Source organism: Hemicordylus capensis, chromosome 4 (assembly GCF_027244095.1).
Source record: "Hemicordylus capensis ecotype Gifberg chromosome 4, rHemCap1.1.pri, whole genome shotgun sequence".
Classification (NCBI taxonomy): Eukaryota; Metazoa; Chordata; class Lepidosauria; order Squamata; family Cordylidae; genus Hemicordylus; species Hemicordylus capensis.
The window spans coordinates 158,603,738-158,747,916 of record NC_069660.1 but is presented as its reverse complement, the minus strand read 5'-3'; the positions used below and the strand labels follow the sequence as shown (position 1 = coordinate 158,747,916).

Sequence of the window (144,179 nt, the reverse complement as noted above, 5' to 3'; positions counted from 1 at the left end):
AATCGTTTAGAGCTGGACAAGACAAAGCACTGGAGAACAGCCCATAGGGACCAATTCTGCATTAGCCACAGGAGGGGGAAAAGATCAAATTGGTTTTTCTACCTCTAATATCTGCTCCCCCCCACCCCACCCCCGCTGCCTTCTATTAGCCTGAAATGAGGCAAATACATTAACAGACCAAATTTTGTGCAGCTGTATGAAGGGGATGGGACTGACCGAGTCTGCAAGTGATTGGATGTGAGAGCTGCTGTGATGCAGAGGCTATGAACCTGAGTTATGAATCAGGAAATTCCTAATTTGAATCTCACCTCTTGCATGAAGTCACAGAGCGGTGTTAAGACAAGCCCCCCCCCTCCATTTCTCTCCCCTATCTGCAATATGGGGGATTTGTTCATGCCTATCTTGCAACGTTTCTGTATGGAGTCCAGCAAGGCAGTGTACATGAAGTGCTGTGAGCAATGTACAGTACTATATAAAATGCTCACTGTTGTGAACTGCTTCAGACAATATGGCTGAGCCAGCTCCCTCCAGCCACTAGAGATGTCAAAGAACAAGGCCCAAGGCCCATCTAGTCCAGCATCCCGTTTCACACAGTGGCCCACCAGATGCCTCTGGGAAGCCCCCAGGCAAGAGCTGAGGGCATGCCCTCTCTCCTGCTGTTGCTCACCTGCAACTGGTATTTAGAGGCATCTTGCCTCTGAGGCTGGAGGTGGCCTATAGCCCTCCAACTAGTAGCCATGGATAGATCTGCTTCCATGAATTTATCTAAACCCCCTTTAAAGCCCATGAGTATGTCTCACTCCCTCTCCTGCTCCTGGCACACCTTTCCCCTTCTCGTCAATGTGTTGTGGGGTTGTCCAAGCCACTTGCATGCAATCTGGTAGACCACCCCCTCTCCAGGTGATCAAGAGACAGCGAAAGGAGTGCTGGGAGGGGAGCAGGACATGCCTGGGCACATCCCCAATAGTGTAGTAGGCAGACTGGCTTGGACATCCCCATCGGGATGGGATCATAGCTCAATGGCAGAGTATCAGTTTTGCATGGTTCCCCATGCCAGGTTCAATGCCTAGCATCTTCAGGTATGGATGGGAAAGAGTCCTGCTTGAAACCTCAGAGAGCCGCTGTCAGTCAGTGTAGACAACAGTGAGCTAGAGGGACCAAGGCAGCTTCCTCTGTTCCTGTGACATGCCATCTGAACTGACTCTGTATCTTCGAATTTAATTTACTTCTACCAATATGTTGTGGTAGTTTGGCTTTTTAAAAAAAATCCACCAAAAGAAGGCAGATCAACACTTGGGGGACACTAGAATTACCTCTAAATGTTGTCTAAAACAAGCTTTCAAGGAAGTTTGGAGGTCCCAGCTGGGCAAAAGGTTTGCGTAATTTTGAGAGATGCAAAAGGAGTTTCAACAGGACCAGCAAAATTTCTCAAGTGTACTGGGTGGTATGCATATCAGCATCATTAACAAACCAATTGCTTCTTGACTTGTGTAATCTAGTCGCTAAGAGACATGCAGATTAGGAAGTCCCTGGTTTAAGTTTTACAAGTTTCTGTGAAGCTTAGAAGGGCTACAAGAGAATGTTTGCAGAGGGCTCTAAACACTCACAAGAACTGTATAAAGTAAACACCCTTTATTTTTTAAATTTATTTACTTACTCGCTTCATTCATTCATTCATTCATTCATTCATTCATTCATTCATTTATTATTGCCAGTGTATTTCGCCCCCACACCTTTGAATTACTTAAAAAAATTGTGAGCATTGTAGCAATAGCAATAGCAATAACATTTATATACCGCTCTATAGCCGAAGCTCTCTAAGCGGTTTACAATGATTTAGCATATTGCCCCCAACATTCTGGGTACTCATTTTACTGACCTCGGAAGGATGGAAGGCTGAGTCAACCTTGATCCCCTGGTCAGGACTGAACTGGTAACCTTCTGGTTACAGGGCGGCAGTTTTACCACTGTGTCACCAGGGGCTCATTTAGGCTCATTGTAAGTGATAATATGCATCTTTGAGATTGCTCCTGTTCCAAGAACAAGGTAAGGAACATAGATTCAAAATCCATTAGTTCTATTTTCAAGGACTGTCATTCAAATTCAGTACGGCTTCCCCACCCCCTGGTGTTGCATATGCATTAACCTTATTCATAAATGGAAAGAACACACTCGTGTCAGGGAAGAAAAGGTGTTTTTATAGCCCCTTGTTGAAGGGGCTTTATACAAATTCAAATCCATGAAAGCCCTCTGCATACTTTTTTATTTCTAATGTATTGGATGTCATGGAAGTTTTGAGGTGAAGGTTGTCTGCTGGGAAACTGTGGAGAGCAACCAGTGGGTCCGACCAGGAACATTTTGAAGAGGCCGATGTACTCTGTCCAGTATTTTAAAGAAGGGGCTGGCCTGTTGAGCAAGAGATAATGGGACATAGTGAAGAGAAAGGCAGAGTTACAGTCTCCACCGTCCGGAGCTGCAGCCCACAAGCCATCTAGTTATCTTCCAGGCTTTGAAAAGCTGAGCTGCACTGTTAATGAGCTTCTGAGTGTGTGTTAGCCTCCAGCAGAGCAGTGCTGAGCTCTAACGGTAAAAACTGCACCTTTGAGGTGAGGGCTGGCTGCTTTCCAAGAGCTTGTGTGCATAATATCTCCTCTCTCTGTGTGTGAGGGAGAGAAGGGCTGGTGGGTGGAATTGATGGGGAAATGGGACATGGATGCTGCATGGGGGTGGGGGTGGGGAATGTGTTTGCAGGGCACCCCATCCCCTGGGCAGATAAGACATTTTTCCCAGGGTTCTGGGTCCCAACAAGGGAACGGTTTCAGATTTCCATTGGGGGAGGGAGCAAAAGGATTTGGGGGAGATTCCCAGGAAGGTTCAAAGGTGAACTGTCTTGCATACAATGGAGATGCAAAGTACAAATGTGGTATGTGGTAAGAGCATTCCATGTGGTTGCTTTTAGTACCTTGGCCCAAGATACAGATGCTCCTGAGGGAGAATACTCACATGAGATCCAAAATGAAGTGTGTGCGTCTATGTGTGCCTCCTGGCCTGCCCTTCTGGAACAAAAGCCCTGGAGCATCCCCTCCCACATTTCACAGATGACAATAGGGACATGCTTATAACTCCTCCTAGTTTGGTAATAAGGATCAGTCTCAAGCCCACCCCACGATGCCCCCTCCCGCCCTGGGAGCGCCAATGATGCACCGCACAAGTGTGCAGTGCATTATGGGGTTCCCCCTTCCCCTCCCCGAGTCTGAATGCTAGCCATGCCTGCAGCTGACAGGCTATTGCCCAAAGGAGGCTAAGGGAGCACTTGCTCGCTTCATAGCCGGGCTTGCTGCCGTGGTGCTTCCGGGATCGGGCTGCCGGGATCGGGCCTGATTCCGGCAGTTCACATGTGCATGCAAAACCGGGCTGCACTCTCTTAGCCTGGTTTTGCATGAACTTCTGAATACCCTCACAGTATATTAGGGAGAAACATGCTAATGGTCCTAACTAGGTGATAAACAATTCAGAACAAACCTCAGTGGCTGCAGTGTGCATAAAGTAGCCGGCTCTGCTCTGCATGATGCCACAGTTTTCATGTACACACGTTGGCACTAGAGGCGAAGTGTGTCCTTTTCCCACTCCAAGTTTTAACTTCTAGAAATGCCGGGAAAGCAACCGAATCCTGAAGAATGGCAACTCGCGCTGAAAACTGTATCCCCACGAGTCAAAAACAGGGAAATGATTTCCCAAGAACTAGACAATAGGGGCTGTCCCTGATAGCTAGGGACAGCTGGGGCATATTCTGGAGATGGGGGAAAATAGTGAACCTAGCATGAAATGGAAGGTCATAGGGCAGTCATGGATCTTGGAAGGAGGACACAGAGGCCTGGTGAGAGGGAAGCCCAGGAACCCTACTGGCCAGTATCATGCCTAGCAGCTATAGATATGGCAGTTTGACTGCTATCACTACATTTTACTCTCTATCAGTACAATTGAATTGTACAACAACTTGATCAACTGAACCGGCCTGAGAGTTGAGAGAGAGATTCCACATGTCAATCTCTGTTTGGCTTTTGTGTAGCCATGCCTGAGTGTGCCACAGTTGTGAGATCTTCATTGATAGGTGCACCACCAATCCTATTATAGACTCTAAACCCCTGTGAAGAAAGGTTGTGTTATGTCAGAGACGTTGTTGCAAACTGGATGAAATAATGTCACAGGAGACAGAACTGTGGAACAAACAGATTTTATTTAACATGTGCAACTCTTATAGCAGTTGATCTCAAAATAGCTGCTGCCCTAGTTTTCAGTTCTCTGCTGGTTCCCCAGAAGTGCTCCCCAGGACTGTTTCTCTAGAACATGCACCCCTTCCTGGACACTTTGGTTCCTGCTATCATTGCAGGCTGTGTGGCAAAATATATCTAGTCTGAAATACCAGGCATGGGAAAGGTAGTTCTGCTAATGCCATTGTTCTCCTTGAACCCACACTGCTTACAGATTTGGAGATGACAATTCCAGAAGACGGAAGGATCAGGATTGTGACATGGAGGTTAAACAGAAAGCAGCCTGATGGTTTCACAGTTTAATGCAATGATCTTCATTATTTTTCTAGTAGGACCCACTTTGGCAAACAAAAACAACCCCCCCCCCCAATGTAAGATCCATGTCCTACCACATGGACCTCCAAGAGTGCCCTGCCAAGCCCCAGCACCATCTTAAAAGGCATGCACAGAGTGCTGGGAAGTGTCATGGTTCCCAGGATGTTCCCCATAGAACTCTATGGGGAAAGCGCTGTTGGGGCTTGAGTGTACTCCGCTGGACAAAGGCACTGCATGGTAGGAATGGTCAGCTCTAAGCAGTGCCAAGGGGGCTGTACAGAGTATTTGACTTCGGCCGAAGCTTCACACAGGCCTAATAAATAACTAGAGAGCCACACAGGGTCAGTGGGAGCTGTGACTGGCTCTAGGGTTGTGCACAAAATCGGCTGGCCTGGTTCGGTTTGAGTCCAAACTGACCGGGCCAGTTTGGTCCGGCATCCCCTTGAACCACCCCCACGTTTGGTTTGGTTTGGGGGGTTCATGGATTTTTTTTAAAGTTATCCCCTCTGGGGGTTGCTAGTGCAGCTGGGGGGGGTGGCCTCCAGAGGTGCCTCCTCCCCCTGCCGGCCTCTGAAATTGTCCCCCTTGCCCAGTTCGGGTGCTCTTCAGCCCATTGTGGGTGCTCTTCAGCCCGCCTGGGCCTCACCCCTGTCGCAGTGGGCATCTTGTAGGCTGCCGTGCATACCAAATGAGCCAGGCCATGCAGAGGCCCATTAGGCATGCGTGGCAGCCTACAAAATGGGTGCCACGACAGGGGTGAGGCCCAGAATGGGCCAAAGAGTGCCTCGAATGGCCTGAAGAGCACCCAAACCAGGTGAGGGGGGAAATTTCGGAGGGAGGCGGGGAAGGGGGCCTCAGAGGCCCCACTAGTGAGTCCTGGAGGGGGTAAGTAACTAATTTTTAAAAAACATTTTTTATTTGTGAACACCCCCCAAATGGCTGGGTGTGTTTAGTCTGGTGCCAAACCGAACTGGGGGCTGTTTGGTCTGGCACCGGACAATCAAACCAAACAGATTCAAGGTCGAACCTGTTCGACCTCCAATCTGTTTGCACACCCCTAACTGGCTTCCAGGCCTTGCAATGAAAAACACTGGTTTTATGGTACCAATCCATCAAATCATTTCTGTTTTAAAAGATTTAATCCTGCCTTTTCCACTGAGGCGACCCAACAATAAAGACAGGCAATAAAAATGTTAGAAAAACACAACCTAATAAAAAGACAGCAACAATAAAACCACAATCCACAGCTGAAACTCAAAAGCCACGGCTCTACCACCAGTCGGTGTGTCAGCCTAAATATTCATTTAGAATATTTATTTAGCACCTTTTTAGAAAAGTGCTCAAAGCTGTCTATTTATAGTAAAATTTGGCAACAATTAAAACATCCTTAAAAGATCTTAACACTAAATTTTTCATGCTACAGTTTTACCTGCTGATTTCCTTAAACCTTGAGTTCCCTGAGTCTTGGAAGCCTCCTCGAGCAGATGGTATCAGCTGCTCCTGGCTTTTGGGACTCTCAGAGGAGGAGGCTGTTGAAGGTGCCAGGAGAGTAGTGATGTAAAAAGTCCTCTTTCCCAGACTTCTTGTTGGCATTATTACCTCTCCAGGCCTGCAGTGGCCCCTGGGGAATAATTCTGCCAAGAAATATGTTACGTGAGCACTGAACCAAGCTAACACAAGATGTGAGCATCCAAAGAAGGCAGGAAGTTCTCCTCACCCGGGCAGATGGTATCAACTATGAGTAAAATTCAGAGGTGGAGTCTTGAGGAGAAATTGCACAACTGGCATCAGTGATGCAATCATAGGGAAGAACCTGCCCCCCACACTAGTTTGGACCCATGATTCCATAGACTCCAATCATGCAGCCACACACCAGTCTGTTAATTGCATTCTATAGCCCACTTGCTATTGGCTTGTGCAAAGGGCAGGGACCAAAGCTCACTGACTGAGTGAGTTTGTGACTTGTATGTGGGATGGGATCTTGGGTAGCAGGGCTGTGCAAAGCCTCCTGGAGAGAGAGAATAGACAATACTGGGCAAGATTGACTAATGGGCTTCCTGGGTATGATAGCATCCTATATTCCTGCGTATAAGATGGCATTCTAAATTCACATATTACTGCTTTAACTTTAAGTGTTGCCATTGCCATATTCCTTCCTACTTCTCATTTTATTTTGCTTTCTCTTCCTCCCTCTGTCACCAGTCTTCTCTTTAAACTCAAGATGTGCACATTTTGTACTCGTTTGCATGCATTTAACTTAGTTTCCCTTTATTGCTGGAATGCCATCCTCTCATTTCAACATCTGCCTCACTCTGTCCGTCATAATCTTCCGGATTAAAGACTCCTTGATTTACTCAGGTCCTCCCCACGTGACTTGCCTTTTCTATCCCCTTCGTTTCCTGCTCCTTTCCTTGAGTCTCCCTAGGACAGCTCATGAGCCTGCTGGCAGGGAGCATTTAGTAAGCTTTTTAAAGCACCTAGTCTCTTTTAGGTGCTTATAGCATATATATATATATCTTCCCATTTACAACTGATCCAATTTAAACGGGTGCAGGCAGAGTGCTGGTTTGTGGGCAAAAGGTGGGCAAAACTATAGGATGAATTATAATAGTTTCATTTATAAAGCAACATTTATAAAAATCATTAGTAATTCAGAATGCTAACTTTAATTTCATAAAGAAACTGGATTTCCAGGACTGTGGGCTCAGCAGTTTGCAAAAATCAAAGCCCATACATGTACCTTCTGTTGCATTCTTGGCAATGTATAAATGTTAAATACAGTTATGACAAAAATATGTTGAAGTACTTATACTTGAGCTTTCTTGCCTAATGCCACAAATTGTTTAGCAAGTTATAAATAGTGATAATCAACAGACTACTGAACACAAGCCCAATTTTTCTTCCTTAGAGCAAGATTTTCAGCTTCCCATTAAGTTGCCAAAATCAATGGCCAGATTATCAAATTGCTCACTGGGTTGTACATCATCCACTTAAATGAAATAGATTGTGGGAGTTGATTCCTGGTCCAGGATCCTGGTTACGATTAAGATGACAGTAGGTATTTATTAGGTGGAAAATAACAGTAAGAAGAATAGCCATCCTGTGAGGAAAGTGCAAAGACCGTAACACTGATGAGAAAGTTCATGGATGTGAGCAATCGCCTGGACAAAATATACAATGGAGACAAATGGGGGAGATTAGAATAATAAATGTTAATGATGCAAAATAATGAGGTTGGAGGATAAAATGATGTATAAGGCACAAGTGTACGCTAAAATAATGAGGAATAAAAAGCAAAGCTATTCCTATAGCTTAATTGCTAATAATTCATACTTATAAATCCCATACACTCCAGCTGACAGACTGGATAGTGCTGCTACCTTGCACCCAGACACTGAATATTGTCCTTTAAATCACCAGTTCAACTTCAAGAGGGAGAAAAAGCGGTTTGTCCTGTCCATTCCTTTGGCGGTTCTGTCACCCCTGCCTCATCTGCTTGTCTTCATGTCTTCAGACATGCAACACAACAGAGGGAAGGAGAGAGGATGACATAACCGCAGACAAAATGGGTGGGAGGAGTCATCATTGCCTCCCCCACCACCCCGCCCCAGCTTCAGCCACCTAATGGCGCAGCGGGGAAGCAACTTGCTTAGGGAGCAAGAGGCTGTCAGTTCGAATCCCTGCTGGTATGTTTCCCAGACTATGGTATGTTTCCCATACCAGGCAGCAGCAGTATAGGAAGGTGCCGAAAAGCATCATCTCATACTGCACGGGAGTAGGCAATGGTAAACCCCTCCTGTATTCTACCAAGAAAACCACAGGGCTCTGTGGGCGCCAGGAGTCGGCACCTGGGTTGCCAGAACCTAAGGGGTATACTCGTGGGTCAAATGGGCCGTAGCCGGGGCACCGACTCAACGGCACAATCTTTCCTTTCCACAGCTTCAATTGGAGATTTGAAGGGCAACATCCCCATTTGCTGCACCTATCCTTATTCAATAATTACCTCTCTTTTGTCCCTATTTGGGGTTGCCTTCTCCTAATATTGTTCTTATGAGTGTCTTGAGCTGCCTTTCTTGAGGATTCAGCTTTCTGTGAGAGGGCCCTTTGGGGACGTGCAGGAGCTCAGTGGTAGAACACCTGCTTTGCATGCAGAAGGGGCTGGGAAAGACTCTCCTCTGAAACCCCAGAGAACTGCTGCCAGTCACACTGCAGAAGACAATACTGCATGCAGATATGATTATGATTAGGATTATTAGGGAATCAAGCCTTTATAATTTTGGCTTCAGTTCTGGTCCAGACTCATCAGTTCTTTGTGGCCTACTTTCCAGTAGGCTTATGAGATGACCCATCATTCTGTGTTTGTGTGTGTGTCTCCCATCAACTTTGCAATGCCTGGACCAATATGAACCAAATCAGGCACAGTTGTAGGGACACATAGGGACACCTCAACTATGTAGTTTGTGATGATGTCATCCACACCAATTCAAGATGGCAGACACATAAACTTTTGAGTGCAAATGGGCTAACTTGTGAACCGCCTAACCAATTTGAACCAAATTTGCTACAGCTGTAGGGGCACATGGGGAAACCTTAATGCCATAGTTTGTGATGATTGTCATCCACCCTGATCAGATATGTGAACCTTTGAGCTACAAGTGCACTAACATGAGGAGTATCTAACCTATTTGGATCAAATTTGGTACAGTTGTAGTTAGTGATACACAGGGACACCTCAATGGTATAGTTTGTAATGATGTCATCCACCTCGATCCAAGATGGCAGATGTGTGAACATTTGAAGTTGCAAAAGATCTAACTTGTGGACCTCGATTTGGGCCAAATGTAGTCCAGTTGTAGAGGTAGTGAAAGGAAAGTAGGCAGATTAGTTCTTACTAGAACAACTTGTTACCTCTCCAGTTCATTTCCTGTTCAGACATTAACATCAGGAAGTGGTTTGGGAACCAGTTCAGATTGCTTACTCTTTTATAGGGATGCGTGAAGCGATTTGGGTCCAAATCAATTTGTACCCAAATCTAGTTGATTTGGGCTATTTGGAGAAAGAACAAATCACTCCTGTGGTCTATTGGCTAGTTTCAGGTCCAAATTGAATCGCGCCAGATTCAGTTCAAATCAATTCAAGATTTGGATTCCTCCTATTAATTTCCCCAGATTCCCAGCTTTCTTTAAAAAAAAAAAAAGCTAAGCTGTAGACTTTTTAGAATTAGAGTTATGGAGCAAAATGTATGGTCACTATTTTTCAAGGGTTTGGATTCTTTGGTGTATAATAAATTTTCCTCATAATGAATCCCTGAGGATTCATTGCATAAAATAGTGACTGCACGTTTTGCTCCATAACTCCATCAAGGGATAGAGCTTAGCTTTTTTTTTTTTTTTTTTTAAATGAAAGTTGGGGATCCATGTTAGTGTTAGGAGAGGATGACTTCGAATACCCATTATTTCCTACGGCTGAAATATACAAAATCAGTAAAAACAAAAGAAAATCTGTCTGGCATTATCCCCATCTGAAGTTTGCAAGGCTCCGGAAGGGTGTTGCAAAAAAAGGGAAGGCTACTGGCCTCCCCACTTGATGCCTTTCCACATGCTTTACAAAGGTTGAATGGGAGCATCCCCATCTGATCTTTGCAAGACTCTGCAAAGGCACCTTTGCAAAGGGCTTTGCAAGGCTTGGATGGGAAGCATCAAATTCAAGCCTTGTAAGCTGCCTAATGGCGCTGCGGGAAATGACTTGACTAGTAAGTCAGAGGTTGCCAGTTTGAATCCCTGCTGGTATGTTTCCCAGACTATGAGGAACACCTATATTGGGCAGCCGTGATATAGGAAGATAGCAATAGCAATAGCAATAGCACTTACATTTATATACCGCTCTATAGCCGAAGCTCTCTAAGCGGTTTACAATGATTTAGCATATTGCCCCCAACATTCTGGGTACTCATTTTACTGACCTCGGAAGGATGGAAGGCTGAGTCAACCTTGAGCCCCTGGTCAGGATCGAACTTGTAACCTTTTGGTTACAGGGCGGCAGTTTTACCACTGCGCCACCAGGGGTAAAACAAGATGCTGAAAGGCATCATCTCAAACTGTGCAGGAGATGGCAATGGTAAACCCCTCCTACCAAAGACAATCACAGGGCTCTGTGGTCACCAGGAGTTGACACCAACTTGACGGCACACTTCAAGGCTCTGGGAGGGCATTGTACAAGGAGGGAGGTCAGCTGGCAGCCCTCCATACCACACAATGCCTTTACAAAAGCTTACTAGGGCTGGAATGAGATTTCCCCTCCCCTACCTTGGGTTTGCAATGTCAGCTGTGCCATTCCTGTTCTTGCTTGCTGTGTCCAACTGACCTCTGCCTGTTCAGAAGGCTGAGGGCAGAACATGGCAGGGTGGGAAGAGGAGATAGAAGGATCAGGGCAGCGGCTGGAGTGCCCCAAGAAAATCATGTCTTCTGAGGGTGTGTCAGCAGTGGCAGGTGCTAGTGTGAGCGAGGCAGTGGCAAGGGCAGCCAGTCTGCCATCTCTGCCAAGCTGCTGCTTGAGGCAATTGCTTGCCTCACCTCATTAATGAGGTCCCCCTGCCAGTGTGCTCACTGAGAAATGACTGGGGGATAAGATAGGGAAGACCGTTCTCCAAAGCATGATTTTTAAAATCCATTCTTGGAGAGCCAAGTGCTCAAACCTCAGGATAGTGCAATCCTTTCATCTGTGTCTAGCGGTAATTACCGAGATGCTGATCAGTGACCTCCAGTTTGTGCTTAAAGTTGCAAGCAGAGTTCAACCTCTGTGCATGAAAGATTTCCACCTTGGAAACGTGGAGCTTAAAAGACAGAGTGAAATCTCTCTCTGAATTTTTGAGCAAATCCGTTAATCACTCTGAGCTGGAATTTAAATAAAACCGGAGCCTTTTGAGATTGTCTAGCAATTGTGACAGACTGTTCAGACTTCCCATATAGCTGAAAAGACATGAAATGTGGTTGTTCATACTCATGCCAAATGTATGCCGAAATTAGTTAACCTACCAAGAACAATTTCTCAAAATAAACTCCCTGTACATACACCAATAAACTTTATGTAAATTGACATAAATGCGCTTAAGAAGTGTGTGCTACTTGTTGCATAGTTTTAATTTGGGCTGCACCAAAGTTTTGCCAACCATTTTTTTGGTGGGGGGGATTGTTTTCATGAAACTCCTTTCTTACCCCTTGCATAATTGTTTGTAGCCCCTTATTTTCCCAATCTGCAGATTTGGTGTCATTAAAAAAGCTTCCACACAATCAGGATTTATATTGGCGATACATTTACATAATATATCATGCAGACCATCAGATTTGACAATATTATGATATAATAAAGCCAAATCAGAATGACAGCAATGTTTCCTGCCCTCTCCAAATGGGTGAATGTTCCTGTGCTGTTTTGCAGCCTCCTCCAAATTGTTGAAACAGGACTGGTGCATTTCATAAGGGATAATAGTTTTCCAGGAATGAACCCTTCTGGTTTTGGCTCAAACCTAAAAATTGATGTTTTGGATATTTCTGGAAAGGGGCTGATCAAGTCACAGATCAAGAGGCTGTAACCTTTTGCAGACATTGCCAATCATTTAATGTTTAAACCTAAATATGTCTACAATCCTGAAGACTAGTAAAGTGGTTTTAATTATTGCTTTTGGGTGCTTTGCTGGCTCATACATTTCTGCTTCATCCATTCTTTTGAAAAATTAGCCAAAAGGCTTTGTGTTGGAAGCATGCATGTTAACCAAGCGGTTTCTTTTGTACAGTATCTGTCCATAAAGCATACTATACCGTTTCTCCATCTATCTATGGTTAGGATTGCCTGAAAGATTCTGCATCTTCAACACTTAACTCACAAGGCAGAAATCCAACTAATGCAGCATGGAGATCCAATCTCAGCCTGCAAAGACTGAGATTCTGAGTGTGTTATTGTTAAGACTGCTGGTGCAATTTGACATCTGTTCAGTCCAATGCACATTCTTCAATTCTGTTTATTTAATAGTGTCTGTTTTTTCATGGTGAGAATCCATTATTGGAATATGTATCAAATTGCCTGTGTTTGAACATGGCGATTGCCAGTTACTCAGATCACCAAGCAATTTCCCCATGACTGACCATTATATATCACTAGTAGGTGAGGCCCGTTGTTGACTGGACAAAGTCATTTTGCATAGATTACACTTATGGGAAAGTTCAAGAAATTAAATATATGTACTAGAATTTTTTATGAATGTGCTTGCAAAAGGGAAGTAAAAGAACAGTTTGAAATTTTTAGGATTTCAAATTCAAACAGTATTCGTTTTATTGAATAATGACCAAATATAGTAAATTTAAATCATAGTAAATTTGAACATGAGAAATATTTTCTGCTTTTCCTGGGCATGAGGTCATTTTGGAATGATTTATTTGATCATTGAGTGTTAAAAATCTGTTGAGAACAAAAATGGTTAAAATATGATTATATTCAGAATTTCTTCAATATAATTCATAATTCATAAGCTGAATAATTAGCATAATTCAACTAATTTAAGTGGCAGGTTTGTGTGTGCAAAATTTGGTATCTGTAGTTAATCGGGAAGTATGATATTCAGAATTTCTTTTTTTTTAACCCCAAAATATTTTTAAAAACCCTCCCCCTCAAGGATATTCTGGTGTAAAAAGTAGCACATTCAGCTAATTTCAGTGGCAGGCCTGTGTGAGGAAAAAAATGTTTCCCTAGATGCTTGGCAAGCATGACTTTAGCACAAACAAAAAATGCTTCAAAATATATAATAGATAGTAGTATCGTGTTATTCTGTGTTATTTTATTACAATGAATTTTGTGTGTGTTGTTTTTTAAATCTGTTAGCATTCTTCTTGTATGTATGCGTATATGTATACATTTATGGAGATAAATGTAATCTTTCAATAAGATATGTCCAGAGCAATTCCCTTCTTCTTTTCTAAATGCAGGGAGTGTGGCAAGAGGAGGAGGAGGAGTAGACACAGACAGCAGTGGAAGATGGAGGCAGGCAGAGGTGGATAACTATGGTGGTGGCAGCCCCTCGAGGCCCCACATTCAACTGTTGTCTGAGGTGACCACGTCAGTCCACCTTGTGAATGGTGAAAGGTGCTCTATGCAGGGATTCTCAGCGTTGGGTCTCCAGATTCTATTGGACTTCAACTCCAATAATCCCCAGCCAAAGGCCACTGGGGCGGGGGATTATGGGAGTTGAAGACCAATAACATCTGGAGACCCAACGTTGAGAATCCCTGCCTATGCCACTGATGCCATTTGGGTCACCAGAGATTAAGTTGGATCTATGAGCACCCCAAGACTGCAGAACTTCATCATTTTGGGTGGAGTGCAGCCCCAGTGAGAATAGGTTGAACACACCACCCTAAGCCTTGAAAAGATTTAGTGTTGGCTCTGCTGGTGATTCTGTTGATGTTTTTGGTGGAGAACTGGAACAGCAAACTCACCAGGGCAGTAGACACGATCGCTCCTAAGCATCCTCTCCAACCTGTTTCAGAATTGGTCCCTTGGTATACAGAAGGAATACAGGAGCTGAAGCAGCAAGGCAGATGACTGAAGAGCAAGTGGAGGAAGACATGACTTGAACCTGGCAGATTACACTTGAAGGTATATGCTCAAGCAATATGTGCAGCAAATACGCTATTATCTGTCTGTATCACATCCTCAAGTAGGCTTGTGCATTTTGATTCGGATACAAAATGTTTTGTGCCTGAAAATGACAATTTCAGAGGTTTTGTAACCAAAACAAAATCAAAAATTAAAAAATAGATATTTTTGTTTCCAAATCTAAATGACTGTGTTTCGGACAGAATGCTTTGTTCTTCGGAAAAGCATTGCAATTCAAATTGACTTCTCTGACTCTCTCCACTCCAGCTGAGGCACTGAGTGATTAGCAGAAGATAAGATATGCAAAAAGCTGTTGAGCAGGTTTAGTTAAGTATGTGTTGTATTCAGTGTGATTGAAATGCAAACTGACCTTGCAGAGGGATTTGGAAGACAGCATTTGGAGACAGAAATACCCAAATATCTTTGGGAGCTCAATGCAATTCCAAAGCTCTTGCTAAAAGCCATGATATAAATTGTGTGGAGAAGCTTTTCGAGAAGCTGGTTAGGAAAGGTCTGAAATTACACAGGTTTTTCTTTCCAAAGGTTTAGAAAGAATCCCTTGACTGGTTCAGGGGTCTTTTGAAGAGCTATTTTGTTTTTCTTCTGATTTTTATGAGTTATAGTGGTGTCTAAGTTTTGTTGCCCAAGTTGAGCAGTCTAATATAATTTAGGCCACAATGTAATTTGGTGGGACAGGATGTCTAAGCCAGTGGTTCACAACTTTTGCCATTGCAGGGACAGGTCATCCACATGGGACTACAGGAGACAAAAGGAGGGGAGGTGGGGAATACCCCTGTCAATCTATTGACATCCCCAGGAATCTTAGTTGCTTATCTCTTGTAACCATGATCCATGGTTTTGCACTTTCTTAAATGCAGTGATGATAATTTCCAACAATTCTGAACAGTAGGCTGATTTGTTTGGGCTATGGCTCACTCCACTTCAGTTAGATGAACATTTGAAGCTGTTCGATAGTACCAAGGCAGTTTTATTTTATTTTTATTTATTTATTTACCTTTAATATCCTGCTCTTCCTCCAAGGAGCCCAGAGCTGTGTACTACATACTTAGGTTTCTCCTCACAACAACCCTGTGAAGTAGGTTAGGCTGAGAGAAGTGACTGGCCCAGAGTCACCCAGCTGGTATCATGGCTGAATGGGGATTTGAACTTGGGTCTCCCTAGTCCTAGTCCAGCACTCTAACCACTACACCATGCTGGCTCATTGGTCTATCTTGCTATCTCAAATGACCTGTGGTCACTGTTCCATGGGGAGGGAGTGTTTTTATTGAAAGATTGTTTGAATCCACAAATGGGTTGTGCTGCTGTGCTAGTGCCAGAGGGACATGCTCACACCCGCTGCAAAATTCTCTGCAATATTATCAAATAACTGTGCCAAAAAATTAAGTGTCGTTGTTCATCATTCTCTTCACTCCTTCAACTTGTTTATGTGGAGCTTCAGGGGCAAAACAGTGGGTTGGGTGGCAGTGCCCCAAGGGTGGTGCACCCAGATTCCAAAGAGGGCAAAGGGCTGATTTCTCAGGAATTTCTGAGGTTTACGCTTCTTTAAGATTTTTCCCCATAGGGAATAATGGAAGTTTCAGCAGCCCCATAACTCCACCTGGGGGGCACTGGGATGGCCTGAAGCGAGTGGTGGTGTAGTGCACAGAGGGTGCCAACCCCCCCCCCCCCGCGGATTGCTAACCCATTGGTGTACGGGGCTTTGTTGTTTCTGAGGTGTTGAGTTTAGATTCTCTGGTAGCAAATGAGATTTTTAATGAAAAACCATGAATCCACTCTCATATGCTACTAGAGAATCTACTCTCAGAACACCTCTAGAACAACAAAACCCTGTACTTCATGGGTTGGCAACCCATGTGGGTGGTTGGCACCCTATGTGCACTACACTGCCACTTGCTCTGGGCCACCCCAGTGCCCCTCAAGTGGAGTTATGGGACTGCAGAAACCTCCATTATACCCTACGAGGAAAATCTGAAAGATGCACAACTTCATTAATTCTTTAAAAATCAGCCCTTTGCAAAATTCCTCTGAAAAAAATGTGGTAGCTTCCTTGTACCAACTGGGCACTACCACCAACCACACTCCACCCTGGGCCACCCCTCCCCACCCCCACGTGAAGCTATACTTTTCCTGAAACCTCCATCATACCCTATGGGGAAAATCTGAAAGATGCGCAAAATTCAAAAATTCACCAAAATTCAGCAGTTTGCCCAATTCCTTTGAAATTTTTGTGGTAGCTTCCACTCATTGGGCACTATAATCCCCACCTACTCTTTTGACCATGTGACCCATTTTAAAACCTGAATTAATTCAGATTCATATTCAGATTAATTCGGATGCAAAACAAAACTGGGGTGATTTGGAAGGCTTAATTTCGGACAAAATACAAAATAGGGTTGATTCGGATTTGGTACAAATTGAAACAGAAAACAAAACAAAACGCGCAACCCTATCCTCAAGCTCACATCCAGTGGAGTTGTTCAGGGTTGTGAGAGGGTTTGAACATACCCCTCCTCCCTTGAATCAGAATCTGGAACCATCAATTACTCATTGTGACATTTTAAATGCGTTCTTTTGGGTTTAAAGGTCTCCTGTTTGGGATGAGCTAGACCCCACAATTATTGCAGAGTCTAATGCAACTGCTCTTATGTGGTTAGACTGGATCAGTTTCAGTTTGTTACTCTTGATTATGTGGATAAGCTGCTTGGAAAGGTGCAGCCTACTACCTGTTCTTTTGACCCCTTGTCCCGCATGGCTTATACTACCTGGCGGGGGGGGGGTTGTAGAACACCTGGTAGATATTATAAATGCTTCTCTGAGGGAGGGCAGGATGCCTTCCTGTCTTAAGAAGGCAATCATTAGATCTTTTCTAAAGAAGCCCACATTGGACCCCTCAGAGTTAAGCAAATATAGGCCTGTCTCCAACCTTGCCCATGGTTGGGCAAGCTAATTGAGAGGGACATAGTCAGACCATTGGTCCATCTAGCTCAGTATTGTCTACACAGATTGGCAGAGGTTTCTCCAAGATTTCAGGCAGCAGTCTCTCCTAGCCCTATCTGGCGATGCCAGGGAGGGAACTTGGAACCTTCTGGATGCAAGCATAAGAACATAAGAACAGCCCTGCTGGATTAGGCCCCAAGGCCCATCTAGTCCAGCATCCTGTTTCACACAGTGGCCCACCAGATGCCACTGGGAAGCCTGCAGGCGAGAGCTGAGGGCATGCTCTCTCTCCTACTGCTACTCCCCTGCAGCTGGAATTTAGAGGCATTTTGCCTTTGAGGCTGGAGTTGCCTATAGTCCTCAGACTAGTAGCCATTGACAGACCTGTCTTCCATTAATTGATCTAAACCCCTTAAAGCCATCCGGGCTGTGGCTGTCACCCCATCTTGTGGCCAAGAATTCCATAGGTTGATAATAAAGGTAAAATTGTGCCGTTGAGTCGGTGTTGACTCCTGGTGACCACGGAGTGGTTTTCTTTGGTATACAGGAGGGAGATTTCTTTCTTTCTTTCTTTCTATCTATCTATCTATCTATCTATCTATCTATCTATCTATCTATCTATCTATCTATCTATTATTGTTAAATTTATATACCACCTTTCATTAAAACAATCTCAAAGTGGTTTACAGCAACATTTAAAAACAAGATTGTAAAAAAGACACTTAAAATATTAAGCTAAAAATATAAAACAAATCTGACTAAAAATTTAAAACACAAGCATAAAAGCAATACAGAGTACAAAGAGCAGCAACAGAGACAATCATATAAAAGCCTGGGTAAAAAGCCACGATTTTAACATGCTTTCTAAAAGCTGTGATGAAGACTGAGGAGTGAATAGCCACCGGGAGAACATTCCAGAGTCTGGGGGCAGCAACAGAGAAGGCCCTTTCCCGAGTGCACGACAACCGAGCCTCCCTCATTGTTGGCACCTGGAGCAGAGCACCCTCAGATGACTTCGTCAAGTGGGCAGCAACTCTTGGGAGCAGGTGGTCCCTCAAGTATCCTGGGCCCAAACCATTAAGGGCTTTAAAGGTCAAAACCAGCACCTTGAATTGGACCCGGAAACAAACTGGTAGCCAGTGCAGCTCTTTCAAAATGGTTGTGATGTGGTCCCACTGGGCAGCTCCAGATAAAACCCTAGCTTCCGCATTTTGCACTAGCTGCAGTTTCCGGATATTCTTCAAGGGCAGCCCCATGTAGAGCGCATTACAGTAATCCAGGCATGACGTGACTAAGGCATGGGTAACTGTGGCCAGATCTGCCTTCTCGAGAAAGGGACGCAGCTGGTGCACTAGCCGAAGCTGTGCAAAGGCAACTGTGGCCACCGCCTCCACCTGAGCTTCCAAAAGCAGAGCCGGGTCCAGTAATACGCTCAGGCTGCGTACTTGCTCCTTCAAGGGGAGTGCAACCCCATCCAGAACCGGTAAAATCTCCTCATCCCGATTGGCTCTCCTACTGACCAACAGAACCTCCAACTTGTCTGGATTCAATTTCAGTTTATTAGCCCACATCCAACCCATCACGGCCTCCAGCCTCCGATTCAGGACAACCACCGCCTCCCTAGGATCAGGTGACAAGGATAGATAGAGCTGAGTGTCACCTGCATATTGCTGACAACTCAGTCCAAATCCCCAGATGACCTCTCCCAGCGGTTTCATGTAGATGTTAAACAGCATGGGGGACAAGACCGAACCCTGCGGGACCCCACAGGCCAATAGCCACAGAGCCGAGCGGTAGTCCCCAGCACCACTTTCTGGACACTCCCCCCCAAGAAAGGACCAGAACCACTGCAATGGTACCATTGCAGTACCTCCAATTCCCATACTTGAGAGGCGGCCCAGAAGTATACCATGGTTGATGGTATCAAACACTGCCTAGAGGTCGAGCAGAACCAACAGGGACGCACTCCCCCTGTCTAGTTCCTGGTGTAGGTCATCCACTAGAGCGACCAAGGCAGTCTCATTCCCATATCTGGAATGCAAGCCAGATTGAAAAGGGTCCATATAATCCGTATCATCCAAGACCTTCTGCAGATGGGACGCCACCACACGCTCTATCACCTTACCCCCAAAGGGCAGGTTAGAGACCGGTCTATAGTTGTCCCGGTTGGAGGGATCAAGGGAGAGCTTTTTAGCAATAGCAATAGCAATAGCACTTACATTTATATACCGCTTTATAGCCGGAGCTCTCTAAGCGGTTTACAATGATTTAGCATATTGCCCCCCAACATTCTGGGTACTCATTTTACCGACCTCGGAAGGATGGAAGGCTGAGTCAACCTTGAGCCCCTGGTCAGGATCGAACTTGTAACCTTCTGATTACAGGGCGGCAGTTTTACCACTGCGCCACCAGGGGCTCATCCAGGGGCTCATTTAAATAAATACCACTGCGCCACCAGGGGCTCATTTAAATAATGGTCTTACCATCGCCTCCATGAGGCACGATGGCATCCTGCCCTCCCTTAATGAGGCATTAATAAGCACCTCCAACCATCTACCTGAACCCTCCCTGGCAGCTTTTATTAGCCATGCAGGGCAAGGGTCAAGAGCACACAATGTCGCTTGCACACTGCCTAGGATCTTGTCCACATCCTCAGGCTGCACCAACTGAAAAAGCTCCAACACAATAGGACCAGATGGTAACAAAGGCACGTCCGCTGGAACTGCCAAAACTCTGGAGTCCAAATCGGCACGGATGTGAGCGACTTTATCCGCAAAATGCTTAGTATGAGATGATGCATTTCAGCATCTTCCTGTATTGCTGCTGCCTGTTATAGGTGTTTCCCATAGTCTGGGAAACATACCAGTGGGGATTCGAACCAGCAACCTCTTGCTCCCTAGTCAAGTTTCTCCCCCACTGCTCCATTAAGTGGCTACTAGGTTGATAATAAGTTGTGTGAAAAAGTACTTTTTTTGGTCGGTCCTAAATTTTTTGGCAATGGGATGACCCCTGGTTCTAGTGTTATGCGAGAGAGAGAGAAAATTCTCGCTATCAACTTTCTCCACATGGTGCATGATTTGATAGACCTCTAGCATGTCTCCCCACAGTTGTCTTTTTTCTAAACTAAAAAGCCCCAGGTCTGTAGTCTTGCCTTGTAAGGAAGGTGCTCTAGGCCCTTGATCATCTTGGTTGCACTCTTCTGCACTTTTCCCAGTTCTACAATGTCCTTCTTAAGTTTTGGCAACCAGAACTGCATGTAGTACTCTAAATGTGGCCGCACCATGATTTTGTATAAGGGCATTCTAATATTAGCAGATATATTTTCAAATCTCTTCCTAATGACTCCAAGTATAGAATTGGTCTTTTTCACAGCCAATGCACATTGAGTTGCCACTTTCAACGAGCTGTTCACAATGACCTCAAAATCCCTTTCCTGGTTGGTCACTGACAGCTCAGACCCCCTCAGCATATATGTGAAATTGGAGGGTTTTGCCCCAATTTGTATCACTTTACACTTGTTAACACTGACCCACATTTTCCATATTGTTGCCCACTCCCCAGTTTGGAGAGATCCTTTTGGAACTCCTCACAATCTGTTTTGGATTTCACTACCCAAAATAGTTTGGTGTCATCTGCAAATTTGGCCGCTTTTTGCAAGTCCAGGTATACTGTGTCAACTGGATCACCTTTATCCATACACCCCTTGACACTGTCAAAGAACTCCAAAAGGTTGGTGAGGCAAGATTTACCTTTGCAGAAGCCATGCTCGTTCTCCTTCAGCAGGGCCTGTTTTTCTATATGCTTAAAAATTTTATTCTTGAGGATGCTTTCCATCAATTTGCCTGCAACATATGTTAAGCTAACTGGCCTGTAATTTCCCAGATCCCCCCACCCGCCCCCGGATCTCTTTTTAAAAATTGATGTTACATTGGCTACTATCCAGTTAACCGATACAGAGCCTGATTGTAGAGATAAGTTACATATTTTTAGAAGGAGGTTGGCAGTCTCTGTCATGGGCATGCTGAAAGACTCCGAGGAGGAGTTGGAGGTAGAGACAGAGCTGACGGCAGAGAAGGGTGGGCAAGGACCAGAGGTTGCAAAGGAGAGTGGGTCTGACACATAGGGAGTTGAAGATGAGTTAGAGCTGGGTGAGGCAGCTCTTGTGGAGGAGGTGCAACCAGTCTCAGCTGTGGAGAGGCACCGATACAAGAGAAAGCAAGAGCTAAGAAGCCTCATGCATACAACAACAGGCAAAGCTGTTGACTCAGCAACTCTTAATTAACAGCACCGGGGGCTCAGCCTATTTAAGACACCTGTAACATAGCTACCCTGCTGATAGCAACAACTGTTTCCTGCGAGCTAATCGGCTGTGTATTCCTGTATTGTCTTGACCGTGTTTGGACCCTGGACTGTGTTGACCTTGCCTGTGGGTTTCGCTTTGAACTCTGTTGGATTTATTGGACTGACTCGGACTGGACCTGGTTTGGAGAATTTATTCCTGTTGGATTTTGCTGTTCTGCTTCTGCCTCTGTTGTGGTTCATCTGGCTACCCTGACAGATTTATGACAGTCTCACATTTGAGTTTTTTAAGGACTCTTGGGTGGATGCCAGCTGGCTGTGGCAATTTGTTAACTTAATTTTTCCAGATAGTTTAGAATGTCATCCCTCATCACCTCTTTCTTACTCAGTTCTTTAGCCACTGTCCCTGAAAGCTTGGTTCATGTGCAGGTATATGCTCAGAGTGCTCTGCTGTGAAGACAGTAGGGATGTGCAAACCAGTTCGAATTTGAACTGGTTCGGTTCAAGGGTTCGGCAGTTCGGTTCGATGGTTCCCCTGGGTGCCTACCACCCACCCCACCTTTGTGCCCCTAGGTGATAATGGGCTGGTTCGAGCCTCATTATACTTTATGAGAAAAATAATTTAAAATAGTTCAAAAATTCATAAAAGATCATAGGGGTGTCCAATTGCTTTGGGGTTTGGGTGGTAGTTGGTACCCATGGGTGCTCCACAATAGGGAATAATGGCTAGTTTGAGTCCCATTATACCCTATGAGAATTAAAAAAACAAAACAAAACAAAAATGTGTTAAAAATCGTATGAGTGTCTGATTGCTTTTGGGGTTGGATGGTAGGCACCCATGGGTGCCAACTACCATCCCACCCACCTTTGGAGGTTTGAAATGTTTCAAACTGGTCCAAACTGAATCGGGGGCGTTCGAGCAAAACCAAAACCAAACCTCCCCCTCTCGGTTCAAACCCTGTTCGAATTTGAACCAAACTGGGCAAACTGGTTTTGTGCACATAGCTAGAAGTCAGATGCAAATAACTCATTTAGTTTTTCTACAATTTCCATATCCTCCTTAATATTCCCTTTCACTCCCTCATTATCTAACCATCCAATAACCCCCTTGGCAGGTTTCTTGCTCCTGATGTATTTAAGGAAGTGTTTGTTATTCCCCTTGATGCTTTTAGGTAAATGTCCCTCAAACTCTTTTTTCACCTCGTTTATTGTCTCCTTGCATTTCTTGTACCAGCATTTGTGTTCCTTTCTGTTCTATTCATTTGGGCAGGCCTTCCAATTTCTGAAGGAAATCTTTCCCTTTATATCTTCCTTGGCTTTACTTGTTAGCCATGCTGGCATCCTCCCGAACTTGGTGGTACCTTTCCTCCCTTTTGGTAATCATTTTAACTGGGCTTCTATTATTGTGGTTTTAAATAAACTCCATGCATTCTGGAGCGAAGTGACTCTCCTGAATTTCCCTTTCAGGTTTTTTCCCCACCAAACTCCTCATTTTAAAGAAGTTTCCTCTTCTGAAATTCAAAGTGTCTGTGTTAGCCTTCTTTGGCAAGGCTCTCCTCACATGTATGCTGAATTTGATCGCACGATAGTCACTGTTCCCTAAAGGTTCCACAACACTGACACCATACACCAGGTCCTGGGTGCCACTCAGGATTAAGTCCAAGGTCTCCTTCTCTCTGGTTGGTTCCTTGACCAACTGTTCTAGGGCACAATTATTCAGCGTATCTATAAACATAGCCTTTTTGTCACTACTTGACTGTGAATGTACCCAGTCTATGTGTGGGCAATTGAAGTCACCCATTATTACAGCTCTGTCCATGGGTGGAGCCATCATTGGGTGAACGGGTTCAAAGAACCCGGGCCACCACCAATCAGAACCCACTAGTGGGGCCCCAGACACGCTCCCCATGTCTGACGCGGGGGGATTTATCTCGGTCCTAAATGGGGCCGCGCAGCCCCATTTGGAACTGAAATCGGTGGCCAGAGTGAGTCTCCCTGCCTTAAAGGCAGGGAGAGCCACTCCTGGTCTCTCTGCCAATGCAGCGGGGCCGATGGTTCTTCCTCCCAAACGGGGCCACACAGCCCCATTTAGGAGAGAGCGCGGCCCAATTTGCATTGGCAGCACGGCTGGAAAGGCTCCGGCCCGCACTACTCAATTCAGCATGGGTCAATCTCCCAAATGGGGCTCTGTGGCCCCATTTGGAAGGGAGACCACACCCCCATGGCTAGCTAGACCCCTGTGTCTGAGGTGGGGTTTGGGCCAGGGGGCTGCGGCGGCCATACATGGGCCATCTCCAGCCTCCCTACGCTCCTGGCTCTGTTTCTCTTTGCTGTCTCTCTGATTTTCTTCTACAACTCTCAGTCACTGTCAGCGTTTTGATGAGGAGTGGGAGAACACATCTCTAGTAGCACATTTCCTTCCAGGCCTTGTTTTGTCACCCACAGAGTTTCTGTGTAGGACTCCAGTTTCCCTAGGTTTTCTAGCTTGTAAAACCAAGCTTCTATCTAGCTTCTAGCTTCTTTCTAGCTTCTATCCCATTTTTAGCCTACTTTCCAGTAGACTTATGAGATCACCTGGCATTCTGTGTGTGTGTCCGTCTGTATGTCCGTCTGTATGTCTGTCTATGTGTGTGTCCCCCGCCCCCATCAACTTCTCAACACCTGGACCAATATGAACCAAATTGGGTACAGTTGTAGGGACACATGGGGCACCTCAACGGCATAGTTTGTAATGATGACATCTTGGATCATGCCCGATCAAAGATGGCAGACACGTAAACTTTAGAGGTGCAAGTGGGCTAACTTGTGAACCACCTAACTGATTTGAAACAACTGAGGTGCAAGCAAGCTAATTTGTGGACTGTCTAAACAATTTAATAACCCAAATTAGGTGCAGTTGCAGTGGGTGACACATAGGGATACCTTAATGGCGTAGTTTGTGATGATGTCATCCACCCCGAACCAAGATTGTGGACATGTAAAGTTTTGAGGCGCAAGTGGGCTAACTTGTGAACCGCCTAACTGTTTTGAACCAAATTTGCTACTGCTGTAGAGACACAAAGGGATGCCCAAATGGCATGGTGCCTGATTATTTCATCCACTCCAATTCAATATGGCAGCCACACGAACTACTGAGGTGTAAGTGGGCTTACGTATTTATGGAATGCCTAACCTATCTGAACCAAATTGGGTACAGTTGCAGTGAGTGACACACACTGACACCTCAATGGTATAGCTTGTGATAATGCCATCCACGCCGATTCAAGATGGCGGACACATAAACACGTGTAAACTTTGAGGCGCAAGTGGGCTAACCTTTGAACCGCTTAACTGATTTGAACCAAATTTGCTGCAGCTGTAGGGACACATAGGGACACCTCAATGGCATATTTTATGATGATGTAATCTACCCCAATTCAAGATGGTGGATGTGTGAATGTTTGTGGTGCAAGTGGGCTAACTTGTGGACTGTCCAACTGATTTGAACCAAATTAGGTACAATTGTAGTGAGTGACACACAGGAACACCTCAGTGTTCATCATGATGTCATCCACCCTGATTCAAGATGGCAGAACCAGAAACCTTTGAGGATTTGAACCACTTGAGGACAGCCTACTTGACACAGTCTAACCGATTTGAACCACATTTGCTACCACTGAATAGACACATAGGGATGCCCCAATGGTGTAATTTGTGATGATGTTACCCACCCCGATCGAAGATGGTGGATGCATAAACTTTTGAGGCACAAGAGATCTAACCCGTGGACCTCAATCTACACCAGATTTAGTCCAGATGTAGAGACAGTGAAAGGAATCTAGGCTGATTAGTTCTTACTAGAACAACTTGTTTAATATGCAGTGCTACTCCCCCCACAATTTGCCCCTCCCTGTCCTTTCTGTAGAGTTTGTATCCAGGAATAACAGTTTCTCACTGGTTCTCACTGTTCCATCATGTTTCTGTTATACCCATTATGTTTTCATTAGCAACCAAGCACTCCAGCTTGCCCATCTTGGCTCGGAGGTTTCTGGCATTGGCATATAGGCACCTATATGCTGAATCTCTTACCTGATGTATTCTATCTTTCTTTTGGCCATTTGATCTATTTGACCAACTAGCACATCCTTCTGTCTGCTTTTTTATTTGTGTCGACTCTGTCCCCATCTGGTATATATGCAGCGTTTATGCCCTCACATCTTAAGGGATGGCATTGCCGAACCAGATGCTGCCCAGCTCCTTTCAGCTATCCCCCAGGTGTCATTTTAAAATCTGTTCTGTGACCTTTTTAAATTTAAATGCCCGCAGTCTGGTTCCATCTTGGTTCAGGTGGAGCATGTCCCTTTTGTATAGGCTAATCCTGTCCTAAAATGTATCCCAGTGCCTAACAAATCTAAACCCTTCCTCCTAGCACCACCATCGCATACACACATTGTGACCGCTCAGCTCTGCTTGTCTCACCTGTCCTGTCCAACTGTCTTGTCTTATTTCCCTCTAACGATGATCACTGTAACAGAGGCACCCCCCCAGGGTGTTGTTAACCACATTTCCCAGGCACACATTCAAGTCGCGCTGAGCAAATAAGCAGCTATTAAAATGCAAGTAATTAAAATTCAGAATATCAAATACAGCGGCAGTCACATACAAACTAAAGAACAAACGTTAACAGCAGCAGTTGTGACTTTCTAGAATACAAGCAGCTGTTATTGAAGTGCACAAAATGATCCAGAGTTATTCAGGTGCATGCTGCAGACCACAGATCCGAAACAACAGTAACCAACATGCTCATGGCCAGCAACAGTTTATAAAGTGCACAGTGCTGAAACAGGCATAAAGGGCATAATGCAAGCAGCCACTGCAAATAACCATGATAATATAGATCAGGGATTCTCAACGTGTGGGTCCCCAGATGTAACTGGACTTCAACTCCCATAATTCCTAACCAAAGGCCACTGGGGCTGGGGATTATGGGAACTGAAGTCCAATAACATCTGGGGACCCACACGTTGAGAAACCCTGATATAGATGATGATATTCAGCAGCAAAGTCTCAGTAAGAATCATTTAGGGCCAATACTCTGCAGTGTTCTCTCTAATTTTTCTCATCTGTGTGCGGAATGAGTTTTGTTCTGGGCAGGAGTATTAAGGCAGTGTGCGCATACATGCATTCAGAGTGGGGCCTTCCTGATTCAATCTGAGTGGGATCTAAAATTAACTGAGTGGACATCAAACAACTTGTGAGCACAGGCACGTACACTGATACTCAGAGTACTAGAGCTTTGCAATGTGTTGGATTCAACAGATCTGTAGACCTGACTTGCCCTGTGTTGGGAATGGTGGGACTCCATCTGACCTGACAGCAGGGATCCTCTCAGCAGTCAAAGCTGTTGAGAGGCTCCCTGCTGCTGTGATGAAACTCGGAGATCTGATAGCTGTGTTGGACCCTCCCCACTTACTGAGTCACTGCCCTTTCCTCCTCCTCTCCCCCCACCCCCGACTAGGTGCAGGAAGGGGACAGGCATGGCTTCATCTTTGTTTCAGAAGGAACACACCCAACCAGGGAGCTGCATTCCATGGCTTGGGCTTTAAAAGGGATATTTGTTCTTTTCTTTAACTTCTAGGTCCTCTGAGTGGCATGGGTGCTTTGGTGATCTAGAAGGAAAGTTAAAGGAGGAAAAATTAAACCCCCCTTTTAGCTGCCAAGGCAGCAGCTCCTTTATGTTTATGATTCATCTTCACCCTGGAGCAGGGCTGCTCAGCCTTGGCCCTTCTGCAGGTGTTGGCCTACAGCTCCCATGATCCCTGGCTGTTGGCCACTGTGGCTGGGTATTATGGGAACTGTAGTCCAAATAAAGCTGGGGGGGTCAAAGTTGAGCAGGAGCAATGCAGCCTGCCCCCTGCCCCCACCTGGTTGCAGGGAGAGGAGGAGGAAGTGGCAAGGAGGCTGTACGCTGCTGTTTTGTTTGGGGCCCAGGGAATATCTTCCTCTCCTTGGAAGTGGCTGCATGAGCAGAACTCTTGTTTGGGTTCATGGCTTGGGCTGAAGATGGCTATGGGATTCATTACTGCAAGATGTGGTGATGACCATTGGATTAGATGGCTTTAAAGGGGAATTTAGACTGGTTCATCGAGTCATGATAGCTAAATGGAACCTTCCTAGGTTCCATGTGTACAGCTGTGCAGAGTGTACACTGTACTTATGATATGAGAGTGAGAAGAAGGCATCCATCGCATTCCTGACTTGCCTGTGAGCATTTGGTTGACTGCAGTCAAAAACAGAATGCTGGGCTGGGCTAGATGGACATGATTTAGCAAGGCTGAACTTGTGTTGATTCTGTTCAATGTAGTGATCTTCACTAAAATGAGGAGCTGCTCTTTTGATTTTTTTATAAGCTATGGTATTGTCTGCTCTTACTACTGTGTTATTTTTATTTTGCAAGCTGCCTTAAGCCGTCTGTTTTCTTTTCTTTTCTTTTTCAGAAATGTGCATTAAAATAATTTATAAATAAATGTATATATTATATGAGAACATACCTGATTTTTCCATAAGGTAGATATTGGAGAGTACGGTCTTCCAAGGATGCCACATTTTTAACCTTGCATCTTATGCTCAGTCCAGTCAGTCTCCCTGTTGGCTGTCATCACACAAATGAGTGTGACTTCAAGAGGCTTGTGCTGCAGTATAATCATGATAATCCAGCAAGATTGCTTTAATTATTGCATGCAAAGCTGGAAAGACTGGCCAATAGTATTGAATGAGAATGGGTGTGGCAAACAAAATAGCAACACCATGCCCTGAATTTTCACAATTATTTTCCTTAAAAACAGACTTGCTGCTGCTCCAAAGCCTTTTAGTAATTTATTTGCTGATTGGTGCTTGGCTGGTTGGAAGGGGCCTCCAAAGCTTGCTTGCTTGCGTGCTCTTTTCTTTCTTAGCTGGTCTTGTGGTAGCAAGCTTGACTTGTCCCCATAGCTAAGCAGGGTCTACACTGGTTGCATCTGAATGGGAGACTATAAGTGTGAGCACTGGAAGATCTTCCCCTTCGGGGATGAAGCCGCTCTGGGAAGAGCAGAAGGTTTCAAGTTCCCTCCCTGGCTTCTCCAAGATAGGGCTGAGAGAGATTCCTGCCTGCAACCTTGGAGAAGCTGCTGCCAGTCTGTGAAGACAATACTGAGCTAGATGGACCAATGGTCTGACTCAGTATATGGCAGCTTCCTATGTTCCTTTCCTTCCCTTTTATTTTGTTAGAAAGATATATACCATCGTTCTGCCTTGAAAGCACCCAAGGAAGTTTACAACATTGAAAATAAATGAACACCAATTTTCGGAAGCTTTAAATAGCAGTGTTCTCTCAGGGCTTTGACAATCTTTTCAGCAGCTGGGAACAAGGACTTCCTGTCCTGGGTTCCTTTTCTGCCTTCCCTTCAGGCCACAAATGTCCTCCAGGCCAGCACCCCGAAAAGGTAGGGGAGGGACCCCACAACAGCCCCTGCAAGTCAGTGCTGGCTCCTCTAGGAGCTGGTGATAGGAGCTTTCTGGCCTGGGTACCTTTTTCCTCTCTGAAAAATATTTTGATTTGAAGGCCAGACTGGTTGCAGTTTGTTCAGACACAGAGTTGTGACTTCATAGAAAACACTATTTGGTATTGACATAATACTTCATAATGTGTGACATCATATGTTATTTTGTTGTTGTAACAACCCCATAAGGGAGGCTAGTGGTGTGATCCCCATATTACAGATGGGCGTCTGAGGCTGTGAGGTTGGCTTAATTGGGATTCTGGTAAGTTCAGGACAGAGGTGAGATTCAAATGATATTTTTTAGCTTCATCTCTTAGCCATTATGCTATTGTAGCTATGGAGTTTTCTAGTTACTGTGGACAGAGCTCCTAAACGATGGACTGTTCATAAAACAATCAGAAACAGGTGGCAAACCTTTGGCCTTCTTACAGGGCTGCAAAAGGCCTCGTAGAAAGTTTCCTTGGTAAGTCCAATTGGCTAGGTCAGTTCTCAGCTACTATGCTGCCTCTAAGTTTGTTTCCTTTCCTTCCATGCTGCTGCTGCTGCAGGGCCCTTGGGGAGAGATGATCACTGCTGTGTTGAATTGTTTGTCACATTTTCCATTTGGCTGCCTCAAAGTCCCCAGGGGAGTTCAGTGCGCCAGGGCCCACAGGAGGTGATAACCGTTCCCTGTTTGCATGTGCAGCAACAGCAGAAAAACAGCAGGGTGAAGCTTCAGCTTGGAATGAGCTGTCTCCTGCAGACAGCTGTTCTCTCGCACTAGCAGGGTGGCTTGCTGCCTAAAGTGCAACCCACTGTTCTGGCAACAGGGCATAGGTGACAGGCCCTTTACGCAGAAGGGGCCTTCAGGAAGCAGCAACCAAGAAAGGTGACTGCACCCTTGGTGGCCGTTAGCATTTGACAGAAAAGGTGGTGGTTGAGGCACTAAAAGAGAAAAACGGTGGGGTGGGGGCACACACACTGCAAACCTTGCAGCCCTCCTGCTCCATTCTTGCTTATCAGGCTTGACAAGTTGGCATTTAAGGGCCAAACAAGATGTGATGTGGGAAATAATACGTGGAGTGTTTTCCAGTGTCGCTGTGTGGTTGTTGTTTTATAGCTTAATGCAGCTGGGAGAGACTCCAGTTTTGATCAGAGCAGTGGAGCGTGTGCCAGCGAGTGAGTCCACGTGCACTTAACCCTTTCCTTGCTGACTTTTCCAGTCAAAATCCTTCCCATCTGCTTTCCTACAGCAGATATGAGACTGAGTCAATGTATTGTGTTCATCATGTGTGTAAAAACCCCCTAAACAAAACAGCTTAGGAAAAGGGTGATTTTAATGGACCAGTGTAAAGCATCACTTCATTGTTTCCGTTGCTGCTCCACTCATTCAGAGCCATCTGCAACTGCATTAAAGTTTAAAAACCAAAACACAGGGAGATGATTCACATTCTCCTACATCTTGTCTAGTTTGGCTTTAAGTCTTTCAGAGTTGAACTCTGTCTTGTTTCTGTCCGTTCAGACTGTGTTCTCTCTGTCACCATGACCCTTCTTTAAGGAAACAGGTATGGAATAGCAGCTACCCTTTCTGCTGATTGTCCTCCCCTTCAACCAAACAGGGACCAGTTCCGGCCTGTGAGTCACCAGTTGGCTGTCTCTGGCTTAAACAGATGATGCCTTGAATCTACAAAGGAAATTTGTACAAACATTTTTACAAATGAAAAGTTTGTTGTCTCCTCAGCGGACAAGAGAAATAATAGCTTTATAATCCATGGAAGACAGTAAAATGTAAATAATTTCTGGGAAAATACATTTAGAGTAGATATTAGTGGGGGGGGGGGGGCGGGGAGCTTCACAATGTGAAGAACAGTTCAGGAATGGAATCAGCTGTTCAGGAATTTCCTTCCACAAAGTTTCTAGAAAAGTTTGGACAAGAACCTCCTTCAAGGCAGGAGGTTGGTCTAATTGACACCTTTCTCGGTTCCTTTTTGACTGGTGTTCTAAGCAAAAGGAGTTGATCTGGTATGTGAGTTATTCAGCGCTTGTGCATCTAATGCAAGAATGGGCTGATGTCAGTCTTGTCTGGTCTATTTGAAACAAAACTAGAATCGATTTGACAAAACTAGAACTATAGAGGCCACGTCAGTGTTGTAAATAGAGCTATTGCCCAGTAGGGATGTGCGAACCAGTCCGGCGGTCCGGCAGTCTGGTCCGGAGGTTTGGGAGTTCAGGGTCGAACCGAACCACCACCACCCCGGTTCTGTCGGACCGGAACCAGACCGCTGGGTCTGGTGCGGCTGGTCTGCAAACTTTTTGTTTTGTTTTTTAAATTAAAGTAGTTTTTAAGTACCTTTAGACCCTTCGGGGGGCTTGCTGATGCCGCAGGGGGGAGGTGTCTGTGCGGGTTCCCTCTCCTCCCACCAGCTTTCCTCATCACTGCCGCAGCCGGGTAACTGAGCTTTTTTGGCCCTTTCGGGTCTCCGTATGAGCATGCAGCTGCCATTTTGGCCAAAATGGCGGCCACGCGCTCGTACGGAGGCCCGAAAGGGCCTAAAAAGCTCAGTTACCCGGCCTCGGCGGGCTGCAGCAGTGATGAGGAAGGCTGGCGGGGGGAGAGGGAACCCACGTGGAAACACCCCCCCCCCCCCCCGCGGCATCAGCAAGCCCCCCGAAGGGGCTAAAGGCTACTTTAATTTAAAAACAAAAAACAAAAAGTTCACTGACTGGTCTGGGACCAGATGGGGGGGGGTTCGATGGGGGCCAGACCGAACTGGCTCGGTTCAGTTAGAGGCCGGTCTGGCCTCGAACCGAATCGGGCCAGACAGTTCCATACACACCCCTATTGCCCAGTTAAATAGTAGTTGACCAAGTGTATGAGTTTTAATTGATCATTTAAATCTACATACATTCTCATATGAGAAAAACGAAAGCTGACATCCTCACTAAATTACTTAACAAAAATCCTGTTGGAATTAAGTACTGCTTTCGAGTAACTCCTGAATAGTAATATTGAGTAACTGAGTCTGGATGTCAGCCAATTGTTCTAAAGAAAAAAGAGCATGCTTTCTTTTATTTAAGAAAAAACAAATGCTTCTGTTGCAGGAGGCATCATCTGAGAAGAGGAATCCCCCCTTCTGTCACATATAGGAAGCAATGTCTCTTCTAAGATGGCTCTTGCCGCCTGCAGTAGTTGTACAACATTTAAAAAAAAAAATCTGCTGTCCAGTTAATCAGAAGCATGTTTTAGTTTATTTTAGAAATCTGTTATTTGAACTGATTATTTCAGGGTTTCTCAAATGTTGGTCCCCAGATGTTGTTGGACTGCAACTCCCATCATCTCCTGCCACTATGACTGACAGCCATTGCATACCTGCCAGCATGTCCCTATTGCCCCATTCAGGTGAAAGGAAAGTAGGGACATGTTGGCAGATATGCCATTGTGGCAGGGGATGATGAGAACTGTGGTTGAACAACATCTGGGGCCCAAAGTTTGAGAAACCCTGAATGAACTCAACATGGTGGTCTCAGTGTTAAATGTATAGAGCAAGAGTGCATACTCTGCATCTCTATGATGAGCATAACTAGTCTGTGTTAGGGATCCTTGGGATGCATTCTTGCTTAAGAACAGAAAAGTGCCCTGCAGCATCAGACCAAGTCCTGCGTTCTCTGCAAAACGCCAGCAACCAGCAGGCACGAGGTGTGCTGCCTGAAATTGGCAAGTGGCCCACTGTGAAATAGCAGCCTACCTTCTGCTCACTCCTGCTCTGTGTACCAAGACAACCCAATTTCTATGCCAAAAATATTTAAAAGGAATTATGTAGATCAATGAATATATCGAAATATGACATCCCGTTACTCAGCCTCTGCCCCCCCGCCCAAACCCTGGACAGTTCACACTTTGCACCTTTACTCTCCTCATCTCTCTTTTTCCTGCTCCTTCTTTGCACTGTTGTGTGTCAGGCTGTCCATCATCTTGATGCAGGGATGGCCAGCCAGATGCTAGAAGTGAAGCGGACAAGTGGTTGTGCTTCCTGGAGGTGTGGAGGCCAGCTTTTGTCTTCCTGCCATGTATCATGATCTGCCAATATTCTGAATTTCCCTCTGGCTTAGGAGCAAGCCCATCGCTGCTCCTGCTGTCTTGTGCTAAACAAATATCTTCCCTCTTCTGGGCTGCAAGGAATTGTAAGAAACGATTGCTTGGAATAAAGTGATCACACTCATCACATTGGGAAAGCCCCATAAACTATAATGGAGACCTCAATTTAGACATGATTCTGGTTTAGCAGAGCAGTATTCTTTCATTTTGTCATACCCACTTTTAAATTCCAACCTGCAAGGTAGGACCCACTTTTAATTGGGTACTGCATATACCTATCTCCTCTCAGTAGCTATATGTTTTATATGTTTTCTCTCTGTATCTAAACTACAGACTTAAACTGACTTAGCAGGAAACTCCAAAATCTGTTCTTTGAATGGGACATAGAGTTGCCAAATCTTTCAAGACTCAGACCTTTGGATCACAAGGGTGGTACTCGGCAGATCAGAGTAAGAGCTGGACCATATCTGGTGCCTTAGGGCCTGATGAAATTGTGTTTGTGTGTCTGTGTTAGAGGAAAAGTAAGTGGAAGACTTCTCAACAATGCAGATAAAGAGCCTGTTCCTTTAATTCTGGCCCTTCATCCTGAGACTTTTATTCCCTACCTAAAGACCATGGAAGCCAAACTACACAATGAGGTGATTCTCCTGATCGCCAGGGTGCGTGGGCAGGTGGGGGTGGGGAAGGCAGGGTTAACCTTTCCTTCCCAACAGATGAGCAAGGTGAAGACTCCACACACTCCATGCTCCCACATGCTCCATGCTCCCACACGGGCAGCCCTGCTCTGTGAAACCCTATGAAACATGGAGCAGGATGAAGGGATCTAGGGCTGGAACTTGTTGTTCCGGCCTCCAGGCATCCCACAATGCACCGTGCAGCACATGCATTGCATTGGGGGATTCCTCTGTCAGACAGGCACTCTATGGACCTGTCGCTGTGTCTCCTCAAGCTGAACTCAGTCCAAGGAGGCACACGATAACCGGCAGCCGGGCTAAGGGTGCAAGCGCACCCTTAACATTAGCTAACAGCTGGGTTATTTAGGAGGGTTAGGTGGGCGGGAAGTGGAGGGATCTGTGAGGATCCCACCACTTCTCATGGCCAGCCTAATCCAGGCTGGGCTGCCCCAGCCTGGGTTAGGCTGGTTGTGAGAACAACCTCATTATGTACTTGCATGATTGGGACTCTGCAAGTTTTCCCCCCTTCAAAAAGCGACCATGGTGCATGTGATCTGGACTGGGGCCATGAGAGTGGGGAGGTGGTATTTAACTCTTTGCAACTGCCGAGCTTCACAGTGTCTGTTAGGGGGTCTCCTTAAGTTCTCATTAATGGGGAAAATAGGAGTTTTGGGCTGGAGGACTCTTCATCGGCACAGAGGCAAAGGGTTAAGGACCCCCTACCCACTACCCTAATTTTGATTATGCCTCCCTCCCCTGTAACATGTGTTTTGGTCCTGTGAAGAAGGCAAAATCCTCAAATGTCAGGTCAGACCCTGAGACCTGGTAACTCTGGTACTGGTGGTGCAGGGAGCTGTAGCACAGAAGACACAGCACCCTCACCAAACTAGTTTTCATGATCATTTGACAATTTAGAAAATATAATTGATTGATTGATTAAATGCCGTCAAGTCTGTGATGACTCTTAGTGACCACATAGATATTCTCTCCAGGATGATCTGTCTTCAACTTGGCCTTTGAGGTCTCTCAGTGGTGCATTCATTGCTGTCGTAATCGAGTCCATCCACCTTGCTGCTGTTTGTCCTCTTCTTCTCTTTCCTTCAACTTTCCCCAGCATTATGGACTTCTCAAGGGAGCTGGGTCTTTGCATAATATATCCGAAGTATGATAGTTTCAGCCTGGTCATTTGTGCCTCAAGTGAAAATTCTGGATTGATTTGTTCTATGATCCATTTGTTTGTTTTCCTGGCTGTCCATGGTATCCTCAAAAGTCTTCTCCAGCACCAAAGTTCAAAAGCGTCAATACTTTTTCTATCTTGCTTCTTCAAAGTCCAGCTTTCGCATCCATAGAGTGTCATGGGGAAAAACATTGTCCGAACGATTCTAATCTTTGTAGGTGTAGACACATCACGGCATCTAAATATCCTTTCCAGGGCTTCATTGCAACCCTACCAAGTTCTAGTCTGCGGTGTTTTTCTTGACTGCTGGATCCTTTACTGTTGATGGTCGATCCTAAAAGGCAGAAGCTATCCACCACTTCAGTGTCGTCACTGAAGACCCATTGCAATTAGTTTAGTCTCCTTTACATTTAGTTGTAGTCCCATTTTTTCACTGTGCTCCTTGACTTTCATTACTAGAGCTTGCAGATCATCCACATTCTCAGCTATCGGAGTGGTGTCATCAGCGTAGCGCAGGACCTTGGAGAAGTCGCTGCCAGTCTTTGTAGACAATACTGAGCTAGATGGACCAATGGTCTGACTCAGTATATGGCAGCTTCCTATGTTTCTGTGTTTCTATGTAACTTTAAAACCATGCTCATCTTCTTCCAAACCAGCTTCTCTCAGTATATGTTCAGCGTATAAATTGAATAAAGAAGGAGAAAGTATACAGCATTGTCTTACTCCTTGGCCGATCTGGAACCAGTCTGTTTCACCATGTTCCATCTCGACTGGCTTCCTGCCCTGTGTATAGGTTTCTCATGAGAATGAGATGTTCTGGGACACCCATTGTCCTAAGGACATTCCACAACTTGACATGGTCGACGCAATCAAAGGCTTTTCAGTAGTCAATAAAGCACATTTTGACTTCTTTCTGGTATTCTTTGGCTTTCTCAATTATCCAGCGTGCATCAGCAATGATGTCTCTTGTTCCTCGGCCTTTTCTGATAGAATACTGACCTTAAATAGTGTAGTATAGCATCTGGTTGTTGTTGTTGTTTTGCTTCTATCTTTCTCTCTCTCGGTTTTCTTCTTCTTTCACCCCATTTTCAAACAAAATTAAACAATATAGTGTTGGCACGGCTGTTGCACCCCAGCTTGGATTGGGACATAACCTAGGTATAGTCATATGAACCACATTTTTAGGCCATTGTTTTAGATTTCCTAGCACAACAGTCCTTGTCTAAGGGCTAGGAATACATTTATTGAAACCTGAGACTCCTAGAGTACCAAATGCTTTCCTTGATGCTCCATTTGTACTTGAACAGTGCAGCCATAGATGCACAGAATAGGGGTGTGCAAACTGGCTTGATGTTGCCACCGTGCCTCAGTTTGAAGGCCCGAACAGGCCAAAAAACGGGCCACTAGCTACAGTTAGGGAGCCCGGGGGGGAGGGCAAACCTCTGCAGACCCCCCCTGCCGCCTCAAGGAACTCCCCCAAAGGGGGTAAGTGACAATTGTTTATTTTTTAAAACAAATACTCGCAAGCTCCTCCCCCCAGACTGAACCGGGGGGGGAGTCGAGGGGGTGCCCGGCCGAACTGGCCTAGTCAGGTTCGAGTCCGGTCCTGACTCGAACCAAACCAGGCCAACCGGTTCCGTGCACGTCCCTAGCACAGAATGCACACAGTCTGGTCCATGGACCACCTGGGACCGGCTGGCCACAATATTGCTTTGTGTTAGTGTGAAGCCCATTTCTGAACAGCCTTGGAAATTGCTCTGTAAGCCATACATTATTAAATCTCTCCTCTCATCCTGATCAGAATTGGAGCTGGAATAGCCAGAGCAGTTCAGATCAAGATTAAGGTGTGTCCACTGGGCGCTCAGGAGGCTCACAACAGGAGTCACTGGGGGTGTAGCAGGCCCGTAATAAAAGAGAGTAGCAGTGCCAATTCTGAATGCTGCAGGAAGAGATGGAGCAGCAGGTGGTAATGAAGGCCTTGATGGAAATTCAGTGGAAGATCTATGTGGGGATCCAGAACTGGAATAGCGGGGAGTGTATTGAAAATGTAGAGTGACAGGAATTAGTGGAGGCCAGGGCCGGACTAGCGGGAGAAGCAGGGTGTGGGGAGGTTATGAATAGCAGGCATAAGCTGAGTCTTTTGAGCTCTTTTGTAATGGAACAGCAGGACTGTTCCCAGTTTCAGTCAAAGTGTATTATTTGAACCAAGGGAGCCAAGGACTGGCATTTTTCAGTGGGCTTTTGGATCAGGCCTGAGCTGCACAGCCAGATGATCTCTGCAAGAGAGTCGGCTCCAGCATCAACCTGCCACCTACTGTGTTGCGCATGACTCAGGCACAAAGTGTATCAAGTATTTGGAAATAATCCTTCATGTGCAGCAGCCTCCTAGGTGCTTTGGGTGGAAAATGTATTGTAGGCTGAAATGCCAAGCTTTGTAAACTGTAGATCACATCCTGATAGGAGCTGTGATGATCTACATCTATCTATATATGCATATTTAGATATAGATATAGATATAACGATACCCCGCACCCCAGCTTCCTCCTGCCCAACTCCTACACTTGCCCATATGGTCAGATACGTGGGGCGGGGGGGAACCACAATGTCTCTTTTTTAGAGATGCAAGCTGTTAGTAATTCAGATCTCTAATCTATTCATTTTAAGACATTAACTCAAAACATTAACTTGGCACCGCTAGCAGCTTTCATCCAAGAGTAAATATCAGGCTTGGGATGGAGTGATTTTTATTGAAATTGTGGCATGAAGGAAAGGGTTAACTCCTGTCTGCAGCACCACCATGGGCTCTGTGTGTGTGTGTGTGTGTGTGTGTGTGTGTGTGTGTGTGTGTGTGTAACAACTGGATTAGATTGCCATTTACATATTTTAGGTATATTTTGTAAGTATATACAGTACTTTGTCCCGCTTGGGAAAATGCCTCCAGATGCCCATGTGCCCCACCTACTATGGTCCTGAACTGGATCGGGGCTTCTGTGGCTGTTATTTATTTTTATTTTTATTAATAACAATATATAGGAGCATATCAGCATTTTTAGCATCACCTGTAGTCTGGTTTTTGTGAAGCAAAACCAAATGAGATGAAGAGGTACAGCAAGTCTTAACTTGGAATGTCACAGATGTTTTACCCCTGCAGGAACCTCCACACTCACCCTGAAAGTTGTCATAGACAAATTTCTGTGACTCAAAGAGTGTGTGGATCTCCTTGCTGTTTCCAGGAAATGTTGCTAGTCTTATTGAATCTCTCTTTCTTTTTTGGTTTTCCCCCAAAAGTACCTATTACTTTGCCTGAGCAAGAACTTCCAAATTCACTACAAAACATCCACTTCCTCATAATTCTTGTCAGCCGAAAAATGATATGAAGCCCAGGTTCGCCACTAATTTTTAATGGGCCATATTTTCAGTGGAACAACAGTTCAGGACATTGGCTGTGCACACTCTTGCATGGCTCTTGCATGAGTTGTTGTTATTATTGTTGTTATTATTATTATTTTACATTTATATCCCCCTCTTCCTCCAAGGAGCCCAGAGCAGTGTACTACATACTTGAGTTTCTCTTTCACAACAACCCTGTGAAGTAGGTTAGGCTGAGAGAGAAGTGACTGGCCCAGAGTCACCCAGCTAGTTTCATGGCTGAATGGGGATTTGAACTCGGGTCTCCCCGGTCCTAGTCCAGCACTCTAACCACTACACCACGCTGGCTCTTGAACATGGAACATGGAGTTGAACATGGCAAGTTTTTTCACTTCTCCAAACCTATCTTGGAACTCAGTTTCCGACCATCACATATTCTAGAGGTAGATTCTGCCCATCTGGTTCCTCATCTGTCATTGACTTTAGTGGCAATTGTCAAATAAACACTCTGAAATGTCACATGTTCACCTATTTGAAATGGATCTGTTCTACTGTCAGGAATAGGGTAGACCCCGAGAAACAGCAGCTCCTGCTTTTCAACAGTGGACAAAGCACTTGCATAATGGATTGCCCCATAAACATATTTAGGGTTGTTGCCGCTGCTAAGACAGCTATGTGGCCACTCATTCATACACCACCTGCTGAATATCCTACGCCTCTATGCACCCTAACTCAGCCCTTCTAGTAAGTGTTTTATCATCCAAACAGCAAGCATTGGTAGGTGCATTGCATTTGTTGTATTTGCATTAAGATTGTGTGTCACATGCTGTGATTGACATGTCTTGTTTCTTGCACTTGACTTGTTTATTATTGAGGATGGTGGTGATGGAGATGTGTGTGCTAGTTTTGCATTTACTCTTCTGGCAGAGCTGAGTTTGCTCCCCTGGGGTGACATTTCTTGCTCTGTGGGACGCCTGCTTCAACCAATGAGTTCACAAAGGTTAGTGGACTGTTTGAAAGCTGGAATACTGCATGTGAATCAATTAGAGCTGATTGACATATTTTCCTGCCAAAACAACATAGCTGAGTAAAAATAAAGAATATTCCACTGAGGAGCAAAAGTCAATTTTCTTTGGAGCATTTTTATTTTATTTTATTTTATTTATTTCCTGTTAAATGCAATGGAGAGTGAAAGGCTTTATTTAGCAATAATGTTTGCCCAATCCAGTGATGTGCATGCAGAGGCTACCAGTTAAAAATCAGTGGGATTAAGCCTGCTCTACTCTGGGGTGGTATGTGCATATGCCAAGCTTTCCCAGACACCAAGGCCAGACTGAAGGGTGGGTTGGATTTGCTTTTGAATATCACAAGACGAGTGTGCACAAAGGGAATGCAAGCTTTTTCTGTCCCCCAGCCCTCTTACCTCCCTGCCCCTTGCCACCCCAGGCACCTTTCTCCCAACCCTGCTCACTTTCAATATCAGAGCTGGGATGCAGAACAAGAAGTTGAGGCATCAGACCATGGAGAGATAAGTGTAGGGGAGGACAGAGGGTTCACCTTTCCTCACCTGTCTTTTTTTTTTTAATGTTAAAAATGAACTTCCCATTCTGGCTTTATACAGCCCCCTCCCTGCCACTTTGAGACTGAATACCATCTTCCTCACAACGTGTGTGTGTGTGTGTGTGTGTGTGTGTGTGTGTGTGTGTGTGTGTGTGAAATGTTTTAGCTCTCCTCTCTCTTTCTTACTGTTTTAATTCTGGTGTTTTAAAACATTTTTAATTGTCTGATGATTGATTGTTTTAGATTACTGGTGTAAGGTGCATTGGGTCCTATTTGGAAGAAGAAGGGATCTCCCTCCCTCCCCCCTCTCTATCCCCCATCTTTCTCCATATAGGACCCAATGGATCTTACGTGTGTGTGTGTGTGTGTGTGTGTGTGTGTGTGTGTGTTGTAAATGGGTTGGACATTAAACAAATTAGGTTGCTGTCCTCTCATCGACCTCGATCCTCAGCCTTCTCCTGCATGAATAGAACTTTCTCATTCATTCCAGATAAAAGCATACTGAATGGAAGGAAGCACCTGCATGAAGATTCCTAGCTGGACTTAAATTGTGCATGGAAATGACTGTTGCCATGGGAGTGGCATACGGCGCAGGCTCTGCCTTTCAAAGAGGGGCGCACACATGGGGTTTGTGCCTGTCTTGCTGGCAGAGGAGATGAGAGAGGCTCCATGCGTGCTCGGATGGGCCTGCTACTGCCATTATTCCCAATGGCAGTAGAGGTGGAGCAGCAATTACTCACAGCTGTGTGTGTGCGCGGAGCCTTCCCTGCCTCAGCTGCCAGAGAGAACAGGCTCTTGCCTGGCTCACAAGCCCCACATGTGCATCCCTCTTTGATGGGTGGCATGCTGCATAGTGTATTAGCCAGTGTTCCTAATCTTCGCACAGATAGCCTGGGTCAGATGACTGTCATTGCTAGCACCAATCAGCTTTTCAGGCAGGGAAGCAAGGAGCAGGATGGGGTTGCTTCCCACTGTTGCCTTCCCTTAAACAACTGATCACTCCTATGCTGATGGTCTGCATGAAGCTAGGTGTGCACGGCTCTGGCTCCTGCATCCACATCTAGCAGAGCCTGGAGTACATGTGTGCTCTGGAGCCTTGCGGAGCTTTGCATATCGGCACATTTTATTTAATTTTGTTTAAAACCTTTTTAATTCAGCGTTTTCCTTGGAAATTAGCCATTAGCACTCCAAAAAGAAAGCTTAGACTCAACATTGATATTCTGAGATGGTTTTTAAAAACTCAAAGCACAATTAAACTCGTTGCCGTCATTTACTGACTTTAATACACTCTTATGCATAATACACATTTGGTGCCATGCGACCCTGATGGCATCCAGGCTGCATTAGCAGTGGAGGGTAGAGACCCTCTGGGCTCCCTCTTGCCCTTCCTCCCCCTGCTATCCTCTTAGGCTGCCGGCAGCTCAACCTGCCTTCTCAGCTGGAGGATGTCTGTTAAAGGGGTGGAGCCTATTGTGAAGGAAACTTGGAGAATTGCTAACACCTCTGTGCGCCACAAACTCAGGCAGGTACATGAGAGAGACCAAAGTCCTGTTTCCTTTATAAAGCAGTTGTTTATTGAGGTAGAAGAAGCAACAAGTTGGATTGAGAGAGGAGTAAATGCTGTATTCACCTGAATCCTAGACGAGATTTCCCCCAAATTCTTTGATGTTAGAAATGGGGGGCGGGCAGTTTCTTAAATTTAGCATCCTTTTCCTTTGGGGTGAATAGTATAACATACATACATATATATATTTTAAGGGGATTGTCTTAAATTCAAAGTCCTCTTCTATTTGGGAAAACACAGTAATAGAAAATAAAAATAGAAAGTTTCTAGCTCCTATCGCTTATTGAAGAGTCATAAGACAGGGGTGGGCAATCTTGGCCAGAGCTAGACCAAGGATTGCTGGTGCCCCAGGCAAAGCCTGGCTTTGGTGCCGGCCGTTTCCTTCACCCACATGGGCAGATGTCTCCCATCATTTGAGCGGGTGGGTGGATAGGTGGGAAGACAATTCACATTGTCTAAGCAGGTGGTGGTGGTGGTGGTGGTGGGGTGTCCCTGCTATGCTCCCACCCACCGGCCCATTTGCTGTCCTCACTACTCTGCTGCCTTTGGCTGTCACTCTGCTGCTGTCTTCTGCCATTCCTGCCACACATGCCTACATGATTATAATGTGCTGCAGCCGGCTGGCTGCCCAGAAGCAGCCGCGGCAGAAGTGGCAGGCTGAGGTGGTGAAGAGAGCAAGTGGGCGGCCAGGCAGGTGGCAAGAATGGGAAACGCCTGCTCAGTCACTCACCTGCTCACTCGCTCTCATGATGGGAGGTCTGCCTGCACATCCGTGGGGGCAGGAGGCTCCTCACTTGGTGCCCTAGGCAAGGGGTGGGCAGTCTATCCTAGGGGTGGGCAGTCTTGGCCCTCCAGTTTTTGTTGAGCTACAACTCCCATCATCCCCCAGCCACAATGTATTGTGGCTGAGGATGATGGGAGTTATAACAGGAATGACAGGTTCAGTAACAGGAACAAGGCTGCCTTGACCTCATGGAGACTCAAAGCTCCCAGCCATTACATAGAATGATAGGAAACAGATGGCATGTAATTTAAACAACTTTATTACTGCTGGTCTGCAAAGGAACACAGGGTGGCTCTGGGCTCCAGAGGGCCCCTCAGCTCAGAGCTGATGGAGGGGCAGGGTGGGGTGTGTGTGTCCATCAGTGTTGTCTTCAGCAAAGCCTTCAAATTCTGTCTCAGAATCGGTGGATTCAAAAATTTCCCGAAGGCTGTCATCTTCAGAGTCTTCCATCCCATTTACGAGGAAACATTTTTTGAAGCCTCACCATGTAAGAGCAGGATCTATTGCCTTCCATGCCTCTTTGATCCACTGGACGATAACCGAAAAGTCTGGCTTCTTCTGACAGCCTGATGGGGTTACTGCCTGCATTCTACTGTACAGCCACTCATTCCGTTTCTTCCGTAAGAGCTGCTTGAGTGGCCAGTTGCAACTCACGTCCACGACCTGCAGTTGGCTCATCATCCCCCCCGGGATGATTACAAAGTCAGACTGGTTCTCAGACAGCATAGATTTGATGGATGGCATTCCGTGACATCTGTACGTGTCTAGTACCAGCATTTGTCGTCCCCTTGAGGGGCATTTAAACTGGACAGATCTAAGCCAGTCCTCAGTTAAATGTTAATCCTTCCATTTAAAACATGATGTACGGAGGCAACGTTTCACCATTCCCATATGCCTCTAGCATCACCGTAAACTGGTTCTTCTAATTCCCTATCATTTTCAAGGTCACAGTTTTTGCCCCTTTCATGGAAACTGTCTGTTTGGAAGGTCGAATGTCAGTGGTGTCTGGTCAGAGTTCACGATATGTCTGGTAGAGTAACAATGTATCGTATGAAGTGCAACATGAACCGCTAGTACCAGTACAGCTGGTCGTAGAAGTCCAGCGGTATATGCTGAACTACTGAAGTAGCCCTGTGGATGTGCCGCCTGTGTTACCGCATAAACAGATGGCACCATTTCGGGGAGACCTTGAAGGCACTTTTGAGATCCGTGCTTTGAGAATTGCTTTTGACCAGATTTCCCTAGTGCTAAGAGCACCCCTTTTGGATTGCCTATTCAGAACACATTGGAGCATTTTTTTCTAGATGTTAGTGCTGAGGCCTGTGGCTGTGTCCCGGAGCCAGAAAAAGTGCAGATTGAAGGTAGGTCTTTTGAGAATGAGATTGAAGGTAGGTCTTTTGTTTTCTCCAGAGGTGCACATGCGACTCATTCATCCCAAACTCCCAGACTGCAGTTAGGTTGCTGCTGCATTCCACTACATCCACAACTTTCAGTTTAAAGGCAGTTGTGTGGCTGACTCTCTTTGCTGCCATGGAGTTCCCTACAAAAAAGGAGGCACATGAAGGAGGCAAATGAAGGCACCAGGCAACTAACTTCCAGAGAGGCCCAAGGGTACCCTTGGCAGTAGAGCCAGCACCCTGAAGGTGGGCACTGGACTCCCAGGGAGCTCCAAGGCTTTCCCTGGTGACAGAGCCAGCAGCCATGGAGGTGAGCACTGACTGTCTGGTGCCCACTTCCAGGGGGCTGGCTCTGCCTCCCAGGGCAGCTTTGCAGGTCCCCACATCCAGAGTTGCTGCTACACCCCTGGGGAGGGGGGTCAGTGCCTCTTTTAGGCATGGCTTACATGCCAGCCCAACTGGGACAACCCTCAGAGCCAATCCTTATCCCAGAGTTACCGGTCTGGCTTTCTGACTACATTGCTCTAACATGGCAGAGCCCATTCACCTTGGAGACCTGCTGTGGATATGGATTTGGTCCAGCACAGGATTTACACCTTCTCCCCCAGATTTTCAGGGGCCAGCGAGAGCTCACCGGATGCTGCTGGAACTGCGATGCTTTCCAAGACTGAGGCCTTTCCCTCAGGGCAAACCCATTCCAGGGCTCCCTAACCCTTCCAAAAGAAGAGAAAACACTCTCTGGGGCTCCTGCCAGCTTCTCTGGGATTGGTTGCATTACTGCACTGGACAGTGCATTGATCTGAAGGACTTGGGACCCCCCATGAGAGCAGTGCTGGGGAAAGGGTCTTCTGTATGCCACATTTCCCACACCCAACCACAGACTGGGAATTCGGCGCTGGTCTTTTCCCTGTTCACTCACCGCTGCTGTGGGAATCCTGGTTAGTTTATTTTTCTCTGCTAATATGCTTAAATTCAGTGTGTTATCATGTCTGATCTGAGATCATGGTCATAGAAATATAGGAAGCCGCCTTATACTTAGTCAGACCATTGGCTCAGAATTGTCTACACAGACTGGCAGTGGCTTCTCCAAGGTTGCAGGAAGGAGACTCTCTCAGCCCTATCTTGGAGATGCCAGGGAAGGAACATGAAACCTTTGGCATGCAAGCATATAACTGCTCTTCCCAGAGCAGCCCCAACCTTAAGGGGGATATCTTACATGTAGTCTCCCATTCAAGTGCAAATCAGGGTGGATATTGCTGAGCAAAGGGGACAATTTATGCTTGCTATCACTAGGTCTGCTCCTTGGTCAGATGGGATCTGAGTGCTTCCCCCCGCCTCATCTCATGAAGGGGGGATTGCCGCACTCTCACACACCAAGGAGCATACTGGACAGGATTTTGGACCACAGGGAGTGTGGCCCAGCTCACAATGCTACAGACATGAGGGCCAGGGGAAGGGAGAGCCCTTCACAGACAGGCCTGTGGGAGCTGACGGACAGCCACGTGGGAGCCCCTCCTGGCCACCAGTGCCTTACCATTTGTCACATCTGCCCCAGAACGCCACCCACAGCTGGAAGGTACTGAGGTTGGACAGAAGTCATGGCACAACACAAGTAAGGGACAAGCTCCCCGAGACAGGAGCTCCAGGGGGAATCCAGCCAGTTCCAGGGGGAATCCAGGGGGAACAAGGAGCACCCACCCATCAGCACCTTGGGAAGTCCCCCAGTCATGTTTCAGGTAGCAACACAGAACAACTGATCTTCAAGTGATGCTCACTCATACCCAGGGCTGAGAATGCATTCAAAGTGGCAATGGTCGATGTGTCCTGCAATTCACATTGATTCTTGCAGCTAGCTGTGTTCATTGATGCATGGACCAAGTGATCGACCACTTGGGCCACGTGTTCCTCTAAGAAGTTGGATGCCAAGCACTTGGGGGGTCACATAATTAGTTAGCATGCCAGAGTCTGGCTTGTTATTGGAAATAACCAGACAAATTGCTCCGTCAGCTACGAGCATCCATGCACCTGCATCCACAGCATTGAGAAAGAGCTATCAATTCTGAATTCAAGCCAGTTGCGGTTTCCCATGTTGAGTCAAATTAATCGGCAGGCTCCACTCCTGGTGGTTCCCTTCTGTCAATTCCTTTCAGCTCTTTTAACCATACTCCCCCTGGAACCCAATGACTTTGGTTTCCCAGAAGCTGCCTGGCAGCTCATGGGAATAATGCCACCGAATCGCTAGTTGGCATTGTTTATGGTCCAAACTATGACAGTATCTGAACATCTTCAAACCTCTGACTTTCATTCCTGATTAATGAAAACATACTTGGCAAATTCTTTCACTCTAGTTTGTCTTGCGCTAGTCCAATAATTTCACCTCTAGCAGTACAATCCAAACCCGTCCCCACCCCATCCCTCTTAATCATGGCCTCATTTCTGAAAACTAGCAAAATAGAACTGGAGTCCTATCCCATCATTCCTAGGTGGCGTATTCTGGCAACTGGCCTGCTTCAAACACTAATTTTTTCCAAAGTAAATGCTTCAGACTGCCAGGACAATCAGTTAAGAGCATCAAGGCAGCACTGAGAGGCAAGGGTTGGGGCAGGCAGTGGCTTGCTTTGTGGTGGGCTGCCAGTTCGATCCCAAGATCCAACCGTGTGCTTGTTAAGTGAAGCAACTTTAATATATGTTATTGGAGCTAGAATTACCACAGCTGCTGGCACCGAACTTGCCCTCCAATGGTTCCTCTTTAAGGATTTAAAGTGTACTCATTCCAATTACAGGGCCTCACAAGAGTCCTTTCTTGATATTTTTGGCCACAGCCTCCCTGGGTTGGGAGTGGGTAATTTGCACACCTGCTGCCTTCTTTGGATGTGGTAGCTTTTTCTCAGGCTCCCTCTCCAGAATCAAACCCTCCTAGTTACCTGTGGTCACCATGCTAGGCAGAGAAAGTACCATTTAAAGATGAGAGTTCAATATCTGAATGTGTCATCACCGCCATGGGGGCGTGCAATCGGCCTGAAGTTATTTAGAGTCACCAAAGTGGCCGGGTGAACCCAGGTTGGTCTTGGTCTGATAAATGTACACATCTCCAGATGTCAGTGTTCATTGGCAGGTATTAGCTGTAGAATTACCCAATTATCCAAGCAATGGAATCATGATTTAATGAGCCATGTGCAGTTTCACTGTAATGTCCATTTGTACTTAGACATGCATGGCTCAGTCTTTGAGACAATTATATGCTACTGGCAGGATCAACCAGGTAGCTGTGCTGCTGCTGCTAAGTCAGCAGGCAGGCCCCAGGAAAGGGATGCCTGGTGGTGCCACCTACCTCCCAATGCCAGGAGGATGCAGGGGGCCACTGCACAGCAGGTCAGACAGCAAAGCGTCCTTCCCCAGGCAGGGCAGGCAGAAAGAGAACTTGGGAGCTGGAGAAGGATGCATCCATGGTGGCAGGACAGGGAGTGCAAGCACCATGGTGGTGCTGCCCCATGCCACCTTTGCTGCTGGGCAGGAGAGCCCCTGGTGCTGACGGTCAGATCAGCCCAAATGTCAGGGTGCAGGCAGCCTTCCCTTCACAGGTCAGGGAAAGACACACGCTGGGCACCCCGTGAGGTGGGGAGGCTTCCACTCCACCTGAAGCATCGGCCCAGAGGCGTGCCTGTGGAGGGCCCTCCCCACTGTGTCAGCAGAGGCCTTGTCTCGTCAGGTAACACAGGGGGGCATCCGCCATGGTTGTTTGGGGAGCTCTGCCCCTTCCCCAGTGAGGAGAGAAGAACCAAGCTGCCCTCTCCCAGCCATAAGACATGGCGCCAGGGACAGGAGGCTGCTCAAAGGTTCTCAGGACCTGGAGCATGGGGCTTCCTGCCACCAGGCCTGTTGCACCCCCCTTCCCCTCAACCTCCAGGGGTGTGTGTGTGTGGGGGGAGCTGTTCATTGCTACTCAGAGAGACCTGGAACCATTGCACTCACTGGACCCAGGCAGGGCTCTCCTGGCTGGGTGGGGGGCAGCCAGGAAACTCGGGAGTTCGCTGGTGGTTCCCTGAGGGTTGCCAGAAATCTCTGTGGATATGCTCCAGCAGGAGATGGCTTCTTCCAGAGCCAGGATGAATCCAAAACAGTGGCCAAGATTCTGGAACTCCTCAGAGAGCAGATCTACCCATTGACTCCTCCATCCTGCCCTTTCTCCTCTGGCTGTTCAACCTCTCTTCGTGGCTGGATTCTAAATGTTATTAAATGGGGTGGGCAATAATGCACATCATAATGAGAAAAAGATGGTAATTATTGAATCTTTGAAATATATTAACTTTTTAAACCTGTAGGATGCCCTCTGCTGTCCTCTCTGACATTAATAATTACCTGTGTGAGTGTCTTTGGGGCTTTCTGAGTTAACTGAAGTTTTCTGTATGATTCACTCCCTAACTAGGGAGAAATCTTCTGTGGGAGAGGCTGTGGATTCTCAGACAAACAAAAGCAATTAAATAAAACCACGAATGTGATCAAAACTGGAGTGAAGCCAGAAAAAGCCAAGGCACTTTTCCTGCCCCAACTGACAGGAGTGAGAAACTTCCAGCTTTCATTAACCTGCCAACTAACTAATTGGTCATGACCCAGGCCACGCAGAGGCCCATTGCGCATGTACAGTGGACTCCAAAATGGTCGCCATGAGGGGGAAGCATGTTAAAATGCTCATGAACCCCCCCTGAACCAAACTGGGGGGGGGGGTCAATGGGGGGCAAAATTGAACTGGCCCAGTCCAGTTTTGGTCTGGTTCGGACCTGAACCGAACCGGGCCAGCTGGTTTTGTGCACACCCCTAGTCCTGGGCTGAGAAAACTCTCAAGGCAGCTGATCTCCTTGGCCTCTGAGACTGTGCCTGTATCATAGGTTTAGTTTAAGGATGTGCACAAATCATTTTGGTGGGATGGGGAAGGTACTTACCTGCTTTTCCACCACCTCGCCACTTTTCCTGCTGCGGTGCTGCACGACTCAGAAGTCTGTGTGCAGCTCCTCTGCTGATTCAGCAGCCTGCGCGCAACACCGGCACACACATGGCTGCCATGCATGTGCAGTGGCCATATGCATCCTGGCACCATGGACAGGCTGCTTAGTCAGCATAGGAGCTGTGCATGAACTTCTGATCAGCACAGTGCAGCCCCACAGCAGGAAAAGCAGCGGGGTGGTGGAGGAGCAGGTAAAGACCTGCTTTACTCTTCCTTAAAGGTCTCGCTCCTCATCCCACCAAAACAATTTGGTGGGCTCTGCCAAAATGATTTGGCGAGCAATTTGGTGCATCCCTACTGAATACATGGAATCATTTTGTGCACATCCCTCGTTTAGTTTTAATTTGCACCAGCAAAACACTGATCATTATGGTACATGAGATGTAACCCCAAACTCCAAGCCCCGCCCCTGTAACTGATGCCACCAAGTCCCACCCCCTGACGATGCCACCGCCACTCCTGCAGCAGAGCCAGTCTGTTCACTACATACAAATATTTCTATACCACTTTTCAACAAAAGTTCCCAACGCGGTTTCTCTTTAGGAACTTTTGTTGAAAAGCGGTATATAAATATCCATCATACATATACAGAGGTAGGGGGAGGAGGAGGTTGGGAGCCGCTGGACAAGTGCTGTGCTCCAGAAAAGCCAGGCATTTACCCTGTGCCATTGCTGCTGCTAGGGATAGCACAGCAGCCACCCCAGTCCTTGTTCATCCTCACAAACCTCCTTGGTAGATTGGGCTACTGATCCTGCTGTGCTTCATCCAATACATTATTCCTTCTCTTTCTCTCTCCCCCCTCGCCACAAGCAGTCCTCACATGCATTTTCTGGGCTTGCCACACTGAGTTCCTCAGCTCCCCAATTCAGGAAGATCTGGACAGTAAGATCCTCTTGTTCCACTACTGAATTGGTATCTGCGTTAACCCTGGGCACCGGTTGTTCCTTTTGCATGGCATAATTGGTACTTGAGAATGATGCATGTGGCTGGTCCTCAATGAGGTTTGGTGGGTCTGAGTGCGGGGCTTCTGGATCCCTAGGTGCCATCTCATTAGAGCTTGCTTGGACCTGGCTGCATGTGACCACACTAGGGATGTGCACGGACCGGTTCGGAGGCCATTCTAAAGGCCTCCAGACCGGTCCGGACACGGGGTGGTTTTGGTTCGGGTGGGGGGTTCCAAAAGAGTACGGGGGGGCTTTACTTACCCCCTCAAGAATGGCGCCATATTTCATTGAGTAAGCGAGCGGCATACCTCCCTGCCGCCCGCTTCATTCCCCCTCCTCTCAGCGCGGCTAATCCTCCTCCTTTTGAATACTCAATCGGGCGGCAGGGTATCTCCCAGTCCCTGCCACCCGGCTCTTCAATTCCCCCGGCTCGGCTGGCGGCCGCCCCTCGCAGCCCGAAGACCCCTGCTGCCCCTTCCCTTCCCATACTCAAGCGGTCGGCAGGAGAACTCCCCTGCTGACCCCGTCCCCTTCGCCGGCTGGGCTGCAAATGGCTTCCTAGAAGCCATTTGCAGCCCAGCCGGCGAAGCGAGCGGACGGCAGGGAGTTCTCCCGCCGCCCGCTCTCTAAAGTTTTAAGTTTTACTTTAGAGAGCGGGCGGCGGGAGAACTCCCTGCCATCCGCTCGCTTCGCCGGCTGGGCTGCAAATGGCTTCTAGGAATTCTAGCAGAGCAAGATCCTAGTGTGATTTTCTTTGTGCCACTTGCTGGCCAGCTTTTGCATTTTATGAGGAACCACCATTCACCATAAAAGTAGTTCAGGTTGGCCACGTTATATGTGGCCTCTGCACCTGCGGTTCTGCGTATCCACAGTCTGGATATTGACACCTGACCTCAGTATACTCAGGTTTAAAAGGGGTTAATTTTTGCATATCCGTGGTTTCAGGGTGGCCAGAAATGACCTCCGAGGTAATTTCTGGCCACCATTTTGTGGTACAGAGCCATTTTTTGGCTCTTTCTTGGAGGGGGGGCATTTTTTAAACTGTGATTATTCATGGAAAAAACCCCAAGTTGGGCGTTTTGGTGGGCATTGCTGGACAGCTGGAGACCTGTGGAGCACGGTACAGCACTTTATTTCTCTGTGCTTTTATGGTAATTTTAAAGCCTTTTTTTTGCCCTGCAAGAACCTAACCCCCACAATTGCCATTGACTCAAGGCCTCATTATCCACGGTTTCATTATCTGTGGAAATCAGCAGGAATGGAACCCCCGCGGATAACAAGGTCCACCTGTGCTTATTAACCAAATGCAAGAGCTGGCCAGCAGGTGGCACTAAGAAAATCATACTAGGTCCCTGGAGGTGTATGGTATGTGCTACGACACCCTAAAATAAGAGCCCAGGACTCTTCATCACTCAGGGAAGTGGAGAGAGAGGATCCTTAACACTATTCAGGAAGGATGGTCTTGTTTCTTGTGATATTACTATTTTTTAGGGTAGAAAGAAATAGAAAAAATTGTGGTACTTTACGAGTAAAATTGTAAAACATAGTGTTGGAAATGAAGACAGCAGGGAGGAATTTTTCAAATACTTCCCATCCCAAACTGGGACTGGATAATGCAGCAAAACTGGCATTGCAACAAGCTGCATGAAATAATCTACACATTTTCCTAAATGAGAGTTGAATTCTTCATAGGGGGGTGGGGCTGCTTTTGCCTAGGAGTGGGGCTCCTGAGAGTGGGGCTCTCTCAGCTGTTTGTTTGTTTAGGTTGTGTTTGTTTTGGCTGTTTGAGTTGGATTTCCCCCCTTCGTCTAGCTGGTTTGGCAACTGGTGTTGTGATCCTGACAAATTATTCCCGTTGCTGTCAGTCAGTATTTCATTGCCTTAGCAACTGAGGTCTTAGGACAAAAGAAATGAACCCCTCTCCTTTACAGGGCAGATATATGTAGAATTGGGCTTGACAGCTTTTGATTTCACAACAGTCTACTGATTCCCTGGTTGGGGCAAGGGCAGGGCAGCCATTGCTCTTGCACAGAAAGTAGGGCTGTAGCTCAGAGACAGATAGCTGGCAAGTACAGAAGAGGTTGTCTAGTAGAGGTCCAGATACAGCCCATGATGGATTGATGCTGAATATATGTGGGTCTATGTTGAGAAAGAATGCTATGAAGAAGACTATATTATTGTTTGTTAAATGTAAGTCGTGAGTATACTCGGTGGCTTGAGGAATGCCACGATTAATTCTCAGCCTTAGCTCTCACATCTACATTATAATAGCCCTGTTCACATGTTTATACAAAGTGGGGGACACTGTAGTCATGCACAACATCCCTGAGAGCACACCTGGAAGCCTTGCCCTGTGTTGATATGCTCTGAAACTCCTGCTCTCCACCCTTACAGCTTTTGTCTGAAGAGAGAAACACCATACTCATGGGGAGATCTTCTGCATGATGCCCCAGTGCTCTGATCACAAGAAGAATCTCTCTACCAGAATAACATTTGTCTTTTCAGACAATCTCTGTATGCATGGAGAGCAGTGGGGGGCGGTCAGGGTTTTAGTGTGCATCAGGTTGTGGGTGGGTGTGGCTTCCATTTTTTATAATGTCTGGACAAACGATATTGTTCTATCTTATAGGGCTGTTATCAAAATGGTTACCAGTTTTTCAGGTGGGCTTTGTGGTTGTGCTTTCAAGAGCAATTCAGTGTGCAGACATTCACAGGTGATAATATAAATATATTGTAAAACTGTATCTGCTGATGTGTTGCAAGCTACTGTTAAAACCCCAAGAACTGACTAGGTGATTTTTCCTGTTCACATCACTTTTATCAGTGTAATCTCCTTAATCAAATAATCAATTGTAAGGATTACTGAGATCATGCATGAAGAGCACTTTGGATTGTGCTATGTACATATTAAGGCATGTAAATGCTATGATATCCCTGAGAATATCAGACATCTGGGCTTTTCATATGGGGATGCCATAGCTCAGTGGCAGATGACATGTGCTGTATGCAGAAATGCGACATCTGGCACGTCCTATTAGAAGGATCTCAGGGCTAAGAAAGTCCTCTGCCTGAGACCCTGAAGAGCTGCTGACAGTCAGAGGAGAGAAACAGTACTGAGCTAGGTGGGCCAATGGTTTGACTCATCATAAAGCATCTTCATAAATATTTGTAATACTAGGTCATAATAAGAATAAGCTCTGCAGCTCTATTTCAGTTGCTCTGCTTAGTACTTTTCATCTGTAGCTGAAAAGCCCCATTCCATGAATCCAGTAGGGATGTGCACAAACCGAGGTTTGGGCACAGGTTCAGCACCGTGGGGAGGGGAGCAATGGGATCTTTTTTTAAAAAAGAGAGCAGGCCCTTACCCGTTCTCCGCTGCTGCATGCAGTTTCCTGCTGCGGCAGCACTTGTCCGAAGAACCCACACATGGCACTAGCATGGACATGGCATCCACAAGTGCATGGGCACCAATTGCGTAGTCAGCAACATGATGCTGACCATGCAAATGGTGCCTGTGCATGCCAGCTCCATGCACGGGTTCTTGGGACAAGCACCTCCACAGCAGGAAGATGCATGAGGTGGCGGAGAGCAGATCCCACTTGCTGCTCACCATTCCACGCCCCGTGGCACTGAACCCCACCGCGCTGAACCGGTCCCTGAACCTGCTCAGTTCGGGCACAGGGCCTGCACAGGGCCTGCTCTCTTTTTTAAAAACGATCCTGCTTGGCTCGCCGCTCCTCTCTCCGCGGCGCCGAACCTCGGTTCGTGCACATACCTAGAATCCAATTGAGGAAAAGGTATTTTCATTTATTCACATGTTCAAAATACTTTTACCCCCATCTTCCTACCAAGATCGATATTCAAGGCAGTTTACAAAATATTTTAGAAAAGAATTTTTAAAAAGAATGGCAATAAAACTTTATTGAAACAAAGACAATCCCGGGGGAACAAAGTTGACAAGGACAGGAAAGCAAAACCCTCATCCTTGGTCTCAGAGTGTCCTGCTGCCACCATGGCTGCTACCTCTGTCTGTCTGTACAGGGTTTACTGCACTCCCTTCCCACACAGGGCTTTAAACTCCTGATGACCCAAGCCAAAAAGCAATGTGGGGACAGTGAGGACAAGTAGCTACTCCACTTGAGACAGTGAATGCCTTTGCCCAAGAGCATCCTCCAGTGGTTCTAGGCTGAGACGTTTTTCTCGAAAGCAGCATGTCAGATTATCCCAGTGGAAACTCGACCCATGGCTGGTCCTGCCATTTAACAAATGGAAGCAATTCTCCTCTGGCGGCAGAATTTGCTGTGAAAAGGCACCAAATATCAATTATTTACTTTATTATTATATTTTTGCCACCTTGAGGAGGAGTGCCTTTTGGATTATCTGTCTCAGGCACCAAAACGTATTGGACTGTCTGATTGGACCTAAAGTTTAGAAATATCTGCGCCCTTTCCCAGGGATAGCTAAGGTATTTGTTTGGATAACACACCCATATCCATCTGCTTATCCTTGTGCCTTCTCAGTGCAGGAAATCCTGAAGGAGCTCTGAGCGGGAAGGAGTGGTGAGAGAATGAAGAAGCCAGCTGAGCAGGAGAAGCATGAGGTGGCAGCGCGACGCTCGATTTAATGGGCTCTGGCTGATGGTCCCATGGGTGTCATTGGTATTGGTCCTGACTCTGGGGTGCTGGGAGTTGGCTACTGCTGTTGCCACATCACACGAACAGCATGCCTCCACAGCCTCAGCCACCACCTCCTCCAGCCAAGTGCCACTGGACTGGCTTCTTACTGATCGAGGACCATTCCACCGAGCCCCAGAGTATGCTGACTTCATGGAGCGCTATCGGCAGGGTTTCACCACCAGGTACAGGATCTACAGGTAAGCCAACAGAGCAGGAAAAAGCTATAAAACCATAGCAAGCAATTGTTTCAGTAGGTAAAAAGCCATGCACCTGGAGTGTTTCTATCAATTTATGTTTATGGGCATACCTACATAATAAGCAAAGCTACTCAAATAGTCATTCTCTCGTTCTAGGGTGCCCTGCACCCTGTAGTTCAGCTAGAGCTAAAAATTCCCGACAGAGAATTCTAATCACTTTATCAGACTACAGTGGAAAAAAATGCAGACATTGGCTGACATTCTCTGCAGGACTATGGGGCACACCCTCCAGGGACAGATTCCTGGAAATAAACTCCATCTGGTGGGAGGAGAGAGCAGCAAAAATCATGGCCTTCCCCCCTATGCCACACTGGGGCCAGGGCCATCCCTAATGGGGCTGCTAGGGCATATAGTGCATTTGTGAGGGGGGAAATAAAAATAAAAGCACAGCACGTCCCTTGCTTCACTGTTCTCATTCAGACCTTCTGGACTGCAAACCGACTTGAGCATAGTGTGTATATTATGAATGAATGTGTGTGTGTGTGTGTGTGTGTGTGTAATTTTCTTCCATTAAACAAGCCACTTATAGGACTTTTTGATGGTTTTTTTAAAAAAAATTGAAAAATTGAAAACCAACAATTTATCTAATCCACTTCAGATTAAATATACATAGCTTTTCTACCCAGCCCTACATTTCTGATCAATACCAAAGCCCTATACCAAGTCATTCCAGGTGATCTAAAGGCTGTGGCAGAAAGGGAGTGTTTACCCTTTTTTATTAAGGCAAAGGGAAAATTCCTCTTTATGGAGGTAGAATGATGGTCTGTGGGGGATTCAGTCCAGAAATTTTTGTAAAATTTTTACAAAAGCCACTTTTAGGACTTCTTTGATGTTTTTTAAAAAAAATTTTTTTTTAAAAAATCTATAGATTGTCCAATCCATTTCAAATTACATATCCAGAGCTTTCCCAATCTGCCCTACATCAGTACCCAATATCAAAGCCCTATGGCAAGCTGTTCCCTAAATATTCAAGGGTGGGGGAATAACTAGGAGAGGAGGGCTGGTCTTGTGGTAGCAGGCATGACTTGTCCCCTTAGCTAAGCAGGGTCTATCCTGGTTGCATCTGAATGGGAGACTTGATGTATGAGCACTGTAAGATATTCCACTCAGGGGATGGAGCCACTCTGGGACGAGCATCTAGGCTCCAAGTTCCCTCCCTGGCATCTCCAAGATAGGGCTGAGAGAGGTTCCTGCCTATAACCTTGAGAAGCCTCTGCCAGTCTGTGTAGACAATACTCAGCTAAATGGACCTATGGTCTGACTCAGTATATGGCAGCTCCCTATGTTCCTATGTTCCTAACCACAAAAAGGAAATCACATTATACCTCCATTACTAGGTCTGAAGAGTCCAGCTGTCTGCAGGCACGGGCTGGGCAGGGCAGGGCAGGGCAGACGTTAGGGGTGTGCACGGAGCTGCCAATTGCGGTCCGGCACTGGGGTGGGGGGGTCCCCTTAAGAGCGGCGGGAGGGTTTACTTACCCCTCCCACCGCTTTCCCGACGTTGCGCCGTAAAGTTTAGAGTAATTGGGGCGGCAGGCTGTGGGGGAAAGATAATTTGTTGGTTCTGGGAGAGAAAGCAGGGCAGGCTGCAGTGTGCCCAGAGTGGCGCCTATGTCAGCCCAGGGTTGGGGACGATCGCCCCGATCACCCCGCCCTAAGGACGGCCCTGACTGGGGCTGCAGGGAAAGACTGGAGAACCCTTGAACTACCATCCGTTTGCTTCTCCTCAGGGCTACTTCTGCTTCCATAGCCCTGCAGAGTATGTCAGCCATTATATTTACCTCAGGATTTCTTTACCTCAGATATTTTACCTCAGGATTTCTGGATTTTTCATGTGATGCTCTTGATTGTTTGATTTTGATCATGACATAACTTTCCAGGCTAGTCTGATGTGAGTGAGCTGTGAAGAATTCACACATTTCTGCTATAGATGTCAGAGTGGCCTCACTATGAAGCAATGTGAGATGGCTGTCTCAAGTGGCAGGCTTGGGAAATCTACATCTGACCAAATCCACTGGGGAGTTCTGCTGTACTACGCTCATTGAAATTAATGAAAGCCGCAGAAGAAAATTTCCCAATGGGTTTTATATATGCCCAATCTGTGTTCTCTCTAATTTTTTTCATCTGTGTGCAGAATGAATTTTGTTCTGGGTGGCAGTATCAAGGCAGTGTGCGCACACATGCATTTAGAATGGGGCCTTCCTGATTCAACCTGAGCCGGATCTAAAATTAACTGAGCGGACATCAAAAAACCTGTGAGCATGTGCACATGCACACGCCTTAGAGGGAACACTGTGCCCAATGCATTTCATATTACTCTTTTTTTCAAGGGCTCTTATTGATCCATGAAACAATTGACATTTATCTAAATAAGACTTGGAAAATCCACCCCTTCTTTGTAGAGGGACTTTTCAGAGTCTCCAGAATTCTTCTGCAAGCCCAAGCTCAGGGAACTTCATTGGCATCCCTAATCTATAAATATAAACATATTTACTTGTAGCGCATTCACCTACACTGCAGCCTTATGTTGGTTTTATATTACTGACTGATATGGTTTCTGGGAATTAGAACTAATGTGCACTTCATTCATACATACATACATACACAGATGAGAAAATTGGAGTAGATTATTGCCATGCGTGTTTGTCATTCAATGGTATATCATCATTGCATGATGAAAGAAGACATTCTAAGGGTTATTCCTTTTCTCTTTAAGTGATCCCATAATGAACTGATCATTGTTTAGGAGGGAGTCTTTTAGTCTTTTCCTTAGTCTCTGCCCTTTCCTAAAATGGTGTCACTGCACAGACAAAAGATTCCAGGACTTTTAAGAGACAACCATAGAGACTTAATGCCTTAATAGTAGGGTTGTGCGTTTTGTGTTTTTTTCTGTTTTGTTTTTGGCCTGAATCTGAAACACCCCCGTATTGTTCTTTGTTCGAAATCAGCCAATCCGAAACACCCCAATTTTGTTCTTTGTTCGAAATTGCAAAATCCGAATCCGAAATGTTTTGGATTTTGAAAAATGGCCCCAGGGAGAAACTAGTGCATGGGGTTGGTAGTGCCCAATGGGTAGAAACTACCACCCAAATTTCAGAGGAATTGGGCAAAGGGCTGATTTTTGGTGAATTTTCGAAGTATAGGATTTTCCCCATAGGGAAGAATGGAGGTTTCAGCAAAAGTATAGCTTCATGTTGGGGGGAAAGGGGTGGCCCAGAGCAGAGTAGGGTGGGGGCAGGGAAGTGGGGGCAGGGAAGCTGCCAGAATTATTTCAAAGGAATTGGGCAGAGGGCTGATTTCTAAAGATGTAATGGAGTTTGGGCATCTATAAAGTTCTTCCCCATAGGGAATGATGGACCTCCATAATTCCTGCCCCATAACTGCACTTAGGGGGCACCAGGGTGGCCCAGAGCGAGTGGTGGTGTAGAGCACATAGGGTGCCAACCACCCCCATGGGTTGCTAACCCATGGGGTACTGGGTTCTGTTGTTTCTGAGATGTTTTGAGTGTAGATTCTCTGGTAGCATATGAGAGTGGATTCATGGTTTGTCATTGAAAATCTCATATGCTACCAGAGAATCTATACTCAGAACACCTCAGAAACAACAGAACCCAGCACCCCATGGGATAGCAACCCATGGGGGTGGTTGGCACCCTGTGTGCACTACGCCATCCCTACTTAATAGGCTGCAGACAGGATCAGCCACTCCAGCAGTTGCAGAAACTGTTCAGGTGAACTAATAGCATCTGCCTGACATGTTAATTTGTGGGAGGGACCTATGACATACTTTCCAATGTGTCCCTATTTTCCCATTCAGGTGAATGGGGAAATAAGGACATGTTGGTAAGTATGCTATGACATTTAAATAGTCAGCCTTAGGCACCAAAATGTCTCTGGCATTAGCCCTAGTGTAATGTGGGGCGGGGAATCAAGACCCTCCTTTTGGAGATCTGCCTCCCATCACCTATGCTTGTTCATCCCCTCACCCCCTGTTTCTGAGGGTGAGTGCCTTCACTGTACTATGGCTCAGTTGCAATTGCCTAAACCTTGTAAGACCTGCTCCCCAACCACTTCCAAGCTGACTTGGAAGCATTTTGGCATGGTGTTACTAGAAAGTCACAATAAGCCTCTTTCCTTGAATCCAGAAAAATGTGCTCATGGCACAGTGGGGCAATGGCTTGACTAGCAAGCCAGAGGTTGCCGGTTTGAATCCCCACTGGTATGCTTCCCAGACTATGGGAAACACCTATATCGGGCACCACCTATCTAGGAAGATGCTGAAAGGCATCATATCATACTGCGTGGAAGGAGATAATGGTAAACCCCTCCTGTATACTACTAAAGACAACCTCAGGGCTCTGTGGTTGCCAGGAGTCGAGACCGACTTGACGGCACACTTTACCTTTACCAGATCAGAGTGAACCATGATGGCTGTACATCCACAGGTGGGCTAGCCTAAGGGCCAGTGAAAGGCAATGGTTAACTCACCCCTTGAAACCTGGAATGAGATTATTGTTATTATAATGAAGAAATCACTCACTCTTTCCAGGTGAAACTGCATTGTTAATGTTGAGTCTGGCTGGTGTTTGTATGTCGCTTCTGAATTTGCCATAAGCCTATGGGGCAGTATTATTCAAACTTCCGGAGCTCAGGGAGCCCTCTTCTAAAATTACATTGTTATGTCCTCCATCTAGCATCTGTTCAAGAGCAACATCTGTTCAATAAATGAATGTGCCAACATCTTTGTGCATGGTCCGTACATAACCTGCAGCTGCATGAGAGGATCTCAAGGTTGGGGCACTAATCTCAAGACTACCATTTGAAGAGGAACAGAACAGGACCTCTCTGGCCTGACCCCCTCCCTGCAAAAACAAAACAAAATAAAACCAATGCAAAGGGGGACCTTATAAGAAAAAAGCAACAGCTCTTCCTCAGTTGATGCAGCAAATCTTGCACAAATCCAATGTGGAGGAGGTCCACATGGAGGGTCCTCTGCAAGGGGCATTCAATCTATCCAGGTCGTGGCTGGTAGGGAAGGAAGGCCCCGCTTGATTCATGATCCTAAATTGCCCTGAAATTTTATTTCTACACACCCCCTCTGAGTGCTTGGCACATTCCCCTTGTCCACTCCACAGTCTGAGAACCACGGTCACAGGCAGCAAGGGGGAAAGGTAATCTTTGAAGCTGTTTAGCAACAAAAGGAAATGCCTCTGCGGTGAGGGTTAAAGCTGTAAAATACCACATTTGGAAGGATGTTTGCCTTTGCCAGACTCCAATTTGGCATAAGGAGCTGCTGGAATCCAGCTGGATTTGTCCTAAGCCAGCACTCGGGGGTTGCCTTAAGTAGACTTCATGCTATTTCGCTATGAAGAATTGTCATAAATATTTCAATGGCTCTTGTCAGAGTAAATAAGCAAAGTCTGTTTTATAAGGCAGGATCAGTGATTCAGGTTTTTCTTTTCTTTTCTAAAAGTGTTATGGTTGTTTGTTTGCTTACTCATTGCTTGCTCGGCTGGCAATCTGCAAAAGAGCTGCTCAAAATTAGACTAGAAAAGCAGACATTTTAGACTGTCAGTTCCTTTGGGGACAGGGTAGTTTGCAGTTGTGCTCTGATTATCATCTCTCTGTAAGTAGGCATTCTAGAATTCACTGTTATTCCCATATCATTTCCATTTCCATGATTGTATTAATTGTGACTACTGAGTCTGGAGCTAGCTACTTCAAAAAGGCTTGAAGAAAAGATCTGCATGTGAGCAGCTTGGCCTGCCAATTTGACAGGGTTCCTGCAAGGAGTCTGGGACAGCTGTTCCCAGCCTGAACTGCAGGAAGACAAAAATTAGTGCAAGGGGGGAATAATTTTATGGTTGGGCTAATTACAATGTACAGACAGAACAGAAGCAAAGTACCAAACTACACTACATAAAGCACATGCTTTAAAGTGTATGCTTGCTTTTTAAAATCCCTAAATAGCAGTCAAGGGACTATGGGGTGGAGGGGAGGGGGGATTTAGCCCTTTCCTTCTGCCAGTCTGGATTGGAGGCTCTGTGGCTATTTACCTCAGAAAGAAAGCCCTCACTGGCACCCACATTATATTTTGTCAAGACCCAGACCACAAACAGATGCTTGCTCAGGGTGAGAATGGCCAGCTGGGTCAGGTGATCTGGAAGCCCAGATGGCAGAGACAGTGGATTGGGACCCTTATGCTGAGCCTGTGTCCAGCAAGCAGGGACTCTGCTGAATAGAATATCTGCATCCAGAAGAAGGACCCCCCCAATAGAATACTAGGCCCAAAGAATATGCTCCCCTCCCAGTCAAATAATGCCAAGGGGCCAACGTCTTTGTCACCAATGGCCTTGTGTCCACACCAAGCCTATTCACCACTGTAGACAGTGTGCCTGGTGAGGAATAATAGAAAAGCGATGGAGTGCTGGGCTCCAGGCCAGAGGGCAAGCCCTTTAAGTCTCTCCGTTCCTCAGCAAAAGGATGAGGCCTGGAGAGGTTAGTCAGACCCAGGAAGTATATAAAGGCTCAGTTACCACCAAGTAACTGTGCCAGCGTGGTGTAGTGGTTAGAGTGCTGGACTAGGACCGGAGAGCCCCGAGTTCAAATCCTCATTCAGCCAGGATACTTGCTGGGTGACTCTGGGCCCGTCACTTCTCTCTCAGCCTAAGCTACTTCACAGGGTGTTGTGAGAAGAAACGTAACTATGTATACCGCTCTGGGCTCGTAGGAGGAAGAGCGGGATATAAATGTGTGGTTTTTGTGGGTTTTTTAAAAAATGGTCATTCATACAACTGAAAACTGAGTAGGACAAGTGTCCAACCTAGGTTTGGAAGCTGTGTGTGCTCCCAATTTTTGGTTGTGTGAGAGCAAACGACTAATTAGGAGGAGGGAGAAGTGATTGTGTGGAATCAAAGCCGGAGGAAAAGCTGGGTAGGACAGCACTAGAGAGGAGAGCTGGTCTTGTGGTAGCAAGCACGACTTGTCCCCATAGCTAAGCAGGGTCTGCCCTGGTTGCAAATGAATGGGAGACTTGATGTGTGAGTGCTGCAAGATATTCCCCTCAGGGGATGAAGCCGCTCTGGGAAGAGCAGAAGGTTGCAAGTTCCCTCCCTGGCTTCTCCAAGATAGGGCTAAGAGAGATTCCTGTCTGCAACCTTGGAGAAGCCGCTTCCAGTCTGTGAAGACAATACTGAGCTAGATAGACCAATGGTCTGACTCAGTATATGGCAGTTTCCTATGTTCCTATGTACCCAGTAGGGGTGTGCATGGAATTGGTTTGGCTGGTTCAGTTCGAATCTGAACCAGATTCAAACTGACCCAGCCTGGTTCCAGGTCCAGCCAAAATGGGCCAAACCAGTTTGGTGGATATACACGTAAAGGGGAATCTGGTGACGATTCCCCTTTACAAGTAAAGCAGGGGTAGGGGGTGAGAGAAAGGGTACCTGCATCCAACCCCCCTGCTGGCCTCCATGCATGCGCAGTGGCTAGAACCAGGCCGCAGCCTGCCTGGTAAAGGAGAGGGAGTGTGCTTGGGGCCAGCCACAGAAAATGAGTGGCGGTGCCACAGCATCTGTGCTGGCCAGGTAAGGATCTCGCTGACCCCATCCGACCGCCCCTTACCATCCCGAACTGGTTTGCTCAAACTGGGCGTGGTTCAGTATGATCACAGACTGAATCTCCAAATTAGAGGCAAACCAATTTGGGACAGTTTGTGCACACCCCTACTATCTAGCTTTCATACCCAGCATTTGTCCAAGGTAGGAGGAAAAGCTCTCCTACCAAGTTTTCCCTCCTACTTTGATTTCACACAATTGAGAGCATACATAGCTCCCAAACCTGAGCAGGACACTTGTCCTTCCCAGTTTTTGGTTGTGTGAATGACCTCTATATCTACCCATCCTTGATTCCTGTTCTGTTTCTGAACCGTGGTTGGATCCAGAGTCTTCCCTTGCCAGCCCATTGCTCTTGCTGACCGCTCCAGCCCACTGCCTGACCTGCTCTTTGAGAACTTCTGACTGGATCTATTCATCCTGGCAAAATTAGTCATGCATAAGCCAGACTGTGCTGAGAATGCTGAAGCTGCTCCCAGGACAGAGAAAGCTGCAGGAGATTATAGGCAAATACACAGGGAAGCAGTGTCTGTTGTTCATCTTGGTTATCTTATATCTCTTCTAGTAGCTTATTGTCCCTGCCCTTTCCCCTCTTAAATGCTATGGACAATTAGTTGTTAAAAGGAGAGCTAAGTCAAACAGAGATAAACCAATGGAGAACAGTAGCTAGCAGCTCCTTCTTCCCACTATGTTTCCCTAAGATCCCCTTCAGGCTTTCCTCCTTATCTCCAAGGAAGTTTCTTTTGATGGGGTGAGTGTAATGTAGAGTCAGGATCAAATATTATGTAAATTATTTCAAGAGAAATATGATGTGAACTAACTCTGAGAGAAATATAAGTTTGGCTTATGCAATGATAAATAGGGTAGGGGACATGTTCTACCCTGGTTCAGAAGCTGTGTATGTTCCTGTTTGTGTGTGATTAAAGAACAAAGTTGAAGGCACTGACAGTGATTGGCAACTGGGTAGGACGGTTCTGTCCTACCCAGCAGTTGTGCCCAGCTCTTTAATGAGGTAAGAGGGAAAGTCTCCCTACCCAGCTGCTGTTTAACAGATTATCACTGTTGGTGCCTCTGACCTTGTTCTTTAATCACACACATTCAGAAAACGGGAGCCCGCACAGCTCCTGAATGAAGGTAGGATGCTTCTCCTACCCTATTCATCATTGTGAGAACTGCCTTATTGTGCATCTGCGAGAGAAAAAGAGACCTCAACTCTCAGCATTAAAAAAATATGCATACATGATTTCTGTGGCCAGGAAGGCCTCTTCTGCCATAGCGACCTGAAGTCATTTCAGAGCAAATTGAAGTTAGGGAGCAGGAAAAGGACTTCTCTGTCCCATGTGATATAAAATGTTCTGATAAATGTGTAAGGAGAGTTTCTAGTAAACATTACCTATTAGTCAGCCTATGGTATCCTGAGGAAAGGGGCCATAGTTTGGAGCACACATTTTGCAAATGTTTTTCCCTCCCAGTCCCTGGCATCTTGAATTATGAAGAATCTAGGCTCAGGTAAAAAGTTGGAAAAGACCTCTTCCTAAAGACCCTGGAGGAGAACAGCTACCAGTCAGAGTAGACAGTACTCGTGGATAGATGGACTGGTAGGCTGACAGTATAAGTCAATTTCATTTGTTCATGTTAAGGGTAACAGTAAGTTCAGTGTTCTGTGGGCAAGCACTGATGTTCAGGCTAGGTGAGCAGATCAGAGCAAAAGTTCAAAGCAGAATCAGTGCCAGATTAAGGAAGACACTGCACAATGACTTCAAAATTTCCTGAAAATTCACCAGGAGTTTTGAAATTCATTCTCTTTATAGGCCATCTTGCTTGTAAATGCAGGATACATTAAAAAGGGCATTTCTTCTCCTGAAGAAGACACAGTATAGCCACATCCAGCCATTGAGTTTGGAGTAGCAATGGGCCAAACATCCTGACTGGTTTTGATAAAGAACACAGTGGGTTTTGTGGGCAATGCTAAGAATTGCCATTAGGTTAAAGACACTGTGCATGTTGATGGCCCTGCTGTTGTGGGATTAGTAAGTGCTTCTGGAATTGTAGGTATCTTGTCTCTTTGTTTGCAGCAAGAAAATAGTTATTATGGCTTTGACTGATTATTCTCTCAGTTAATCAGGCAGTGAATCTTAGTAATGAAGAATTATCTGTGCACCAAGAGTGACTTCTCTAGTAGAGAAGGAGTACACTGCCCTTTCCCTCTTACTGCTGGGGGCGGGGGAAATAAGTCCACTGTAGGGATGTTATCTTCCAGACTCTGGAATGCTCTCCCAGTGGCCATTCGTTCCTCGGACTCCATCACGGCTTTTAGAAAGCTTTTAAAGACTTGGCTTTTTACCCAGGCTTTTACATGATCATTTTCTACTGCGGCTTCTCTGTGTTTTTATTTGTTGTATTTGTTGTATTGTTTTTATGCCTGTTTTTATATGTTTTTATACTTTTAACATAGTGTTTTTATTGTCTTTTTATTGTATGTTTTTAACTTTTGTAAACCGCCTTGGGGTTATCTTTTTAACGAAAGGCAGTATATAAATGCAAAAATAAAATAAATAAATCATGGTCCGACAAGCCAGCCCGGGGGGCTCAGGCCCAGGCTTGATTGAACCGGGGGGCTGGTTCCAGCCCAGCCCATGAGCCGGCTCATGGGCTGGCCTGGAGATATACTTGTAAAGTATATCCCTGGCGGTTTTCAAAAAACACCTGAAAACCTATCTTTTTGCCCAAGCTTTCTCAGCTTCCTAATTTTTTTGGGTTTTAACCTCTGGTTTATTTTTAAATTGTTAAATTGTTTTGTGTTTTTTGTATAGGTTTTTAATTGGTTTTATGCTACTGTAAACTGCCCAGAGACGAAAGTTTGGGTGTGTGTGTGTACACATTTAAAATGAATGAATGAATGAATGAATGAATGAATGAATGAATAAATAAATAAATAAATAAATAGGAATCTGGCAAGGATTCCCCTTTACAAGTACAGGGGATTCCCTATCCTAAGCAGTGGGGGCAGAGTGAAAGGCTTTTTAAAACCTTCAAACGAAGCCCTGGGTGTGGTGGGGGCTGTGGCGGTGCAGACATGAGAGGCAGCAGGGGCTCTGCCAACCGCTCCGCCGGTTGGCACAGCCACTCTGTCTCCCAAATGACAGCCTGAGCCGGCTGCAGCCTGATTCAGGCCTCTGCACATGCACAGAGGCCCTTTGCATCACCACACAATTTGCGTGGTGATGCAAGTGGCCTCTGCACACACCTGGACTGTCATTTGAGAGGCTGGCGGGGCGGTTAGAGAAGTTCCCACCATCTCCTCCAATGTCTGGGCCATCGCAGTGGCTGTCACTATCACCCCCGGGGCTTCATTTGAAGGTTTAAAAAAGCTTTTCACCCACCCCTTACAAGTATTCCCTTTTACAAGTATACCCCCTAAGCCAGCCCGCGAGCTGGTTCTTCGAACTGGGGGGTGGTCCGGTTCAAATTCAGACCACTTGAACCGGGTCAGCTCGATGTTGAGCCTGGCTTGATTCAAGCCAGCTTGCACATCCCTAGTCCACAATGCATGGGATATGGGGTATGTAAGAGGCATATATTACAGAGAATGAGGTGGCAGGATTCTGAACTGTACTACCTCACTGTGCAGCTGTGGGTGAGGACTCATATTTTTGAATACAAGCAATTGATATAGCACTCATGAAAGGTCTCTCCAGGCTGTATTAAGCCTCACTGAGCATAGACGAAGGCCACCATCATGGTGTACAGTCATCAATACTGCACATGTGCCACAAGGCCTCTGGCACTTCATGCATCAGTGTAGTACAATGATATAATGTGCTGGAGGCCTTTCACAGTGGGACTTGTCAGCAAGCCCAAGGTCCACTAGTTTCTATAATATGTGCAATGGAATCAGGACAAAAAATCAACTTCTATTAAACCATCAAAAGCAGAAGTCACTAGTTCCACTCCACTATACATAAAACATTGTTATTAAATAAGAATTAAGCTTTTACTGATGAAGCTTCAAGAAAATCTTAAGTTCTAAGATTCCCCTGAATTGCTCCAAGGGTGAAAGAAATGCCACTGCTCTCCAAGGGTTAATTTTTAAATCCTTGCAGAATCACTGCTTGTAAGAAAGTCAGGTCTGGCAATAAAATAAAGATTTACAGGGGAGAGAAATAAAGTGTGTGGATATTTTAAGGCAGTTAGGATATTGCTCTGGGCATCTGGAGGAACTGGCTCTTGTCTGCCAATGATTGGTATTTGTGTGGAGAATTTGACACTGTTTTGTTGAAAGAAAGAGATGGCAGGAAGGAGCAATGTTGGGATAAGAAAGAGATGGGGACATCAAAGGACTTTTCTACAGAATCAGAGCACCAAAGCACTTGCAGATTTAGATGGCTTGGAAGCTTTCCCCTTTGAACCTGTTTACATGGGCAGAGAATTCTAGTTGGTGTTAACAATACACTCCATGTCAGCTATTCTGAGTCACTCTGAGGTAACAGTGTTTGATGTGAATTGCAGAGTCATTCAACTCCATCCACCTTAAGATGTATAATTTCTAGAAATGTGAGTCCATGGGGGAGGGGGAGCCTGCCCTGATTTTTTTTGTGGGGAGGATCGAAAATGTGGGGAAGAAATGAAATACTGTATATGTGATACTTGATTTTGTATCAAACTAAACTTACTTTCTATTTTATATGCTTGGCACAGTCTCGGATTGCACATGTGGATCAAATATCTGAAGATGCTCTGTATTCTACAATATTATTATTATTATTATTATTACATTTATATCCCGCTCTTCCTCCAAGGAGCCCTGAGCGGTGTACTACATACTTAAGTTTCTCTTCCACAACAACCCTGTGAAGTAGGCTAGGCTGAGAGAGAAGTGACTGGCCCAGAGTCACCCAGCTAGTATTATGGCTGAATGGGGATTTGAACTCGGGTCTCCCCGGTCCTAGTCCAGCACTCTAACCACTACACCATGCTGGCTTCACACTTCACTACACCACCCTTCATAATATTTCCCAACATCAGTACTTTTCCAGCATGTTGCTTCTTTAGTAATCCAGTCAAATGTAGCAGCAATCAAGAACATTACTGTCTTTGAATCTTGAATCTAAGATCTTTCAGCAATGTGAACTGGCTACAACAATCTTAATTTAAGGCACTCCATTTAAAAGTATGTCACTCATCAGTCTGAAAGGGAAAGTATTTCATAATACTGTCCCCTTCCGCCCCACCATTTTGTTGGGATTTTGCCATGGATATAGTCTCAGTTCTTTGTGTGAGGGCATGCTTGTCTATGTTTGAATGTGTCTATGTGCAAGTGCTAGTCTGCAGCATACTTCTTGACTGCTGGATCCTTTACTGTTGATGGTCAATCCTAAAAGACAGAAGATATCCACCACTTCCGTGTCTTCATTGTCAATTCTGAGTTTGGAGGTGGAGCCACAGTTTGTTTGTCTTTTCCTCACTTGCTGTCCTGAATTCAAACTGAGAGGTTCTCTCTCTTGCTGCATAAGAGAGTGTTAGTCTGTTTATAGTTTTCTTAGCCTATGTTTATTAAGTAATAAATGTCAAACTCCAGTTTCTCAGTTAAAGTTGGCTTCCTGTTCAATTACTTATACAGGATAAGTAATTTCTGTGCAAAACATTTCCCCACAAAATCCCAGTTTTTTCCATTCCACACCATGGAGGAGTGAAAACAGGGCTGGGGGGGGGACTGAGGTCATTGACTTGAATGTCTGCATTCCCCCCAAAAACATTTGCTTCTCTGATTCCATCTATCTAAAGAGCTGAATGTGACAATAGCAGGGCTAAGGTCCATGAGACTGACACAATTTGGACATTGATTGATAGATTGATTGATTAAATGCCGTCAAGTTGCTGTCGACGCTTAGCAACCACATAGATAGATTCTCTCCAGGATGATCTGTCTTCAACTTTGCCTTTAAGGTCTCTCAGTAGTGCATTTATTGCTGTTGTAATCGGGTCCACCCACCTTGCTGGTGGTGGTCCTCTTCTCTTTCCTTCAACTTTTCCCAGCATCACGGACTTCTCAAGGGAGCTGGGTCTTTGCATAATATATCTGAAGTATGATAGTTTGAGCCTGGTTATTTGTGCTTCAAGTGAAAATTCTGGATTGATTTGTTCTATGATCCATTTGTTTGTTTTCCTAGCTGTCCATGGTATCCTCAAAAGACTTCTCCAGCACCAAAGTTCAAAATACTTTTTCTATCTTGCTTCTTCAAAGTCCAGCTTTCACATCCATAGAGTGTCACGGGGAAAACCATGGTCCGAACGATTCTAATCTTTGTAGGTGTAGACACATCACGGCATCAAAATATCCTTTCCAGGGCCTTCATTGCTACCCTACCAAGTTCTAGTCTGCAGCATATTTCTTGACTGCTGGATCCTTTACTGTTGACGGTCAGTCCTAAAAGACAGAAGATATCCACCACTTCTGTGTCTTCATTGTCAATTCTGAGGCTGGTTGCTGTACCCATTGTCATTAGTTACGTGTTCTTTACATTTAGTTGTAGTCCCATCTTTTTCATTGTGCTCCTTGACTTTCATTACTAGGGCTTGCAGATCATGCACATTCTCAGCTATCAGAGTGGTGTCATCAGCGTAGCGCAGCTTATTGATGTTTCTTCCTCCAACTTTAAAACCACGCCCATCTTCTTCTAATTCAGCTTCTCTCAATATATGTTCAGCATATAAGTTGAATAAAGAAGGAGAAAGTATACAGTCTTGTCTTACTCTTTTGCTGATCTGGAACCAGTCTGTTTCCCCATGTTCCATCTGGACTGTGGCTTCCTGTCCTATGTATAGGTTTCTCATGAGAACAATGAGATGTTCTGGGACGCCCATTTTCCTAAGGATATTCCACAACTTGACATGGTCGATGCAATTGAAGGCTTTTCTGTAGTCAATAAAGCACATATTGACTTCTTTCTGGTATTCTTTGGCTTTCTCAATTATCCAGCATGCATCAGCAATGATGTCTCTTGTTCCTCCGCCTTTTATTAAACCAGCTTGAACATCCGGCATTTCTCTTTCCACGTAGGGCTCTAATCTGCGTTGGATGATCCTGAGCATTATATTGCTAGCATGTTAAATTAAGGATTTTTGTGTGTGGACAGGGATTAATAAGGCATTCATGTGCTGAAAATGAGGAGGCTGGTGGACTAGAGATGTAAAGGTATGAATCCATCTTTAACAATTACTGACATAATTGATCCATTCATCTAGGTACTAAAATTGGTTATAGAGTTTGGCCAACATGCTGACTAATGCTGCACTTGTGCAAGGACATTATGCTAGTGCAAAGTTGTTAATGCTAGGTGCTTGCACCAAGACTGGAGTTTGAGTTCCAGATGAGTGTTGCATTAGTGCAATGAAGTGTGTAACCTCTGGCATTCTTCATATTTTGCAGGGAACCTTTGTGAAATAGCAGAGTTTCAAAAATACCTGTGGTTTAGTGCTGCTGCCTGATCTTCTTGTGCTAGTGCCACTTTGTTTGTTGCACAAGGCAGAGTCAGGATATTAGCCTTTATTTCCCCTGGTTTTCCTCTTCTGCATGGTGTTGAGATTAATGTTGGATTAACCTTTTTCTACATAAATTTGTTGGAATTGTTTCAGTTTTTATATAAAAATATGTGAATGTCATTTTTTAAAAAATATTCCTTTTGATGTATTTTAGATTTATGGCAATCAAAAGGGTAGAATGGATGGATATCCCATCTGACCTAAAATGTATCTGGGTTTTGCTGCAATTCCCTGCAAATACTTATAAAACCTTGAGAGGATTGCAAGGAATGAATGCAGCATCCAAATGGGAAACCGCCTCCCATGGTGCAGGTTATTCTGCCTGCTGCCAATGGTAAAGGTTTTTATTTTCTTTGCGAAGGTGGGGACTGGAAGGGGAGGGCATCTACAATGGATTCAGACTTATATGGGTCTGGATCAACATGAATTATTGTCCGTGTGGTACTGCAGATGAGAGGTTGAAGCTGTGAGAGAATAATTTTCCTTCATGGCACAGGCAAGCTGCACACCAGAGACACCCTGATGCACAGCTTGGTCTTTTAGCCACTACACTTGAACAGCTCTTAACCAATACTGTTAATTAGGAGAAACCTGGTTGTTGTTTCTGTACGCATTGGAACATCTGACTCGGAGCCAATAGACATTATGCTGTTAATGAGGTGATGTGCTGAACCAATCCCCTGTTGCTGCCACCACGCTTTGTCTTGGTAGAAGGCAGCAGCAGGCTGCCAAGACATGCAGCAGTGAGGGAATGGTTCCCAGCACTCACTTCTCCCATGGGAGGAAGCAAGTGCTGAGACCAATCACCAGAAACCGTTTGCACTGGCCACTGGGAAAAGGAAACATGCCATTTCCTGGCATTCAAGACAAGAGGCTGTGGCTGCAGCAGGGAACGGCTTCCACACATTCCCTCAATGAGGGCAGCATACACAGCGATTCTCAAGTGGTGTTTGGTGCTCTCTCTATGTTACACTAGTCCTTCTTGTTTTCAACAGCAATGGCAATCAGGAGGAGACCTGTGCAACATAGAAAACGACACCGACTAGCAGGTTCTCCATCCTGATAATGTTAGAATCATGGAAGGTTAGAGTTGGAAGGGATTCTAGTCCAGCCAGCTACTTAGCTCAGGAAACTGCTACTGCACCCCTGACAGATGGCTGTCCCGGAGGTTTTTCACACCTGGCTTTATGCCTCGGGGTATCTGAAGAGCGAATCTGCTTTGCAGCAGATTTGCAAGATGTTTACTTTGGGGGATTAAAATGACAGTCCGCATAGCTGTCGGCTTCTCCCCACACTCCCTGGCAGATCTTTTTCCTGTGCGTTCACACCTCCCTGGTCCAGGTTTCCCCTCCAACCAATCACAAATGACAGCACAGAGGAAGAGGGGAGAGAGCTTTTTAAAAATAGTTTGACAGCTAAGAGCGCAAGACCAGCATAAGGAGTTGCAAAACAGCTGGATCAAACAGCAGGATGCTTAATCCTTGCCATTGTGAGTGACTGCCTTCATCACATAATGTTTACCCCCACACACACACACTTAATGGACTCTTTGTCCCATTTTTAAACACAAAAACATTTTTAATTTTTTTTAAAAAAGCTGCCGCTGAGCAGCAGCAGAGCAGGATGGTGGCGAGAGCAGCTCCCAAACAATGAAGGGAAGCTGCTCTGGGAAAGGGCCAGGGCTGGCTGGGGCAGGTGGCGTGATGTTGAGTGGTGCAACAGGGCAGCGGCAGAGGGACTGACTCGTAGGAGTCTCTAGAGCACTCATCGCCGCGGCCGCCAGCCACTGACTGTCTGGGAGAGAGGAACTGGGAAGGCAAGGAGCTGGGAGGAGCAGGCGAAGAGCTCCCTTCCTCAGCCCTGTCTGCCTCCAAATGAGGCAGTCGGGCCAATTCCAGGCTCTTGTGCAAGCGTGTGTGGCACAGAAGCCTGACATTGGCCTGTCTGCCTCATTTGGAGGCAAACAGGGCCAAGGCTGGGAGCTCTTTGCCCTCCCTCCCTCCCAGATCCTCCCGCCTGGACAGTCAGTGGCTGGCAGCCGCAGTGGTGAGTGCTCGAGAGACTCCGTCTGTGCCACCCACCCCAGCCACCCTGGCCCCTGCCCCTGCCCCAAAGCAGCTTCCCTTCATCGTTTGGGAGGCAGGAGAGCTGCTCTGGCTGCCATCCCACTCCTCCACTGCTGCTCAGCAGCGGCTTTAAAAGTTAAAAAAAGTCCCCGCCCCTAGGTGTCCATGCCCCCGTCCCCCTGCCAGTCCCTGTCCTGATTTCTGCCAATGCAGTGTTGTGCTGGCAACCCACCCCCAATGCTTGCAATTGCAAATCACTTAGAGCAGACCATACCCCAAACAGCTGTCAAACTCCCTTCATTGAGTTTTGGAAAATGCAGATTTACTGGCATGACTGACTAACACAGAGAAAACTACGGGGCATAACAGAAGCCCTGGGTTATTTTTCAAAAGCCTCTGAAACTAGAGGATTTTTAAAAACCGGACATAATTCAGGCTAAGCCAGAATTCGCAACCTCTATTTGGGGAAAATCAAAGTCCTGTCTGTCCTGGTCCTTGATAGCCCGCAGGGATGTCAGCGTAAATCCAGCTAATGTGGTGACTGGCACACTCCAATCAGGAGTGGATTCACAATAAAAGCCCTGTGTGAAAAGCCTCCAGCCTCTGTTTCAAACCCTCCAGGGAAGGAGAGCCCACCCCTGCATGAGGCAGACTGCTCCAAATAGCTCTTATAGTTAAGAAGCTTTTCCTCCTAATGTCTAGCCTAAATCTGCTTCCTTGTAATTTTAACCCATTGGTTCTAGTCCTGCCCTCACTAACAACTGAGATCAAGTCTGCTCCTTCTTCTATGTGATAGCCTTTCAGATATTTGAAGATGGCCATCATGTCTCCCCTTAGGCTTCTCTTCTTTAGGCTAAACATATCCAGATCCTTCAACCATTCTTCATAGTACTTGGTTTCCAGACCTCTCACCATCTTTGTTGCCCTCCTCTAAACCTATTCCAGTTTATTGATGTCCTTCTTACAATGCACGGCCTGGAATAGCACAGAATTCCAAGTGAGGTCTGAACGATTACATCTTGTGATCTAGGCACTGTTCTTCTGTTAATGCAGCCCAAGATTACATTTACTTTTTTAGCAGCTGCATCACACTGCTGGCTCATGTTCAACTTTGTCCACCTTAGTCCCTTTCACATGCACTGCTGCCAAGCCAGATCTCCCCCATCCTGGGTTTGTGTATTAGATTTTTCTTATGCATATTTTAATAGACTGTCGGGGCATCCTTTGACCCAACTCTAATCTAGTATGTCTACAGAGTGAATAGTTTCACTTAAGCTCTAACCCTAATCTGTGTGACCCCAGAAAGTGCCTTAATATCACATCTATTCATAACCTGGACAGTTCAAAAATATGATATAGATGCCAACCCCATGATAATTTGTTAAGGGCAAGTTTTAGTAAATTTGGTAAGACCAGTATCAGCTACATCTGTTTGTGTATGGAGATGTATATCCTGCCCTATCCATCAGCTCAGGGTAAATAATGACATTTTTTGTTCTTGTTTATTCTCACAACAGCCCTGTGAGAATCAGCCCCGCGAGCTGTTACAGTGTGTTGCCCTCCGGCATATACTCCTCAGGTGACATGGGAGTAGACATAGTTCCCATGCTTAGAGTAGCCTGAACTCCCAACGAGGCTGGGGTGGGAAATAATTGCACCAGTGGCACCTCAAACACAAGTTCTTCAAACGAGCAGTGTCAGTAGAAGTTGGGTTGCAGCAGGTACTGAAGTACATAAAAACGACCCAATTCGTCTACTTGCTGGAAGACGAGCCTCCTGATGTGGTGAAGGACTAGGTACGTGCTACACACATAACATGTGAGGCAGGCACTCCATATGGACCTGTGTCTGCATAAGCCTGGCTTGTATTATCTCCCCACTCTTTTTCAGTGGGGAAAAACAATGTGATTCGGGCCTCCATTTATATCGTACAGGCTTCCATGTGGATGAAATGTTGGATGCAATTCCTTGTTGCATGCAAGTGTGCCTGCTTCTCCATTAGATGAAGAGGGCCATAGCCCAGTGGGAGTGTGAACTGGACAATAGTTTACCAGGCACACATTCACCCTTCATTCTGCTCCCTCATACTAATGAGGAGGCCATTGATGCAGTCACATTTGATAATGTTTGGCAGCTCTTCTAATGGCATTTATTCATCCTGCTAAAGACTCCATTTCAGCTTACCCTGCTTCTCCCCTTCCCTTGTTTGTGTAGGTTGATGTGTTTTGGCATCATTTGCTGATTTGTAGCCAGTGGGAAGGTAGATGGAAGGAGGCACCACAGGTCATGATGGACGAGCTTCAGCAGAGTTCTGAGCTTGGCAGTTTTTCACAGTTCTTGCTTACAAGCTGCCTCATTCTAATCAGCTCTGTCAATTTCTCACTTTAATGAGCATCATCAAAGCCCACCTAATTATTCCTGAAAGAATTGCATGCATTTCCCCCCCACTTACAAAACCCCAAACAGCCAGGAGGTGGGTTAAGAGAATGCACACAGGAAAGAGAGGAAAACTAAAAGGCAGCATGTCTGACAACAAACAACACCACTGGCGCCAGAGTCTGAGCTAGGTCTGTTGTTCTCTGAAGCACTCAGCCTTGAGAGAGTTGGGTTTTTCTCCCTCTCCACTTTCCTACATACTCCTCCCTTTCCTCTGTGGTATCCTGAGTTCTCTTGAGATGTTTCTGGTGACGGAGATGGGACAGGAAGAGGCAACCCTGTGGGACCAAGGCAGCCTCAATCTTTCCATTCCACTGCGGTAGGCAGACAGCTAACCTCCTGTGTTTCCTTTGAGAGCAACACAGGTAAACTGACCAACCTCCTCCCTAAAGACTGAGTATTTTTAAAAAATCTTTTCTGCAGCATTTTAACAGGCCACAGTGTCTTGTGAACTCTGTCTCAGAGCAATATTTGTGTTTCTTTTTCTTTTCTTTTCTTAAAGTTTTTTATCATTTCCCTGGAGCATTCCCAGATGGGGCTTTTAGCTCACATCTCCACTGGAATGGAGGGTGTGCATTCACATATCGGCCAGATTTACCAAGAAGTCTGTGTGACATATCAGAGGGCACTACATACACAGTTCAGGGTCTTCCATGCCCGATTTATATCTGGGGTTTAAAAAATCCACTTTTGGTGTTGGAGTATCCTATATGCCCCAAACTTGCAGTAAAGCTTTGCAGTAAAGCCTGCTGTCTGAGAAAGTTCCTGCTTAGGTTTTTTTTTTTTTAAACAATGGATTTCTCAATAGATAATATGTTTAGCTGTTAGGAACAAAGAAGTTAGACTAGACCTCAGTCGAGTTTTGGCCCTTTTCTATATTTCTATCAAACTTTGCATGTTAAGATTCAAGAAGAGTCCTGCTGGATTAGACTAAGGGTCCACCTAGTCCAGCATTCTGTTTCCAGAGTTTGGCAACTAGATGCTTCTAGAAGCTCACAATCACTGCCTCCTGCCCCAGTTCTTCAGCATCTGATATTCTAAGTTATACTGCCTCTGAACATGGTCGTTCCCTTTAGCCATTATGGCTAACAGCTGTGCTCCATGCTCAAGCAATGGTCACTTTTCCAGTCCTACCTTCCTCCCCATCCTCATCCTGCATGCCTCTCAATATAGGTTTTTGATAATTATTCCTTAACTGCCTAAGATTGGTTGCAATGCAAATCAATAAACAAAGGGGGGGGGAAACTCACACACATAAGTAAATGTTGACAGTCACCTAAATGTGATTATCAACGTTTATTTGTGTTGTATGTCCAAAAAAATGGGTAAATTGCATATTTTCAGACATTCCCAAAATTCAGCCAGGATTGGTCACCATTCTCCTCATAAATTTTGACAGTCACTGTAACATGTATAAAGTGGTGCGCTACGTATTTACAGTAGATTTATGCTGCACCCCATCCCAGAGGCATGGAGAAGCAACAAAAATAAGCAATGTTTTAAAAAAAAAATTATAACACATATCCCACTCTTTCTCAAAGAACTTCAGGTTTTGTCCCATTTTATCCTCACAACAACCACGTGTGGTGAATTAGGCTGAACTAACAATGAGTCCAGGAGTTCCAATCTAGCACTCTGCCCTCTGGAACAGTTCAAGATTTTTCTTGCCTGGAAAATAGGCCATGGGCAGGTAAGTGGGGGTGGCGGGGGAAGGAGGAATATTTGGTGGGTGTTCCTGCAAAAAGGACAAGTCAGGATCATGAGCCATTTTGAGGGGTGCCATATGATATGATTTTCTTCAGGCTCCAAGTAGTCCAATGTCTCTCCCCGACTTTGCTATAAATACTTGCAGGTCAAGCTTTGCTCTGTTGCCTGGGCAACAATCTAATTTAGGCCTTGCCTACCTTCTTACTCAGCTGCCTCCCTGCATCTCCCACCCACTCACTGGCCCTGGCCTCATTCAGACACATACTGGGCTGGTACTACAGCTCACAGGGTGGCATGTGCTCCCTCTCCACTATACCCATAACATATTACAAGCCTACCAGAGAGCTGGGATCTGCCTCAAAGGCCCTTCTTTGTGCCTTCAGTGGTGAGGTAACTGGTAACTGGACCAAAGTCACTATTTAGCACATTATTACAGGCGCGTAACAATGATAGGGCAAGGGGAGACAGTTGTCTGGGGGCCCCACTGCCTGGAGGGGCACCCCAGAGGCACCTCATGTGACTCCCCATTGCCCCCTGCCCAGCCCCATAGCCTCTCAGCCACTTGCCCTCTTCGCCGTCTCTCCTGCTTGTTCTGCTGGCCGCAATCGAAGCAGCAGGCAAGCGGCAAAGAGCGCCTTTTCTCCCGCCTCTCAGCTGATCGGCGGGTGGGCGGGGCTTCCACGGAGGCCTCCATGTAGGCCGCAGTGAAGCCCGAACTCGAGTAGGGCCCAAGCAAGCCAGGAAGGAGGAGGCAGCCAGAGTAGCCACCACTGTTCTCTGCAGCAGAAGACCCCTTGCTGCCCTGCTTAACCCAGACCAGCATTTGCCAGGTAGAGTGTGAACTCCTTTTTGTGGTTACCTTTCCCGCCCCCCCCCCCCCCCCATATATAGGGATCTGCTTGCCATAGGGCTTGGATATGGGGGTGGGGGAGGAGGGACCGAGAAGTCTCTGAATATTTATTTTGAAACAGCTTGGAAAATTTGCTGACTTAAAAAAAACTATCTAAAAAGTCCTATAAGTGGCTTGTTTCATGGCAGAAAATTGCAAAAACTTCTGGAACAGTATTTTATTAATTTTATTTATTCATTCATCCTCTCTAATAAAACGCTTGGTGTCCGTCCGTGGACGGACACCAAGCATGCGTTTGTGCCTCGCCTGTTCTGGGCATGCGCGAAGCGCATGCCCAGAACAGAGCAAGGGAGGCACAAACAACAGGACCTGGTGGCCATCTTGAGCAGCCAGAAGCGGCCGCCCCGAAGAAGCCAGGTAAGCGGTGGCGGGGGACACTAGCCGAGGCGGTGGCGAAGCCGCCGCCTCGGCCAGAGGACGCGGCGCGGCCAAGGCGGCGGCGGAGCCATGGCCGCGGCCTGGCCGCATGGCCGAAGCCGGGCGGGGGAAGCCGGCTGAGGTGGTGGCGGAGCCGCCGCCGAGGCCTGGCGCCGCCGCCAAAGCCGGACGGCTGGGAATCCTTGGGGCCCTTGCCTGGCCGGGGAGACCGGCCGGGAATGTGAGGCGGGGGCGGCCCGCACCGGACCAGCAGCGGCGCCCCCAGAGTCCACCCGGCCGCTGATTTGCCCTTCCCTTCCTAGCGCCCGTTATTCAACGGGCTAAAATTTACTTGTTTATTTATAAATGCACTTATGTTCAAGTTGTTTTGCAACCCAGAAGGTCTGAGTGAGAACTGTGAAGCATGTGTGGTGCTTTTATTTTATTTTTCTTGTGTGTGAACTGCTCCCCAATAACTTGCAGGGACTTCAGGGTAAATCTGGCCAACATGTGAATGCAGCACCTCCATTCCAGAGGACATGCAAGTTAAAGGGCTTTAAAAGCCTCCTGTGAAAAACCTCCTGGAATCAAACTTGACTGAATTTGTTCAGAATTCTGAGAAAACAAACATAGGCTCACCCTGCATGGTTGAAAGTCTCCTTTGCTAATCTGCAGCGAGGGGCCCATTTTAATAATTCATCTTTCTAGTGTGTTCTAGGCATTAAAAGTAATACAAATGTATAGTACTCAATGTATATCACTATATATTGTGACGTGTGTGTGTGTATTCAGTGAAATGTATTTGCAGGCAGCATACTTATTTTGGAATATCAGACTTAAATCCTTGGGGGCCTGGGGTGTGCGGAGGCCCTGGACTTTGGGGGGGGCGCCCATTTTAAAATCTTGTCTCTGGGCCCACTCCAACCTTGCTACGCCCCTGCATTATTACATTAAAATTAAAACTTGTGAATCTATTCCCCCTGTCAATGAACCCATAGTTTTAACCAAGAATAGTGGCCAGAAAATAGGTCCTGTCCCTGCTCAATCAGTGGGTCCCCTGGAGTGCATGCCAGCCCCAAACAAATGCCAAGTCCTCTCCTCTCCCTAAATTATAGTTGTTTTCAGGCTGCAATCTTAGGCATGCTTACATGGGAGTAAGCCTCACTGTGTACACTATAGAACACATTTCTGAGAAAACATGCATATAATGACGCTATAAGGCAGTTTCCAGCTCCTATGTTGCTACAGGATACCTGGGGGCCAGTAAAATAGTCCCTGCAGGCCAAATCTGCCCCCTGGGCCTTAAGTTGTGCAGGCCTGCTCTACACTGACTGGCAATGGCTCTCCAAGGTTACAGGCAGAAGTCTTTCCCAGCCCTACCTGCATGCAAATATTCTTCCACTGAGCTCTGGCCCCATCACCTAAGGGGGATATCTTACAGTGCGCATATGTAGTTTCCCATCCTCCCTGGACACAGACCTTTTATGTGGTGGTGCATATGGAATTACCTCCCAGAGAGATCAATTGGTGCTCTATGTTTTAGGTGCCTGGTCAAGCTTTTCTAAAAAGAATTTACCCAGACATTTACTTGATTTTATTGTTAATAGTTTAGAAGATTTTTTTACTGAATGGCCTTACTCTGCTATTGTATTTTTAATCTGCTGCTCTGTTTTATACTTGTTGGCTGTTTTATTCTGATGCTCTTTTTTTTTTTAGATTTGTTTGTTAAATGGTTAATTGTATTCTTTGTGGGAATTTGTTTAAATGGAAAAGCAGGCTAAGCAAATCCAAGTAAATACACGTGACTGCTCCATATGGAGGTCCATCAGCACAATAACAGGATTTGCCCAGTCCTTCCTGAAATATAAATTGAATCACACTGCACACATGACTTCTGTATAAAGCAACTGAGTTACACACTTTGGGGCGTGAGTGATGGAAGGGCAGGGCACTCACTTGCTTCTGCATGATGTGAGTTGCAGTGCTGGGCAGCCATGCAATGTATTTATCTGAATCCAAGACAACATGCAGACCTTGACAGCAGAGAGGATCTGTGAAGCCTGGAGGGCTAAACGTCCTCCCATTGCAGCTATGCTGAGACGAAGTGGAGATAGTGCTCAGCCAGCAGGAATATAATCTGTATTTAACTTCTATTTTTAAAGGGGGTCATCTTAAATTCAGAGTCATCTTCTATTTGGGTAAGGATTGGTGGCTAACAAAAAGTACAAAACACTATACAACACATTACAGGATACAAGAAAAGCAATACCATCAGTAAAACAATTAGTCTATGCAAAGCAAAAATGTTTTCAAGCGCCACCTAAATATTGCAAAGGCAGGAACCCAGGAAGTAAATAAACAGCACTGTCACAGAAAAAAGCCTTGTCCCTGGTGCCTACCCATTAAGTGTCTAACTTACTCTGCCTTCAGACAATTGCTTTCTGATTGATACCTGAACCTGCAAGTATTCAGCCCCCATTGTCCATGGTCCAATATTGATAGCTCTTTGTACTCTGAAGAGCAATGTTCATATCCAATTTAGTTCTCAAGAAGCCTTAGTTTGAAGTCCTTAGAACCTCTTGGTTCTAGGGTGGCCATGTGTCCTGTTTGGACTTAGGCAGTACTTCATTTAAATGGCTGTCCAGGCTCACATCTGGTATGAAGCGGCTTTTAGAGCCAAGGCTTCCTCTATAGACTGTCATGGGGGGTGGAGCATCAATAACTTAGTTATTTCTTGTCCAAATGGGATGAAAGTTACATGCATGGCAGTCCTTAGGAGGGCTTCAAGTCCCCACGTTTTGAGGCAGATAGGTCCCAGGGTTTCTTTGCAGATGCGTGCACTTCACATTTTTGCCTTTAAAATTTAATAGAGAATTGCAGATCAGAGATGAGGAAGGGCACCTCTTCAGCTGTCATTTCTTGTCCAAACTGGATAAATATTGTAGGCTTGACAGTCCCTTATGGGGGCTTTCAGCACCCCAAATTGGAGATAAACAGGACCAGTTTCTCTTTGCAAGTACTTACAGTTTTCAGAGAAACCTGACTCAGGGTAAATGCAAGATAAAGGATGCTAAGAAGGGAGAGCAGGGGCCTTGCGAAATTTAGCAGTTAGCTCCTGAACAGCAGACTATGCAGACAGACAGGTTATTTGGTCACAATGAGATGTACTTCTATTTAAGTGTAAAGATACTTTCTAAATTTGCATCTATATACATGAATTAGCCTATGCATTTTTTTAATTTGTATTTTTTTGCAAGCTCGTCCTCTCTTTTTTTGGCAATGTGCACCTGGCACCCTATGCAATTCTGAGCTTGACTTAAAATGCTCTGACTGGCTTGGGACTGGGTTGTTAATTGGGTTGTAACTGGATACATGGTCCTATCTGTGACAACATCCCCACTATGGAATACTTCCAGAGATGTTTATGTAGCACCCATGTTGCTTTCTTTCTGAGGTTAATATGATTTTCTTTCCCCAAACATTTGATGGATGATGTTGTTTGTTTTACTCATTGGAATTTTAACAAGATTTTAATGGTTCTGTTTTGTTTTCGATTTGTGTTGTCTAATATTTATAAGCAGCTTTGAAGGCTTTATAGTGGAATGGCAGGGCATACATTTTTTTTTTTAAATAGTTATGTCGATTGAACAAGTGGCATGGATTTAAAATGGTAGACATTAGTCTACGGGCCTATGCCAGCTATTACGTGAAAATAGAGCTCTGGAGAACGGGGAACACAAGGCTCTGTAGGCCAGAAATGAAGTGTTCTGGAAGGGTAAGAACATAAGAACAACCCTGCTGGATCAGGCCCAAGGCTTATCTAGTCCAGCATCCTGTTTCACGCAGTAGCCCACCAGATGCCTTTGGGAAGCCCACAGGCAAGAGGTGAGGGCATGCCCTCTCTCCTGCTGTTGCTTCCCTGCAACTGGCATTGGGAGGCACCATGCCTCTAAGATTGGAGGTGGCCTATAGCCACCATACTAGTAGCCAGAGGCGTAACTAGGGAAAAAGGTGCCCGGGGCAAGCACTGAAATTGCGCCCCCCCCCGCCGTCGCTGCCCCCTTAGCTAAGCAGGGTCCACCTTGGTTTGCATTTGAATGGGAGACTAGAAGTGTGAGCACTGGAAGATATTCTCCTCAGGAGATGGAGCCACTCTGGGAAGAGCATCTAGATCCCAAGTTCCCTCCATGGCAGCATCTCCAAGATAGGGCTGCAAGAGACTCCTGCCTGCAACCTTGGAGAAGCCACTGCCAGACTGGGTAGACAATACTGAGCTAGATAGACCAATGGTCTCAGTATATGGTAGCTTCCTATGTTCCTAAATACTACTGCAGCACACACACAAGACACCTGTCCCATCCTGACACTCAGCCAACTTCCATAATCAAGATCCTACACACACACACACAGACACACACACACCACAACTGCCTACTCCTAGATTTACAAGGAATACAAGCCACACCTAATGGCACAGCAGGGAAGTAACTTGCCTAGGGAGCAAAAGGTTGCGGGTTCGAATGGAAACACCTATATCGGGCAGCAGTGATATATGAAGATGCTGAAAGGCAACATTTCATACTGCGTGGAAGGAGGCAATGGTAAACCGCTCCTGTATTCTACCAAAGAAAACCACAGGGTTCTGTGGGTGCCAGGAGTCAAAACCAACTTGATAGCACGACAAGCCACACCAGGGCTACCAACTTTATTGGAAAGTTGGTAGCCCTGATGTGTGGCTTGTTGTGCTATCAAGTTGGTTTTGACAAGACAGGGTTGTTGTGAGAACAAAGCAGGAAGATTGTGCAGGTTGCCCTGAACTTGGAAGAAGAACAAATATAATAGATATTGTAATCACAATCACTTACAGGGACATACATTGGGGAAGAGAAATTGCATCTATTTCCTTACAACATACAAATGCAGCTGGAAAGTGCTTGCTGGGCTGCAGTTCAGGCAGGGCAGGTGAAAAGGTCTGACCACTGCCCTATGTGAACTGAGCATGTGGCCCAGAAACTTCCACCACGCTCTGGGTCCTCCTGTAGGTCACTCAATCTGGAGAGAGATGCCTGAAGGCAGGAAGTTTGAGAACTAGTGTGTGGGATCAAGCTTATGATGAAAAACTTACATTTGTATGGAATCTGCACTCTTTATAATTACCTTTTAAGATATTTTTTCTACTGAACTGCCCAGTATACACAACCACAGCAAGTACATATCCTACAAACCCCACGTACACCAATATATTCTGCAAGAATTTCAACAATTGCAGCAGTACAGGATTACTACTGCAATTGCAGAAAATGTCAAGAGATTTAGTGCTCTTCAACCAATTGCAGCTACTCATGAGCTTGGACATAATCTCATGTAGACAGTTTAGTAGCAAAAACAATTATGTGAACCAAGTCTTGCTACCTAACCCCCAATCTTGTCAGCTATGAGGGCATTTGCCTCAATGATGAAAAAAGAGTACTCTGCACAGCCTTGGAAACACTCTGCTCTCAGTCAGTTCTAGGGCAAGGAGGATCAAACCAAGACAAAGAGAAAATAATTCCTACAGCCAAATCCTTGGCATACTTACTTGGAAGTAAGGCTCAACCTCATTATGTCCATACTTGAACAAGACTGAAAAGAAAGCAAACCACCACTCCCAAAGCTACACCAGGAAGAGGAGCGAAGGAGGAGCAACCCTCGGAAACGCGTGCCTCCTAAAAGCAGCATCAAGACAAGAACCAATCGGAGGAGGGCGAGTGTTGCGTAGGGAAAAGAGAAGAACTACATTTCCCAGAAAGGCTCTGTCTCAGCAACAAGCCCGATTGCAATTGCAACATTGTGGTTACTGTACGTTGCAACCGTTCCAGTGCCTTTCCCCATGACGATGCCTGTGGGAAGATGTCATTAGTGGGCACCCTTACATGGATCTCACCCCCTCCTCCACATCTCTGTAAATTAAGTCGTAGCCCAATATAGGGCACAAAGCTCTGCTCTAGGGTTTTATTGCCTAAGTTACACCCCTGCCTATAGGATTTGTGGGCAGAAAACAGAAAGGAGCTTCCTCTGACGATACTGAGCACGCTCCAAACCTTTTGAACATACTCACAGGCACAGAAGGAGGGAGGCAGAGAAATAGGAGGAACGCCACGAGACCAGCCCTGTGCATTTCTAGCAGCCAGAATGGGACCTCTGAGTTCTCGCAGGCTGCACGGGGCGCACACCTTTCGAGCACAGACCACTTCTCAATGTTCCTTTTCTGGCAAATGCTTCGCCGCCCCCTCGCTTTCCCCCTCCCCCCTCCCCCTCGCAGCCCCGCCACTTCCACCCAGATGCCTAGCTGCTTCCTTGGGGAGGGGGGTGGTGGACGCTGTGCAAACTCTCCTCGATCCAGAGTTGCCCCTTCCTGGCCCAGGCAGAGACTGCTGCCCGCCGCTGCCGCATTCTCACAACTTCTCCTCCTGCCCCGCCGCCTTCTCTTTTCACCTTTGCTCAGCGAACTCTCCCTTCTTCTCAGACCCAACGCACCACCAGTCAGACCCAAAGGGCTCACACTGGACTGCTCCACACTGAAAACTCCCGGTCAGCTGAATTCACGCACCACAAAGGAAAATAAACCTTCTGTTCTTCTTACAAAGTGGCGCGCACACGCACACACGCACACACACGGCACATATATAAGGTTTAAAAGTAAAAACCCCAAATTAAACACAGAAAGGGAACGCAAGGATTCCACACAAGTGAGCGGAGGGGGTGGGGGGAATGCAGGCAGGAATCGGACAGACAAGCACGGGGCCGGGCAAGCAGGTTTTAAAACAATCCCCGATCATCCATTTTGCAAAATCTTATTCTGATGCAACTGCAAGAGTAAACCATCCCGCCTTCGGGACGAGAGAGAGCAGGGCGCTCTATCTGGCTCCCCCCTCCTCCTCCCCCCACACATTGCCTGCTTCCTTCCTTGCACTGATTCACTTACAAACACACACACGCACAGAGCACAGGTGTGTTGTTGTTTGGGAACCTCCCTTCACCGGCAGCAGCCGCCCGCCTTGTCTCCAGCGCAGAGCTGCGGGGAGAGCCAGGCAGGCTGGAGTGCGGGGCGGAGCAGTGGTGGCGCGAAACGGGTCAAGGCCAGCAAAGCAATGGGGGGCGAGCCGGAGAAATTAAAAAAATATATATATTTTTTTAAAAAAATTTGGATCGGTGGAGGTCATGGCGGCACCCCCCACGTGACCCACAAAGATGGCGCCGGGGGCACATGCCCCCCCGCCCCCCCTATCGTTACGCCTATGCTAGTAGCCATTGATAGACCTGTTCTCCATGAATTTGTCTAAGCCCCTTTTAAAGCCATCCAAGCTAGTGGCCATCACCACATCCCATGGCAGAGAATTCCATAGTTAGATTATGTGTTGTGTGAAAAAGTATTTCCTTCTGTTGGTCCTAAATTTCCTGGCCTCCAGTTTCATGGGATGATCCCTTGTTCTAGTGTCATGAGGGAGAAAAATTTCTCTCTGTCCACTTTCTCTACTCCATGCATAATTTTATTCACCTCTATCATATCTCTCCACAGTTGCATCTTTTCCAAACTAAAAAGCCCCGATGCTGTAGTCTTGCCTGATATGGAAGGTGCTCCAGGACTCTGATCACCTTGGTTGTTCTCTTCTGCACCTTTCCCAGTTCTACAATGCCCTTCTTAAGATATGGTGACCAGAACTGTACAAAGTACTCCAAATGTGGCTGCACCATAGATTTGTATAAGGGCATGATAATATTGGCATTTTTATTTTCAACCCCCTTCCTAATAATCCCTAGCAGGTAATATGCCTCGTCTTAGTGATCTTGTTTATTATTTATTTATCTTTCTATGTAAACTACTTTGAGAACTCTTGTTGGAAAGCAGTATGTAAATATTTGTTGTCATAGTAGTAGTGATGAAGTCAGTCCTAGGAATTTTGGCTCCTAGCTGAAACATTAACCCTCCCACACTTCCATTCACTTAGGAATCACGGCGACAAGCCTCTCCTTACAGTGTTTGCATAAAGATGGGGAGACTCTTAGGAGAATGTGCAAGTATCCGCAAGTATCCCAGCTGTTTCATTAGCCTAGGGGACTGCAACCAGGTGGAATCCTCAGGAGCACAGAGCTGGAACAAAAAGGGCAAGCCCAGCAGGAGAAGGAGGAGCCAGGTGATGCAATCGGGAGAATCTTCCACTCCTTTTAAATGGATTGCTGAATCAGAAGAGACTAAGGGTGTGCACAAATCTGGCTTACTTCGTTCAGTTCAAGGCCAAACCGGCCTTGAATCGGACTGACGAGTTCAGTTTTCCCCCTCTCCTTAAACCCCTTTGGTTCGGTTTGGCTTGGGGTGGTTTGCGAATATATATATATATATTTTAAAATATATATATTATTTTTTGTACTTACCCCCTCCAGGGGGCTCCTCTGAGACCATGGGGAGTCTGCGGATGTTCCTCCTCCCCCTGCTGGCCTTCCTTATGTATAAAAGCAGCTGGTTTGGGTGATCTTCAACTCTTTCCAGACCTTGCCCCCATTGCAGCAGCCATTTTGGAGGCTGCAGTGCATGCACAATGGGCTACAACCCAAATGATTGGGTGGGGTTCAGTCCAATGTCAAGCTGAACCAGGGAGGGGGGTTTGGCTCGACGATGAGCTGTGGAACTGAACCAGTTCGACTTCGAACAGGTTCAGAACCTTTTCTCACATCCTAGAAGAGACTCTTGTGGCTTTTAGTACCAGCTTTCCCTGAATTTCCAGGCTCATTGCACAGCAGGTGGAGAAGGGTTGGGGATTACCAAAAAGTACCAGAGGAATACAGTGGGCAAGAGTAGCCTTGGCTCTCAGTTCTTTAGTACATTTAAAGATACAGATAAAAATTCAAGAAGCAACATGGCAATACTGAGGTGAAATCTCAGAGGTGAAAGGGCTGCTGCCCTCCTATTATTGGTCCTCCTGAGTTCTCATTCTGGGCATTGGGGTAGCTTTGCTTTTGCTATCCTATTTTAAGTGCCCCTGTTGCCTTCTCATTCACAAATGTTAACATGAAGCATGAAAAAGAGGAAAGAGGGGAGGTAACAAAGGATTTTGTACTTGGGGTTTCTCTCTTCATTATGTTCATTTCAGGAGGGGTGGGGACAAAACCAGGATACTAGGTCATAAACTCAAGTTATGGAAAACAATTACTACTCTCGTCACAGTAAGAATACAATCAAACATTTAAACAATAAAATAGTGTTCTTTTTATCAGTTTATCCAGGGATCATGCATATAGTTTTATTAATGTAGAACTTGATCTTGAACGTGTTTTTGGTTTATCCAATTTTTTTTTTAACTTTGATAAAATGTTAATTAAAAAAGAAAGCTCAGAGTAGTTTACATGGAACTCCCAGTGATCTTCTACCAGGCCAATCATGAATCAAGTCCACATCTGCTTACTTTCAGCACTCCTATATCACCAGGTGCACCAGTCACTGTGCTGCAGTCCTATGCATCCTTAGCAGTACAGGTAGAGCTAGAAATTCTAAGAAATTTGAAATGAAAATGGCAGCTCAAAAGAGCCATGCTGGACTGAGCCAAGGGAAGCCCAGAAGCAGGAGATGAAGGCCCACTCCTGTTGCTACTTTCCTGTAGCTGGTATTCAAAGGCATCTGAACCTGGAGGTAGCTGTAGGCATGAATAGACTTATCCTGTATTAACTTGTCTAATCTCCTGTTAAAGCCGTCTAAGCTAGTGACTGTCCCCACATCTTGTGGCCATAGATTAATTATGCACTGTGAAGAAGAAGCAGAGGTGTACTTACGTAATTTTGGAGCCTGGACCAAAAGGCCTTTCGAGGCCCCCCTCCGCTTGAGCCCCCCCCCGAAAGTTAAGCATCATGCCCCTGCACACATACACAGACATACACACACCATGACAAACACAGTATATTTCACATGTGGATTCTTGAGGGCACCAACAGCAACTGAACTCAGAATGTAAGAATATAGAACAGGTATATTTATGCAAATATGCAGTAGCAGAAATATTTCAGCATGCAACTTAACATATTCCCATCCCACATATTTCTTTCCCCACTCCCCCCTCTGTCTCTAAAGCACCCGGCACAGGTCATTATCATACGCAGCCACCCGGCGCAGTATGGGCCAGCAGCAACCACACTACCCAGGGCAAACCAAAGAGGATTTGGGGGCCCCCAGGGGGTGTGGGGGCCCTGGACTTAGGCCCCAAAGTCCAGGGGTAAGAGCGCCACTGAGAATAAGTTTTTCGTTTTGCCCATCCTAAATCTCGTGCCAGTAAATTTCATTGGATGATAGGGATGTGCACAGAACCGAGTGGGGGAGAAACAAAGGCGGGGGTGATGCTTTAACGGTGGGGGAAGGGAACTTACCCCTCCTGCCACTCTTCCCCCACCAGCACTCCATTTTTAGAAAGTCCATCAGGGTGGTAGTGTACCTTCCGGCTGCCCCGCCTTCCCCCTTTACTGGAACGCGCGCACATTGTGCCTGCCTTGCTGAGGTGCATCAGATACTTCTGGTTAGTTTCGGTAAAGGGGGCAAATGGGGTGACAGGGAGATACGCTGCTGCCCTGATGGACGTTCTAAAAATGGAGCATTAGCGGGGGAAGAGTGGCAGGAGGGGTAAGTGTACCCTCCCCCTCTCTTAAAGCAGTACCCCCACCTTCGAACCGGAGGAACCACCCATCGTTCATAAATGGCCATGCACATCCCTATTGGATGACCCCTGGTTATAGTGTTGTGAGAGAGGAAGAAAAACTTCTTTCTATCCATTTTCCCCACACCAAGCTTCTGTTATATATTTTTAAGAGTTTGTTTGTGGGTGTGTTTGTGCAACAGAAAGTCATACTTTTATTTATTTATTTATTTTAATTGTTAAATTTATACCCTGCCTTTCATTAAGAAAATCCCAAAGCGGCTCACAATAAAATTTAAAAACAAGATTATAAAAAAGACACATTAAAATATTGAGCGAAAAAATATAAAAACAAATCTGATTATTATTATTTTTTAAAAAAAATTAAATTAAAACACAAGCATAAAAACAGTACAAAAAACAAGAAGCAGCAGTGGAGACAATCATATAAAAGCCTGGGTAAAAAGCCACAATTTGACATGCTTTCTAAAAACTGTGATGGAGACTAAGGAGCAGATACCCACCGGGAGAGCATTCTAGAGTCTAGGGGCAGAAACAGAAAAGGCCCTGTCCCAAGTGCATGACAACCTAGGCTCTCTTATTGTTAGCACCCGGAGCAGAGCCCCCTTAGATGACCTCGTCAAGCGGGCAGCAACCCTGGGGAACAGGCGGTTGCTCAGGTATCCCAGGCCCAGACCATTAAGGGCTTTAAAGGTCAAAACCAGCACCTTGAATTGGACCCGGAAACGAACTGGCAGCCAGTGCAACTCTTTCAAAATGGATGTGATGTGCTCCCACTGGGCAGCTCCAGATAAAACCCTAGCTGCCGTGTTTTGCACTAGCTGTAATTTCTGGATATTCTTCAAGGGCAGCCCCACGTAGAGTGTGTTACAGTAATCCAGCCATGACGTGACTAAGGCATGGGTAACTGTGGCCAGATCTGCCTTCTTGAGAAAGGGATGCAGCTGGTGCACTAGCCGAAGCTGTGCAAAGGCACCCCTGGCCACCGCCTCCACCTGAGCTTCCAAAAGCAGAGCCGAGTCCAGTAGTACCCCCAAGCTGCATACTTGCTCCATCAAGGGGAGTGCAACCCCATCCAGAACCAGTAAAATCTCCTCATCTCAATTGGCTCTCCTACTGACCAACAGTACCTCCATCTTGTCTAGATTCAATTTCAGTTTAATAGCCCACATCCAACCCATCATGGCTTCCAGCCTCTGATTCAGGACATCCACTGCCTCCCTAGGATCAGATGACAAGGAGAGATAGAGCTGAGTGTCATCTGCATATTGCTGACAACTCAGTCCAAATCCCCAGATGACCTCTCCCGGCTGTTAAACAGCATGGGGGATAAGACTGAACCCTGCAGGACCCACAGGCCAATGGCCACAGAGCTGAGCAGTAATCCCCCAGCACCACCTTCTGGACTCTCCCCGCAAGAAAGGACCAGAACCACTGAAACGCAGTACCTCTGATTCCCATACTTGAGAGGAAGCCCAGAAGGATAGCATGGTCGATGGTATCGAACGCCTCCGAGAGGTCCAGCAGAACCAACAGGGGCGCATTCCCTCTGTCTAGTTCCTGGCATAGGTCATCCACTAGAGCGACCAAGGCAGTCTCAGTCCCATATCCAGGGTGGAAGCCAGATTGAAAAGGGTCCAGATAATCCGTATCATCCAAGACCCTCTGCTGATGGGATGCCACCACACACTCTATCACCTTGCCCTAAAAGGGCAGGTTAGATGTAGGGCTATAGTTGTCCAAGTTGGAGGGATCAAGGGAGGGCTTTTAAAATAATGGTCTTACCACTGCCTCCTTGAGGCACAATGGCATCCTGCCCTCCCATAATGAGGCATTAATAATCACCTCCAACCATCTACCTGTACGCTCCCTGGCAGCTTTTATTAGCCATGAAGGGCAAGGGTCAAGAGCACATGATGTCGCTTGCACACTGCCCAGGATCTTGTTCACATGCTCAGACCGCACCAGCTGAAAATAATCAAATACAATGGGACAAGATGGTACCAGAGGCATGTCTGCTGGAACTGCCAAAACTCTGGAGTCCAAATCAGCACGGATGCGAGTGACTGTATCTGCAAAGTGACATGCAAACTGATCACAGCGGGCTGTAGATGATTCCTCCCCCATTACCTGTGGTGATGTGTGCAGCAATGTCTTTGCTACACGGAACAACTCCGCCCGTCTGCACTGAGCAGATGCAATGGAGGCGGAGAAAAAACATTTCTTCACCGCCCCCACTGCCACAGAGTAGTCCCTAAAATGGGCTCTAGCCCTTGTTCAGTCAGATTCATCATGACTTCCTCCAGCATTGTTCCAGCTGTTGCCTGAGTTGTTTCATCGCCCTGAGATCCACGGAAAACCAAGGAGCAAATTGGGCTCCACCAAACCGGAGAGGGCATTTAGGAGCAACCGTGTCAACAGTCTGGGCCGTCTCTCCATTCCTGAGATCCACCAGGCCTCGACAGGGTCACCAGCTCTGGACGCTGGAAACTTCCCGAGAGCCGTCTGGAATCCATGAGGATCCATAAGCCTCCGGGGGCAGACCATCCTAATTGGTCCACCACCCCTGCCGAGGGCAGATGGAGCAGTCAAACTAAACCCCACCAGATGATGATCTGTCCATGACAAGGGAGTTGTCTCAAATTTCCACTACCTCCAGATCATTTATTCCCCGGTCGGCAAAAACCAGATCCAAAGTATGTCCTGGCATGTGGGTAGGGCCCAATACCAACTGAGACAGGCCCATTGCCATGGAGGCCATGAAATCCTGAGCTGCACCCACCCAGGGTGCCACACCCACCTAGGGGGGCCTCAGCGTGGACACTGAAATCCCCCCAAACAATAAGCCTGGGGGAACCCAAGGCCACCTCCGAGACCACCCCCGCCAGCTCAGGTAGGGAGACTGAAGTGCAGCGGGGTGGTCGGTACACCAGCAGAATCCCCAGCCTATCTCAGAGGCCAACCCTCAAGGACAAACACTCAAAATTCTGAGACTGCCTGACCGGGCACCTACTTCCCATTACCGACAGATACCAAATGGTTCATAAACAAACCTTACATTGAAATTAGCTGAATGAACTGCTATTTAAACTGTAATATGCAAGGGGAAAGGTTTAATTTTTAAAAATTATTTTTAGAATAAATTATTGTTCTAAACAGATTTTTAACACTCAATAATCAGGTCAATAATTCCAAAATAACATCATGCCGAAGAGAAGCAGAGGATCAAATCTCAAATTTGCCATACATGGTAATTATTTAATAAAATGAATAATATTTGAAGTTGACATCGTACAAATTTCAAACTGTTCTTTTACTTCCTTTTGCAAGCACATTAATAAAAAAATTCTTACACATATCAAAATTGTATCTAATTATATATTTTGAAGCATTTGTGGATTTATTTGTGCAAAATAAAGTCACACTATCCGATTTTATCTACAGATGCCAAATTTTGCATTAACAAACCTGCCACTTAAAGTAGCCAAATGAACTAATTTTCACACTGGGATATGCTGGGGGAAAGCTGTAAATAATTTGTCTTTATAACAGAAAATGATTTTGCTCCATTAACCATGGGCCTCACTTACTAATAATTTTATGAGCTTCAATAATATTCCCTCTTAGTTTCCTCCCCCCACCCCCGCCAACTAAAAAGCCGCAAATGCTCTGGCCTTTCCTTATAAGGAAGGTGCTCTATCATTTTTCTCCCTCCATAATAGGCGATACAATTTACCTTATGACCTGATGTCATTATGCTGAGTGTTTCACCACCGCCAGTCCACTCCACATCATTTGTCTGCTGCAGATAGGGGTAGAAAAATGATCAGCATTGAGGTGTAGCAAGGTTGTAGTGGGACAAAAAGATGAATGCCACCGCCTGCTCCACTTCCTCCCTGCAGCCTGCTGAGACTGAGGTGTGGGGTTGAATGATGATGCCCAACTCAGCATTCAAGGAGAGTGTGTGTGTGTTTGGGGGAGGGGGGATCACATGATTTGACTGGGTGGATAGAGATGTGGTTGGAACCCGTGTTCCCTGTAACAGGGATTTCTAGATGTTGTTGACTACAGTTCCCAGAATCCCCAGCTGCAATGGCTTTTGGCCAAGGATTCTGGGAATTGTAGTCAACAACATCTGGGAATCTCTGTTACAAGGAACACTGGTTGGAACAGGCAATCATGCACTCAGTCACACTCAGGGCCAGCCCAGTGGTGTAGTACATGTGCCTGCTGTGGATGAGGAGGAGTGCTGGGGGCAGTGACATCACAAGTGATCTGGGGAGACATCTGTTATTCAGTAGTAAGCTCAGAACTAGTAATAGGTGATCAGATATATAATGACTCTTTTAGTAGAGATAGAAGACATATTCTTTTCCAGATTAAGTATTGCTGCATATATAATTTTATTTATATAGTGCGGGTATTTAATGTCGTGAGCTGCCCCCAAGCAGTAGTGTACTGGAGGGGCAGGGTATAAATATTTTAAATAGATATATAGATAGATATGCATACAGTACTTTATAAAGTATGAGAAAACAGGACCCTGCCCCAAGAGTTTAGATATTGCTGTATGGCATACAACTGAGAAAGGGGAGGAAAATGGAGCAGGGAAAACATATAGCAAACCTTAAGTTATACATACTTGAACTTATTTATAGAAGATATATACTCTTCTTGTGAGAGAAGAGACTCTAGGTTTCTGGGGCTTAATATGAAGGAGGGTGCCAGAGGCAACAGAGAAGACTGGAGGGGGCCGGGTAAGAAACTTGGACTTTGCCAACTCATCTCAGTTGCTTGGAAAGGAGATTTATTGCAGCCTCCCACCACCTGATTACCTGTACACCTGTGGGCACTGATTACATCAGCCCTGTCTCTGAGTATTGTGAGAGGAGAGACTCTGCCTTTCTGGGGCTTAAAATGAAGGAAGGTGCACCTGGAGGTAGTAACCTACCAGGGCAGTAGACATGATTGCTCCTAAGCATCCTCTCCAACCCGCTTCGAAATTGGCCCCTTGGTATATGGAAGAACTGGGAGCTGAAGTGGCAAGGTAGACTACTGGAGTGCAAGAGGAGAAAGACTTGACTCGAATCCAACAGATTACAGCATAGAGTGCATTTGAAGATCTATGCTCAGGAAATATGTGCGGCAAAGAAGTGATTCTTTGCTGTCTTTATCATATCCGCAAGCTCACACCCAGTGGAGTTGTTTAGGGTTATGAGAGAGCTAGTTCATGCCCCTTCTCCCTGGAATCAGAACTTAGAACCATAAGTTACCTGTTGTGGTGTTTTTAATGAGTTCTTTTTGCATAAAATCTCTTGTATTTGGGCTGACTTAGATTCAGATCCCACAATTCTTGCAGAGTATAATGCAGAGGTGTCCAGCAACTGCTCTTATGTGGTTAGGCTGGATCAGTTCAGTTTGTGATTCCTGATCATGTGGATAAGCTGCTTGGACTGGTGCAGCGTACTACCTGTTCTCTTGACCCTTGTCCAACATGGCTTTTACTATCTGGCAGGGGGATCCTTGTAGAACGCCTAGTAGACATTATAAATGCTTCTCAGAGGGAGGGCAGAATGCCTTCCTGTCTTATGGAGGCAATCATTAGATCTCTTCTGAAGAAGCCTTCATTGGATCCCTCAGAGTTAAACAACTATAGGCCTCTCTCTAACCTTCTATGGCTGGGTAAGGTAATTGAGAGGGTGGTGGCCTCCCAGCTCCAGGCTGTCTTGGAGGAAACCGATTATCTAGATCCATTTCAAATTGGTTTTTGGGCAGCCTATGCGGTGGAGACTGCCTTGCTTGGCCTAATGTATCATCTCCAGTAGGGAATTGATAGAGGGAGTGTGACTGTGTGTCCTTTTGGATTTCTGCGGCTTTCGATGCTATCAGCCATAGTATCCTTCTGGAGCATCTGAGGTGGTTGGGAGTTGGAGGCACTGCTTTACTGTGTTCCTCTCTTACCTCTCAGGCAGATTCCAGATCGTATCATTTGGAGACTGTTGTTCTTCAAAACGTGAACTTTTATATGGCATCCACCAGGGCTCCATACAGTCTCCAATGATCTTTAACATCCCATGAATGCACTGAGAGAGATCATCAGGTGAATTGGTGCATGGTGTTATCAGTATGCTGCTGACACCCATATCTATTTCTCCATGTCAGCCTCATCAGGCAAAGGCATAACCTTTCCATACCCAGACTATGGGAAATACCTATATCGGGCAGCAGCAATATAGGAAGATGCTGAAAGGCATCATCTCATACTGCGCTTGCCAATGGTAAACCCCTCCTGTATTCTACCAAAGACAACCACATGGCTCTGTGGGCGCAGGAGTCGACACTGACCTGACAGCACAACTTTACCTTTACTTTACAAATATGAATGAATGAATGAATGAATGAATATAAGCCAACAAATGAATAAATAATCCTCTCTCTCTCACACACACACACCACACACATATTATTCCAAGATAAAAAAAGGTGAACTCAGAAATTAATTTTGTTTAACCATTAAATCTAGCAGTTTGAACCTCCACCTATATATCTAAATCATAAATTATCTTGGGAATTACCCTGGCTTCAGACACAGTTAGTCACATTATCCCCTTTGTTCCTAGGAAATGGGGTGGTTGCTTTAAGGCTTACATATTGCATCTGGGTATCCTGACTTTTATTTATTGAATATGCCTAATATTTGTAGGAGGGAACTTGTTCTAGTTGTACCTGCTCTTCACCTCTAATCATTAGTCACAAACAACTCTTCATTCACCTGACAGGAGAGAGTAGGTCCTCCATCTCAGTGACCAGAGCCTGTGTGTGAGAGAGAGGGGGTTGGTGGGATTCAGGATACTTAAGGGCAGTAATTCCAAAAATGTGTATCATATCTACTTACACACACACAGGGCCGGACTGGGGGCACTGAGAGGGCGGTGGAATGTATGTGGGGAGGGTGCCGGGTTTTGAGCAGAATGGGTACTTAAGGGTGGGAGTATTCACTGCTGCTAAGTGCAGTGGGGTGCACCGGGAATATGCCCTGTTGCCCTGTGGGCCAATCTGAGCCTGCACACACTTCCCATAGTTCAGTAGCAAATGCTCTACATACAGAAGATCCCAAGTTCAGTCCTTGACATCTATAGCAGAACTGTCTGAAACCCTGAACAGACACTGCCAGCCAGTGGGAACCATACTAATCTAGATGGCCCAACAGTTTGATTCTGTATAAGCCAATTTCATATGTTTGAAAGCCCTTGTGAGCCCAAAGAACCCGCTCAGCAAAGAGGCTGCCTGCTTTATCTCTGCATGGTTTAGTGTTTTGGTCTTGCTTCCTACCAATTATCTTCTACAGCACGATATCTGCATTGTCTATGAGCAGAGCATTCAATCACTTGTAATGCAAAAGAATTACTTGCCCTCAGAGGAGTTTCCTTGCTGGGTCTCTGCTTGAGTCTGTCTTGGAGCTGGCTTCTTTCCCATCAAGAGGCACACCCAGAATTGACTTAAGCAGAAATAGACATGAGTGGGTTCCACACTGGATATTTAGTTCTTATTTATTTCTTCCACTTTAGAAGGAAATCCTTTCAGCTGTCAGAATGAAGTGTGTCTTCAAATATTCTTTTTTTAAAAAAAGTGTGCTTTACACCAGAAGTTTGGGGAACAGCAGCTTTGAGTTTGCAATCTTGCAACTGTCCTTTGAGCCTAAGTACTAATCTTTCTGCTTCACTTCACATTTAGCCTGGCTTAAAATCTAGCTTGGCAGTTGTGTGGGTGGTGTGTGCATATACTCACTGGAACTCTGTGTTGCTGCTGGCTTTGCCAGCCATCCGTTACTCCCCTGCTTCTCCTCAATCTTTCCCAATCAGGCTTAATTAAAGTGTTTGCAAGCCGCAGCCTGGTTTTAATTATAGTGAAATTGTCAAGATTAGAATGAAATTGGCCAATCATTGTTTACAGGGGCATTGTTAGGGGAACACAGCAGGCTGCTGAAATGGTCTCTATGCTAGTCATCACAATGCAAGGAATATGTGAGCCCTCTTAAGCAGAGGTTTGGCTGGCACATATCATATGACTTACTTCACAGGCTGCAGATGTTAAGCTGTGATGTAGAAAAGCATTGAGTGCCAACATACACTTGCCAACCTATTTATCGTTAGTGGAGCTCAGTTAAAAATGATGTCCTGATGAGTAGCCAAGAATAAGTTTTATTATCAAGTTCAGTTTGTCAAATACATATATGGAATTTCAGCAGGTGCATCTTTTTGGTCCCCTGCATGACAAGCTATTCCCGCCAAAATTCCCTCTCGTATACCATTATTAAAAATATAGGAGCTCTGCTGGTTTCTTTGCATCTGGTCCAGGACTATGTGCATGCTGAGATTCTGCAGGAGTACTGAAAAGCTGTAGAAGACTGTATTATTTGGCCTTAGAATTCCTAAGAATTGCTGCTCCTAAGAATCCAATCATGTTCTGAGTCCTGTTGTGAAGACTTGCTTGTGTGTGGTGAAATTTCATACACCAGATGAATTGTTGAATGTGAGTTCATTTGCAGCTGGTTTATGCTGAGTCAGACAGCTGAACCACTGTAGCCCAGTGTTATGTATTCTAACTGGCAGCTCTTCTCCAAGATCTCAGACAGAAAGGCTCTCCACACAGGTAGTGTGGGGAGCCTAAGAGGGTTCTGAGGAGAGAGCGGGCTTCACCCACTCTCCCCACAAATGAGCAGGCAGCTTGCCCTGGGTGACCAGATCAGCCACCCACATGATTACCGGCTCCATCACGGAGTCAGTTGGGGCAGTGGGGATCGGGGGCTTCCTGGCCGCTGGAAGTCCCAGCATGCCCCGCATGAGTGCGCAGGGCATTCTGGGGTGCCCCCTCCGATGCTGGGAGGCTTGTTGTAGCCTCCCAGTTGGGGGCTACTCGGAGACACATGATCAAAGAAACAGGATTAGTGGAGCGCATGCTCTGCTAACCTCGTGGGGGGGGGCAATTAAGTGCGCTTACTGCTGGGAGCTACACAGCTCCTGGTGGTTCACACGTGTGGTGGAAACTGGGCTGGGCTGCCTTCATCACCGTGCGTGAGAATAGCCTCAGAGACTCTTTTCCCTGCTCTGCTACCTAAGATCTGATTAACATTTATGCTGAGGGTGCTGGGGACTGAACCTGGGGATTGAACCGATGCAACCTTTTGCTTTCATAGCCGTGCTCAACGACTGGTCCCATGCAGGAGATGGTGCTCCCGCATTTTGTGTAGCTCCTTGCCTTCCCCATGATTTAGCAAACACAACCATGTGAGACAAATGCTTATTGTCTTGCATTTGCTTAAAGACGCTGGCCCGAACAGATGAGTGCAACGTCGCTCCTGCTCTCACCCCACCGCTGCCGGGGGAGAGGGGGAGAAGGGGGAAAGACTGCTCCGTGCCCCCTCCCCCAAGCCACCTCTTGGGTGCTGTAAGAGTTTTTTTAAAAAAGCGGAGCTTTGGCAGAGCGGGCACAGGGTGGCTGCCGTAGGCCACCAGCCCTGGCTATTTGGAGGCTCCCCTGGATCTTGGAGGACTAGACCGGGTCCCCAAGGTCCAGAGGTTACTGCTCCTCTGGTAAGAACGAGTCAGCCTACTTTCCTTTCACTGTCTCTACATCTGGACTAAATTTGGTGCAAATCGAGGTTCACAAGTTAGGTCTCTTGTGCCTCAAATCTTCATGTGTCCACCATCTTGGATTAGGGTTGATGCCATCATTACAAACTGCACTATTGAGGTGTCCCTGTGTGTCACTCACGACAGCTGTTCCAAATTTGGTTCAAATCGGTTAGACAGTCCTCAGGTTAATGCACTTGTGCCTCAGTAGTTTATGCATCTGCCATCTTGGATCAGGGTGGGTGACATCATCACAAACTACAACATTGGGGCATCCCTATGTGTCCATTCAGCTGTTGCAAATTTGGTTCAAATTGGTTAGACTGTCCACAAGTTAGTGCACTTGCACATCAAAAGTTTACATGTCCACCATCTTGAATTGGGGTGGATGACATCATTACAACCTTCACCCCTGAGGTGTCCCTATGTGTCCCTACAGCTGTAGCAAATTTGGTTCAAATTGGTTAAGCGGTTCACAGGTTAGCTCACTTGTGCCTCAAATGTTTATGCTTCTACCACCTTGAATCAGGGTGGATGACATCATCACAAACTAAACCACTGAGCTGTCCCTGTGTGTCACTCACTACAACTGTATGTAATTTGGGTCAAATAGGTTAGACAGTCCACAAGTTAGCCCACTTGCAACTCAAATGTTCACACATCTGCCATCTTGGATTGGAGTAGATGACAACATCACAAACTATGCCATTGAAGTGTCTCTATATGTCCCTACAGCTGCAGCAACTTTGGTTTAAATTGGTTAAGTGGTTCACCAGTTAGCCCACTTGCACCTCAAAAGTTTACGCATCTGCCATCTTGATTCAGCGCAGATAATATCATCACAAGCTATACTATTAGGTGTCCGTGTGTGTCACTTACTGCAACTGTACCCAATTTGGTTGAAATAAGTTAGGCAGTCCAGAAATTAACCCGCTTGCTCCTCAGATGTTCATGTGGCCGCCATCTTGAATTGGAGTGTATGACATCATCACACACCACACCATTAGGGCATCCCTATGTGTCTCTACAGCATTAGCAAATTTGGTTCAAATCGATTAATCAGTTTACAAGTTAGCCCACGTGCCTCAAAGGTTTATGCGTCCATCATCTTGAATCGGTGTGGATGACATCATCACAAACTATGCCACTGAGGTGTTCTGTGTGTCACTCACTGCAGCTTTACCCAATTTGGTTCAAATCAGTTAGCCCACCAATTAGCCTGCTTGCGCCTCAGAGGTTCATGCATCCACCATATTGAAGTGGAGTGGATATCATCACACACCACGCCGTTGAGGTGTCCCTATGTGTCACTCACTACAACTGCACCTAATTTGTTTTAAATTGGTTAGACAGCCCACAAATTAGCTTGCTTGTACCTCAGATATTCATGCAGCCACCATCTTGAATTGGAGTGGATCACATCATCACACACTAGCCCTATGTGTTCCTACAGACGTAGCAAATTTGGTTCAAATTGGTTAGGAGGTTCACAAGTTAGCCCACTTGCGCCTCAAAAGTTTACACATCCACCATCTTGGATTGGGGTGTATGACATCATCACAAACTATGCCGTTGAGGTGTTTCAGTTTCAGTTTTATTTATTTACAGTCATTGACCAGAATAAACCAGCAATTTCAATTGCAATAGCAAGAAACAGATGTCAAGCAAACGTACAAATAACAAAATAGCTATTAGTGCGATACCAGATCATCATTGCAGCAGTCTCATAAACAGTCCAGGGTCCCCTTTGAATCAATCAAGGAGCTATGCACCCTAATGGCTATATAACAAAATTTCATCACAATATAAGAGATAGAAGAGTCATTATCTGAAAGTAAAAATTTAACTAAAAAATCATCAGAATGTCTAGGGAATCTCGTCAATAAGGGTATGCCGGTGAGGTGTCCCTATGTGTCTCTACAACTGTACCTGATTTGGTTCGTATTGGTCCAGGTGTTGCAAAGTTGAAGCGGTGGGTGGGGGACACACACAGACAGACTGACACACACACAGAGTGCCGGGTGATCTCATAAGCCTACTAAAAAGTAGGCTAAAAAGGCTGTAGCTGAATGTATGTTTCCACAAAGCCTCTAATTACACAGACTTAAACTAGGCTTAAATGTAAGAATATTACATCTATGTACAGCTACGTGCATAAAAATTAGGGGGAGGCTTATTCAAGGCAAGCTGAATACAGTTATGACTATAGATCATCTTTGGATAAAGCAAGATCGTCTAATTATCTGTCTTGGAGATCAGAAGCTTGTGGGTAGGTAGCTGCACTGTTTTACATACTGTTTAAAAGAAGCTATGATAATTCACTGGTCCAGTCCATTATAGGTTTTGAAAAACATGGAAACTCAGCCTATTTTCTACGAGAGGTCAGTCCAATTATGCATACCTTTGATAAGTAGTCACAAGCACTGAGTCTATGGAGGTGTCATCTTACAAAGAGTGAGAAGCTAACTTTATTTGAAAGGCGTTCACTTATTCATTGGGGGCAGTGATGGGTGAGCTCTTCTCTGTTTACATTTTTCAAGCTTTCCTGTCCTGCCCATTATTTCCTGCTAGTGAGAAGCCAGTAGAGGAATGGTACGTGTGAAGCTGTGGCTGCATTATAACTTAAAAGAGGAAATAAATTGGACTAAGTTATCTGATATTTTTGTTCATTGCTCCTCTAAGTGTGGTGAGAAGCAGGAGTGAGAGTGTGAGAGAGTACCTTACCTCCATGCTTACTCAGTCCCATTCAGTGCTCTGGCTGCCTACATGGGGAACAAGCATCTGATTTGGGCCTACACATGTACAGTTCAATGTGCATAGCCTGATTGATTTTCCTAGATGAAATTTGGAAAGAAACCATGCAATTTGAACCTAAACATGTTGGATTGCATGTATGTAGCTCCCAATTCAAAGTTAGGATGGCATGCTAGGTAGGCATGTAAGCAAGGCACATTCTTGCACTTGCTTTTGCTTCCCACCATGTGTAGGGGAGTGATATCATCCAAACTGGCACAGTGTGTCTAGGTTTTAACTTGGCAACTCTATCTCAGAGTGTGAAGTAGATATATGGGCCTATCTGTTTACCTATTTCATCCAGCCTTGAGGAAAGGAGAAGTGAAATCATCCACCCACACTCTTCTCACTTCCTTCCAATATCTAGGCTTTCTTGCCTTATCCAGAGATGGTCTTTAACTGCTGCTGTATTCAGCCTGCCTTGTATAAGCCTTCCCTAATGCCCTGCCCATCTGGAAAGCTGGTTCACACAGATGGAGTATGGATCAGAGGTATTCCTTGATGGGGTAGAGATCATACTGATGTGAGTTGAAACTCTCCAGCACTCTTGGCCAAATGCCACTATGTATTTCTACAAGCTGTTGGCATTACTCAGTTTTAGCTATAGCTATTAGCATTATGTACCTCTGGCTGTTGAGGAACCAGGCACGAAAATGAAGTCTTTGGTAGGATTTTGCTTAAAGCCAAATTTTGATGTAGATTTGGAAGTTTCTGCATGGGTAAAACATTCAAGAAATCTTGAGGAAAGCAAAAAGACATTTTCATTAAAACTCTTGAAATTTCTTGAGGGTGGAAGTACTGTCAGTAGCTATGTTGTCTGTGTCTGTCATCCTTTGCTTTTCATCAGCACTTTGGAGTCTGGGTCTGGTAAAGAAGCTCCCCATGTAGTGGGCAAGGGGATAATACCTACAAAAATGTTCCAGGTTGTACAGATTCTTTTTATCTTATCTATTAAATGGCCAGAATGACTTGAGATCTTATAATGGGGCAAAGTTCTGTTTAATAGCCAGAAAAACTTGCCAGGAGTTCATTAAGAATCATTGTTAACTGATCTTTATGTTTAACTTTGTGCTTAACTACTGTATCATAACCCTGTAGGTTATGTAGGTTTTTTGTTGGGCTTCTGTTTGTAAACTGTGCTGTCTGTGACCGTAATAAAGGAACTGATTGATACAAAAATGATATGTCAAGGTGAATTTGGAGGTCCCCACTCAGCCTCAGCCCCTGCATTTACAATATAGGAACAATAATAACACGAGCCCACCTTACAGGGTCATTATAATGACTACTGACATAATGAAGCTATTCTGACTATCCCAGAAAGTGGGCTAAGGGAGCCTAGCCTGCTTCCTGGTGATTGTTGGAACCACTGGGCTCACGGGCAAGCCGGTGGTTCCAAGGCGGCTAGCCCGCCTAATTCCCTCTCCCCTTAAACAAGGTTAAAAGAACAAGTGCTCCATTAACTTTGTTTTTCTGCTCGTGTGTAGGGATGTGTTAAACAGCTCGACGTTAAATAAGTTTGATGTTGAGCCGGTTCAGTTCAATGGTCCAGGGCCGAATTGAACCACACCCAGTTTGGTCCGACCCTGGACCGAACCCCCCCCCCGACTGTTTGGAGGGGGGTGTTTTATGGTTTTTTTTTAAAAATGTTTTTTTTAACCGTATCCCCTTCGGGGGATTTCTGTAGGGTGGCGGGGGGATCTGCGAAGGTTCCCCCTCCCCCTGCTGGCCTCTATTATCTCTGCCAGAGGCCCATTCGGCCTTCAAACTTTGGCACGGTGGCCATTTTGGACACTACCACACCTGTGCAATTGGCCTCTGAGAGACCTGGGTCATGCCAGGCCTCTCAGAGGCCAATTGTGCAGGCGCAGTGGCATCCAAAATGACCACCGCGCCAAAGTTCGAAGGCTCGAATGGGTTGAAAAACCGGCTGAGGCCAGTGGGGGCAGGGGGAACCTCCACAGACACCTCTCCCCCTGCTGCCCCAAGGAATCCCCCAAAGGGTTAAAAAGGTTTTTTAAAAATTCACACACACACCCCGGACTGGACTGAACTAGGGGGTCTTCGAGGGGGTGCCAGACCAAACTGGCATGGTCAGGTTTGAGTCCAGTTTGGACTCGAACTGAACCGGACCAGCCAGTTCCGTGCACATCCCTACTCATGTACTGCCATGGTGCGCAGCGACACAAGAGTACACCCCCGACCGTGAGGCTACAAGCAGCCTCCCAGGCTCGGGGGCGGGGTATCCTGGGACTTCTGGGGCTGGTAGTCATGTGGCCAGCCGATCCGGCTACCCAGGGCTTTGTGGGTGAACTTCTGCGGGGAAAGCAGGCTAAGCTTGCTCTCCCTGCAAACCACCTCGAGGCGTTTTGTACTAATCGTGTGAAGCACCTCAATGAGGTTGTTCACATGACCGCAAGGGGATGGGCTGGAGGGGGGCAGGAGCATAGCTGCCTTCCTTCAGACAACTATCTGCCAACAGGGCTCCACCATCTGCACACCCACACAAGCAGCTTGGCAGTGAACCCAATGGTGATGCTGGGGGGGCGAGCAAGCTGGGGTTTCCAGGCATCCCACCATGCCTTGTGCAAGCATTATGGTGCATTGGGGAAGTTCTGTGCTGCCTGGCTGCTCCTTTCCCGCAGCTCTCTGACAAGCATGACTGCTGCCTGCCCAGGAGCAGTGCTGGAAGCGGTAGTGGTGCACACGACCAGTGGGTAAGGTAGGAAAGGATTTGTTCTTGTAGCAATCGGCCCCTCCCTTACCCAAAAGAGTGAACCGGAAGTGAACACTGTCCTGTCTGTCAGGCAGTGACCTCTGAGGATCAGCCACTCAGCACACAGTGACCGGGACCTAGAGAGCCTGGGAGCGGGAGGAGAGAAGATGGGTGGAAGGCTTAATGAGGAGCAATGGCGTTTGCTGCCTAATGCTAAAAGCTAGCCTGAAGAACTCTCTCATGGAAGGACATCTGCAGATCCTTGGGCGACAGGATTGTAGGAAGCTTGAATTCTCTCCTCGAGTTTGGGGTGAGTTCAAAGGGGAAGGAATCCAGAGCTTTTTGGCTTCAGAAGGGCTTAGCCAGGGAACCATGCATTAGTTAGCCTGCGTTAGATTATTTTATTTTGGAGCTGTGTAAATCCTTACAACTGCTCTATTAAGAACATAAGAACAGCCCTGCTGGATCAGGTACAAGGCCCATCTAGTCCAGCATCCTGTTTCACACAGTGGCCCACCAGATGCCTCTGAGGAGTCCACAGGTAAGAGGTATGTGCATGCCCTCTCTCCTGCTGTTGCTCTCCTGCAACTGGTATTGAGAGGCATCATGCCTCTGAGGCTGGAGATGGCCCACAGCCATCAGACTAGTAGCCATTGATAGACCTGTCCTCCATGAATCTGTCTAAGCCCCTTTTAAAGCCATCCAAGCTGGTGGCCATCACCATATCCCATGGCAAGTAATTCCATAGATTAATTATGCACTGTGTGAAAAAGTACTTCTGCTAGTCAGTCCTAAATTTCCCAGCCTTCAGTTTCATGGGGTGACCCCTGGTTCTAGTGTTGTGAGAGAGGGAGAAAAATTTCTTTCTGTTTACCCTCTCCACTCCATGCATAATTGTATACACTTCGATCATGTCTCCCCTTAGTCGCATTTTTTCCAAGGCAAAGAGCCTCAGATGCTGTAGCCTGGCCTCATAAGGAAGGTGCTCCAGCCCCCTGATTATTTTATTATTTACATTTTATATCCTGCTCTTTTGATCATTTTGGTTGCCCTCTTCTGCACCTTTTCCAGTTCTACAATATCTTAAGATACAGTGACCAAAGTGTTTTATTTGTAACGTAACCTTCTAAGAAACCATAGCCGGAGCCCTTTTTATCCAACCAGGGCTCTGTAGAAGTCTCTGTATAGTGTAAAGGGGCTTTTAAAGGTTCCTTGCAACTGGTGGTGCTTTTTGAATTCTCCTTGCAATGGGGTAACCACGATTTTTAAAGTGTGCCACTCCTGCCACACCCGGCTGGGTTGTTATTTGGAAGTAATCTTGTAAAGTACTGAATATTTCTTTTTACCTGTAACTCAAAGCTGAGAAAGCCTCAGACTGAATCAGTCTGTAGTATTTTGAATAAAGTTATTCTCTTTTTGTTCTTTATATTTCATCTGCCTCTGAGTAGATTTTTAACTCAGGAAAAAGGGGTTTTACTCTGGTGCAAACATGCCTTAATTGTTTAGCAAGCTACCAAGTTTGCTCTTCATGTGTAGACTGCACATGGAAGGTTTTCTGTATTTTTTCATTGGTAAATGAAGGAGAGTTTTCCTGGAATTTTGCCCACACCAGGGAGGGATTAAACGCTGTTAAAAGTGGGCTTGGTGGCAGCGATTACCAAGAAATGGTTAAGGTTTAAAGGAATAGCCTTTGTTGAACAAACATGGAGGGAATGAATCAGCATTTTTCTTTCCTCCACGTGGGCTTGCCTTGAGCCAAAGGCTGGGCTTAAATCCGCTATTCGCTACAGTTCTCTTCCTGGCTCACTTTTAACCTGGGTAGCCTATCTAGGCTACCTAGGGATGGAGCTTCTGGCTTGGGAGCACTCTCACTGTTGCAGATGACCAGAGCTACCTGGGTAGAAGAGGGTTAACCCAGGTTGCTCTGGTTGTGAGAACAACCTTAATGTATGTGAAGTGCTTTGAATACTCCTAAGTATGAAACATCATCATCATCATCATCATCATCATCATCATCATCATCATCATGTTTGTGTATATTTTCTGTCACACATTAAGAATATAGGAAGCTGCCTTATACTGAGTCAGACCATTGGTCCATCTAGCTCAGTATTGTCTACACTCTCTGGCAGTGACTCTCTAAGGTTTCAGGGAAGTTTTTTCCATGAGATACCAGGGATTGAATCTGGGGCCTCCTGCATGCAAGGCAGATGCTCTGCCACTGAGATACAGCCCCATTGTATCATGCATGCAATGAAACATGCATATGCAATGATGTGGAGCCAGCTGTGCCAGGTGACAGATTTTGGGGGACTCTTTTCCGTTCACTCTCTCACTTGCTCATCTGCTGCTTGTTCAGTGGCACCACAGAAGAGATGCTGTAGCCCAATTCTTTGAGCAGCACTTGACTGACGTAAATGATAGGTAGAGCTGGGTGTCATCAGCATATTGCTGCAGCCCATATCCATGGATGACCTCCCACAGTGGTTTCATGTAGATGTTAAACAGCATGGGGGACAGAATAGAACCCTTTGGCAATGGCCAATGGCCAAGGGGTAGAGCCACCTTGTGAGTACAGTGGCCAAGGGGTAGAGCAGCAGCACCTTCTGAGTACGACCCTCCAGGTAGGACTGGAGCCACCGTATTGCCAAATCGTAGCCAGTCCGAACCTGCAGAACAATACCATGGTTAAGAGTATCAAAAGCCTCTGAGAGATCCAGGGGAATCCACAAGGTCATGCTCCCCCATCTATCTGTTGGCATAGGTAATCCACCAGGGTGACCAAAGCAGTTTCCATCCCGTACCAAGGTCAAAGTCAGACTGGAAAGGCTCCAAGGAACCAGTTTAATCTAGGACTGCCTGGAGCTGGGACACCACCACAAACTCCCCCCTCCCCCCCAAAAGGAACGTTAGTAACTGGCCAAAAGTTGTTTAAGATAGAGAGGTCCAAAGAGGACCTTTTTAGGAGCGGTTAAAAATAGTGCAACAGTGAAAAGGTTCAGATTTTCACTGGTGTATTTTGCATCTGATCACAGCTACCCTCATGCTCTGATCCTTTAAACCAGGCCTGGTCAACGTTGGCTCCCCAGATGTTTTTGGACTACAGCCCCCATAATCCCCAGCCATAGTGGCCAATAGCCACTCGGCCAACATCTGCAGGAGGGCCAAAGTTGAGCAGGCTGGCTTTAAACCAAGGCTACTCAAATTTGGTCCTCCTGCAGATGTTGGCTCATAACTCCCATCATCCCTAACTATTGTGGGGGGGGATGCTGGAAGCTGTAGTTCAAAAGCAGCTGGAGGGCCACAGTTCAGTAGCCCTGTTTTAAATCAATGAAGTCCCTAGCTGAAGTTCTGCTAAAATGAAATGGGTTAAAATAGCAGGAGCAAAGAAGGGATAGCAACGATTAGTCCAGCTCCCAGACAAACAGTGGGGTCTCTTTCAGTTCCTCTCCTGAGTTCCTCTTCTGATCTGTGCTTAAAATATCTTCCTCTAATTATGTGATTTTGATACATGATGCAAACTGTATAGTGTTTGGCTACCGTTACCTATGTCATGATCTCCTTGGAAGTCCTCTCCATGAAAAACCTCGCTGAAATTAATGGAAGCTGTGAAGAGCATGTTTCAGTAGGCTTTTCACAGAGAGAACTTACTGGTGGGTTGTACTTTTAATATGCATGTTTCAGTGGAGAAGACTGAACTTTGCTTACAAGTCTGGAGACCTACAACATCTCCAAACAGATAATACTGGGCTAGATGGACTGCTTTTTCTCAGTATGAGGCAACTTAATATGTCTACAATCCTCGTTGCACCATTTCCCCCCCATTGCCTTGTTATGATTTCTTCAAGAGAGCAGAATTACTTCTTTCTTATGCCTTTAACAACTGTATGACAGAAATTGGGCTAAGCCTCTGCACACTATGTCACAAATTAAGGACAGTGTATGAAAAGAATGCATAAAAACCCAAAGGACTCCAAACATTAAGCAGATCCCTGCAAAGCAGATTCAGACATTTCTGCCTCCTTACTCCTGAGGGCTAGAAACTTCCTCTGTTTTATTTATTTAAAAGGCTAGAACCCTCTGGATATAACAGGCTTAATTTACTGTTGCTCTTCCTTGGCTTCCCCTTTAGAGAATTTGCACGCTGGAAAGTGAACAACTTGGCATTGGAAAGGAAAGATTTCTTCAGCTTGCCTCTGCCTCTGGCTCCAGAATTCATCCGTAACATTCGCCTCCTGGGGCGCCGACCCAGCCTCCAACAGATAACTGAGAACCTGATTAAAAAATACGGGACCCATTTCCTGCTCTCAGCTACTCTTGGAGGTGAGTGCTCAGTTTCCTTCCTGCAAGCTTTCTCTGTTAGACCTACCAATCATATTCTCAACTGATCCTTCAAGCAATATCACTTGAGCAGCAGGATCAGGTGTTGAATTCTTATATGTGCATGCACATATATAATTATATTTTCCTGTGTACACAAACTTCTGGGAGCTTTTGGGATGGGCACAACTTTGCTGGTATAATAGCTGTGAAATTGCAGCCCATCTGGTGAATGGGTGCTTTCTTACAAATATCCACGTCTTCTCTGTTTCTTCAAGAGCGAGTAAGGCAACATTTCTTTACATTAAAAGTCTGTTAGATATGGCCAAACTTTGCTTCTAGGAACAAATAAGGACAGGTGGATGGGCTCAGATTTGTGAGAAACCTATTCAACATTCCCCCTCACTGAGTTTTTTCAATCAACCAGAATAAGACTAAGATTTGTTACCTTTTAGAATTCTATCCAGGGCCTCAGAATTATTCAGCAAACAGTACCATCTTTTTAAGGTTGGCAGCTATTTATCTCATTACTTACAATCACTGTCTCATTACGCTTTGAGACAAGCCGTAACAGAACTGCAGCTTTGTCATATGTTTACGGGAGATATGCTAAAGTCCTGGCCTTTGTATATTGTTTTGAGTTGGGGTAGTTAGCCAGCTGGCTATTCTTTTATCGGTTGGTCACTGGGGAGTGGAGAGACTCTTGAGAAGGTGCAGGATTTCCTTATACTCTGTCCCCACTACTGCTACTGCAAGAGAGTGTGTATGTGTATGAAGCCAGTGTAAAAAAGACAGACAAGCTGTTAAATGGGAGAGACTCAAGGAAGGATTTTAGAGAAAGCCTGGAATGGGGTAGATCCAAAGTAGAGGGCTGCAGCATCTCAGGATGTGGGGTTTGGCTCAAGAACAGTCTGTTATCTTCTACCTCCATCTAATGCTCATTTTGTATATTTGTGCAAATGACCTAAATATTACAAAGACGTGGAGATGCTTCACATGATTAGTCGCTGTGTCGGCTGTAACCTACAAGAAGATTAGAATTAAGATTTTAAAGTCTATGGCTGTAAATTGTGTGAATGATCAAATTGATTTAATTTTATTTTGGATTGTATACAGTTTTTCGTTTTGGAATGTACAAGTTTTTATTCCTTGAACTGTTATAATAATAAATATTTATGATAAATGATGAGAGAGAATGTTCATGCCACAGAAGACTATGACAGGCTAAGCATACTTATTCAAAAGTAAGTTTGACTAAGTAAATGCACATAGGAGCCTTATAGCCTCATCCTCTATATCTATGGTTCCAAATCTCGGAGCCTCCAGATTTTGCTGAACTACAACTCCCATCAGCCCCAGCTACAATTATCTGGAAGCAAGTCCCACTGCATTCAGTAGGGTTTATTTCCAAGCTAGTGTACACAGGATTGCAGCTGTGTAGCTCAGTACTGTTTTATCTGTAATACAAAATTGCCATGCTGCACCAGAGCCTAAAGTATGCATGGTGGGATCCCATGAATAGTTGTCAAGACAATATTAGTGCAACACCAACCTGATCAGTAACAAATGTTGCTTCCCATGGAGTCCACAGCTATCATGCTGCAGTCCTGCCAGTCACAGTGCTTTGTCTTGACAATGCCCTTGGGAACAGCTACAGCAGCACCACATGGCCTCCAGCAAGAGTTCCACCAGTCACTGTGCTGCATCTCTATCACAACTACCTCTTCAGAAAGTTGTGAGCAAGAGGCATAACACTCTCCACCCACTTCCCTGCTGCCCCAGTCCTGCCACCATAGCTCAGTAGTTTGGAGTCCTGCTTCTACGTGGAGGTATGGAACTTCACATCCCACCCCATCCCAAGTATCTGTCCACAGGAGCATCTTCAGTACAAGATACATCTAACCTGTTCCTTGCCCTGCTCCTCTTACATGCATAACCCCATTCTGAGCTTTGTTACTTGGTGGCCCTGGAGTGTGATGGGATGTTGGGAGAGTGTCACAGAACGTTGGGAATTGTTTTTTATACATAGACATTACTATTGCTGCTGCTGCTGATGTTACTGTTATTGTTACAGCATAATTGGTGTACAGGGGCATATCTGGGGTAGGGCAGGCAGGGCACGTGCCCTGGGCACCACTTGAAGGGGGGCGCCATTTTCTAAAATTATTTTTTTTAAAAAAAATGGCTGCTGAAAACAAAATAGCCACCGCGCATGCTCAAATGGCCTCTGTGAGGCCCCAGGTGATGCCAGGACATGCAGAGGCCATTTGAGCATGCATGGTGGCCATTTTGTTTTCAGTGGCCATTTTAAAAAAACAATTTAAAAATGGTCACCACACATGCTCAAATGGTCCCTGTGAGGCACTAGAGGCCAGCAGGGGGATGGGGAACCTTTGCAGACCCCCCACGGCCTTTAGGAAGCCCCCCGAAGGGTCTACATGTAAAAGAAATTTTTTAATATAATATAAGTCACTGTGCACATATTTAGTTTGGCACTATGTACAGAGAATCAGGGCTTGTGAATACTGAGCTGAAACATATGAGCTAGGATTGTATCTAGGAGCTAGGATTTGCTCTTACTTTGCTTCTTGTGATAAATGAGTTAAATGTGATGTCTTAATAATATGGCTATTAATGGTGAGTTTGTCTTTGAATCAGTGTGAAATCCTTAGTAATTAAGGCCCACGGGGAGTTTCTTGCTCTCTTTCTCTCATTTTAACTGTCTTTCTGAAATACTAGAATATATTCCAAGCAGTGACACAGTTTACTCTGCATTTCCTTTAATTATTTTCAGAATATCTAGGAAAAGTCAAATTCTCCATTTATTTTTAAAACTTACTGTATGTAATAGTGATGCAACAATGCATAGTAGAGAATTAGACCGACACTTCTGTTTAGTTTTCCAAGTATACCTCCACATAGTTTGGGGGTATTTCATGAGCCCCAGCATACTGAAATTTGTAGTTTTCCAGCATTTTTTGGTCTGGCTACATCCACTGCTAAATAGATTTTGAAATATTAAAAGATTAACAAGCTTGACTTGTATTTTTGAGCTGTTATTATGGCAAAGTTATCTGAAAGGTGGGTGTCAGATGTTTGGACAGGGGGCTCAAATTTCAGTGCTTGCCCTAGGCACTATTTCCCCTAGATACGCCTCTGTCGGTGTACAGTACATGAGTTCACAGAATAACATAACCAAAAAGCAGATCCTTGCTCCTTGGAGCTTTCAATTTAAATTTCATTTTGGCCCTGTTTGGAAGAAGACTACAGTGGGATGGCAAGAAGGAAGGTATAAGCAAGGGAGACAAGGGATAGACCCAAGCAAATGTAGTTCTGGATCCGCTGGAGATGAGGAAGACAAAGACCCTGGATTCATGTTACACTTATCTTGTGAAAAACAGCCATGTAATCCAGATTCTGACTGTTGAGAATTTAGACAGCTTCCCTCAAGACAGGCAGAAAACACTGGAGGGATTGTTGAGCTACTGGCCGCCTTTCTCCATCTGTTGTTTTGCTATGCTTGTTTTCTCTGTCTTTAGCAGTTCATTATTCCTGCTCCTCTGTTTGGCTGCTAAGGAAAGACACGATAAGCAGAGATACACGATGGATGGAGAAAGGCAGCCAGCAGCTCCAAGTCCCCTTCCGTTTTCTCAGTCTTTAGAAGAGCCTCCAGAATTCTCACCAAGTCAGAGTCTGGTTTTCACATACTGTATTTACCTGAATAGAAAAAACTCTGAATTTAAGATGACCCTCTTAAGAAACAGAGGTTAAATAGAGGTTATACCTGTATTTACCGGAAAGGAACAGGACTCTGAATTAAGATAACCTCCCTGATTTCTAACATTAGAGAACTTGGGCGGGAAATCTAGTCTTGAATTCAGGTAAATAAGTTAGTTATTTTTCATGGGATGAATCAGTGTACAGTATAGTCAGACTCTAAGGGGTAGGCCAAGGGCTTCATGAGGAGATTTGAGCTGGGTTTTCATCTGGACACATATCTTTGATCTGAAAAAGGGAGGGCACTGCCACCACCTGAGAACGATGCACCCTGGAGGTAAATTCAATGCGTGCAGCTAAATTATTCAGTCACTTTGGAAATGTCCAAATGAGCTCTCACATGCTCAGTTTATGAAGAGAACTGCACATGATCAATAGCAGCATCCAGATGATTGGCACAATTGTCCAGAATCCTTGGACAAGAGGTCTAAGATCCACAGCACCAGCTACTTGCCCTTGAAATGAGCACTTCCCTGTACTGCTGCTTAACTGCCCCGTAGCTGGTCAGGCCTGTGACCCACCAGGATAAACCTTGTTTTTGCTGTCTGCCGGAGGCAGCAAAAATGGGGAGGGGGGTTGTCAGGCATCTGCTAGATGTGGATGGTGACTTCATTTGGCTTGGTGGGTCATAACATGCAAGTGGAGATGGTTGCTGAACTCTTAGTTCTAGGCTTTGGTTTATGATTCTTGCATTGGGTGAGGGATAAAAGGCAAATATCACAAGCCTGCATTTTTCTTTAACTTTGATTAAAATTCATGTAGGGGAAGAATTCCACTCCTCTCTACTCTCCCAATTCTGGGGAAATACCTTCACTTATTTTTGATTCAATCCAGTACACAGGGGAGGGAGCCTTGCCCACCTCTTTTCACCAGCTGTGCTGGCCTGCTCTAAGTAGTTGTTAGAATACAACCAGTGCAGTCTACCCTACTCCTCACAGTTATAATTTTGTAATGATAGACTGCAGTGGTTGCTCAGAAACCATTGATGCTTCTCTTGCTACTTCCCCTCCAGAAGACGATCCAGGATCCATTAACTATCCTGGTGGGGAGGGCTCTGAGATGGGCTGGAGCTGAGATGTACCTTGGACCTCTCATGAGGGCATGAATCCACTGGATCACCCTTCCCCAGAGCTCCCCAAGGACTAACACTAGGTTTATCACACCAATATTAATTGGTATGGAAGATTGGTTATTATAGATTCAAGCCATAGATCAAGGGAGGACTTAAAGTAGCAGTATGGATTTTTTTTAGAAATCCATGAGTCATGTCTATTAACAGCAACAAAACAAGCTTGCTGTGCAGCTAAAGACAAGTAGTGACATTTTACTGTGCGGGTGACTGATTGGTTTCAATAATATCTTCCCACTTGCCAAGGCTATTTCCTCTGTCCTCCTTTCCTGAATGTGTTAGGCATCCTTTGATCTGCTCTGGGTGTCAGTCTCCTAAAATTCTACTTTTGGAAGTGCCTCTTGTCATGTGCATGGGGTAGCAAGGCACATAGGTAACCAAACTGCAGTGGGCAGACCGGTGGGCACACCTAGGCTGCTGATGATTGCAAAAGATGAAGTAGATGGATCATGCACTGTGGGACTCAAACCACGGACCTTGTGCATCAGGCAATAGCTCACTGCTTTCTGTGCCACCAAGGCTGCTAGTCCAAGGAAAGCGCTTCAGTAAGGTCCAGCTGTGACGCTTGCAGAATGGCCCAGAATCCTCCTGGTCTGGGGAGTCAAGTGCTAAAGTCAGGCAAAGCTCCCAAATCTGCTGCCTATCCTCAGAGGACCTCAGTTCCAGGTTCTTCTCAGTCTGTACTGCCAGTCTTTGGCTTACTTGCCCTAGGTATTTGCCCATGCCTGGGCCTGGACACCTGAGGGGCAAGCCTCCAGCCTCCACAGCAAATACAGACCCGAGTTCATTGAATGGCTCTGGCCAGGGATGATGAACTGGCTGAGTGTGGGTGTGGACAGTGATGGTGATAGTCCACAATGTTTTATTGAATTCTGGCTATTTAAGGCTCTCTTCTAGCTGTACCTTTGGTCTTTCCATTATTCTGGTGAGCTGAGTCACCCTGAAGGGACACTGGACTCTGTGCTTCTAGATCCCCACATGAAGGGTGTGGGACAGGCTAAATCCAGTGCCTTGTGTCTTTGCAGGAGAAGAGTCCCTGACAATTTTTGTGGACAAGCGCAAGTTGAGTCGGAAAGCAGAAGCTGGTGGCATGGGCGGAAGTGGTGGGACCAACGCCACCGTCTCCTTGGAAACACTGCATCAGCTGGCAGCCTCATACTTCATTGACCGTGAAAGCACACTGAGGCGCCTCCACCATATCCAGATAGCAACAGCTGCCATCAAGGTAACCCTAGAGGCAAGCTGCCATCAGGCAGAAACACTCCACAGTCTCTCCTTCCAACAGGCTTCAAGGGCAGCTCTGTGTAAAGCATAGGGCAATAATGCCCATAATTTGTTATGGGGCAGCTAACAAATACAGTTTTTAACAACAACAACAACTTTAGTAGGGATATGCAAATCAATTCAAGTTCAAATCTTACTGCTTACTCTTTTATAGGGATGTGCGAATTGATTTGGGTCCTAATAGATTTGGACCAGATTCTAGCTGATTTGGGCGATTTGGAGACAGAACAAATCGCCCCTGTGGTCCGTTGGCTAGATTTGGGTCCAAATTGAATCACTAGATTCGGGTCCAAATCGAAATGAATGGTTTCATTTCTAATCAATTCGAGATTCGGATTCCTCCTATTAATTTCCCCAGATTCCCAGCTTTCATTTTTTAAAAAAGCTAAGCTTCTCCCTTGTAGAAGTGGAGTTATGGAGCAAAACGTGTGGTCACTATTTTTCAAGTGTTTGGATTCTTTGGTGTATAATAAATTTTCCTCAGTGAATCCCAATGAGGATTCATTACACACCTTCATTTTGACTGTCTTTGGACAGTGCCAGCTGTCAACTGCCATGCGCCAACTACACCCACTCCCACCCACAAGGCAGTGAGGTACTACTCAGTTTATATTCTAGGAATGTTTTCAAGTGTTTCGGCTCTTTGGTGTCTAATAAGCTTTCCTCATAATGAATCCCTATGAGGATTCATTACACACCAAAGAGTCTAAATACCTCAAAAATTGCTAAAAGATAAACTGAGTACCCAGTGGCTTGTGGGTTGGGGAGCAGTTGGCACATGGGATGCCACTATTTCCCCACCCCCACCTGCAAAGCAGTGGGATCAAAATGAACAGAAGAAATGAAGGTGTGTAAAGAAGATATCAAAGAATCTAAGCAAAAAGTCCTAAAAAATAGTGTGTGTGGTGGTCGTGGGTGTAGTTGATACATGTCAGTTGACAGTTGGCACTGTCCAATGACAGTCAAAATGAACAGAAGAAATGAAGGTGTGCAATGAATCCTCATAGGGATGCATTATGAGGAAAAGTTATTATACACAAAAGAATCCAAACACTTGAAAAATAGTGACCACACATTTTGCTACATAACTCCACTTCTACAGGGGCTAGAGCAGGCCTGCTCAACTTCGGCCCTCCTGCAGATGTTGGCCTACAACTCCCATAATCCCTGGTTTTTGGCTGCTATGGCTAGGATTATGGGAGTTGTAGTCCAAAAACAGCTGGGGGGCCAAAGTTGAGCAGGCCTAGGCTAGAGCATAGCCTTTTCTCTCTCTCTTTTAAATTAAAGCTGGGGATCCATGTTAGGGCAATTTCGAATCCCCATTATTTCCTATGGCAGAAATATACAAAATCAGTAAAAACTAAACAAAATTCATTAAAAATCAACCAAGTGCCCCACTGCCTTGAAATTTGGGTGGTAGGTAGCAACCATGGGGACCCACCCACCAACCAAATATGGTGCCCCTAGTTCCTTTATAAGTGGTCCAAATCAATCCAAATCTGGATCAAATTGAATCAAATCCAAATCAAATCTGGGGTGATTCGGGGGGGGGGGCAGATTTAGACACAAAACAAATCAGGGGTGATTCGATTTGGGCACAAAACAAAATGGAAAAATCGATTTGTCCACATCCCTCTAATTTAGGCCCTGAAGTCACAAAGGTGTTGATGATGGCAGGAGGGCCTGAAGCCTGAAAGAAAGGACTTTTCTTGCCAAGGGGAACATGAGTGCAAAGTGCTCCAGGCCACGGTCACAACCTGAAGTCTCTCATTCCTCCTTTGTGACTAGTCTTGCTCATGTAGTATTAGCTCAGGGCTTGGCACTGATGAGCAGGTTGGGGGATGTATGGGGGCATAATTTGTGAGAATGGTGAGCTGAGTCATACCCATCTCTAAGGATTCTCTAGGGTGGCAATGCCTTTCACAATCCTGTTCCACTGCAGCCAGTGATGGCTTACAGGAGAGGAAATGCTGCTGTTGATACCTGGGAGGAGTGATAGGGGGTGAAACCCAGGCTGTCTCTTGCATGCTCCACACACCACCAGCAGCAGCAGCCCCACTGAGAGGTTCACTCCAGGCAGTGCATCTTGCTTGCTCCCCTTTTCAGCTAACAGCAGCCCCAGTCCACATCAAAACACTTAAAAAATCCATTGCCACTATGACCCATTGTTTATATAAATTCAGAAAGGGAAGAAACAAATATAGATCACTGTTGCTGTGATCCTGGCTGTGGTGCTTCCTACCAGCCCTTCATTTCTTGTAAGTTTAGACTGGATGGTATGCACCAGAGTAGTTGGCTTGTGGGGTACAAAATTATTGGAACAGACAGAGGGCCAGATTCATTTGTTGGAAGGGAGACACGGACGAGAAAGGATGCTCTCTTGGGATTCAGAATGACAATGGCACAGGAGAAGTAGAAAACAAAGCAGTTACAGGACCTCAGTATTTGTGAGGGTTCCGTTCTCTGCAATTATCATGGATAAGGAAACCGTGAATATTGAGTGGTTGTGTCTAAGGGATCGCGGGGGTTAGGTTTTCAGAGGTAAAAAAGGTGACAAAAATGGGTAAAATTGCCTTAAAATCATGAGTGGGGGGGGTGCCCTAATATGCTCAGTCTGTTCCCAGCTGTCCACCAATGACCCCCCCCTTGCTGCAATCTGCAGGGTTTTTTGACAAAAATTAATGTGTTTTTCCTATTTTTTAAAACAAAAACAAGTCAGAAAATGGTTCCCTTATGCAAAATGGCGGGTGGAAATGACCTCATAAGTTATTTCTTCCCACCCCAACCTGCAGATATGTGAAAATTAACCCCTTTTGGGGTGTTTCTCCCCATGTATACCGAGGTTGAGTGCCAATCTCCCGGCCACGGCTATGCGGAATTGTGGGTGTCGAGTCTGCGATTAACGAGGTTCTCCTGTATTTATTTAGTATTCTAGGTAGGCAGACATGTACATCAACAAACAAATTCAAAAGAATTTTTAATTTAGAATCACACAGATGCAAACAAACATAGGGTTTAATATGCCCAGCTTGTGATGGAGGGGCAGAGATGCAGAGTTGGAAGAAGAGCTCAGACAGAGAACTGACCTCCCCCATGTGGAAATTCAGCAGAGATGGACTTCTGCTGAAGATGCCACAGGACAGTTGCCTATAGGAGAATGAACTATAGCCAAGCTCCTTGTGGATGGACAGATGAAGAAATGTTCACAACTTTAGCCATTTTGGACCAGCCAGGGCATGGATTATATGCTCTGCTTTGACAGATGCAGCCCCAAAGATGTACATTCATATTTGTATCTCCATTAGGAAGCTGGTACTGCTCAAAGAGGTTGTAACAAAAGAGAGTTATATGACTCACCTTAACAAACACTTCTAGATAGAGCCATGGATACTCTAAGCATCCTCCCAAGAGATGCAGCAAAAGGCATTTTTAATATCTTCTTTGAGAGCAGTTCTTGCCTGGGAGGATGAAACTAATGTGACAATGGAGAGTCAGGAAGGACTGAATACTTATTTATAACACTAATGAATTATCCTAGACACTTCTGGAGTCAAAGTGTCAGCTTTTGGCTTGTATTCTATTTTAACCCTGGCTGATAGAGAGAGTTCCTGGAATCCACAAGCAAACCCACAGAGCCCCAAGTCTGGTTAACACACCATGGGAGGGACAGTATTTTGCAGAGGATTCTGGGGAGGGTGCACAGAGAGGCACAATATCCCCCTTCCCTGGGAGCCCTACTATTGAATGCCAGGCCACTCACTGTCCCTGGAGAGCACATTTTGTCCCCATTGTAACTTTGTACCCAAGTGCAGCACTTCCTTTTCCCCATAGTGCGAATGTGAGCCATTCTTTAAATGGGAGAAACTACATCAGTGTACTCATTGGGACTGGACTGTATGAGTTCCCTTCCCCGATGTCTGGAGTGAGGAACAGGTTTTATGGCATCTTAACTCTGTGCCAGATTGTAACCCATTTACTTTTCTAGTGAAATTTCACAGGAACCATTGAGAACTTGGCCAAATCTGCCTCTGTTTCTTGGTGTGATGACAGAATCTTCCCACATTGAGTCAACACTTTCAACGAACTGTCCACCACAACCCCAATATCCCTCTCCTGGTCAGTCACTGACAGCTCAGATCCCATCAGCGTATACTTGAAGTTGGGGTTTTTCGTCCCAATGTGCATCACTTTACACTTGCCAACATTGAACCACATTTGTCACTTTATTTCCCACTCACCCATTTTGGAGAGATCCTTTTGGAGCTCCACACAATCTCTTTTGGATTTCACTACCTGAAAGAGTTTGGTATCATCTCAAATTTGGCCACCTCGTTGCTTACCCCTGCTTCTAGATCATTTATGAATAAATTACAAAGCATGGGTCCCAGAACAGATCCCTGGGAGACCCCACTTCTTACTTCCCTCCATTGTGAAAACTCTCCATTTATTCCTACCCTCTGTTTCCTGTCTTTCAACCAGTTAGCAATCCACACATGTTCTTGTCACCTTATCTCATGACTGCTAAGTTTCCTCAGGAGTCTTTGGTGAGGAACTTTGTCAAAAGCTTTTTGGAAGTCCAGGTATACTATGTCAACTGGATCACCATGATCTACACACTTGTTGACACTCTCAAAGAACTCCAAAAGGTTGGTGAGGCAAGATTGACCTTTGCAGAAGCCATGCTGGTTCTCTCCTAGAAGGGCCTATTCTTCTATGCACTTTACAATTTTATCCTTGAGGATGCTTTCCTCAATGGAAATGGACATTAAGCAAACAGGGCTGTAACTTCTCGGATCACCCCTGGATCCCTTTTTGAAAATCAAGGTTACATTTGCTACTTTCCAGTCTTCTGGTACAGAGCCCGATTGCAGGGATAAGTTATATATTTTAGCAAGGAGGTCGGCAATTTCACATTTGAGTTTTTTGAGGACTCTTGGATGGATGGCCCTGATGATTTGTTATTTTTTAGTTTTTCCAGACAGTTTAGAACATCATCTCTTCTTTCTGACTCAGTTCTTTAGCCTCCATCCTCAGAAAGCTGGGTTCAGGAACAGGTATATGCTCAGGATGGTGGCAATGGCAATGTGTTTTGTCAGTGGAGGAGCAGGTCTGTCTGTGGCCTCCCTGCACACACCTAAAGTAAAGTGTGACACAGGCCCTCCACATGAAGGCCCAATTAATATGATTCTTCCTCTTCAAAATAGTGAAGAGGTGCACAGGTTAGGGATTCACATGAAGGGGTCTCTGTATGGAGTGCCGAAGTCTTAGAAGAAGGACACATGCCCACTATTCTATCATGCACGACTGTCACTGGAAAATAATATGAATATGAATACAGGCCTAAAAGCATGGGAGATAAGTTGGGAAATATATAGGAATATAGCTATCCTATATAATACACTATTATATAGCTGTGAGAGCATCTCTGTAGTTAGCCTTTCCCAACATCTTGTACTGTACTCTGATCAGCAATGGCTCTCCATGGCCCCATACAAGGAGAGCCCTGCAACCTGAGCCCCTTTTTTGACAGAAGATGACAGGGACAGAACCTGGGATGTTCTGTATGCAAAATGTGCCCCCCCCGGTCTATTCTTAGTACCAAGTTTTATTTAGGTGCAGAATAATATCTGACTCTCCTCCCTCCAGGAATGCAGAGCCACAGTTCAACTCAGGATGAGAAAAAGAGACTTGTTTTCCTATTCCCTTTGCTTTTGTACATCATCTCTGATGTTATTTTTCCCATCGGCCCCTCTATGCGCCTGGATTTTAATTTGCAGGTTGCTTAAGCAAGGCTGCCATCCCTGAGGTCTGCTCCCCAGCTCTGCAATTATAAACCCATCTCTTTAGTCAGCTTCCCTCCCTCCCTCTCTGCTCTACTCCCCCCACCAAATAAACAGGAGCGGGGGGGGGGAAGCAGGGAGTCAGACTGTGATTCGTACTTCTGTGCTATTTATGGGAAATTGGCCATGCTAACGATGCTAAGCTTTTATCAGTGGCTGGAGGCAGGGCTGTTCTCTGTCAACAGGCCAATTACTGTACAATTATTTCTCCTTTTTAGAAGTAATGTGGCATTGTCGCAGGCTTGGAGCGCTTGGCTCTTGCTTACAGAACAACAGACCTCAAAGTTCTTCCAAAGCCCTCTCTTATATCTCTATATTTAATGTCACTGCTGGATCTCTGTGTTTATATTACCCCACCTGCTCCTGTGTGTCCCTACCACACTTTGCTCTATAACAGGGCCAGTTCTTTTTCTCAGGTTGGTGATAATACTCTTGAACAGAATCCATGCATAATCAAGGCCAGCCTATGATGTGTGGGTGCCCTATATGGAAGATTGAAATGGCACTGTCCACCCTCCCCACTACTTACAGTGGGGCACAAGCCACCCGAAAGTTATCCTGTGCATGCCTCATCAAAAAGAATGGGAGCTGCCGAAGAACATGTTTCGATTAATTTCAGTGAGGGAAATGTCCTAGTAGATTATGCCCAATGGCTCTGATCTGTCTGTCTCCCACTTTGCCACACACTGTCCAACCACTGCCACCACACTGTGTTTTGTGGTACAGCCAGTTCTTCTGTGTAAAATGGATGGCTAGGAACACGGGATATGATTTCATACCGAGTCAGACCATTGGCCCATCTAACTCCATATTGTCTACACTGACTGGCAGTGGCTCTCCATGGTTTCAGGCAGGAGTCTCCCCAGCCCTATCTGGAGATGAACCTGGGAACTTATGCATTGAGCTATGGGCACATCTCTAGAACAAAACTATACAAACATATAAGTCAACGTACACTGAAATTATGACCAATTTAGCCTCCGCACCAAGACAGCCAGCCCAATTAGAGACTGGCTTCAAAATTCAGTCAGATGCATTTCTAAAGATTTCTAAGGCTTTTGTGTTTTTAATTTGGAACCTAACTTGTTGGCCTGATAAAGCCAGAAGCCATTTTCCTCCCTAATCCTCTTTTAAATATCTGTGAGCAGCGGGGCAGGGGGGAGTGGGGGGTGAGGCTCCATTCTCTTTCTTTGTGGTATCAGAAATGGCTGCAACCTGGAATTGCTACCAATTTCATGCTAGTCCGTAGTTCAAGAAGCTTCAAGAAGGTTTTCTCTTTGGGAGGCTGAGAAGCTATTCAGACGAGCAGAAAACAGGGTTACCTCCTGAAAGCAGATAGATTTCTATTTTTACCTCATAGCAAACAGACGGGCACATGCTGCAAACCCGGCGGGGAGTGTGAGGGACAGACGATTAACTTTTTCAGCTTCTCTCCAGCTATTGCTAGCATTGTTGGTCCTCCAGCCACGCCCATGGCAACAGCAGTCGTGAGTGGACAGAGCAAGCACGTGACCCAAGGAGACCACTCAGAGGGCTCCAAGCTGCAGTCCCTCTTTGCTGCTCCCTGCCTGATGGGTAGCCTCAGTTAACCCTTTCCTGGCAACTGCAGCTCTGTCAAAGGAACTGAACTCCGCCCTGATGCCCAAAAGGAGAGAGAAGACTAGAGCAGTTGCAGCTGCCAACCAGCCCCAAAGGAAGAGTCACACACACGCCCAACACACTCCTCAGATCCAGGAGGGACACAGCAGATGCTCCCTGGAGCAATTGCCAGATGCCGATGAGAGCACAAGATGCCCCCATAAGTAGCCCAGGCACAAGGCACACTCTGTACACCGCAGCATGGTTTGGGAAGGCAGAAGGGGGAACCTTCCACTCGCCCGCTCACCCTCCCCACAGCTGTGGCTGTGGCCTCCGTGGCACCCCCCCACCCCACTGTATAGTGTGTGTAGAAGGTAAAAGGGAGAACCCCACCCCCCCACTGCCGCCGTAGCCAAGTGGTGACTCTGCCTCCCCATCAATCTGCCACTGCCACCCCTTGCTAGCCTCTCTGGGCGTAGGAGGGTGGGCATGTGGGGGAGGGTGTCCCCATCACCCACCTGCCCTGATGTTGCCACTCTTGCAGTGCCAGCAGGGTGGGAAAGTGAGTGGCAAAGTGTCGCCCACACCTGCACACCCTCATTGGCACTGCTACCCTTTGCATCTTGATGACGGTGCAAGGGTGGGCGGGTAGGTGCAGTGTCACACCGAGGCAAATTGGGCACCTGGACTGCCCCCACTGTGAGGCCCTCCACCGCTGCTGTGAGCCCCCTGCTGCCACCGCGAGCCTCCCCCCACTGCCATTGCCTCCATGAGGCTGAACCAGTGACCCTTGCAAGGACATTCCAGCGGTTGCTCCCACTCCACCAGCAGATGGAAGGAGGATCCGGTGGAGCCCAGAGCGGTGTACTACATACTTAAGTTTCTCCTCACAACAACCCTGTGAAGTAGGCTAGGCTGCGAGAGAAGTGACTGGCCCAGAGTCACCCAGCAAGTCTCATGGCTGAATGGGGATTTGAACTCGGGTCTCCCCGGTCCTAGTCCAGCACTTTAACCACTACACCACGCTGCAGGCAAGGACAGGGAGCACAAAAATCCCCATTCAGCCATGATACTTGTTGGGTGACTCTGGGCCAGTCACTTCACTCTCAGCTTGACTTACTCCACTGGGTTGTTGTGAGGAGGAACTTGAGTATGTAGTACACTGCTCTGGGCTCCTTGGAGGAAGAGTGAGATATTCTATATTATTAATTCTTCTAGATGGGCCATGCGCACTGCGGGGAGGCTGGAAAGCAGTTTGACAGTTGGATCGGGGGCTCTGTGAAGCGGCAGGGAGCTCAGAGGCTGTCAGGCGAGCAGCCGACAGTCCCTGGCAGTGGCAGGGGGAAGCAAGGACTGCGAGACAGAGATAGAAAGATGGAGGACAGGGAGCACGAGCACGAGACTTGCGAGGGGGGGGGGAGACTTGCGGGGGGGGGGTGAGCGGGGGGGCAGAGCGAGAGTGTTGCAGGAGTGGCGAGAGACTTGCAGGGGGAGAGCGGGGGTGGCGAGAGTGAGTGAGAGTGTTGTGGGGGTGCACAATACTCTGCACATTACACCGCAAGAGATAAGCATTCTTGCAGGGCAGGGCTCTGCTTTGACCAGTGGTAATAGGCTCCTTTAAGGGAAATGGAGCCCTCTTGAGTACCTGTACCAATTTTGGAAGGCATGCATGGCATGCTGGGAAATGTAGCCCCTCCCAGAGCTTTCCTCTTAGAGCTCTTAAGGGAGGGCCCCCCAACACTGAGAAAAGAGTAGTGCTGTGCAGAGGTCAGCACAATGGGAAATGGCTCTCACATGGAAGGGTTGTTTGTTTGTTTGTTGCCAGTGTGCCCCCTGCTTGAAAAATAGTGAAGGGCATTGTTTTAATGCAACTTCAAGAGGCTCCAGATTTGATAAAAGCAGCAGAGGGTATGAGCCATGCAAGCAGTTTTGTCTGTAAAAATCATACCCAGGGGCTTTCTCATCTTTTCTCTGCAAACGAAATAGCAAAATGGAGAGGATGATTTTTACAGACAGGTGGCTGGTTGGAAAAGGGTGAAGTATCCCTTTTCCACCTCAGCCTGCTGCTCGAATCAAATTCAGAGCCCCGCAGAGCTGATTTAATGTAAACACATGGCACATCTAATTTGGCTCTAAGGCCTCATTCACACAGGAATCCCATAGTTTGCACTACATATATGTTATGGCACCTGTTCAGTCTGCACACAGCTACTTAATTTGCATATTTTACTGTAATAGTAACATTTGGGATTTCACAGATGATTGTGGCAAAGACCGAGTTGGTAAAAAGGGAGGGTAGGGGAGGGTTAATCAAGCTAGGCTAAGCCAAGGAAGGGCAATGGAAGGAGGAGAGGGAAGAAGGGAGGTGAAAATGCCCTTTCAGGAGTTGCCAGGTGGGGTGAGGGATTAAAGATTTCTCAAGACAAAATTTGTGTGTGTGTTATTTATTTATTTTGAGTGTCTGTTGTGATTACTTTGTTATGCCTCATGATGATATCCTGATAGATTTCAGATTCACAGGGGACCAGCTGTCAGTCCAAGGGGTGAGAAGCAAGTAGTGCAGTCCAGGGCAGGTACAGATCCATTTCCAGACTCGGCAGTCAAATGGCCAGAGGCAATGAATGTTGCCTAAGAGAGGCAGGTTCCAAAAGGTTGCAGGCCAAGATGTAGAGCAGATATTCTGTCTGACAGGTTGCTCAGATTGGGGAGCCAAGCCTGAGACAACAGGTTTATGGGATATCGGCAGCACCTTATTATCTTCTTTCATCCTTGGTCTATTAGTTTCTGAGATCACCTGATTTGGTTGCACTAGCAAGCTTCAAATGACCTTGGAGCTACTCCCAGGGAGCTGTGAAGCAGAAGGGATCAGTCCAGCAGTTTTCTCTTGGGTTCTGTGGCAAGATCCCCCCAGTTCAAGCCCGCCACTGGTGCCTTACATCTCCCCATCATGCTTTTACTTTCTTTTTCATGATCTCCTGTCAATACACGCAACAGAGGAATACACGTAACAATCCTAAAGAGAGGTGGTAGAATGGATTGTACCACTTCAGAGTACAGCTGAGGATCTATTTTGAATGCCACCCTGTATTGGTGGTGGTGGTGGGCGGACCCATCTCCTCTCTTTAAGTTGTAAACTGCCCCTAATATACTAGTGTTTAATTGCAGGGAGTTGTTTTAAATGTAGAACAGCATTCAAAAATATGACCTCCCCCACCTGTACTCCAAAGTGGCACAGCCCCGCCTTCTGCTGCAGAAATGTCCCACCTCATACTGCTGCATTTGTAGTCTGGGCTACAACGTTTATGAACTAATCACTTGTCTGCATATTTGAAGTGTTGCTATAATGAGGCTGTTATCATGAGCAGCCAGGCCTGGGCTTGGCTGCCTGTGAGAACCTCTGGGATCCATGTGAATCCTGGTGGTGCTGCAGCACCAGATACAGCACCAAAGCCCAGCTCTTAGCCAAGGTTAAGGGCGTAAACGCCCCCTTAACCTGGCTGCTGGGATCGTGTGTCAGCACAGTCTACTTGCAGCTTGTGCTGACACAGAGATGGGGCCCTAGAGAGTGCCTGTTCCCTGGTGGACTCCCCCAGTGCACTGCGCTTAGCCAGAGCCTGGGATCATGAGTCCCGGCCTCAGAGTGATCCGCCTTGCTCTGTGCTGCATGAAGCAGTGCAGACCATGTGGGAGCACTCTCTGCACTCCCATGAAGCACAGGATAATTGTCTGGGAGAGCGGGGAAGGCAAGGTTTACAAAGCATTCCCACTGCCTGCCTGCCTGGTAGGTCGTGCGAATGGCCACAATGTCTTCTGAAAGCAGCATTTGGGTTTCCGTCATGTGCTGCACCACTTGCAGTTCCTCAGCTGGCACAACCATCTTGGCTGGAAGTAAGTGCAGCTGAGGCAGAGTGACCTGCTGGAGCCTGGGGAGTATAAAGACTTTCCAAGGTCTGAAAGGGGGTGGGGTGGGCAGTTGGAGGAGGAGAACAGGAGGCTGAGCGAAATGCACAAGCAGAGCAGAAAACATAGCAGGATCCCACATGCCAACTATAATGGAAGGATTAGCTGAAGCTGAAGAAGGAAGGGACGTTTTGGGGAGAAACAAATGTGGTGAGAAGGTGAGGAGTTCTTGGCTGTGCCATGAGGGTCAGATAGGCAAGGAGTCAGGCACACAGGTTCCCAACATGGCATCCCCAGCTGTTGTTGGATTACAATTGGTGATCCAAGGTTAGAGAGCCCTAGCGTGGAGAACAAGGTTGTGCCCCCTGAGGTAGTGGGAAGAACTCCAGGGCCCCTTCCAAGTGACACAGCATAGCTTGGATAGAGTGGGGGAAATGTGCCATGATGACACCCAGCCCAGCTTTCAGATCTAATCATGAAACATGAAACAACATGCAGCAGTTTTTTTCAGGCAGCAGATAGAGGTGTGCACAAAAGCCAGGTTGCCCGGTTCGGTTCGAGTCCAGACCAGACTCGAACTGGACTTGGAATGTTTGGTTTTGCTACTTCCTGACCCCACCCCCAGTCTGGTCAATCTGCGATTTAAAATTTTTTTATTCACCCCCTCTGGGGGGCTTCTCCGAGGCTGGGGGGGATCTCCAGAGGTTCCCCCTCCCCCACCAGGCTCCATTATGTGTCAAATTGCCTGGTTTGGGAGGTCTTCAGCCCATTCAGCCCTCACCCCCATGACGGTGGACATTTGGAGTCCGCTGTGCCTGCCCTTTGGGCCTCAATGGACAGTGCATTGGACATGTGTGGCAGCCTCCAAAATGGCCACCGTAACAGGGGTGAGGGCTGAAGAATTCCTGAACTGGGCAATTTCACACATAATGGGGGTTGGCAGGGTGAGGGGGAACCTCAGACTCCTCCCGTGGCTTCAGAGAAGTCCCCCGGAGGGGGGTGAGTAAAAAATAATAAATCATGAACCTCCCAACCCCCCTGCATGGTGGGGGGCAGTTTGGTTTGATAACAAACCGAACTGGGGGGTTTCGGTTCTATATTGGCTCATTGAACTGAACAGGTTTGATGTCGAACCTGTTTGACATTGAACTTGTCTGCACATCTCTAGTGGCAGATTCCAAAAAGGGGCATTGCCTCCAAAAATAAATACTTCAGAGCAGGTAGGGATGTGGGGGGGGGGAGGGAAAGGGAGAGGGAGCAAATGAAAAGAGGGGCATTATTTTAACTTTAATTGGTAAAACTTCTAATCTGCTTTCATAGTCAAGCAATACCCTTCTCTTTAGGTCACTGAAACCAGGACAGGGCCACTTGGCTGCAGCAACTATGACAATCTGGATTCTGTGAGCTCTGTTCTTGTCCAAAGCCCTGAGAACAAAGTTCAGCTACTTGGTAAGGATGCTTGTGCTTTCACTTCCCTTTGCATGCATCTGCATGAGTGGTTCAACACTGTCTAGCTGGGTCCATCTTCTAACTTGGGAGGTGGTGGTTAGTGTTCAAGTAGAAAGTGCAATCTTAATATATTGCTGAAAAGCAGATTACAATGCATTTCTTATAGTGCCTTGCTTGCCCAAGAGATCTCCTGGCTTACAAGATTCACCTCCCATTGTATAGCAAAGAGGCTCAGAATGGGAGCTGTGTGTGTTACATCCCATTCTGACTGAAGGCGTAAACAGAGCTTCTGTGGCTGAAATTCTTCCCTGGCCCAAAACAGTTTCCACACAGGAATTTCTCCCATTTTAAAAAAATCTCTTGTCCAGTCCTGCCCACTGACCACACCCAGATGATGCTCCTGTGAGTCAGATGAAGGGTTGTGTAGGTCAGCTGACCACCTGGCTGCCACATGACAGCGTCACATACACAAAAAAAGGTTATTTGAATGTGCCTGCAGTTTCACTGACAATAATGTACCATTGAACTGGAGCTTGTATCATCTCTGCATGCTCTCTGTAGGTCTGCAAGCACTGGTGCCTGAGCATCTGCGGGAACGCTTTGTAGCAGCTGCCCTGAGCTACATCACCTGCAATTCAGAGGGAGAGCTGATCTGTCGAGAGAATGACTGCTGGTGCCAGTGTGGGTTTAGTTTCCCACAATGCAACTGTCCTGAGACTGACATCCAAGCTATGGAAGAGAGCCTCCTCCAGATCCAAGAAGCGTGGGAAAGTCACAACCAACAATTTGAGGAATCAGGTGAGTTTGGAGAATGTGGATTTTCTAGAACACTGAGAGCCCTTCCTCACAATCAGTGAGAAATAGCTCCGATCTGCAAGGGAGGGAACCTTCAAATACTTACCTCCCCGGCAGATGATCGAGGGCTCCTTCTTGGGTGGGCGGATTGTCCACCCAGACAATTGCCGGCCACTGCTGGCATCGTGGAGGGTTGGGGCCTGGGATGTGTCTTTCCAGCCACTGGAACTCCTGTAAATGCACTGCTTGAGAGCGTGGTGCATTACAGGGATCCTCCCGGCACTGACTGGGAGTCTACTCAAGTGTAGGTGCCAGATGGAGCCACATGGCAGCAACACACAAGCAGTTAGCCCAGGTTAAGGGTGCCCTCATGCCCCAAACCTGGGCTAAGTGGCAGGCTCCATAAATGGGTTTGCTGCTGCGCTGCCACTGGGAGCAGCGAGGCTCCTAACAGTTCACTCATGCTGGCAAAACAAGGCTGGGCTTCCTTAGCCTGGTTTTGCCTGCACGTGTGAATAGCCCCTGAGTTTAGCTGAAGACTGGGGTAGCTATATATATGTCTGTCTATCTATCTATCTCTCTGTCTGTCTCTGTCTGTCTGTCTATCTAAATCAGGGCTGATCTACAATGCTCTCAGAGTGTTGAATACAAATGTACTTTCCCCCATCCTGCGGCAAGCTCTGAGAATCAGTTCTTCAAATTGAACAGGTGAAAAACTTACTGTCGAGGCTGCCAATTGACTAGCATTTGTGATGTCACCCGCACTCTCTTCCCCATTATTTGGAGCAGTCTATTGTATAATTTGTAAATCTGAGCTTACACCATAGGTGAAAATACTCTTTAAAATTCTGTGATTGTTCTTTAAAATCCTGCACCTGTCTTTGCACCTTGATAATTTCAAACTCAGGAAAATTGTCACATTGTGAGTTGGGAAATGTGTTCCATCTTCATTCGCTAGCAAAATCAACCACAGCTTCCTTTGAAACAGATTTCAATATAGCTTCTCCAGTGGAAAGAACCACGAGCTTCTATAATGGATATTGTCCTGTTTTTGAACATTCCATGGGGCAGCCATATTGGTCTTCTATACCCAAAACAACCGAATCTTCTATGGCACCTTAAAAGAGTAACACCTTGCTTGTTATAAAAGGAGTTAATTGCTAATGGTATTGTCTTCTGTGGCCCTTTGTCCCATGAGCTTTCCCAGACAGCAGGCTTTAGTGCAGGTTTTCTGTGAGGCTTTACAGTGAGTTTGAAGTTACCAAAACAACAACAACAACAAAAACCCAGTGCAAATAAGTGGAGGGTGTTTTTTTTTTTACCCTGGAGAAGTAACTTGCCTAGGGAGCAAGAGGTTGCTGGTTTGAATCCCCACTGGTATATTTCCCAGACTATGGGAAACACCTATATCAGGCAGCAGCCTGATATAGATGCTGAAAGGCAAACCACTCCTGTATTCTACCAAAGACAACCACAGGGCTCTGTGGGCGCCAGGAGTCACACTGACTCGACAGCACAACCTTAGCTTTTACTTTATATATTGGGCTACACTCTAACACATGAGGAAAAACCCGAATTGTATGCGAAGTGCTCCTGGATAGCTCACAGGGACTTCAGGGTAAATCTGGCCAATATGTGAACACACACCTCCATTTCAGAGGAGATGAGAACTAAGAGCTGGGTGTGAAAAACTTCCATGCATGAGTAGTGTCTCTGCTCCCAATACTTCTAACACAATTAATTAAAAGAGTTGTCACAGAAGTCGTTGTTTTTGCTTCTGAAGTGTGTTTGGGGGTCACCAGGAGGCTTGAACAGGGTCTCTAGCATAGAATTCTCGAGTTGAAAGGGACCTTGATGGTCTTTTGGATCAACCTCCTGCTCAGTACAGGAATCTGCTGCAGCATTCTTGACAGAAGACCGTACCGTCTCTGTGAAAGAGAGCCCCAGTGAAAGAGAGCCTGCCACTGCATGAGGCAGACTGAGCCACCATCTAACATCCTCCTGCTGTCTTGTCTAAATCTGTTTCCTTGTGGCAGGAGGACCCAAGTCCCTTGCTCCCTGTGCCAGTATGGCAGCGTGCTAGCAGAAGAAGCTGCTGGTGTGGTCTCTGCTGCCCTGCAGCACTGCCCCTTTAGAGGGGGGCATTGCACTACAGACTGAGCAGGGATCTGATTACAGAGATCCTGATTACACAAAGGGGCAATTAGAATATTCCTGATCCCATAGAGTTGCTAATTCAGATTTGACGCTTCAGGCTTTCAAGATATAGGGGCTATTCACATGGATTGCAAAAATCGGGCTAAGGGAGCCTAGCCCGATTTTTGCAGTCCATGTGAACCACTGGGCTCGGCTGTGAGCCCAGTGGTTCCTGAGCGGGTAACCCGCTCAAGTAACCCGCCCCTTAAACTGGTTTGTGGAGCGAGCACAGTTTTTTTTTTTTAAAAGTGAGTAGCCGCACTGCGGCTCCACACCACGGCTCCTCATGAGGAGACACCCAACTGGGAGGCTTAAAAACAGCCTCCCAGCTCGGGGGGTCTCTACAGTATGCCCTGCATGCTCATGCAGGGCATACTGGAGCTTCCAGGGGCCGCGTGGCCCCCGATCCTCCCAGCCCCCACCGGCTCCATCACGGGGCCGGCAGTCGTCTGGGCAGCTGATCCGGCCGCCCAGGGCTGCCGCCCTGCTTGTCTGCAGGGAGAGCGGGCTTAGCCTGCTCCCCCCGCAAACCCTATGGAGGCAGGGTCTCTGTGATCGTGAGACCCGCCTCATACAGGTGAAACTCGGAAAATTAGAATATCGTGCAAAAGTCCATTAATTTCAGTAATGCAAATTAAAAGGTGAAACTGATATATGAGACAGACGCATTACATGCAAAGCGAGATAAGTCAAGCCTTAATTGGTTATAATTTTGATGATCATGGCGTACAGCTCATGAAAACCCCAAATCCACAATCTCAGAAAATTAGAATATTACATGGAACCAAGAAGACAAGGATTGAAGAATAGAACAATATCGGACCTCTGAAAAGTATACAGTGTACTGTGCTTGATTGGCCAGCAAACTCACCTGACCTGACCCCATAGAGAATCTATGGGGCATTGCCAAGAGAAGGATGAGAGACATGAGACCAAACAATGCAGAATTGCTGAAGGCCGCTAATGAAGCATCCTGGTCTTCCATAATACCTCATCAGTGGCACAGGCTGATAGCATCCATGCCACGCCACATTGAGGCAGTAATTGCTGCAAAAGGGGCCCAAACCAAGTACTGAATACATATGCATGCTTATACTTTTCAGAGGTCTGATATTGTTCTTTTCTTCAATCCTTGTCTTCTTGGTTCCATGTAATATTCTAATTTTCTGAGATTGTGGATTTGGGGTTTTCATGAGCTGTACGCCATGATCATCACAATTATTACAAATTAAGGCTTGACTTATCTCTCTTTGCATGTAATGCGTCTGTCTCATATATCAGTTTCACCTTTTAATTTGCATTACTGAAATTAATGGACTTTTGCACGATATTCTAATTTTCCGAGTTTCACCTGTAGTCTAGAACTGCACTTGGACTGCCCATCTCTACTTGCCTCTGGATCCTCTGTTGGATACAGAGACGAGATGCCCTTTTTAAGTGACAAGATGGTAGAGCTTTTGGCTGCCATCTTGTTATCAAGGGAAAGGCTGAAGCTTGAAATCTCTTATTTGGAAATAGTCTCATAAAATGAAAATTGTTTGGCCTGTCACTCAAACATACATGTCCACCAAACACGCCCCCCCCCCCAAAACAAAACCCAAAACAATACCTGGATCCACTAATAACCCAGTCCTGAGCTGCTGCTAATGATTCATGAGGGAACACCGGATTTTGCAGCTGATAAAAGCAGAATTCTGTGAAAAGGTGTAAGAGCTCAAGTTCATGTTTCTTTGCAGCTGTCTCATTTCATGGTGAAAGCCTGCATGTAGCTGGGAGGAGTGAGTTGCTCCAGTGGGGATGTGCCTGGTTTGGCTCTCTCTACAATCCCTCTACACACACACACACACACTTGAGCAGATGAGTTCAAATAACCCGGGTCCCCCAGCTCCTTAGGGCTCCTCAGCTCCCTCCCTCCCTATTTCCTTCATTATCTCCCTCACTACGAGGGGCTGCCGGAGAGAGGGGCGAACACTGGCTCCCTTTCTCCTAGCTATACCCCTGCATGCGCATGTATGTGCGCACACACGCATGCACACACACACACACACACACACACTTACTTACTTACTTACTCTCTCTCTCTCTCTCTCTCTCTCTCTTTCTGCCCCTTGCATAGCTGCCCTGCATACAGTCTTGTCAGTCTCCGATTGGAGCACCCTGGCCTAAGCAAAACACACCAGTATGACATGCAGTGCTATTTTTCCTTTCCATCAGATGCAGGAAAGAGAGAGACTAGCCCTATTCAAGCATTTTTCTATTTGTGGCTGCTGCATCTGAGTACACGAGAGACCTGTAAGCCTTACCTCCGCCTGCTGATAAGTTCTTTCACCCCACCCCCTCTCCACAATTATGGCGTTTTGCTGCTCATGGCAAATGTTGTGCTCATGGAGGGATCTTCCCCTTGATGTGGAATGCAGTTTCACCCCAGCATTCTAATCATGGGAAGACGCAGTCTCTTCGGACAAATGTTGTAAGTGTTGGGGGATGCAGGGGTGTATACCAGTACAGGGGTAGGGCTTGCTGGCAGGATGCTCTCAAACACCGCCACTTCCATAATGCCTGAACAGGTTCCTGAATATGTGCCTGAGATCTGTGGTGAATGGGACAGGGCTGAATAAACTTAAGCTCAGTCTAGGTAAGACATGATTGATGCTAGTGGGGAACTCAGGGGCGTGTTTGGCTGGAGACGTGCCTGTTTTGAATGGGGGCACATTTTCCTAGAAGGAACAGAGTTGCAGCTTGAGGGGTACTGCTGGACCTAGCATTGCTTCTGGGTTCCCAGGCTGTGCCTGAGGCCTGGAGTGTCTTTTCTCAACTTCAGCTGCTATGCTGCCTGCTGCTGGAAGGCAGAGACTGGGCCACAGTCACTCATGCTTTGGTGACTTCCATTTTAGACTACAGTTGTGGACTCTGTGTGGGGCTGCCTTTGAAGACAACTCCAGAACTTCAGTTGGTGGAGAATCTGGTAGCCTAGCCTGCCTGTTAACAGGCCCTTGTGTCATCGGCTGGAAGCATCTGTACTGGGGGCCTGTCAGTGTTGGGACCAGTGTTGGGACCAGTACCAGTTGCAGGGGAGTAACAGCAGGAGAGAGGGCATGCTTCCAGAGGCGTCTGGTGGGCCACTGTGTGAAACAGGATGCTGGATCCAGCAAGGCTGTTCTTATGTTCTTATGACCCACTTCAAAGTGTTGGCTCCTCCCTTGAAAGCCCTAAATAACTTGGGTCCTGAGTACAAGGCTTTTAAGGTCTTCTGATGGGGCCCTGTTCTTGATTTCATCTTATGTGGAGGCTAGATTAGCCTTTACTAGGCTCAGGGAATTTTTCTGTAGCAGCCCTGATGTATGGAACTCCCTTCCAAAAGAGATTCACACACCCTCTTCCCTGTGGGCTGGTCAAAGGTGTGAAAACATCTTTTTGATTCAGATGGTGGCCTTTGAGAATTGTGAAATGTAGAACTGACTGCTGCCTTATCCTTACACATGATTCTGCTGGTTTCTGCTGCTGCTGCTGTTCTCTTGTTATTGTTGGGTGGTTGTTTTTAAATTTTATTTTGGAGTTTTAATTTTGTATTGGAATATTTTTCATTTTTGTTCAATAACATTTTCCTGTGTGAAATTTTCATGAACAGCATTGTTGTAAAATATATGAAGGAAGTAGCAGTCTCCAACAAATATTTATTACATCTCTACACTGCCCCTCCCCTAAAAAGCCTGGGGCTGTGTTTCGGTACACCTCAGCCTTCTTTTTAGGAACATTTGGCTGGGAGAGGGTACTTGGTGCACAGTCCTGCCAGGATTTGAATCTGGGATTCCCCAGTATGAAGATAGCCCTTATGCTGTCAATGCATGCAAAAGCTGCCTTTAAAATTTTATTGATTGATTGATTGATTGATTGTTTAATTTTCATTAAAACAATCCCAAGGCTGTTCACACAAAAATTAAAACAAGACTATAAAAATCACACCATTAAAATATTAGGCTAAAATATAAGACCATAGATTTGACTACAAAGGTTTAAAATACAAGATTAGTCATGGCCTAATCTTGGTGAAGTCAATGGGATCTAGCAATATTAAACATCTTTACTGGGTTTGATATTGAAATGTACCAGAAATACCAATGTAGGCCCCCACTGCAACCACACATAAACCCAGCAGCCCAAAATGCATGCTTGTCATCTGCTTGAATAATCCACAACTAGCCAACCCCCGCACAGAGCATCTGTGCAGTGCTTTGGGGGCAGCTGTTTTCCCCTCCCTCTTCCTCCTGCCCCGGTCTCTCCTCTCTTCCCCTTCCCTCCAGCCCTCCTCCCCTCCCGTTCCTCCCCACACACAGAGCCGGCAACGGGTGGCCAAGAAGGGCTGCACCGCCACCGTTTTTACTTCCTCCCGTCCGCCTGCTGCCCAACACACCTTTCTCTCCATCTGCCCGCTGCCCGCCACCGCCTTTTTCTCCTCCTGCCCACCCGCCGCCTTTCTCTCTCCCCGCCCGCTGCTTGTCGCCACCTTTCTCTCCCTGCCCGCTGCCCGCTGCTGCCTTTCTCTCAGCCTGCCTGACGCCCGCCGCCACCTTTCTCTCACCCCGCCCGCCGCCTTTCTCTCCCCCACCCACCGCCACCTTTCTCTCCCCTGCCCGCCACCGCCTTTCTCTCCCCCCCGACCGCCACCGCCTTTCTCTCCCTCTTCCTTCACCCGCTGGCCGGCCAGCGGCCACTGCCAGCATTTTCTTCCCCCTCTCCTCCTCAGTCGTCGCTTCTTAACTCTCACAGCCTGTCCTGAGAGTTCCGCTGCCAAAGCCTGGGTACGCATGTCCCACTCACCCCCTCTGGCACCAGGCCAGGGCCAGTCCTTCCCACTGCCTCCCTCCTCCCAGCCCAGGCTGCAGCTGAGACAGGTCCTCCTCACAAGGGCCTGGGCCAACGCCCAGCCAATCAGGCACCTCCGCTGGCCAAACAGAGCTCAGCCAATCAGGCGCCTCCGCTGGCCAAACAGAGCTCAGCCAATCAGGTGCCTCCCTCGCCATCGCACACATTGCCTTGCCACATCTCCACGCTGGCTGGCTAAGAGAATTAATTATAAAGATAGTGCTGCTGATTAATTATTTAGGGGAAGTGGAGGTGCTAAATCCAGCCCTGCACTTCCTTCCTAAGCAGCTGGTGGGTGCTATGGGCAGCACTGTGAATGGGCAGCTGGATTGGGCCAAGAACTGCATATTCTGCATTCATTTGCATGCATAAACTGCTCATAGAGCTAAAAAGGGAAGCCTGCTTTCCCATGCACATGCCCTAGCTGGATCAGAGCAAAAGTGAGGTGAGACTTTCCCAGATCTGGGGTGGGGGGGACCCTGCAGTTTTCCAGGATTGTTGTGACTTGAACATCACTTAAACAGTTTCATTTTGTTAACCCAGTGTTTCCACACATTACCCCCTCCCCAAATTAAAACCTTTAAAGAGCATCAGAGCAATTGTGATCACCCCCTTAGAAGAGGCCACCTACAGAGGAGCATAATTTAATATTCTGAGCTTGTTGCCTGATTGCTGGAAGGCTTTCTCTGAGGGTGAGTAATTCTACTACATCCCTTGGCATTGGGACTGAGTAAAAGATCCATTCACCCCCAATGCTGAGTGGCAGCACAACTATTGTCCCATAGCTGAAGCTGATTGGAAGGAGGCAAGATCGGAACAGCAAAACATGCAGAGCCTCCCCCATGCATGGGTACTTGGGCCTCCCAGGACCAGTCCGTTATTTCATAAATGTATTTCTCATGACACACATTTTGGAAATTATTGTGCTCTTATGGAATAAGGTTTGTGACTGATCTTGAGTTTGAATGATTAAAACGTCTAAACATTGAATTTTCTATATGTGACCACATTATTATTGTTGTTGTTACTGTATATACAGTGCACCAGTGTGCATAGTGCTTTACAGAGTAACAATCAAGAAGGGTCCTGCCCTGAGGAGCTTACAATCTAAAATTCTGCAGAGGGAGAAGGGGGAGATGGAGGCAAAGGTAACAGGGGAAGCATATGTCCTCCCTTCAGCTGCATGTAAAATTTAGTTTCAGCAGAGGATGGAGACATTTTTATTCACTTTAAATATGAGTTCATATAAAAACCAGGATAGTCAATACAATTACATCCAATATAGGATACTTACACCATTTAAAAAAATGTATACGAACAATCACAGCTCCTCAAACAAGACGCAAAATATTGGATTCATCTTCGATAACATTTATCCAGTAAAAATTGTTTTTCCAATAATTTATTTCCCAGTACTGTGTCAATTTCCAAAGAATGTCTAGATATTTTTAAAATATATTGAATTTCCCCCTTCCTAAATCTAATACGATATGTCAGCTTCAATAAATCTGTTGTAAGCCAGCACTTACTTAACCACTGCTGTATGAAGACTAAAGCTGCCATCCTCAGCACACGCATTGTCCCTGTTCCTCTCCCTCTGAACCACTTGGGACAATTTGCCGCTGAAGGAGAGAGAAAATAAGCAGAGGTTGAGCAAAGCAGCTAGTGGCTCCCGCTTCCCTGTGTGATTGTTTGTGGTTCTCTCCAGCCGTCTTTGCTTGTGCCCAGGGCAGATTCAGAATTCCTAGCAGTCAAAGCTGGGCTGTTTTTGAGCTGGTGAATGTAATACGTAGGTAAGCTCTGAGCCTACTTCATCTTTAGGCTTGAATTGCAACTCAGTCTGAAAATCAGATTTTGACAAGAATCTCTGAATTGGGCAGGGCAGTTTGAATCTTGGCCATGGATGACATCAATGTCCGGTTTAAAACAGACTCAGCTTTTTGGCACCCAGACTTGGAATTTCAGATTTGGAATGTAAAATTTCAAATTTTAAATATGTATGGGATTTATACACTGTCATTTAACATTTGGGGACATGTGAATAGAGCAACCTCTTCTTTCAGTTTAGGTCAACATTTCTCCATCACATCCTCCTGCAAAGAGATGTGGAGGGTTCCTTTGTTCTGGAACAACCTTCCCCACTAGGCCTCTCCTTCCGCACTGGGCTGCTGCCTAATGCTGCAGTCCTGCATACAAGACAGTAGGATGGAGTGGGCCTCCACTGATATCCATCATAAGGCTCTTCTCCCCAGTCATGCCACCTCTGTGCTGTACACCCTACTCCAGTGGTGGGTGAATCACCGTACAGAAAAATGCAATCCAGAGAGATCCAAATGTAATTCAGTAGATTATTCCCAATGCATTTTGAAATATAATTTAAAGGGGAATTATATAACAATTAAATTGACACAACTTTGCACTCCCTTGCCTTTTTAACACTCCATTCATGGAGGGACTATGTCTCCAGTCCATTTGTCTCCAAGCTGGGTGGCACACAGGCCCTCCAAGAATGGAGTGTTAGGAAGGAATCCAACCCTTGAGTTGCAACACCATTTTCCCTGAAGAAGATACTTTGAGGATGTATTGGGGTGTACTGTACCTTTTATTAACTGGATTCGCATGTACTTGGCTTTGAGGATTGCATTAGTGCAGCCCTCCATTTTGTGTCTATAGTGTACAGTCAGGTTATTCACTTCAAGCTGAGCTCCTTACACAGGAGAATCCAGTGGCTTGCTCTCCTCCAGGCTTCCATACGTGGAACCTGCTTCTGTCGAGACAGTCCCCTGGAGACTGGGGAGCCTGAGTTCCAAGTGTTCCAAGATGAGGGAGAGCAGTGTCCCTGCTTGGAGAGAATGGCTGGTCACATTGCAGCACACCCAGCATAGAGACAGTTTTGGCTGGGGAGATGAGGGTTACCCTGGACATCAGTGAAAGCTCTCTGCATCCATGCATGGAGCGCTGTAGCCTTAAGCACATTTTACATGCTCAGCGGAATCAGATGTAAAGCTTCCTGGACGGCATCACTTCAGTCTTTAGGTAGAAGATGCATGTTTGAATGGAAGATTCCTTGCAAGTGGAAACAGAATGCTAGGGAGAAAGCTAGGCAGACTGCCTCCCTGACATGCTAGTTTTCTGTGTGCAGGGAGCTTTTTTCAGGGGTGAGCATTAAAACATGCTCCCTTCACCAGCAACCTGAAGTACTGCAGCCCAGGACAAGCTTTACCACTTGGCCCTGTACATTCTTAGAGGAGCTATGGCATCTTGGTGTCACCTGCCAAGGCTTCCCTCTCACTGATGCACCTTTCTGTCCTGACAGAGGAACTGCAGATCCTGGTGAAGAGGTTGCCGGTAGACCGCTTCTTGAACATAACGGCCATCTCCCAGTACTGGGCAATGGACCTTGACATTCAGCATCGCTATCAGAAACTGGGCACCACCTTGAAAATGCTCTCCAAGAAGACTCATCGGATTGTCCGGCGCCTTTTCAATCTGGCCAAACGCTGCCGCAGGCAACCTCGCTTTAGACTTCCAAAGGAGAGGTCTGGTATACCTATAGACAGGTCTGTTTGGCCACAATCCATCACAGGGCTAGGTGCATTACTTTGAGTAGGCTTAAGTATGCCTAGCTCTGTGCTGGATTGTGGCTGTTGTCTTTTGTTGGAAACTTGTTGCATGGGATTGAATGCAGAATCTGGAAGCCTGAGACTCCTAAGAGATGTTCTACAGAATTCTGGATTATACCATGAGGTTGTAGTTGGATCTATCTCTGTGTGTGTTCATGCTTTTGGATCCTTATCCATGTAAAAACAAACAAGCATGTGGTAAACTTTGAACCTTTCCCTCTAATGTTCTTGACTGGTACAGGCAGGAAGGTTCTGTTGTGTTGTGTAATCTGGCAGGGTATTCAGACCTGCCATTTTTAACTAGACGTGGGACAATAATCTGAAGCAGAGTGCTTGAAGATGTAAGACCCACTGCTCAAATTATTAGAGTAGCCCCAATTTGAGGTGGGCACAGCCACGTTTGAGCTTGCCTTTTCTCAAATAGGGTTTGTATCCTGTCTCCACCGTTTGCAGTGAGAGATCATGAAGTCTGCAAACTCCACAATTATCCAGATGCAAATGACAGGCAGTCCCACACATCCTGGGAAAGGCTCTGTGAGGAGCTTATTTGTAGCTGGAAATCAGCTGCAGTTTCACCCAGATGCTGAAATGGGACTTTAAAATAGAAAGCTCCAAATCTAGTGACTGAATTCTAGCAAGACCAGTGCCACTTCTGTCGTGCCTCATTATCTGTCCCTTTCCCACAGCTGGTAGAGATGAGCAAGTCTCTCCCTTTCTTTATTGTTCTGTAGGCTCACTCTGTCCTTCTCCTGCTCTGCCAGTCTTGTGGTTTAGTTTATATAATTTCTAAAATCAAGTTTGTAGTTGGTGCAGAGGTGAACCTAGGGAAAATAGCGCCTAGGGCAAACACTGAAATTGCGCCCCCTGTCCAAGCATCTGACACCCATCTTTCAGATAACTTTACCATAATATCAGCTCAAAAATACAAGTCAAACTCGTTAATCTTTTAATATTTCAAAAACTATTTAGCAGTGGACTTAGCCAGACCAAAAAATGCTGGAAAACTACACATTTCAGTATGCTGGGGCTCATGAAATACCCAAATACTATGTGGAGATGTACTTGGAAAACTAAACAGAAGTGCCTGTCTAATTCTCTACTATGCATTGTAGCATCACCATTACATAAGTTTTAAAAATCAATGGAGAATTTGACTTTTCCCAGATACTCTGTAAATAATTAAAGGATATGCAGAGTAAACTGTGTCACTGCTTGGAATATATTCCAGTCTTTCAGAAAGACAGTTAAAATGAGAGAAAGAGAGCAAGAAACTCCCAGTGGGCCTTAATATTAAGGGTTTCACACTGATTCAAAGACAAACTCACCATTAATAGCCTTATTAGCAAGACATCACATTTAACTCACTTATCACAAGAAGCAAAGTAAGAGCAAATGAATACAATCCTAGCTCTTAAGCGTCAGCTCAGTATTCACAAGCCCTGATTCTCTGTACATAGTGCCAATCTGAATATGTGTACAGTGTCTTATATTATATTATTATTATTATTACCCGTAGCCCCTTTGGGGGGCTTCCTAAAGGCTGGGTTTTTTTTGCAAAGATTCCCCCTCACCCCGCTGGCCTCTAGGCCTCGCAGGGACCATTTGAGCATGTGCAGTGGCCATTTTAAAAAATAATCTTTTTTTTTAAAGGCCACTGAAAACAAAATGGCCACTGCGCATGCTCAAATGGCCTCTGCAAAGCCTGGCATGACCTAGAGCCTCACAGAGGCCATTTGAGCATGCACAGTGGCCATTTTGTTTTTGGCAGCCATTTTTTTTAAAAAAATTAATTTTACAAAATGGCGCCCCCCTTCAAGTGGCGCCCGGGGCATGTGCCCTGCCTGCCCTACCCCTAGATATGCCCCTGAGTTGGTGCATCTGCAGTTTTCTACAGTCTTCAGCTTGTATCTGTTTTGCTTACAGATTAATCTTGAATACCAACACATGTGTGCATTGTAAAGCAGTGCCCCCAAAGGGACACTGAAGGGATCGTTTGACCACATCCAGATTCTTTTTGGGGGGGTGATTGAATAAATGCACATACGCACTAGGTATGCATTGGTAACATGTAAGAAAAGAAACGATGCAAACAGAAAACTGTGTATGTACAGCAACTTTAATGGAAAGGTCCTGAAGTGAAAAGCAGAAGAATAACTAATTGCTAAAGCATAAGTCATGTTTTCCCAGAAACATGATCAGATAATTGGAAACCCCCAAATCCCAATGTGTGACAATGTCTATATTGTCACCATAGCGATCTACTACAATTACTCAGTTTAAACTCCTTTCCTGCCACAAAACCATTCATTGCATAGAAATGCTAAATAGTCAAAGAATTAAAGTGTCAGGCTCAGGAGCAAGTGAACTATTATAGTCTAAAGCTTGCTCAGATTTGCTCCCAGAAATTCTTCAAATTCTACTATATCAATTTTGAGGCTGAATGTCCTCCATGTGAGTTCAGCATGTGAGTTCAAATTTCAGATACTGAATTTCACATTCAAAATGTGAAAGTTTTCAAATATTTTGTATTTACAAATCTATGCCTAAAACAAGCAAATATGAACAATTCTAGTTTATTTGCATAATGTTCTCACCCCAAGTGTGTATTTCAGTGTAATATTGTTTATTTATCATATTTTTGCCACCTGATATGTACATTTCGATGTGGTGTATAAAACTTAAAGCACAATATAAAACAGAATTAAAACAGTTAAAACAGTCTGATAAAATAAAAACAAATTAAACAGTTTAAAATTAATTTCAGTTTAAAAATTAGGGTTTTCTTGGAGAATAATTCCACTTACTTTCTTTGGTGGGTGTGGCACATAGGATAGACTGGCCTAAGGTGTCTGTTTTATTGATATGGAAATAATCTTTCTTTCCCAATACCCTCCTCTCTCATAGACCTATGACTTATTGGTGGAGTCGGATTCAGTCCCTCCTCTACTGCAGTGAGACGTCTGTGCTAGGGACCTTTGTGGAAGAAAGTCACAGCTGCACCTGCCCCCATGATCAGCCCTCCTGCCAGGGGACCATTCCATGTGCCTTGGGTGAAGGACCAGAATGTGCTGCCTGTGCAGTGGAGAATGCCACCAACTGCAGGTCCTGCAATCCTGGCTATGTCCTCACCCTGGGGCTGTGCCGCCCAGAGGTGGCAGAGTCCCTGGAGCATTATTTGGGGTTGGAGACAGACCTACATGACCTGGAACTTAAATACCTGTTGCAGAAGCGGGACAGCCGGATTGAAGTGCACTCCATCTTCATCAGCAATGATATGCGCCTGGGGACCTGGTTTGACCCCTCTTGGAGGAAGCGGATGCTGGTGACCCTGAAGAGCAACAAGTACAAGCCAGGCTTGGTCCACCTCATGTTGGCCCTCTCCCTTCAGATCTGTCTCACCAAGAACAGCACCCTGGAACCGGTCATGGCTATCTATGTCAACCCCTTTGGGGGTAGCCACTCAGAGAGCTGGTTTATGCCAACCAATGAGAGTGGCTTTCCTGACTGGGAAAGGACTAACGTGGATGCCTCTGGCCGGTGCCAAAATTGGACCCTCACTTTAGGCAACAAGTGGAAGACCTTCTTTGAGACGGTCCATGTCTACCTGAGGAGCCGCATCAAGTCTCTCAATGACAGCTCCAATGAAACCATCTTTTATGAGCCCTTGGAGATGGATCCTTCTAAAAACCTAGGGTACATGAGTATCAATAGCTTACAAGTCTTTGGCTACAGCTTGCCCTTTGAATCTGATGCCATCCGGGACCTCGTCCTTCAGCTGGATTACCCCTATACTCAAGGCTCCCAAGACTCTGCCATATTGCAGCTAATTGAGATCAGGGACCGAGTTAACCGTCTCTCTCCACCGGGCAAAACCCGCCTTGACCTTTTCTCTTGCTTGCTCCGGCATAGGCTCAAACTGGCCAACAATGAGGTGAGTCGGATCCAGTCTACCCTGCAGGCCTTCAATGCCAAACTGCCAAACCCAGTGGAGTTTGAGACTGGTAAACTGTGCAGCTAGCCTTGGGGGTGGGGCAGGGCTGCTCTTGTAGCCCTGGAATGGAGGACTGGGGAGAGAAGCGGTGACTTCCAAAGGCCTTACTTCTGTGCCAGCCTTGTGTTTCGGTGAGGCAGCCAGTGCCTCAAGACCTCTGGCGTTTGGGGGCTCCTTGACACCAATCTCTGGAGCAACATTACTGAGAAGTAGCAGCTCAGGTCCACCTGAAGCGCTACCCTGCTGAAAATCTCTTGCTTCCGCTGCTGAACAAGCCACACAATTTCCTTTCCTGCAGGCTACATTTGTGGAGCATGCAAGAAAATGTACAGGCACGCAAAGAAACCAGTCAGTGGCGACAGACGGGGAAGAGAGGTGACGTATGGGAGCCTGGTAGGAGTGGCAATAAAGACTTGGCTTTTGTTATCCAACATCTTGGCCAGGAAGCCCCTAATCAGAGATGGAGAGATACAGCAAAAGGGTTGGACACAATTGTTTCAAGTGCTTTGAAAATACTCACTGAGGCAAACCTTTCTGTGACCCTTGCCTCCCTTGGCGCAGTGTACTTTTGTATTGTTTTTATGGGCGTCTCTAATAACATCACAGCCTTTATGTTTTCTGTGTTGTTTTCTATGGCTGCCACCCTAAGCACATTTTCTTGGATGTCAGCTCCACTGAGATCAGCAGGACTTGCTCCTTGCAAGGAAATGTGTTTAGGGACTGGGTATGAATTCTTGGTTTCAGCTGCCTCACCATCATCCTGGCCCACAATGTTGCTTTCCCCCCTAATCCCACTCCTTTGGGGTGAGATCCTTTCAGTACTTATTCTAATGGGTAATGACATGTGAGGCAAGCAAAGTGTGGCTGATTTGTCCTTTTCTTTCAGCCATGTACTGGGGAGCACATCACCCTCTTCTAATCCATTCATGGACCATGATCTTGTCATACCTAAAGAATTTCACCAGGGGGGAAAAGCATCCATAAAGAGCATCTCTGGTAACAAACGAGCAGTGGTTGTTCAATGTATATTTGGAGCCCAAGGGATGACTGGCCTTTCAAACATTTATTTATGTATGCATTGGTTTAATTTGTTGGCTTTTAAAAAAAAGTATTCTACTTTTGCATTTTTTATTTGGAGAGGGATGTTTGTTTCCAGTTGACTGCTCCAGCTGGATTACGTTTTGGCCAAATGTATCTGTTTTGCTATATTTTGTATGGGGGGAAATAGACTTTTTTGGAGGAGGAAAAAAAAGGAAAGAAGTAAACAATCAAAAGCCTCTTAATGACTTCTTCAATAGTTTCTTTGTGTTTGTGTATGCCGATTTCTGAATGCAAAGAAATAAACAGCACAAAGTGGGTACATCTACACTCACACTCTCAAACATCAGTAATTTACTCCAGGCGTAACTTGAGTGCTAAAGTACTTCATTTCTGTACTGTGGACTACCATTCTCTCTTCCCTCAACTGGTGGCGTGGGCAGCATAGAAGTGAAGTAACATACTGCTACAGTTACCAAGTAAGAACACAATCTCCCAAGTCCAGAGGGACTCTACCTTTAAAAAAGAGAGTGGGGGCTAACAAGGGGAGGGCTACTGCCTTCATAGCCTAACTGCACTTTTACATAGGTTACCCAGGAAGCTGTGGTGTACTGAGTCAGACCATAGGTCTATCTTGTTCAGGTCTATAGTGATTGGTAGCAGACCTCCAGGATTCCAGACAGGGACCTTTCCTAGCCCTACTTGGAGACACCAGAGATTGGCTCGGGGATCTTCTGCATGCAAAGTAGATGCTCTTCCACTGAGCTATGATTGTGCCCCAAGGGGCACTTGGTTTGCTGCTGCTGGAAACAGGATACTGAACCTGGAGTACCCTTGACTAGATCTAGCAAGGCTGCTTTTATGTTCTTACAACTAGAATAGAACTCCCAAGAGGGGAGCTGTTTCCCTGCTCTTGGCAAGCCTAGCCCTCACAGTACGTAGCAGGGGGCCTGAGTTTAATCCAAGTCTCTTCTGCACTCAGCAATCTTCCTGCAAGCTGAAACCTCACCTTCTCTGAACTGCAGCTCAAAATCCTTGAGAGATGCCGAGATTAGCAATTAAGCTGCTGCCTTGACTGATGCCAGAGATTCTAAGCATCTCACAGGAAAGCGCACCTGCCATCATGCGGCACATTCCAGTTATTCCCCCTCTAGTACACACCTGCTACAGTGTTCATGCCAAAAACTACCCGCTGCGATGACTCTGCCAGGCAGCTGCGCACTCCGGCTGCATCCTTGTAATACACACTTGCTGCTTGTTCCAGTTACACCCCAGGAGAACTCACCTGCCTGCCATGAAATTGAACACAGCACAGTGTCCAATTAAAATTCTCTTGGAATGTTTAGGGGGAAAATGCTCTCTGTGCTGTTGGTAGAACATACTTGCATCAACAGTCGAGGATTATAGAACAGAATCAAAAGGGATTTCTACAGATCTTCACAGCCAATCTGATTCTTTTAA

General features: G+C 46.1%; 1 protein-coding gene and 1 long non-coding RNA gene across 3 annotated transcripts; one reads left to right on the top strand and one right to left on the bottom strand.

The window, feature by feature from the left end:
• Nucleotides 1–53,447: 53,447 nt before the first annotated feature.
• On the bottom strand, nucleotides 53,448–82,821 carry LOC128323726 (uncharacterized). The gene is made up of 3 exons (XR_008306445.1): nucleotides 82,697–82,821; nucleotides 58,890–58,985; nucleotides 53,448–54,421 (listed from the first exon to the last, which is right to left on the bottom strand). It is a non-coding gene; the product is annotated as an uncharacterized LOC128323726 (long non-coding RNA).
• Nucleotides 54,150–142,963, top strand: BRINP2 (BMP/retinoic acid inducible neural specific 2). Of its 2 annotated transcripts, none has more exons than XM_053247385.1 (7): nucleotides 54,150–54,427; nucleotides 107,068–107,258; nucleotides 113,187–113,386; nucleotides 126,107–126,212; nucleotides 126,774–127,010; nucleotides 137,383–137,605; nucleotides 140,594–142,963. In XM_053247385.1, exons 1-7 carry the CDS (start codon nucleotides 54,150–54,152, stop codon nucleotides 141,705–141,707), a joined length of 2,349 nt encoding a protein of 782 aa, XP_053103360.1. In that variant the 3' UTR covers nucleotides 141,708–142,963. The 2 variants fall into 2 exon arrangements, with proteins under 2 accessions (XP_053103360.1, XP_053103359.1); XM_053247384.1 differs by having other exon boundaries at nucleotides 137,383–137,626.
• The last annotated feature ends 1,216 nt before the right edge of the window (nucleotides 142,964–144,179 follow it).

What these genes read in the sequence shown, in the direction of transcription:
- BRINP2 (XM_053247384.1), top strand. Translation starts at nt 54,150, where the DNA reads ATGAGGTGGCAGCGCGACGCTCGATTTAATGGGCTCTGGCTGATGGTC. An exon ending in ACCAGGTACAGGATCTACAG is followed by an intron (nt 54,428 to 107,067) that starts GTAAGCCAACAG and finishes CTTCCCCTTTAG; the next exon opens with AGAATTTGCACGCTGGAAAG. An exon ending in GCTCTCAGCTACTCTTGGAG is followed by an intron (nt 107,259 to 113,186) that starts GTGAGTGCTCAG and finishes GTGTCTTTGCAG; the next exon opens with GAGAAGAGTCCCTGACAATT.